The 129889-nt window shown below is 42.4% G+C and overlaps 6 protein-coding genes across 6 annotated transcripts; 5 read left to right on the top strand and 1 right to left on the bottom strand.

The window, feature by feature from the left end:
• Positions 1-3618: 3618 nt before the first annotated feature.
• On the bottom strand, positions 3619-6747 carry LOC137914148 (alanine--glyoxylate aminotransferase-like). The gene is made up of 11 exons (XM_068757755.1): positions 6475-6747; positions 6017-6209; positions 5805-5869; positions 5613-5713; positions 5459-5529; positions 5288-5372; positions 5059-5157; positions 4806-4875; positions 4312-4407; positions 4044-4172; positions 3619-3726 (listed from the first exon to the last, which is right to left on the bottom strand). Exons 1-11 carry the CDS (start codon positions 6745-6747, stop codon positions 3619-3621), a joined length of 1290 nt encoding a protein of 429 aa, XP_068613856.1.
• A 5655-nt stretch (positions 6748-12402) lies between these two features.
• On the top strand, positions 12403-25632 carry LOC137914140 (kinesin-like protein KIF1A). Its single transcript, XM_068757747.1, has 48 exons — positions 12403-12508; positions 13460-13533; positions 13723-13902; positions 14006-14074; positions 14407-14585; positions 14747-14858; positions 14978-15055; positions 15143-15208; positions 15311-15328; positions 15426-15504; positions 15592-15670; positions 15930-16072; positions 16225-16263; positions 17051-17250; positions 17360-17439; positions 17560-17635; positions 17729-17808; positions 17890-17996; positions 18078-18161; positions 18258-18438; positions 18522-18594; positions 18670-18766; positions 18850-18998; positions 19206-19384; positions 19566-19703; positions 19813-19931; positions 20016-20101; positions 20207-20342; positions 20515-20686; positions 20864-20954; positions 21032-21150; positions 21229-21284; positions 21363-21471; positions 21568-21634; positions 21734-21818; positions 21911-22016; positions 22243-22266; positions 22415-22529; positions 22656-22789; positions 22904-22965; positions 23074-23219; positions 23425-23601; positions 23720-23791; positions 24404-24513; positions 24765-24884; positions 24969-25161; positions 25246-25364; positions 25575-25632. The coding sequence occupies exons 1-48, from the start codon at positions 12403-12405 to the stop codon at positions 25630-25632; spliced, it is 5142 nt and encodes a 1713-aa protein (XP_068613848.1).
• Positions 25633-29538: 3906 nt separating this feature from the next.
• Positions 29539-32876, top strand: LOC137914145 (espin-like protein). The gene is made up of 5 exons (XM_068757751.1): positions 29539-29607; positions 30334-30469; positions 30717-30835; positions 30989-31168; positions 31311-32876. The coding sequence occupies exons 1-5, from the start codon at positions 29539-29541 to the stop codon at positions 32874-32876; spliced, it is 2070 nt and encodes a 689-aa protein (XP_068613852.1).
• A 384-nt stretch (positions 32877-33260) lies between these two features.
• On the top strand, positions 33261-37219 carry LOC137914141 (ras-related protein Rab-6B-like). Its single transcript, XM_068757748.1, has 8 exons — positions 33261-33330; positions 34900-34958; positions 35431-35484; positions 35915-36020; positions 36111-36222; positions 36329-36422; positions 36736-36802; positions 37155-37219. The coding sequence occupies exons 1-8, from the start codon at positions 33261-33263 to the stop codon at positions 37217-37219; spliced, it is 627 nt and encodes a 208-aa protein (XP_068613849.1).
• A 2139-nt stretch (positions 37220-39358) lies between these two features.
• On the top strand, positions 39359-42096 carry LOC137914143 (autoimmune regulator-like). Its single transcript, XM_068757750.1, has 6 exons — positions 39359-39505; positions 39595-39769; positions 40325-40877; positions 40980-41049; positions 41198-41314; positions 42040-42096. The coding sequence occupies exons 1-6, from the start codon at positions 39359-39361 to the stop codon at positions 42094-42096; spliced, it is 1119 nt and encodes a 372-aa protein (XP_068613851.1).
• Positions 42097-52668: 10572 nt separating this feature from the next.
• On the top strand, positions 52669-59940 carry LOC137914142 (angiomotin-like 2a). Its single transcript, XM_068757749.1, has 11 exons — positions 52669-52786; positions 53307-54066; positions 54551-54719; positions 55981-56125; positions 56244-56333; positions 56930-57225; positions 57312-57487; positions 57610-57711; positions 57832-58019; positions 58134-58265; positions 58735-59940. Exons 2-11 carry the CDS (start codon positions 53363-53365, stop codon positions 58818-58820), a joined length of 2088 nt encoding a protein of 695 aa, XP_068613850.1. The 5' UTR covers positions 52669-52786; positions 53307-53362; the 3' UTR covers positions 58821-59940.
• Positions 59941-129889: the final 69949 nt, after the last annotated feature.

The following is a 129889-nucleotide window of genomic DNA, read 5'->3' as shown; positions in this document are numbered from 1 at the left end:
AACTTTATTCATTCTTGTTTTTAACATGGGATTCATGTATATTTTTTGGGGTCAGGCTTGACTGGAGAAAAGTCACTTTTAGACTCTACGTCTTAACTTGGATTTTTTTGTAGTGACTTGTTTTACCGGTAAGTTGTCTTGACAACAGACATCATTTGTACACGATGACTCCCCTGTTTAAGCCTTTGGGATTAGATTGGATCGTTCAACAGCAGTGTGTTGCATAAATAGAAAAAATTGGGACATTTAGAGACACTGATCTCTTCATATAAATCGTCGTGCCTGTTTTTCTGGCAGAGCTTGCGCTTCTTCTGACGTCACAGGTGTGGAATTTTTGGAAACGGCGTGGGATTCCGCCAGAAGAATAACAAACTGGTGAACCCGGTTGCCCTTGTCTAATGGGACCGTTGCATAAGAATAGAAGAAAAAAACCCCACCATCTAAGTTGGTTTTTCCTGTTGTCCAGAGTTTATTTTAGAGCTGCATTCTTAGCCGTTTGTCATGCCTCCAAAAGCTAAATCTCGAGCCCGAAGGAATGAAATGTCCAGGATGTCTCATAACCACATTCTCTGGGAATGGTTTAGTGGCCGTCGGTACTGTTGTCGCTCCTCCATCTATCTCCGCCTGCCTCCCACTCCTGCTCTTTCTCTTTCTGCCCTCTTCGTCTCCAGCCTTATCCCTGGCGGTCTTGTCTCTATTCTCGGTAGGGAACGAGATGTGACGTACTCGGAACAGATTCCACGTGGGGCGGTTATCGCACTTAAGCTTGCTCAGAGCTCTGTCCCTTTTATAGCCACAGTCAGAGACTGTGGGTCAGGAACAGTCATGATGATGCATGCTGACTTAAGGAGGCTAATACTGTTATAGGTTGCCCTCCATCGCTAATGGCGATTATAACAGGCCTGCTGCCCTGGAAACTACCTGGAAATGGTCAGATGCAATTAATTATCATTATATTGAAAGACTTCCACAGACTTGTCCTTTTTTTAAGCTTCATGACTCAATTCTCTCATTGAATTAACATTTTTCTGATTGCTTATCACCTCTCAGCACATGAAAAAGTCTTACCCTCCGTAATTTACAACTGATATGGTAAAACATGTTATCTACACAAACACAAATGCACATGTTTGTTGACTTAAACCTTCTATTTGCAGCTTATTTCAGTGCGAGGTCCACCAATTGGCCCACAGGCTTAGTGTGAGGCCCAACAACACTTAGCAGGAAGGAGGACGGAGAAACCAGAGGGGAGCTAGAGGCTCCCCTCTCCCCAAGTCACAGATCTAGGATCTATTAATTAGCACAAATTAGCCTGCTCAGAATTTTAAGATTTATAATACGATTTAGGCTTCACTGAAAAGTCAATTTTAAATTTAATGTGCATGAGGCTTGAGGTTTCATCTCCATGTTCATCTGAGTTTACAAATAAGATCATGATTGTTCTAGCACAAATTCCTGTGTGTTCCTTTAACCAAATAGATGTGCATGTCCAGTAGTGGGTGTCTTTTATTTCTGTCCATAGACCTGGAGACACGAATGTAACCCAGTGATGTGTTTCCTCCTGGTTGCAGGTATCACGTGGGGTAAGGTGGTGTCCATGTATGCGGTGGCTGGGGCCCTAGCTGTGGACTGTGTCAGACAAGGCCATCCGACAGCGGTTCACATTTTAGTGGACAGTCTAGGGCAGTTTGTTCGCAAGTTCCTAGTTCTCTGGCTGAAGAGACGGGGCGGGTGGGTAAGTGGCGTCTGTGCTGGCGATTACTTTATGACATGACAGAAGCATGACCTTAAAGAGGTTAAGTTTTTGAGGCAGTGCTACCGTCACTATTCAAGAGAGGGGCATGTTTCCTTTAGATGTGTTCAATTATTATATTCTTTATAAGATTATTATTAAATTATTAGGTTAAAGTGAATAGAAGCAATTGTAATTTCCAATCAAATTGATTTCTCTTGGATCAGGGGGAGATCGCAAAATGCGTGATAAAGAAGGACCTCGTGCCTGAACACAACTGGTTCTCCTCTGCCATGGAGTCCCTGAAATACTTCCTCACCGCAATGTACGTCTACATCATGAAGGAACCGTGAACCCGGCGAGACATTCTGCACAGGAGTCTTCATCAGTTGGATGAATGAGAGCCATGAGAATCTCAGGACTGGGGACATGATGTCAACCAGCAGATAAATGTCGCTGAATGGCCATCGGCAAATGTTTCATCAGCGTGATGTGCTTTTCAGATGCGTCTGTGGAGTGGATTGCTCTTCATCCAAAGAGCAGTCATGGTTGATATAAACGAGCATTTCATGTCAATCCACTCCTACATAGTTTCACAATGCTTACACGAGTGTGGTAAATCCAGCTTATCCAGTGTTGTAACTGAAAGGCATGACGGCTGTAAGTTGGAACTGAAAATGAGATGAGCTGGTCGTGTTGGTCTCAGAAAATACAAATGAAAGAGTTGAGAGAGCCACATTTGGAATTAATTGAGGCTCGGCTGTTCTGTGTTCCGAGTCTGCAAAGATGGAAATCAGGTGGGATCGCCCGCTTACTCTTCTTGAGATTGGTTTGCATTATAGTAAATAATGTTCCTCTGTTGTTTTAGAGAGGCATAGGGACTGAGGAATGGAATGCACTCCATCCACATATTTGGTAGTGCAGTTTTACTTTCAGCCATAAAGTTGATTTTATTTTGAATGAGTGTCTTAAGTTGAAGCCACAGCGGTATAAAGACGACGACCACTGCTTGGTGCTTCCTGGATGACAGGTATATGCTTGATTGTCACTTTCAATGTTAATGTTTGAACATTTTTTAATAAAGTCCACAAAATCTTCACTCTTTCTTTTAATTTGTTGAGATACTTCTATTCCTCTGCAATCAATAGGTTCATTACAATCGTGATGGGATGTCATGTTCCATCGCTATTAACTGTAAGTAAATATGTATAATTGCAACAAGCCAGCTTTTACCCCGTCTTAAAGAGAAGCTCGATCAAAAGCATCAAATTCATAATCAAGGAATAAGTAGTAAAACGAAATAAATCATGAGAACACAATGCTTTGACTCCATTTCAAACAAAACAACCCAAATTGACTCTGAAAGGATGTGGCTTGTTTCATTTTCAATCTTTATTTTAAAAATAACGTGTACTAACATTTAGATCTTTATAAACTTGTCAGCAAAAAGGGCAACCACGTTATAGAACAAACAGTTTTACATGTGTGCATGACCCACCTGACCCATCCCCCCATCCTTCTAAAGCTTTGTGGGAGTCAATTCAGTAGTCTTAATAAGGGAACGTGTTACACACACATTATACTACAATATTAAATCATTCTGTCCTTTTTTTGGGGGGGGGGGGATAACTTAAAATAACTCAAGGATCCACATTCAACTAATGGAAATGCAATATCAAGTCTATTTTTATAGATTCCTTTGCAAATGCTATGGGGGGGGGGGGGGGGGGGGGGGGCAGTGGCGCAAGATCGCTCATCTCTCAACTGCACAAAGCTGACCGGGTGTGACGTAGCTAAACAAATAGCCTCGTCAGAGCAATGAACATTGGGAAATGTCGTTTCGCTACAGGAAACGAAGGTAATGAAATGAAACTCTCTCCAGTCTCTTACACCTTGCTCTTTTTGCAGTTCTTCAGAGCGTCTGCCAAGGCATGCAGCGCCTTATCAGCATTGTGCTTCTCGCAGTTGTATCCCATCAAGCCAATTCTCATCACCTAATGAAAAGAGAGGTGAAAATAGCAGTACATCAGAGCCTGCAGTGACTCATCAGAATGACATATAAAGCTGTACAGACATCAGACCTATGACACAAAAGTGTTAAAATCAAGTTGATCTGGACGCCTGGTTTAATTTGTGTTATTTCTTTGCCCAAGAGTTTAATTTTGTGATTTACAGTGATTTCACTGCTGGTAAAATGATGAGTGGTAGAAATCCGGAACAGTTACCATAAGGGTCTGCTAATAACTGGGGCCACAATTCTAAAGCATCAATTTGTCCACTCTACTAGGTTGAGATATGAGCAGTGACCTACCATATCAATGGACGGTCCCAAACCACCAGTCATCTCGATCTGGTGGTTTTTCATGATGTAGGTCAGCAACTCTCTCCAATGATAACCTTCAGGAATAGCAATGGTGGTGACGGAGGGAAGCCTCAAGTCCTGGAGGAATTAGAAAATGTCACAACAGGATACCACCACTGACGAATGCTGTTTAGATTCAGTACTACAAGTGTCTGTGTATTTTTCATGTATGTGTAGTTTTTTTCCCCATTTATTTTTCCAAATAAGACTGCCTCACCCGTTCAGGGATGAAGAGCTTGAGACCCAAGTCCTCCAGCCCTCTATACAGGTATGCTGACACCTCCTTATGTTTCCTCCATGATTCCTCCAGCCCCTAGAGGGAGACAAAGATCATTGGTGGTGTTATTATCCGACAAGAATTTAGAAGTTGGATATTCTTAGCAACAAATGCATAGCTACAAGCAACCTGTGTGCTCCCTACAAACTCTGCTGTAATGAAAAATGGCATGCAATAAACCCAGAAGGTGAAGGAATCCTAAATTAATTTCAAATTGTATTTTATTTTGTTCAAATTTAGTAGGATGTTCAATACTTACAGCCACATATTATACAACTAATAATGGCAGAGATTACAGTGACTGCACCTGAGAGTGCATGGCATACCTCTACTGCTACTTAGAATATCTCTGACAGTACTTCTTCCATCGACACTAAATTTAGTGAATATATTTCAGTAAGGTTTCTACAAAAAGTAGTGAAATGCTCCTTTACCTTCTCAGCAAGAATAGACAAACTCTCTCTTAGGGCAAAAAATCCAGAAACTGGACCAGTGTGGTGGTATCTAAAACCAAGAGCACATGCAAATGTTATTCGTATATCAAGCAATGTTGTCATTGATATGATCAAATTATCAACACATTTCAAAGTTCTGTATTGAAACAAAAAAGATTATTTCAACGATTCAACGACGCCAAACCCAATCCCAGTTAAAATAAAGTCTTACAGAGAATAGTGAGTCACTCACACTCTGTCTGGCTTGCCATCACAACCCCAGTAGTTGGATAAATGTGTCATATCAAAGAGATAGGATACTGGTTTTGTCTTCCTGTTAAACATCTTCTTGCTGTAACAACAGAGAGACAAATCAACGTTTGCTTCAGAAACCTTTTAGTCTCCCTTTTTTTTTTTTTTTTTTTTAAAATCAAGCACATATAGAAACGTGCACAGCGATTGCCCACAGATTCCCTCCTTACCATGCTCTGTCATTAAACGAGATGGGTGCTGTTCCTGGAGGTGCATTCAGAGCCTTCTGAGAACCACTGTACAAGATATCAATATCTAAGAGCGAAATAATCAGCAGATTATAATACAGACATAAACTCATAATAGCAATAACAGACTTTAAAACATCACCGTTGTCTTACTTTGCTTGTCCATAAATATTGGTGCAGCACCAAGCGATGCAACTGTGTCGACCAGGAAGAGGCAGTTGTGTCTTCAAATGATACGATAGTAAACATTGAGAAGCAGTGTATTTTGGTAATTGCATTTACAACCTTGTGTTTTATGACAACTTACTTTCTGCAGATGTCCCCAATGCCATCTACTGGGTGACAGAGGCCAGCAGAGGATTCTCCGTGAGCCAGGAAAAACAGGACAGGCTTGTGTTTTTCTATTGCCTACAGAAAGACATAAAAGTGAGCCAGGTTTTCTGAATGCTGTTTATTGTTATGGCAGTGCTAAATAATGAGCAGCTTCAAAGACACCTACCTGTTCAATTTCCTTATTGCTGAAATATCCTCCTGGTGTCTTTACCATTGTATGTACATTGGCACCTAAATATTTAAAAAGTCTGTCATCATTTGACATATAGATGATGTGATCACAGAATGCGTAATCGGTGCAAATATAGTTGTGTAATTATTATTATTTTTATTGCAATGCCGGTGGATTCGTGCGTAAAACCACGCGTAAAGACGCACCAATTCTTTCTGCGATGTCCGCAACGCGTTCTCCCCAGATTCCATTGACGGCAACGAGCACGCTCTCTCCGGGCTCCACCGTATTGAACACTGCGCACTCCATGGCCGCGTGGCCGGAACCGCTCATCGATATAGTCATGTTGTTTTTTGTCTGAAAGGCGTACTGGATCCCTTGTTTGATGTCATTCATGATCTAAGAAGAAGCACAACGAGCTTTTTTTTTCGAGCTCTTTCTGTCCAAATTGAGCTGGTCGGAAACATTGCGATAACGCTCAAAGTTTTTGTCCTTTTAAAATTACAGCTCGAAATGAAAGTAATTCCGTGATGTACGAGGAATTAAAAAAATAAAATACTTTCAATAGTTTGTGTAAAATGATTATTTCCCTTTAAAGTAATTAGACATAAAGATGTAAAAAAAATAAAGTATATAATTCAGGTCTATTCTAACAAAACGTTACCTCATACATTTCTGGATGCAGGTGACCGATTATGGGCCTTCCACCTGCGACTAAGATGCGTGGAGAAATGTTTGAGGGTCCTGGTCCGAATAAGTAACGCTGTGGAACTTCCAGGGGCCGCAGCATGCACGTCGGCGGCGGGATAGAGACAGAGGACATGGAGCGGTCCAGTCGCTGCAGTATCGGCGCGCTCCTCGAGGCCAGCGGACCGTCGAGGGCGGCCGCTGCCTGGTGGCCGAGCAGCGCGCTCCGGATGAACAAAGCCCGCTGCATCGCGGCTGGGTGTCCTGGTCTCTGGGAAGTTTGCGCAGAGTGAGCTTCGAATCTGACTGTGAGGTTTGGATGAAGATTTAAAACAAACAGGTCTTTGACCTGACGGTCGGGTGGGCGGGGTGGCGTCGAGCACAAGAAAGAAAAAAGCAGCAGCACCATATTTACTATAATCAACGAGGCCAGCGCGTGGATTGCGCTCAACCCTCCCAAATGTGTCTCTCATGATCAGTCCTGCATGGCATGACGCAAAAAAAGCGGCTGATGGGTGTGATTTTTTTTTATTACATTTATTTTGGTATTAGAGGAGAGCTCCTAAATGGATTTGGCTTCAGGTTATTTGACCATTTATCTGACATCTGGTCTACCTATAGCATCCAAGTCCTTATCTTTTATTTCTCCAAGGAAGATAGAACCCAAGATCAGAATTACACACAAGTTCCAGGATTGTAACTTTCAAAGCTTTAAAACACTCAAATATCTTAAGGTTATTTTGGTATTTCTTTTGGTTTGGATGACAATAGCGGGAAATCTAAAATCATCATACATATTGAATTATATTCTGAAGTACTTCACTCTTTTCTTGAAGTAATTTTAAGCCGGAACCTGAACTTGGCTGCTTAGAACCAGCTCAGTTCATTTTGCAGGTGGTTTGTTGGTTTAGTCTGCTCCACCAGTCACACAGGAGGACAGAGGTTTAATAAAGAGGAGGCTTCTCTGTGGGAGCCAATCTGCTCTCTCTGTGGAACAGGACAGAAACAAACACACACACACAGAGTCATTGTGGCAGTTGACATTTGGTCACACTTTAGTATTAGTGTTAGTATGCCAGCCCCTGTACAATTATATTTGGCTTCACTGACTAGCTAAGCATGGCAGCTTTCAGGAAAAAAAGTAAAGAAATTGTTTTTATTCTTCTGCCATCTGTCAGTAATTGGGTCGAAGTTTATATTGCTGACGCAATTCTAAAGTGTTTTCGAGAAGGTGAGCTCTCCCTGAGGCAATCGATGTAAATAATTAAACCTTCGGCAAATACATCGGACTGCCTTTCATTGGCCTTTGCACTGGACTGACCCCTCCAAACAGAGCAAGAGGAGGGGCCCAGGGAGGAACACACAGAAAGAGAGATGAAAAGGGATGAAAAGAGAGGTGTACAAGTCCCTCCACAGGGCATCTTACCAACATCTCCCAGTGGTGAGGACATGGACGTTCAGTTCAAACATCTAAAAGGGAAGATGCTCAAAGCCACGATCACATTATTCTGAGGCCTCAATACTGAAATGTGGCTTTATTATCATACTTGGATCAGCAGGGAGTCCCTGATGAATGTTGATGTTGAAAATTTGCAACGTCATAACTTGGTTTAAAAAAAACAACTATGTACCAATAGGATCCTGACTTTTCCTAAATGTGTTTATATATTATTATAACATTGTTTTATCATTAAAATTTCAAAAGACAAAAGAGATCTGAGTATTATTACCTCGAATTACCTTAGCAGTCAAATTGACTGCATGCTTTTTACAGGGCGTTCCACATGTCACTCTGTGCTACATTGTCCTGCTCTATTGTCTGTTTGTTCTTTAGGCTCCGTGAAGCTAAAACTTAGTTAGAGCTTCACTCTAAACCCAAGGAAGACGGAAATGACAAGTAGAAATAAAATGAAAGTTATGGAGGCTTTAGCCTTGCTTCAGAGCCTTGGTGAGGAAGACTCTGACGGAGGAGCAGGTTCAGAGAGTGATGTCTCTTGGTGTTTGGAAGAAGCTTCAATTCAGGAATCATTTTAGAGATGTCCCCTAGCAAAAAAGATGATTGGAAACATCAAATTCCACACTTGCTGACATCCCATCAGCTAATTTTCAAGGTATGAGGCCTATATGAGGACTCCTTATTATCATCATCATTATTAGGTTATATTTCTGTAATGTAAGCCTCTGCTAGTTTTATGGGATCTTGTGAGCTTCTTAGTCTTTATTTAGGTATTGCAGGGGGCCTCCAAATAATTTACTAAACAGCATGATTTTCTGATAGACATGCAGCTTTTTGGTCCACATTTCTGCACTACAGAGGTGCTGAAGTCTATCAATGCTAACCAAGGAAGATATCTCCATACTAAGCACTGTCCACACAGCTGTCAACCTCACAAGTGAACGTAAGGCTAAACCGGAGACTTACAATGCTACAACAGAACTAATAATTATCATTGTTAAGGTCAAATGATGACACAAACCTGCTAATACACAGTCACTATACCATAGACACTAACACCATCACGAATGTTGGCTTTTGATCTTTGCAGTGGGTCCAGGGATGGCTCCCCCCCCTTTCAGCCTGCAGGGAAACATGACTTTTCACATGTTGTCGCCAAATGCTTTAGAAATGGCTCTCCTTTAATAGTTACGGTGCCGGATTGTGTTTTGTCATGATGAAAAAAACAGGGAACCAGAACCGTAACTCTCAACATCCCCATTCTGGGGACGAACCCAGAAAGTCTGTCTTTATTTTTATGAAGTTATTTTGGCACGGTAGCTCAGACACAGTTAACCAAAATATGATTCATCTTGACTGTCTGAGTGAGAACAGCTGAAGTGTATGCAAATCCAAACAGGCAAAACTTATAAAACAGTTAAAGGCCGACTACTTCACTGATTCCTGCTCCTTTACCTGTGTCTCGTTGTTTTCACAGAGCATCAGGGAACACAAAAGATCAAATTCGGAGATTAGATAAACTTCATGACTATCTTGATTAAGTTGATAACAAAAGAGAGACAAAGTACTGTACTATACATTACAATTACAACCATTGATCTGTGTTTACAGGCCCTGTCATTTGCTCCTGTCCCCTCAACACCACTGAAAGGCTCGGGCCAAAAGTCCAATGTACCTCACAAGACCTTTATTTTTTTTATGCACGTGTCGATTACGAGTGTAAATCATCTCCGCAGGTCACAATGGCTGGTTGGAACCAGTTTCTTGTAGGGACAGCAGGTGGCTGTGATGATTCTGATTTGTCACACATGGCGCGGGTGTTCTGTTATTCATTTGGCTACATACAGAGACGCCCGGGCTAATTACGCCCCTGGACTCCATCCTATAGCACGACTCCCCCTGTCAAGTTGGGGGCATTCATGCAAATCTCTTTTATACCAAATTAGATATTCAACAAGAAACGAACAAGAATACCTCAGAGTATTTTATTTTTTAAACACTTGACTCCTACACATATTTCTCTGAAGCCAGCTCTTGTCCATTCATCCCCCCCCCCCCGCGCTCCACCTGATGGCTGCCGATGATGCTGATGCTGACATCACTGCTTCCCAGCATCCATTGGCACAGCAGCACCGCCATTTCCCCTTCGTTCAGACCGAGCGAAGGACAGACAACCGGGAGGCCTGTTTATCCATCTGGCCCTCGCATCACCCCCCTCCCCCCCCCCACCCCCCCGCCGCTGATTGACGCGCCGCTGCGTTCCAAGGATCCAGCCCCATCTAGCGCGGCTGAAGCTGAGGCTGCGTCCCTCGCCCTGTCTCTCAATTTTTCCGGATTCTCCGTCTATGGATGAGGAAAGGGATGCTGTAGGCTGACTTCAGGAGGAGAAACAAAAGGGACCAGGGGAGGGGGGGGGGGGGGGGGGGGGGGTGTCCCGGCGCTGTTTTGAATGGGCAGAGGATTCGCCCTCCGCGCGTTCGTCGAGTCTGAATCGCTGAGGTAAGACGCGGCTCCCGGAGATGCTTTTCCACGGCGCAGCATCGCTGCTCATGGGCGTCACGCCTTGGCGTGGACGGTAGACGTTTGTGACGACGATTGGAAGGCCTTTTGGACAATAGATACTCTGCGTCACGATGTTGGACGCTGGACTCCGCCGCCGTCAGTAATTGTGATATGTAAAGGACAACATGGAGTAAAATAACAAACTGCATGCCAACCCAATCAAAGTGAGAAACATTTGGGTTTGCCTGAAAATGCTGAACGTGCCGAACTCCTTTCTGGCGCAGCGATAGACGATTTGGAGTCTGGGTCGTTTGTGTTTACGCGGCCTGTGTTTGAGGTGCGGCAGGAGCACGATGGATGGAAGCCATATTTACATGTTTCATATTTACAGTTTCTATAAAAAAAAAAAGACCCATCATATGTTCTGAGAACGTTTATTGTCCAGATAAGAGCTCATTGTTCGGATGGGATTGCGTTTTCATTTTGAGACCCGTGCGGAGCAAATGAAATCAGCCCTAGAATATTGTCATAAAAAAAACAAAAAGTTACAAGCGGCCCGAAATGAACTTAAAGATGCATCTGAAAACACTGCAGCTATTTACAGCCATGAATGAATGTGTTGTCCTTTGGTGCGAGGCAGTGAGGGGAAACGATTCCACTACAAGGCCTCAACAAAATGATAGCTGAGGCCCGGGGATGATGCCTGAAAAATAAGCAGCCATTTTATTGTAGAGTATAGCAGGAATGCCAACTTAGAAATGAGGCAATAAGAGGGACACTGAAGGTTTGACATTTTGGAGATAAGGTCAGAGAGCCTTTGATGGTTTGGACATGTCCAGAGGAGAGACAAGGGACTATATCGGTAGAAGGATGCTGAGGATGGAGCTGCCAGGGAACAGGGCTAGAGGTCGACCCAGGAGAAGATACATGGACGTAGTGAGGGAGGACGATGCAAAGGACAGGGTGAAGTGGAGAATGTTGATTTGCTGTGGCGACCCCTCACGGGTCAAGCCGGAAGTACAGCAGTAGAAGGAATGCTAACCATGAAGCAATTTAGTCAGCGCATCTCACTGCTAGAAGCTTAACAAATGATCCAGGATAATGTGTCGTGTGTGTGTGTGTGTGTGCGTGTGTGATAATGGGATTTTCTCAACTGTGCGATGAGGCTGATGCAGCCCTGTCCTCACGACTGAATCAACTGAAGACAAATGGTCTGTCAGGAATTATTACTGTTCAGAAAGGATGGAGGGACATTTGTTGTGAGCGGCAGCAACATACTTGTGGCGGTGGTGGTTGATGAGTCTGCTGAGACTAATTACCCTCGCCGAAGCGGAAGCGAGGGTATTGCAATTGGGTGCGTTTGTCTGTCTGTTTGTCTGTTTGTCTGTTTGTCTGTTTGTCTGTCCGAGCGCATAAGTCAAAAACTAGTAACCCAATCGACTTGAAAATTTTACACAAGCAAGGTTCTGTCCGTGGCTCGGTCCTCCCCGAGAATGGCGTTGATCCGGATCTGGATCCAGATTCTAGAATTATTTTTACATCTGGAATTGTGCCTGTGCTGTAAACTGCCACTTTAAGAGGGAGGGGCACGAATGGCATGATGGGAAAAAGAGTCCAGAAGATGGCTTGTAGTACATTCCAGAGCAGCATGCTAGAGCAGGTTTGGAACCCTGTTTACTGTCTCACAAGATCGAATAGTCTTTTGGAGGCGAGGGTCTGCAATCTCTGATTGTCGTTTTCTAGCTGTTGTTGGAGAGGTGGATATATAAACGATGAAAAAACAACGTGAGGGAACAACCGATTTCATTTGATGGATTAATTTGGGACAGACATGTCCCCGGTTTTAACTTCCTCTCGTCATCTACCTGCACAGGTCACAGGTGCGCGTGTCTGTGTAGCCACATAGATCACCAGCTCTTCTCCGCAAATCGCAGACCCACCCGCAACATGGCGGGAGCGTCAGTGAAGGTGGCGGTGAGGGTCCGACCCTTCAACTCCAGAGAGATCGGGAAGGACAGCAAGTGCATCATTCAGATGTCAGGAAACACAACAAGTGAGTGCAAACCGAACGCCTTTCTGCTGCAGGCGAACTGAATCCAGTGCGTCTGAGAAGATACTGCTGGAAATGTTTCTGTGCACGTGGACTTGAATGTTGTGACTGCACATTGTGAATAGAAATAAATATGGAAGTAGAAACACGCCACATTAAGGCCAGCATTCTGTGGACTGACTGTAGTATCAAGTAGTTTTAATATAATATTAATAATCATTAAGTTGCCTTCTTCTTTTTCTTCTTGATTTATTTCTCCTGTGGGCAGCGTTGCCTCTCAGCAATGACAGGGTGGATGGGGGGGGGGCGCTTCATCTTGGCAGCAAGAGACAGAAACAAACGCTTCAGTCATTATGTCTATGTGTGTTATTGTAGTTGCTCTCTCGTATACAAGCTGCAGGGATCAAAAGGATTGTCTTTTGTTTTGGATGCCGGATCAGCGGATGGATATAAGTGTGTGTGTGAGTGTGTGAAAAGAGTGGGCATGCTGGCCGGTTGTGCCTGTCAGTGCTGCCATTAGACAGAACCTGCAGATGTTATTTAACTATTTCACTCTGTTGAGTGACGCTTTACATTTTTTTATAGGGTAAATTCTTTTTTTTTTTTTTAAAGGTCCAAAATGGACTGGTTTACAAATAAACTGAGGAATGCACAAATGTACTGCATTACTGAAAAAAATAAACACCCACAATGGATATTAGAAACGCATGCCTCACATCCAGGTCGAGTTCGTTTACATGAAACAAACTTCACAGCTTGGAAATAAACCAAAGATTTTCTGATCATGGTAATGAAGCCAAATTAAATTAATCTGGCTAACCATTGGTCCCTCTAATTGGTGTTCACTTATTTCCTCCAACAACATTATATGTAATCACACAATGTAAAACTGGACGAATTCACAGGGCTTTAGAGTGAATCTAACGTCTGATCTGTTTTTTTTCCTCTATCTAGCAATCCTGAACCCCAAGCAGCCCAAAGAAAACAAGAGTTTCAACTTTGACTATTCTTACTGGTCACACACCACAGTAAGTTTCGCTGCATTACTAGTTAAATAAGAATATGCATTATTTGATTCTAAACAAAATAACGAAGACTAAAAATATATTTGTGTAATTGTATTAGAACTGTTTATTTTGTATGCCTCTTAGAACATATTAAAAGTGTGAAAACAGCCTTTGAACTGTCTATCTAATCGTTTTTCTCTCCGTCTGCAGCCTGAGGACATCGACTATGCATCCCAGGTGCAGGTGTACAAAGACATCGGGGAAGAGATGCTGCTTCATGCCTTTGAAGGCTACAACGTGTGCATATTTGCATATGGCCAGACAGGAGCAGGCAAAAGCTACACCATGATGGGACGGCAGGAGAAGGACCAGCAAGGGATTATTCCTCTGGTAACACGAAGTATAACTTTGATTTAAAATCGAACCAAAATGTCAAACCCTCTATTGACAAACTACATTTGTTCTCTTCACCCATTATTATTATTTTTTTTAGCTGTGTGAGGACCTTTTCACCAAGATCAGTGAGGGCAACAATGAAAACAGCATGTCTTATTCCGTTGAGGTGAGTGACATCACTTCCTGTATCTATACTTTTCACATTTGGAAGTTTATTTTTTTTGTGTTTCATAATTTGTCTCGGTTATTAAAACAATCAAAGTCATTGATTGAGTTCTGTTGTAGTAGAGAGTAAAATGTTGCTTTTGTCCAGCAAATATCAGGAACTATATTGGGAACTGGTATTGGATTATTCATTTGTATAGATTATCAGGTATTTGGAAGCTAATTTACAGAATACATTTTTTTTCTGATCGCCCCGTGCAGGAGCAACCACCTGCTATTTAGGATCGATTAATAATTCATTACAACATTACCGGGTTATTTTTCTTCCTGCAGGTGAGCTACATGGAGATTTACTGTGAGCGTGTGCGGGATCTACTAAATCCCAAGAACAAAGGAAACCTGCGTGTCAGAGAGCATCCTCTGATGGGACCCTACGTTGAAGATCTGTCCAAGCTCGCTGTCACTTCCTACAACGACATCCAGGACTTGATGGACTCTGGAAATAAAGCCAGGTAAACAGATCGGGGCTGCGCGACGGCGGCAGACTCCTTGGACCACAGAAAACATGAGCGAATGCAACGAATCGGTCGATGAATAAGCGCCTGGAACAAATCTAGGATGCGTCAACAAGGCAGTGATATGCACCTAACACAGCATTTATCATTGCCTTCAGGACTGTGGCAGCGACCAACATGAACGAGACCAGCAGTCGCTCCCACGCCGTCTTCAACATCATCTTCACGCAGAAGAAATATGACACGGCGACGGACAACACTTCAGAAAAGGTTTTGACAGCAAGCTTCAGCTCGTAGACCTGTTTCAAGAATCATCGTGCATGATCTGATACTCATGTCACCACTGCAGCCTCAGAAAAGACAAAGTTACCTTTTTTTTATGGTCACAGGTCAGCAAGATCAGTCTGGTGGACTTGGCCGGCAGTGAGAGAGCCGACTCAACCGGAGCGAAAGGAACCAGACTGAAGGCGAGGAGGAATCTGTAGTTTGATCATTTGTCATCACGGTTGTTTGACAAGTTCTCACAGCTGATTCTTTCTTCTTCGTGTCTGCAGGAAGGAGCCAATATCAATAAGTCTCTAACTACTCTGGGAAAAGTTATTTCAGCTCTTGCTGAAGTGGTACGGTATTTGTATTTCTATTGAACATCGGCTACTGATTCAAATTCTTATTTGGTGTTGATCAAAGCAATTAACAGAGGCTTTTTCTGTTCCAATTCTCAGGACTCAGCACCTAACAAGGTCAGTGCATCCAACGCCGCAGAAAAAAAACAAAAAACACAACACTATTTTCATTCTGTTGCGATTAGAGAAGAATTTGTGTTCGTTTTGTGTGCAGAATAAGAAAAAGAAGAAGGTGGAGAGTTTCATCCCCTACAGAGATTCAGTCCTGACTTGGCTCCTAAGAGAGAACCTGGGTACGAACACCTTATTCTGAACCCTAGCGTTTATCACAAATAGATATTTTATTTTTTCATTCATCTTCTTACTTTCTCGTCTTAAAGGAGGAAATTCTCGGACAGCCATGGTGGCTGCCCTCAGCCCTGCCGACATTAACTACGATGAGACCCTCAGTACTCTCCGGTGAGGAAAATACCATGAGAAAAGATCATTAAGTCAGACTTTCAACAGATTTGGAAGATTAATCTCACATTTATAACAGAGGAACGACGTCGTAGGTGATCATTTTACAACGTTCAGGATTGTGCAGCGCCTTAACAGATCCAGCTCCATAATGTCCTCAGCTGACGGTCAGCTGCATCCTTCTCATTCAGTGCCTGGAGGCTGAGGAATCACTTTATGACGTAATGGCCCTTGACCTTGATGGCCTCTGTCCCTCCAGGTATGCCGACCGTGCCAAACAGATCCGCTGCAATGCCGTGATCAATGAGGATCCCAACAACCGCCTGGTGCGTGAGCTGAAAGAGGAGGTGGCTCGCCTCAAAGACCTGCTGTACGCCCAGGGACTTGGAGACATCATAGAGAGTGAGTATTGCATGCCTACGTGACTTGAATTGAGACGTTTTGTGCGTCTTATTTTCCGACTGTACCTTTAAGACAGAGGACTTGGACGGGTTGACTTGGAGTGCGAGTTTCTCTCACCCTCGTTGTCGTTCTTCCCCCCTCTGTCCTGTTAGCGTATCGCTGCACCGGCCCCGTCATCCCCGGTTTGAAATGTGTGTATGACTCAAGAAAGCTTGCACTTTGCAACTAAAAGAAACAAATTCTGCAGCTGAGGAAGTCTTTTCTCATGATTCTGTAAAATGGCTTCCTTTTGTCTTCCCATTAGTTCTGATTTCCACGCTAAGATTTTTGGTCACTTTTGTCCTCATAACTCATTTTTAAAATTGGCTGGAATTTTCTATTTATTTTTTACTTCACTGAGAGGCTCTGGCAGTTCATCAGGAAGCTGAAGCAGAGTCCGATTTGGTTATTATTATGATTATGATTATGAGACCGGTGATCATGGAAGGAAGCCATTTTAGACTGCTGAGTCATGTCCTTGTTCTCTGTATGTGTGGAGCTTGTTGGAGGTATGAGTCAGTGTGCCAAAATGGCCTGCGTTGCTACCAAATGTTGGAAATCGGAGCAACATGCAGCACATAAAGAAAACGAAGGCCGTGTTTGCTCTTGCTGCACTGTAGTGATATGTATATTTTTATTTTTCCTAACATGCTCATGCTTGCCAGTTTGTAGGGACAATGTGGCATTTTGTGCTCAAACATCTTTCTCTCTCGTTCTGCGATGGCTTTGGTGAGCAGATGATTTGCCTCTTGGATCCATTTTTTGAGCTTTCTCTTCTTTTTTTTTGTACTCCTCCCCACTTCCCCCACTTTTTCTTTTCATGTTTCTTCGCGTAATCCTCTCCATCCCTCTTGTTTTCCCTTAATTACCCGACGTCTGCTCCTACCTTCTGTCCACCTGTCTTTCCTTCCTTCCACGCAACACCTCTCTCTCTGGCAGACCTGTGCGATTACAAGAACTTTGTGAATAATCGCCAGGCTGCCAATCAAAGGGGCGATTTCTCCACAGTGTCAAATGCCACGACAGGGATGAGTCCCTCCCCGTCGCTTTCAGTCCTGACCAGTCGGGCCGGGTCCATCAACAACCTCCATGACCGCATCTTCAGCCCGGCCAGTGAGGAGGCCATCGAGAGGCTCAAGGTAGGAAGGAGGACAGCGAAACTGTTTTGGGTGTGCATTTGGGATACGGGAGATTGGACATGGGCTTGTGCAGAACTTTCAGATATCTATCTGAATTATTTTCCAAAAGGAAACCGAGAAAATCATCGCGGAGCTCAATGAGACTTGGGAGGAGAAGCTGCGACGGACCGAGGCCATTCGTATGGACAGGTGTGTGAGGCATTATCTAGCATGATTTGACTTCTTTGGCTTACACCTTTCTACCCGCTAACCCTTGTTATTGGTAGCAAAATGATATTTTCTGACTCCAACTGCGACCTCCTCCTGCAGAGAGGCCCTGCTGGCGGAGATGGGTGTTGCTATGAGAGAAGACGGAGGCACTTTGGGCGTTTTCTCCCCCAAAAAAGTACAACTCGCCACTTTTTCCCACTGTGTAAATGAACTATATCCACCTAAACACACGCACACGTGGACCTGATTTTGCCGGCCTCCCTTTTAGACCCCTCATCTGGTGAACCTGAATGAAGACCCGCTGATGTCAGAGTGCCTGCTGTACTACATCAAAGATGGCATTACCAAGTAAGCATTGCCATTTTAGATTTCATCCACATACTGTGCTGTTTTTTTTTTTAAAATAGATTGCTTCATTGTCTCCCTCAGGGTTGGCCGTGAAAACGCCAAGACTCGCCAAGACATTGTTCTCAGTGGCCATTTCATTAGAGATGAACATTGCACCTTCAGTAGCACCGTGGGCCCCCAAGGAGAAGGTAAGGGCCATCCTCATAATCATTGGTTTGCCTTTTTTTTTACATGAGATTCTCTATTTTATTAATTAACCTTGTGAACAGGATGTGCCATTCTGGAACCATGTGAGGAGGCAGAAACATATGTCAACGGGAAGAGGGTGACGTCTCCCATCGTTCTGCGATCAGGTGCGGTCATGGCTGTGGATTTAAAATAGTCAAATAAAACACCCGCAGCTGGAGCGTAAGCGGAGAAACATCTGTGTTTCCACGTGCCCTTTTTAGGGAATCGCATCATCATGGGAAAGAGCCACGTGTTTCGCTTCAACGACCCCGAGCAGGCGCGTCTGGAGCGGGAGAGGACGCCGTGCGCCGAGACCCCCGTGGAGTCCGTCGACTGGGCCTTCGCTCAGAGGGAGCTGCTGGAGAAGCAAGGCATTGACATGAAGCAGGAGATGGAGCAGAGGTACAGCAAAGCAGCAGTAGTAGTATTTGTTAAAGCTTACTTACATTCATTTTCGGAAAAGTCCAACTTTGCATCGCCTTCAGGCTTCAGGAGCTTGAAGATCAGTACCGAAAAGAACGGGAGGAAGCCAGTAACCTGCTGGAGCAGCAGAGGCTGGTGAGCTCACGCTCGAATAAAGCGAAAAGAAAGCAGTTCAAATGTTTTTAGCTTGGATCTCGTGTCACCGCACAGGACTATGAGAGCAAATTAGAAGCTCTTCAAAAGCAGGTGGACTCTCGGTACCTGGAGTCTCCAGAAGAAGAAGAAGAAGAGGAGCCCGAAGAGGAAGGTGATTCTGTCACCTCAAGTCAGTTATATCCGGCGATTATTTGGTCAAATTAGACTCACACACCTCCTGTCTTTTCAACCTAGTGCCGTGGACGGTGCACGAGACCGAGTTGGCTCTGTGGGCTTTCAGAAAGTGGCGTTTCTACCAGTTCACGTCCCTCAGGGATCTGCTCTGGGGCAACGCCATCTTCCTCAAGGAAGCCAACGCTATCAGTGTGGAGCTGAAGAAGAAGGTGCTTGTCGCTGTCTTTGTTCTTCATCCTAAATTGTTAGAGTTTGCCAGCATTAATATGTTTTGGTTTCAGCTTCAGGTAAACATAAACATTATAGTTTAATAGTACCTTCCTGTTTGATATTGCAGCTATGAATCTGTTCTTTTCGTTGTTCTTGAGAGCCTTCTACAGATCCAACTCATCTTTCACATCTTGTGTCTCACTCAGGTGCAGTTCCAGTTTGTCTTGTTGACAGACACCCTCTACTCCCCCTTGCCCCCCGACCTGCTGCCCCCCGGCGCGGCCAAAGAGAGGGAAAGACAACCGTTCCCCCGTACTATTGTAGCCGTTGAAGTACAAGACCAAAAGAACGGCGCCACACATTACTGGACTCTGGAGAAGCTCAGGTGTGTCAGGAAAGGAATTTAATTGCATAAAGCAGATTCTATGGTCGAGTAACCCGTAAATCATTGTCACATAGATGCTTTTAATCCACTGAAGTCTGTGCTTTCAATATCAGCTCTGTCTTAGCATCCAACTTAGACACACACTGTTAGCAGAGAGGTTAATTTATTGCCCCCCCTGCAGACAAAGGCTGGACCTGATGAGAGAAATGTACGACCGTGCTGCAGAGCTCCCCAGCAGCGCTGTGGACGACTCTGACCACGCCCTGACCGGAGGGGACCCCTTCTACGACCGCTTCCCCTGGTTCCGTCTGGTCGGCAGGTTCGTCAGCACCTAAAAACAGCCAGACGGATTTTAACATCAGCGCCTTTATGGCACGCTGTCTTCTAAAATCATGTCCTCCTCTCCTCCTCCTCCTCCTCTTCCTCAGGGCTTTTGTGTACCTGAGCAACCTGCTGTACCCGGTGCCCCTGGTGCATCGCGTGGCCATTGTCAGTGAGAAAGGAGAGGTGAAGGGCTTCCTCAGAGTGGCTGTGCAGGCCATCTCAGGTATAGACTTTCAATGTCGGCCTGCTAAATATGTCTAGAATCTGCCTTTGACATTTTCGTCCTCTTCGTTCTGTCTCACTTCAGCCGATGAAGAAGCCCCTGATTATGGTTCTGGTGTGAGGCAGTCAGGCACTGCCAAGATCTCCTTCGAGGACAAGCAGTTTGAGAAGGTACTATAGTTCGCCCGATTGTCCTTTGAAACATTTGAAACATTGAAAACTACTCCTGAAAATCAGTACTGTCTCGCCTCAAATGGGGTTCTGTCTTCCGTCTAGTTCCAGACTGAGTCGTGTCCTGCTGGCCTTTCCCACTCCAACACCTCTGAGGAGGAGCTGCGAATAGTGGAGGGAGAAGGACAGAGCCCTGAGATCGGAATCTCTGCCGACGAAGTCAACAACAACACCTGCCCAGGTCAGGCGACATCAATCCACCAATTACATGTCTGTTTGAAGGCAGCCAGCGTCGAGGACTGGGTCGTAAAAAGATGGTGGCCCTGTGAAAACTCAACATGCATTTCAAAGGCGATGATGATAGTACACTTCTGCAAAATGACAGTACTGTTGTCCTGTCCTGTTGCATTTAGCCTTCATGGAGGCGCCCCAAAGCCCTGCGAAGAGTTCAGATCTCTCTTTGGACATCAGCCCAGAACAGGTTCTGTTACACTTGAGGATCGGCAGCACCTTTACCTTCAGAGTCACCGTCCTGCAGGCCTCCAGCATCTCAGCCGAGTACGCCGACATCTTCTGCCAATTCAAGTGAGTTCAAGGTTCCCGAAAATGTATAAACCTCCTTAGCTCATAGCTCATAGAAAGATCATCTGCAAGACGTTAGCTCCATTAGCAAATGTAATCAATAAATTAAACTCTGAGCTGCTGGTGCATTCCTGAGAATGTTTGGAAGGTCCGTCTAAATAATGGCCTTGCCTCTTTCAGTTTCATCCACCGCCATGACGAAGCTTTCTCCACTGAGCCGCTGAAGAACACAGGAAGAGGGCCTCCACTCGGCTTCTACCATGTCCAAAATGTATGAACCAAGGCAAGGCTTCTGCGAGATGTTTTCCTGCACCTGCTAAACATTGTGTTTCCTCTCGTCCCTGTCAGATCACTGTGGAGGTGACAAAGTCCTTCGTGGAGTATATCAAGACCCAGCCCATCGTGTTCGAGGTGTTCGGGCACTATCAGAGACAACCCTTCCCTCCCCTTTGCAAGGACTTGATCAGGTGAGGATTAACTCTGACCTTCCCTTTTCAACAGCTCACCACATTTTTAGATGTTATCTCACGTTCTTCATCTTTCAGTCCACTGAGGCCTTCGAGGAGGCAGTTCCCCAGGGTGATGCCCTTATCTAAACCAGGTTAGTATGGCGACCAGAGGTAGGCAATCACGGTTCAGGTGAAAGGTCATGCTCTATTGTCTATTGTCATTCCTCTAGTGCCGGCCACGAAGCTCAACACGCTGAAACGCTCCGCCGCGGGACCCTGCCACGCCAAATACGACCTCATGGTCTTCTTTGAGATCTGCGAGCTGGAAGCTAATGGAGAGTGAGTAAGGCTCACGAGTGAGATGTCTCGCTTCCTCCTCCGCGGAAAGTATTTTGGTGAGAACATTCAATTCACCGGCTGCTTCCTTGTTTCTAGCTACATCCCAGCTGTCGTTGACCACAGAGGCGGGATGCCCTGCCACGGCACGTTCCTCTTACATCAGGTCCGGCCATGTTGCTCCCAATGACCCTCCTCAAACTAGACTAGCTCTAATAACAACCCGGTTTATAACATGTCTTCCCTCATCTCCCCCCCCACACAGGGCATTCAGAGGAGGGTCACAGTCACCATCGCTCATGAAACAGGAAATGATTTTGAGTGGAAAGAGGTGAAGGAGCTGGTAATTGGTAAGCAGTGAGTATATGTTAAGACGATTTGGTTGGATTTTAGCGAAAAGGTGCGCTTGATTTATCTGTCATGCCTACTTGTTGGACGGCAGGTCGCATTCGAAACTCACCTGAGGCAGATGAGACCATCGTAGACCCAAACATCCTCTCCCTCAACATCCTCTCTTCAGCCTACTTCTGGCCGAAGCACAACGACAAGTATGACTTAAAAAAAATACAAACTCTTCTCCTTTGTGTACTTTAAGTTATTCCACAGCAACTTCCTCTTTTACTTTCATAACAAGCACCCCCCCCCCGCCCTACCATCAGTGGCTTTATCAGACATTTCTCCAGCATATTTTTCATTTTGCTGATTTCAAACTTTTAACAGCTGCAGTAACTCATGTCCTCTCTCTCTCTCTCTACATTTCTTTGTTAATGGCAGCGTCTCCTTGGGAGTCGATCATAGGTAGAAATTAACAATCCTAATTTCTTATATTTCTTTCTGACAAAAAAAAAAACATTGCTCTGGGCTTGTCTTAAAGTTGAAACTTTTCTTCTTTAAAAATCCTGCAGATGAAGTAAAATGTTTATTTTATTTATTTGTCACGCTGCAGAACTTTCTACCGATTTGAGGCGGCTTGGGACAGCTCCATGCACAACTCTTTGCTCCTGAACAGAGTCACTCCCTATGGAGAGAAGATCTACATCACCCTCTCTGCTTATCTTGAGGTACCGGTGACAACAAATCTTCATTTGCTCAGAGCTTCTGTTGGAACATTATGTAAAAGAAAATAAGCCTCTATAAGAAGATATTTTTGCAGTCTGATTTGTTAATATTCGATATACTATAACCAGATGGAGAACTGCACTCAGCCAACAGTGATCACCAAAGATTTCTGCATGGTGTTTTATTCCCGTGATGCAAAACTGCCAGCCTCTCGCTCCATCAGAAACCTCTTTAGCACCGGCTGCCTCCGACCCTCTGAGAGGTACAGACATTCATGCAAGTCTGACTTTCGTCTAAGTCTCAACCCCAAGTAATGTTTGTTAATTAAATTCATTCTCACTCTCACTTTTGGAAACGTGCTCCCTATCCTTCTCAGTAACCGTGTCACTGGAGTCTATGAAGTCACCCTCTGCCATGTGGCGGACAATGGCAGTCCAGGTGAGGCTGGAAATTTGATCCAGTAGTATAATCAATATAAATAATGTAGGCTTCCTTTTCTATTTGAGATTTATCATGCTCACTGAGCTATTTCACATCTTCCTTCAGGCATGCAGCGTCGTCGCAGGCGTGTGCTGGACACCTCGGTGGCGTACGTCCGAGGAGAGGAGAACCTGGCTGGGTGGAGGCCTCGCAGCGACAGCCTCATCCTGGACCACCAGTGGGAGCTGGAGAAACTCAGTTTACTGCAGGAGGTCAGTTTGTAGGTCGAGGAGGTTTGGAACAGAGGTCAAACCTGGGAAAAGAAAAGTTAGGAAAGGGATCGAATGCCGAATGTTGTCCTGTTGTTCAGGAAAGATCGTCAACTGAATTGTCATCAGTCCCATCTGGAGTCCTTTTTCGGGTCTTTCTGGACCACAGCCACTGACGTTATATTTGTGCCTGCTTGCCTTTTATTAGGTGGAGAAGACCAGACACTACCTGCTCCTGAGGCAGAAGCTGGAGGCCACTCTGCAGGCAGGACAGGACGCTCTCTACAAGAGCAGCGACAGCGGCGACTTCCCAAAGAGTCCCGTGTTCAGCCACAGCCCTGTCCCCGACAGCCCCAACCTGAGGCAGAGGGAGCTGGCTGCGAAGGTGACTGCTGGTCCCTGAGGCCTTCAGGATTTCCATCTCAGCTTAGATATTAGTTTGTTTGATGGTTTTGGATCGGATATGCTGTCTTCAAAGAACACTTTTGTTTTCTTCTCTCTAGTGTCTGCGCCTGCTGATGCACACCTTTAACAGGGAGTACAGCCAGGTGAGCAGCAGTGCCAGTGAGAGCAAGGTGAGCCCCAGCCTAGGCCCTTTAAACCAGCCCATTAATCCTGAACCGTTAGCTGTTCACCACAAAACATTTTAGCCCCCCACTACAACCACTCTCTGTCAATGCATTCAATCATTTCCTGTCCTGATTCTTTCGTATTTATTTTTTTATTTCTTCCTTATCCCAATCTATATTTTAACCACTTAGAGCTGGGTTAGGATTTTAACCGCCTGTGAGAGTGATTAAATACCCTTTTTTGGTCTCCTGCTTATGTATCCATATTTCATACACCCAAATGATCAAGCTGCACCTTCCTTTACTCCTCCTCATTCCCTGTCCTTAGACCCTGCTAGGCTTCCTCTACGTTACTCCTGCATGTCCTCTTTAACATTTAAATCAGCAAGGGGCTCTTAGATAATGAGGATTTGCATTACAAATATCACAGAGATTTCCAGGAAAAGGACAAGTTGTCTGATCACATTGTCCTCTGAATGCATGTCTGTGCTTTGTGTGCTTAAATGTTTACTGGTATCCTTTGTCTGTATCTGTATTTGCCCCTCTTGCATTGTGCGTGTGTGTGTATGTGCTTCTTTGTGCATTTATTGTGAATGTGTGTCGATGCGTGTGTTTTAGCTTTCTGAGATATCTGCATCGCTCAGGAGAGATTCCACCTCGTCCGGACTGAGCACGCTCACTCCGTCCTCCACCTGTCCCTCATTGGTTGAGGGACATTATGACATTCGGTACGTATTTACTTGAGGCCATTCTTTGCAGTATAATGTTAATGCATCATCAATCATATTGATCTGGTCTGAGAAAAACAATAAATATCCAACCCATGCATAAAATAACTTTGTCTGAGTCTGAGCTTGTATTTTCCATCACTCCATCACTGGATCAATAAATATATATCTATATATATATTGATCCAAAATCTAAACATAGAGATTTGTCTCTTTTATCAAATTATGATCCTGTTTTCTCTCTTATGTAGACACACGGAACCCAGTTCAGGTGCTTCCACGCCTGATCTGGACCCATACAGCCCCATAGACAGGAAGAGAGCCCTCAGAGGATGCACCTTTGTTCCTGACATCCAAGAGATTCGTGTGAGGTCAGACCACACACACACACACACACACAAAGATTGTATCTAACTTAGCGCATTTTGCCCTAATGCTTGTGTCATCTCACGCAGCCCCATTGTGTCAAAGAAAGGTTACCTCCACTTCCTGGAGCCTCACACCAGTGGCTGGGTGAAGCGCTACGTGGTGGTGCGCCGGCCCTACGTCTACCTGTACCGCAGCGAGAGGGACAGCGTGGAGAGAGCCGTTATCAACCTGTCGTCCGCCAAGGTGGAATACAGCGAGGACAAACAAACCCTACTGCGGGTATGGGCGAACCTCGGTTTGATAGCGGAAGCAGGTTTTAAGATGAATGAAGCTGATTTGATTGAACTTGTTTTCTGTCTCCAGACTCCCAACACTTTTGCTGTATCCACTGAGCATTGTGGGATACTTCTACAGGCCACTAACGACAAAGAGATGCATGACTGGCTGTACGCCTTTAATCCGCTGTTAGCTGGCACCATCAGGTAAATGTAAAAGACGTAAAGGGACAGTTCACCTAAAAAGAATCTTGGACAGCATCGTAAAGCTATTACGAAGTGACACGAATGAGCCCATCTGTTGGTAAAAGCTTAAAATACATTTTCACTGGTCCTATAACAGTTGACAAGTACAAGTACCCTACGTTACTAATATTTTGAAATGCTTCCACATTTTCTCTCCCATCCGTTCCACAGGTCAAAGCTCTCCCGGAGAAAGTCGGTCCAGTCAGTCCCGTCCGCCCAGAGGATGTGAGAGACAAACCGGCTGAGTGGAAATCAACAAACAAACAAACAAACAAACAAAACAATCTTAAAAGGTCCACTCACCATCCTGCCCCAATGAACATAATAGCAAGCTGAGTAACCTTGTGTGTGAGGATGCTCCCAGCCCCAAACATGTCATCCCAAAACGGAACAGAACCCTCTCTGTTTATGCAGCTAGCACCTCATCATATCCCCGCATGGTGTGATCCCTCCTGACCTTTAGAAGACAACAACTAGCCACCCAAACCCCATTAGTTAACTTACCTGTGCTGGGCATTGGGACTAGTTTTGATTAAGTTTCCATGTAGAAATCTGTCATCTGTGAGGAGAGAAATGAAAAGGAGTGGGACGTTTCTCTCTGTAGGTGGCGTCCATGATATACTGTACGTTACCTCAGCTTGTATCGGCTTGGGGCGCTTGCAGCAGAGGTGCAGCAGGGTCTTCAGCTAGCGAACAGATCAGCCGCCGTAACATTAAAGTAGCAGGAGTGATTTGTCAGGAGAAAAGAGCAAGTCGAGGTTGCTGTGTTTTTATTAAATGACGGTGTTGGCTAGACAAAGGCCAAATAAGTCTTTATTAGATTAAAAAAAAAGCTTTTTTTTTTTACAGCCATAAAAGATTATGTTCAATGTTGCTATCGCACGTTCTCTGCACTTTCATATTTTTGTGACAGGACCCGTGACTGGTTTTGTTTTTTGTTGTATGTACTTCGTTGAGTTAATGGTTCCTATCACGCACTTCATTTTATTTTTTTAACCAAAGCATTATTTTCTTAATTTATTTATTTCTGATTGCTTCCCACTTATTTGCTGTTAGCAGACATTTGGCGTGTTAAAGAAACAGTTCAACATTTTTGGGAAACAGACAGTAACAGTAAGCAAGTGTAAGATAAAGTTAATTATGACCCGCATGGTAAATATGAAGCAACGACAAGCGGCTGGTTATCTTAGCTTAAGGACAAGAAAATGTACAAACCATAAATGTGTAAAGTTAACTAATAAGTTTATTTCAGAATCGTTTGATCCAACTGCAACATAACGCGTGACCTTGGCATAGATGTATCGCTTTGTCGTGCTACTCTAGCTAACCATTGCAATCCTCGTATTGATAGATTAGCCTTCACGTTAACATGGCAGGAGAGTAAACATGGTTCCTAAAAGGTTACACTGATTCTTCAAGCTTCTTAATCCTACATAAATTGAACGAAGAGGTTTTGCACGATGAATTCAGTTGAATTTTACTTTGATTAAATCAGTGCTTATTATGGGTTGGCTGAGTTGCTAGATCAAAATGTACAATTGAAATATGTCTAAATGGAACGTTACTATATTCAGTGAGCAAGAGTGTTGTCCATGCACCGGATAGTGCCTCCCTGTCTTCACCTCTTTTCCTTCTCTTCCTCCTTCCATGTCTAAACATCAAAGCTGAAGCTGAATGTTGTTTAAAACTAAAAGCTTGTAAGTCCTTTTTTTATATTGACGATCCTTGTTGAAGCGTCGGAGAGCGAATATATATATATATTATAATAGAGAAACAAGGAAATCCATTATTTCTCTTAAATAATTGGTCAACCAACCATTTTGTCTTTCCAATTTTTCTCCTCTGTAATATTTGACTGGATTTGAACGGCCGTTTCTCAAGTGGACTCAAAATCATTTTACAGAATGTAGTCTGGACTCCGTATGCCAAAGGTCAACCAACCTGTTGAGCAACGAAGCCTAATACAGTCTAAATATGTTTTTTGACCAGTAAGCATATCGTCTGAGATTTAATACTACCCTGTGGCCTCTGTGATTTTCAGCAAATAATCCAAAGGGATTACATCATTTTCCTTTTAACACTTTGGTCCTTCTTGCTGTAATTAAGTTTGAACTTTATTGAAGCTGATAGATGCACAGAAATTGATACGTTCTCTGCTGGAACAGAAAGACAAATGGAACATTCTAGTCATGATTGTTCTTAAATTGCATTGCACGCCTACACATAACATCTTAATTCAACATGACTTTGTATAACATCTTAGAAATATGGCTGGCGTTTGAAGATATCACAGCCTTTTCCTGTAATGCTTCCAGCCCTAATAGTTCAGGGTATCATATTCATAAAAAACTCAATGTAACAATTTACAGGTTTTGCATTCTAAATGCAGAGGCTAATAATTTCTGAAGAGTTGGTTATTTCTAGGATTTGGTCGCTTATGGCTCTGGATCAAAGCATGCAGGTCCTAATCTTCTGCTGAGTTCTGTCCCTGTCCTCCGGCCTTACCGCTTGCAAATGGCGACATGCTTTTCCTCCCGTGACGTGCCGCTTGTAAAGTATTGTCATTCATGATCCTCGCAACGGCTCACTTGAAACGTTCCTCTTGGGTCTGTCTTGTATATAAATTTAGATTTTCCTGCATTGGGTCGCATCACACAGACGCTATTAACTCTGTTCTGTATACCATAATGAATAAGATTAAGTGGCCCGCTGCTGCTTCGTCAAGTACTGACCAGGGATCAGTTTTGTATACATCTCAGCTTGGTCTGAGAGAGAGAGGGGTCACTGTGGACATGGGCGGATGGTCTCAAGCCAGTTCTCTTGCTCTGAGCTTCACGACAGAAGCAAACCTGTTATAGAGTCTTAATCTCAGTGCTCACGTTTATCTTTTGAGTGTTCTACATTTGTCAAAAAAAAAAATAAGGCAAACAAATAAATGAGTGTTGAAACTAATACAGAATTAAAGGTTGTTGTGTTTTATTGTTGGTTTTATTAAACCGTTGCACATGAATGCAGATTGTTCACGGGAAACAAGGAGTTAATAACAACACACACACACACACGCTGCACCAGCCCTCAGTACGTTGTTTGTTACATACATTATAGAGCTATTATTCTATAGTTCCCGGTGGGACATCCAATCCCACTTCCTGAATTATTCACAGCAAGAAGGCCCCCCATCTGAGGTTTGGGTCTAGGTGATGTTGGTCCCCAGTCTCATTGTGTATTAGGCACCCCCAGGGTAAAGCGATGACACCTACTGGATTTTTGCCCTTTAGCTGCTTTATTTCATTGTTTTCATGCTTTGTTATTTAGACAATTCTTATTATTATTTTTAAACCTTTCAGCATTCATCTGCCGTGTTGTTGTAATTTCATAACTCCTGGACCGTCGTAAGTATACTGCATGCATTCTGTATGCATTTAGACTATGATGAGTGAATGAAATACAAATGACTTCTTCACATAGGACTGAATGAAAATGTCATATATTTAAATAATAAAACTCTGTTCTCGGTAAAGATAAACGTCTTTACTATGCATCATTTATATTTTGGAAAGCTTTCACTGAAAGCTAATCTTATCATTTAAAAACCCTACATCCCGATGGATAACATAAAATCTCCTTTTCAAGAGTGTCCCGGGTAAAATAGACAATAACACTGAGCAATAAACAAATGAGTGCATTTAGCATTACATTAAATCTTTAAGAAGACATGCAGCCTCTTCACACTTCAACATGTAATCAAGTAGAACTAAAGGCAACGTATTGCACAGAGTGCGGTAAGGGTTAACTGGAGCTGCACATCATTCTCTCCAGAATCAAACACACTTTAAACGCACTCTGTGTGGCCTACGCTGCTGTAACTGACCGGCTACTGTTTCACCGTTTTGTTGTTTTGGTTCCCGGCATTGCAAGCTGTGGCCTCTCACACACACACACACACACACACACACACACACACGCTGAATGTCCTTTACATTGATCGTGTGTGTGTGTGTGTGTGTGTGTGTCATCATGGGGGTCTTATCTCTTAGATTACCCTGTTGTACTAACTGCTGTGTGATAATGCTCGGTGTCACATTTCTCTCCCGGAGGGGTATTTCCTATTCTCTTTTGCTAACTTTTGTCTAGCATGGCTACTGTGACCATGTTATTCTTGTCGCTTTCAGAAAGAGGAGCCCCCCGTTTGGTCCAAACTCTGGTCAGACAAAAAGCTCATTCAAAATGGAGCCATGCAGCAAGGTGACCAATTATCACTGAAACGGCTGAAATCACAGTATGAGCCACTGTCAGTTCTTGTGTCAGTGCAACCATGGGTCAAATATACTTGTTTTATACAAGATATGCTTAAAATAGCTAGAATAAAAGCCTCCTAGGATGAAAATCACTTGATCTCGTTAAAAAACGTGAAAACTATTGCCGTGGCGAAAATGAGTTTAACTAAAGATCTGAGTCTCAGAGTTGTCTTTTCTTATTTTATTAAAAATATAGTAATTAATAAAAGCAGCTTAGGGCACATGTCATGACATGCACATAGTGGCTGCATGATTCGACGTATGCACAAAATATGTATATGATGAGGCCTGTGGATCTCAGCATAAGGGAGAAGGGAGTTATGAGTGAGAGGTTAGGTCAGGACAAAGATAAAAAACATTTATATCCCATGAGAGACAAAACATGGTCTCAAGGGTTGTCGAGTAAGCATATCTGAGGAGACAGGGAAAGGTGAATGTTTAGCAAACAATAATTCAGAGAACATTGTGTGCAAGATAACACGAAGCACTAAATTGTGTCAAAGGATACCGATACAACCACACTATGTCATATGTTTGGGCATATAAACACTCTAATAAGGGTGGAATATGTCTCTTTAAGCCTGGATCACACCATGTGTGTGCATGTGTGTGTGTGTGTGTGTGTCCCGCAGCCAGGGAAGGAGGTGTTCCCCCTGCCTCGTCTTCCATCCCCACCTCCTGTGACCTCTTCCTCCTCTCTGGCTCCTGCTGCCACTTCAAAGAGACACTCTCCAGGCTCCATCCAGCATGTACAGGTGGCCTCCTCAGGTGACTGCGCGCACACACACATACACACACACACACACACACACAGACCACGTGTCATGACATTAAGATATTATTTATGAATGTGACTGAAGGGAATTAGTCTGTACTGCTGAGTGTTCCTTTGTTTAACGATTACATGCCTCACGATGACCAGTCAAGAACATGCACAACGTTAATGGAAATAAAATGCATTTTATGCACAAGTGTATATATTTATGATCTCTGACTTTTTGTTGTCTGTTTAAAGTGGTGTCTTCATTCAATCAGCTGAAGCCACCAGAGCGAGATCTCACCTTGACGTCTTGCATGAAGTCCATTAAGTCTCTAAGGCACGCTGGTTTCACCGCCGTCTTCACAGGGCAGACGGTGAGCCAGGGGGCCTTTAAATCAAACATGAACTTTTCACTCAGCACAAAACATAACAGTAAAAAATATATCAGACCAGCTAGGAGATTAATGAATGAAAACGCTTCAGATAGTAAACCTCTCTGAACACCTTAGGGTGTTGAACGGCAACAGAAACTTGACAAGGAGGATTTTGCGGAGGAGGATCCGATCGTCGATGTCATCCAGACCGACATCGACTCCCTGGTGCCCACTCATGATGAAGCCGGTCGCCCCATAGCCGAATGGAAACGGCAGGTGATGGTGCGGCAGCTGCAAGCCAGGCTGCAGGATGAAGAGGAGCGGTGGAATCAGGTACTTATGCATCGCTATCTGGTTGCAGACTGTGTTTGCTGAGCCTATAGTTCTGCATTTGCAGTTTACATATCAAAGATGATTTTTGAAGACAACGATGCTCAAAGAAAGGTTCAATATTTTCCTCATCTCATTCTAACAGGACACGACTAATGGCTACACCCCAGTGGACGGCTGGAAGTACTCCCAAACCCACAATGCGGTCTTGGGGCCCTTTGGTGAACTCCTAACCGAGGAGGACTTGCTGTACTTGCAGCAGCAGATCGAGACTCTGTCCCTGCAGAAGCGCTGCCAAGCCTATGAGCTGGAGTTGACCCGACTGACGGAGGAGCTGAGGGCGATTTTACCCGGCCCAATTTTCAACATTTCCCTCAACAAAGAGGCGCTACCACAAATGGACACAAAAGGAAAAATACGACCAACTTTGCCAGTGTGGTGCAGTCGTGTCGCGGAGATTGTTAAGAGTATGTCCCTGCTGTTGTCTAACCTGACTCAATTTACAGAAGAAGGGGGTGCGAGAAGGATGAAGGGTTTGAAGGGGGACAGAAATTCATCAGGAGGGGAATCGGACCAGGCACTGGCGCAACGCGGCCGAGAGGCAGTGCCGACGCATGGTGGGGCCTCTGGATGCAAGACTCACCCTGTGGGAAGGGCGTCAGCTTTTGGGCCTCACCTGGAGATGAACAGCTGCAGGAGAGCCCAGAGAAAGAGGGTGGAGAGGGAGATCCAGCAATTTGGAGTGTCAGTAAGAAACCTCAGATCCAACTTTGAAGGCCATATCAGTGGCATATATCCCTTTTCTGGAGTTGCAAAAGGAGGTCAGGCAGCATTCAAAGCTTTGGGAGTTAGCAATGAGACTGTGAACACAAGCTTCAGCTGTGGGATGAGCCACCGCGATACACCCAAGAGACTTAAATCTGTGATTGAGACCACCAGCTTACGGAAAGAGCGCATCGCGGTGCTTTTCCTGAGCCACTGGAAGAAATCTGCGTACGCTATTTCATTGAGAGCGGTGAGGCAGCGGCAGATGCATCAAGCAACGTCACGGGGGGGATCAACCCCCGAGAAGATCACGTCCGTGTTTCAATTCTTCCGACAACGAGTCGCTGTGGACAAAATGATCAACTCTTGGAGGAATAAACTGCAACTAAAAGCCACGTCTTTTAATTTGTCTTCCTCTGACTCCCCCAAAAATCCAATACTTCAAAAAACCTACTCTCCGGAGCAATTCCTGCCGGGCACGGATGGCGCTGTGATGAGCCACGATGACCTGACCCTCGACCTCTTCATGCTGGGGTACTTTCACATCTTAGAACAGGAGCTGCCGCCAGAAGAGAGGAAGACGAGGCATCTCCTCTGCTTCGAGATCTTTGAGAATGTCGGGCTTTTCCCGTGGGAGACGGTGAGGGACTTCCACAAGGCTGTTCTCCAGGAAATTCAGGAAGGAAGGCGACGGTGGCGCGACGGCTTTGAGGACATCAAAGTGAGCTTCTTCGGCGACTCAAAGCCACGGCGGCGTCCATCGGCATCGGCGTTGCCTCCGCCTGATTCCGGTCTCGCAGCAAAGGTCGCAGCTCAAACCGCTCCTCCCGATGCGTGCGGCGGAGACACGGACTTCTCATCGTTCGACAATGATGACATTTGTAAATACATTGACCGCAGCTTTGCCTTCTGGAAAGAGAAGGAGGCTGAGCTGTTTGATTTTTGAACATGAGCATGGCGGTTGTGCTTCCTGTGACTGAACGTAAAAAATGAGGATGATGAAATGTGGATGTAATGTCACTGCAAAGCTCATTAAAAATGTTACACAATTGTTAATATAATCAAACTCACTGCACTGTAAAAAAAAAAATTCTTTACAAACACGATTTATTTGAGGAACTGAAAAAGGCTGTTAGGGTTTTATTCATCATGTCCAATATCGTGACGGAATGATCTAGGTGAGGTCGCGCATGCGCAGAATCCCGACCAACACCGACGGGAGGACGCTGACTCCCATTCCCATCATTCAGCGAGGAGAGGCGGACCCACAGCGGAGGAGAAACCGAGACAATATCCGATACATCCAAGTTGAGCTGCCTTTTCTGCCGCCATGTCCGCTGGAGGAGACTTGGGGAATCCTTTGAGGAAATTTAAACTCGTGTTTTTGGGAGAGCAGAGCGGTGAGTCAGTTCCAGGGGGCGGTTTGTGTGCCCCCCCCCCCCCCCCTCCGCCTCGCTTCTCACGCCACAACATGCGTACACGTTGAAGGCCATGCATGTAATGTGTGCTGATTCTGAAAGTTTGAGCTGATTCTCGAGGATGCCCGAGCTGATGCTGCTGCTCGGTGTGACGCCCGTGGGGCCTTCCACTCGCCACAATCTGTGACTGTGGAAAATTTGATTAATCGAAGACGGAAAAAATAACAAAAAAAACGCAGGCTTATAAGAAATTGCAACCTTAGATGAATCATTCCTGATCACGATCGACGAGAAAAATAACTGGCAATGTCATTGATTTTGTGTTGTTGTTTTTGTCGCACATTGTTTAAAGTCACATCAGATCAGCTGATCGGTTTTTGAATTCGGATGTTTTAAAGGGGTTGCATAGAGCGACAAATATATACGGAGTATAATTCCGTCGCATTGTTCTCATTCAACATCGTAATTCCGTTATTTTCCCGACCGGCCGTGTTTTCGCGGAGAAGATAATAAACAGTCCCCCATGTGTTCGGTCGGGACACACCCAAGGCTGGCGATGTCTCGTATCTCCAAGCCTCCGGTTCGGTCCTATAAATCACGAAACGGTCCTAAAGCTGCGGACATGACAGCGTCTTACAACGATTTAAACGATACATTCAATAATCAGCGTATCCGGGAATGACTTGCATGTGTGCACATATTGAGGAGCTGCTGATCGATAATATTTCCGATGCCTGAATACGTGTTCAGACATCAGACAAAAAAAAAAAAAACCCAGCAGAGGAGGCGCGCAGATGTCAAGAAGTCAGTCCAGCAGCCGATTCCACCTCATCAGGCCAGATGTGGCAGCCGCTTGGCTTGTCCGGTGCCTTCCATTGTGATGCTGCGTGTCTGCGTGGCCTTGCGCTGCAAAAATGTTGCTGTCCACGGTGCTGAAAACGAGGCCCGGTGTGGTGGCCACTGCCCAAAGCATGGCTCCTGCCGTCTGCGTGGAGGTCTCTGCGTGAGAGCCTGCAGGGGGGGGCCTGCTGGAAAAGTCTCAACCCAAGTCACAAATGGTGCTAAGATGGTGCTGGGTGGGATGTAAAAAAAATAACGTGGGGCTCACCATGCAGGAGCTCATCTTCATCCTCTTATAGAAGTCCAGTTATACGTAATGCAGCATTTAAAGCCTACAGTGGGTTGCAGTGGACTTCTCCACAGCTTTACACAAACACAACTAATGCAATAAGATTAGATGGGCAGCTGCATAAAACACAGATATATCACAGTTGTTCAAGTTATTAAATCGGGCGGATCAGTCAAATATTCTTTCCTGTCTGAAACATTTCTCTGTCTCTGCATAGAGTTAGCTTATTCTGGGGTCGCTGTTGATCAGACCAAACAAGATCATCAGCTCAGACTTTCACAGTCTTTGTTTTTCTTTTAGAGTTTCTGGATTAAATTATCAATAAGATGATAAAACATGTTATTGGACAGATATGTTGGTGAAAATTGTTCTAGAACAGATTCAGTAATGTGTGTAAAATCATTGTCTCTCTGTTCTTCCAGTGGGGAAAACGTCTCTCATCACTAGATTCATGTATGACAGTTTTGATAACACGTATCAGGTAAGACTGCAGGACAAAAGTCTTCAGAGTAAAGAAGGACTAAATTCTTGACAACTGTACTTCCAGGAGGGGGGGGGGGTTCGTCCTCCGTAAACTCTATAATCACTTTCATTTTGGTCAGAGTTATCTTATAAACCTCAACTCATCACTGCAAGTCTAGTAAAAACCTAATTTTCTGTGGTATAATAGTACTAATGAATAACATGGTTTTTTTTTGCATCAAAATGTATTCATCAACAGTAGCTACTAAAATAGCAGTATAAAAAACAAGAAGAAGTATGAGCTACATAAGTCTGAATGATTAGTTGCACAGTAAATTGTTTTTTTTAGTGCTTATTGGCTCTTTTTTTAAAATCATGTTTTTGTATTTTCCTTAATTTCAACTGTGCCAGGAACAACAGACACTGCAGGCAGACATTTAGTCTCAATTAAACTGGTGACTGTGTTCCCTCTTGTTCTTTCCCCACCACAGGCGACCATTGGAATTGACTTCCTATCAAAGACAATGTACCTGGAGGACCGAACAGTAGGAAGCCTCAATTTTAAATCAAATTCACATGCAGATGCACATTGAATTGTCTTTTCTAATTTCTTTACTTGCAAATAAGAATTGCTTTCACTTATTCTTGATTCGATTTGCTTAACCGCTGAGAGACTAACATGATTATCCTAAAGCTATTTCTGGTCGCAGTAGCTTTGATGCTTTTCCAGCCCAAAGAAGTCAGAGCGTTTCCATTGGCTAATCCACTTTAGCTAGTATTAATATTAATTATTTGTCAGGATAATATGCTCTGTCAGCCTGAGCAGGCTCATACTGGCTCATCCCTTTGGATGTGTACTTACGAGGCCTTTATGTCCGTGCAGCGTGAGCGTCGAGTGATCTTTTAATGTGGAAACAGCTGCTGAAGGAGTGTGTGTCTGTTTCTGTGTGTGTGTTTGTGTGTCCATAAATACAGGTAAGGCTGCAGCTGTGGGACACTGCCGGACAGGAGCGTTTCAGGAGTCTCATTCCCAGCTACATTCGAGATTCTACAGTTGCTGTGGTTGTCTATGACATAACAAGTGAGCACCAACCTGCTCCCCTGTGACCGTTTTACAGTGTGGCGAGGTCATTTTGGTACACAAGATTTAATGCATCAAATATCTTCCCAGATGTGAACTCATTCCAGCAGACCTGCAAATGGATCGACGATGTCAGGACAGAGCGAGGAAGTGATGTCATCATCATGCTAGTAGGCAACAAAACAGACCTGGAAGAGAAGAGGTGAATAGATTGGGACAATAAAGATCACAATGTCTTTAACAATGGAGATATTTCTTTCACCGATGATGAATTTGTGATGCTGAAATCGGCCCCGATGTTCTCCCAGGCAAATCATGATCGAAGAAGGCGAGCAGAGAGCCAAAGAGCTGAACGTCATGTTCATTGAGACCAGTGCCAAGAGAGGCTGCAATGTCAAGCAGGTGATTCCTGCAGATCTCAGAAGGTTAAAAAGCAGCCTTTTGTTCCGATGGGTTTCTGCCTTTCTTGTGTCCCACAACTCATGAGACGAATGACACGTCTAGTGCGGTGGAGTCAGAGACTACATCCCACCTTGTGTGTATGACACAAGTAGGAAACACACACTGTAGAATGCACACTCATTTACTCAAATAGGCTTAAAATGATGCATTGTGAAAAAATACAACATCACAAAATAACTAATGTTGGAGCCTCTAGTTGTAATGGAGTATTTCTGCATTGATATTCAGTAACTCTTCTCGTCTGCGCTCTTAGCTGTTTCGTCGGGTCGCCGCCGCCCTACCTGGAATGGAAAGCTTGGACGATGCGAATCCCGAAGGCAGTATCCTTCATGCACGCTGTGACTCAACGTGCTGACGGCTAAACTGCCAACAAATAGGCATCTTATTGCTAAAAGCTTCTTTTTTAATGGCTGGAGAGAGAGGAAACACCAAAATCCAGGACAGGATATTATAAGAGAATAATCTATTCTCCATTGTTATGAAATAGCTTTGCATAATGTGTACGTTATGTATATTTCAATGCAAATACTTTTGTTCTTTTATTAATAATCTTTATGAAAGACTTAGCATTATATGCCATGTATTTCTACACTGCTATTTTTGTCTCTGTCCATTTTACAGGAACGTGACGGATCAAATTACTTCACTTTTCCTTAACTGGACAATTCCCAGTGATTGACATCAAGCTGGACAAACCGGCAGAGCCCAGTGTCCCCGAGGGCGGATGCTCATGTTAATGCAGAGCTGACGCCGGACAGCTCCCTTCACACCATAGGCTTGTTGTGTTGCTTAAAACTGGTTAGCTTCCAGTTGACTTCTCCAATTGGACATAGGATGCTGACCTTGTATCTGATTGGACAAATCAAATGTTATCTTTCAGTCTTGTTCAGTTGTAAAATATTGTATACTTTGTCAATATGTAAGTGACTGGAGGAGAAAAGGGGGTGGGGTGAAAACAAACGATCGATTGAAAATGAGCAAAAAAACAAATTTTGGAAAAATGAAAAAGGACGAGCAACAGAATTCTTTTCGCTGTTATGTTTTGTATTTTTTTATATATAAAAGGGAAAGCACCAAAAATGACGCCTAGACGCAGAAGGAGAAATATAAGGGAGTCGGCCGTTTTTCAAGATGGCCGAACATGTCTGAATGTCTGCAGCACGCATGCACGCTGATCTGATCTTTGACCTCTGGCCTTCCCTCCAGGGTCTCTGGAAGGAGGTTGAGCATCTTAGAAAGTTTTTTTTAGCATCTCTATAGCATCTCATGACAAAGTGTATCTCATTTGATATTCACATAAGAGTCAACTTCTAGTAGGTTCACTTAACAGTAGCTGTGAAAATGTGGCACTCTCTCTCTCTCTCGCTATGGGTTTAACTTTTATAGAACAAACAGTACTGTGGTTAAAAAGAAGTAATAAAAAGACAACTGACTATCACAACTTCCTCCTGCCAACCTCTCCTTTCCCCATCTTTCCTCCAACCCCACCTCCTTTCTTGCCCTCTCTCCCCATCCCTCCATCCATGTAATACACATGTAACGATCCACTGTAATGCACTGCACTGTATATAATAATGTAATATGTATGTTGTGAACGTCCCTCTGTAGAAGTGGTCCTTGTTCACCGCTATGAATAATGTAATGATGATTAATGATGAATAAATTACAGATTAAAGGGCTTCACTCTCTGAACCATCAACATTCGCCTGGAAGCATGATAGTCTGCTCTATTTATCGTGGATTCTGTTCAATAACAACTGAAAATGTTACCTCTTACACACAGTTTCAAGTCCATTTACAGCTAACAAAGTGAAGCAGAAATGGCCAGCTTCTTGTTAGAGTTTAAAAATCAATTAAATTAAATGTTTTTTTTTTACCATAATCTATTGTAATATAAGAAGGAAAAGTCTCGAATTATCTTCACATCTACAATACAAATACAAAACCTTGCTGGATAATTAAGAAAGACAGGGAGCCCACACAACATCCTGATTCATGTGGCAGCTAATGGTAGCTAGCTTTATTTGATAGCCAAGTTATTTTATTGAAATAGAAAATAATAACATTAAAGTGACAGTTGAAAGTAGGGATGTCCCGATCAGGTTTCCGAGTCATTTGATTTTGAACCGATACCGATACTGAGTCCTGATCAGACACTTAAATTGAAGAAGAGTGAAGAAACGGATACATGATGTCCCCTATTTTTTATTCTATTGATCTTATTCCAACATTTAACTCACTCACAGATTTGAACTTGCAACTGCATGGAGCACACAGCAGATGCATGAACACCATTCGCTCGGCTGATACGTCCACGGTTTGGGAAGTGGGTCTTCATGAAACCAACAGACATCAATATTCTGGTCACTTTTCCCTGATATTATATTGCCATTACTACCAAATATTTTTAATGATCCTCTATATTTGATAAAACCTCCAACACATTGCAAGGCTCAGCCATGATCATGTTAACACGTTTAGGGGAAGTTGAAGTGGAAAGAACCTTTTAAGAGGAAACTGTCACTATAATGCGCTGGATGTCTCATGCTCATGTCTTGAGGACAGGTATTCCCCGGCCAAGATGGACCGCCTGCCATTTGATCCCTTTGCGGGGTCTACAGGTGGACGGAGACAGTCGGCGCTGTCACTGTGGAGTTTCCAGAAAAATCTCAGCACTAATGCATGTGGGACGTAGTGAAATCTAAAGATCAACGTCATTCAATATGCGTCGCCTATCAGCCAACAGGAAACGATACGAAGCAAATATGTCAAACACTAAGAAGGACACGCCTCTTCCATCCAGACTACCTTTAGTGTAATTTCAGGTTATCTCCTCTGTGGCTCATTTCAAGTTTCATTTACTCACAAAGCGGATTATGTCACGAACGGAGGCTTTTAGGGTCTCGAACCTTCGCTCCCTGTTGAGGGAGTTACGGACAGATATTGCAATGGCCGTACACGACCCGTTTCCTCTCCTCTATGGTCTGGCGGACAAAAATATCATCACTGACCGAATACTGACTGTAAGTAAATCTGAACAAGGAGTGATTTTACAAAGAGTTGTCACCCATCTGACGGATTATGTTGCTGATCTCCACACCTCCTGTCTTAGGACACGCTGGAGAAGGAGGGGCGAGAAGGGATCCACAAGGCGATGTACTCGCTCCTGTCCTGGGTTCTGGAGCAGAGTCGATCCACCATCCAGGCCTTCTGGAACAACTTGTTCAGAGACTACAACCTGGATAGCTACCCCAAGCTGCAGATGCTGCTCTCTAACTTACCATCCGGTATGTCAACTACAAGTTGGGTGATATGATTATTATTTTTATTTTGTTTAAGTACTTGAGTAAGATATTATCCATCCCAGTCCTTTTCTCTCTCAACCTGTGCTTCCTGGACAGAATCTTATGATAATCTCATAATAATCTTTGTGTTAAATCTGCGCTATTTTATCGGTACTGGCATTGCATTGGCAGGAAGGGATGCTACAGGTTCCCCAGACGAGACGAGATCCTCTGAAGATCGTGTTAGAGCTCACATTAAGAAGAGGAGCCACAAGGACAGAGGAAAAAACTCGCATGATCCGCAAACACAATATCGAGCCAAAACCAGCGATGGAGCAGGTTCTACGTGCCACTAAACATCTCTATTGATATCGTATTTCAAGTATCTCTTGGCAGTAATAGAGTGATTACATAATAAAAATGCTTTTTTCCTCCAGATGGCAAAGTGAGGCTGTACAAAGTGACGAGTGGAGGTCCGACCACGCAGCCATCAGCTGCAAATAGTAATTCAAACTCGATTTAAAATAGGCATATATGATGATTTCTTGCCACATCCAGGTGTTCAGGTGTCATCCTCTTCCTCAGGCCAGGCACCGGTCAGCCTGTCTTCCTCTTCCTCTGCCTCCACGGCTAAGCCACCAGTGGGCTGTGATTCCACAGAGAAGCTCTGTAACAAGCAGACACTTGGTTCAGACAATAAGTCATTGGGTGAGTTGTCTGAGCTGTTTTTCCAAACAGTCACGGATATTGTTAAAATGATCCTGCATCATCAGATAAACAAAGACCTTCATCGTTTCATAGGAGCTGCCGGAACGTGCATGAAAGTCAGCAAGGCGTTTTACTCTCGCGGTCACGAGATGTCTGGAGCGTGCCGATCCAAGTACTCTTTTCACCACAGGGGGGAGACAACTGTGGGCATGGTAGTGGATCAACAGCGCCACACTCGCCGTTCTGTCAGCGTGCCTCTCACCTGTCCCTCGCGCATGCAGGTTCATTTCAATGATGACGAGTGTGCAGCCTGTAAGGACGGAGGGCAGCTGATTTGTTGTGATGGCTGTCCTCAGGCTTTCCATCTGACCTGCCTGGACCCTCCACTCACATCCATCCCAAGGTGAGAAATGAAAACCAAAGCATGCTGTAATATTTTATAGACATTTCACCAAATTACATAGTTTTCATGCTTATTTTTATTTTTATTTTTTTATTCCCTCAGTGGCTCTTGGCAGTGCAAGAGGTGCCGTGGGAACAGAGTGAAAACAGAGGAGGCTCAATTACCTTTACAGGTAAGAATCTTTATATGACAATCTGTGCAAGCACCTGCAGAATGTCTTCAGATTATAATGGCTGTTTTAATGTTAATTTTTGTCAAATGTTCCAGCTATTATGAAAATATTAGCAATGAACCCCACTTTTCTGGTGATTTTGGCTCAGACGCAGCAAGTAAACACAGTCCCCCGTGACGCCGCCGGCAACGTCTCCCTCTTCTCACTGTCATCTTCGTCTGCCGGCGTAACGCCTTCCATGAATGCTCCTGGAATCAGGAACCAGGTAAGCAACTTATTGACCTATATTTAACCTCTTGGTATAGATGATAGTTTTTCTTTTACTCCATTTGCACAATCCATATTTTGGAATTTTATGTCAATACTATATATGCCAGATTAGCAGCGCTTGCTAAAACATAGGCCATAAAATATGTGCCCAGTGCGCAGGCGAGGAGCTGGTCACTCTGAGGGAGGCGTGTGGTGTTTGTCATCTAGTAGGAGGAGAGCTGACTCACTGCCTCCAGTGTTTGGGGCGTTTCCACGCACACTGCCACTTCTCCAAGTATGAAACCCACCCCCTCACTTCCTCTGTGGCGTAGACTCATAATAGGACAATGTGTATGCTTCCCAGAAGCCTCTATGCATCAGAGTGTACATATGTTATGACTGGAAACGGCCTTCCTATGGATTCCTATTTCCGTTTGCATTGATCGACAATACAACTTAAGAATGTGTAAGCATTATCCAGCTAATGATAAGTAATGGATCGTCAGCAGAATATACAAATAAAACCCATATGAGTCCATGTGATTATCTAATATATTATATTCACAATTTGATATTGTCATATATTCATACTGTATAATCTAAAATACTTAGTTTGCCATTAGATATAATTTAAACCTCTTTGCATGTAATCTCGACATGAAGAAGTCACATGTATTGATTGGAGGTAACATTAGACTCCATAGAAAACAATGCAATTGACAGCATCCCTGTGTTTCCTAGTGGGAGCTCCATTTGCCTGTCCTGCGCCAGGACCTGGGGAAGCTCTACGGTCAATGAGGCTGCATCCAGAGGATTACAGGTGTGTCTGCACAAGTGTGCAAAAAAAAGAACAAGTTTCATTAGTTTGTGCATTTTTAGAAATATAAAAATTGTGTGTGTGTGTGACTAGGTTGTCAACGGGGTTCAAAATCCACTCGCTCATGATCCGAGCTCCTCCTTTGTTGAGCAAGGCCTCCTTAAAGATGAAATAAACTCCATCCTGGGAGATGTGAGTGAGGCTAAGTTATACATCCACAACACATGACCATGATTACAACCATCAGTGTGTTGGATACAAGTTCGCAGCACCTCTGATCATACGTGTGTGTGTGACCTCATATAATGCGATAAATGTAATAATAATGCATCGACGATTGCTGTTGTGTGACAGTGTTGTTTGGACTGACATCATAAGCGCTTGATTTTTTTTTTTTCTGGTCCGTGCTTCTCAGCAGGGTTCCATTGATGGCATCTTGCAGTGGGCTTTCCAAAACAACTCTCATTATCTTCCAGGCTCCCAGTGATGGATCAGGCTTACATATCAGCTGCCAGTCACACTGCGTCGTGGAAATGCAGAAATGACATCACCGTGGATGTAAAGGAACTTTTTTTTCTTCTTATTTCCTGATGAACCTGAAGATTTTAAAGATTGTGCCAAATGTTTGTGACTCAATCTAAAAACAAAATATTAACTCATTCATAGGATTTTATGCTAAAAAAAAAGACCCCCAGTATACATGCACTATACATGCACGGAAACCTTTCACTGTATTTTAGAATTATAGAATACTACCCGATATAGCTCATTTAAAACTTCACTGTAAATTTACAAAATATAAAACACAGATTTACTACAGAACAGATTTGACCATACATTCGCATCAAATGTTTAGCATGCGGAATGCAGGAACGGGTTGCAGCATTGGATGCTGAATTTTGAGGGTAACAACGAATCAGCAGCGTAATAGCTTCTCTTAATCTTGAATGCAGGGAGCCATGATAATCTAAACAAGATGAAGTAAAAGCTTGAGCCAAGGAATCGCAAACTGCACCAGATGGTTCCAATACACCGAGGTATGCTTGGTGAGAAGTGCCTCTGTTTAGCAGGACACCGTCACTAAGATATGGAATGTTATTTTTGCTGCAGGGCTGGAGCTCAGTCAGGCAGCACACACATTTTCTCACAGGCCCAGAACACAGGGCGATCATTTAAAACTTGCTCAAGAGCGGAGGAACCATGATACCATTTTCATGCTATTAGAGAGATAGAGATCATGAGTAAAAAAATATGTAAATAAATGTAACTATATTCAGTCCATTCTGGCTGTGGGGGGTAAATATGTGGCTTTAAAAAAAGTACTGCTAATTTAAGTTGTGATACGTCTACTATACCTCACAGATCTCCTTTGGCTGTCGCTGCAGACTGCATTAGAGACCGCAGCGAAAACGTCCATATTTAGTTTCCTCTCTTTTCTAAAGGAAAAATATGCTTTCTCACCACTAGGTGTCATCCGTCTATGATTGATAAAGTAAAACCCTTTATCCCTGAGGCATGACTATTAGACTATTATAGATAATAATCATGTTGTGACGAGAGGAAGCAAATATTTTTGCATAAACATATATATATAGATGGGTGTGTGTGTGTGTGTGTGTATACATCTGTCTTTATCTACCACATATCTGTAATTAATCCTAATGTCAACAGACGATGTTGTGCAATCTCGATTCAACGAAGTCAGGAGGTTGTGCAAGTAATTAATCAACCATTTGCAAACAGCATTCACTGATAACAGCTTTAGACAGTGTTCTAAGCCTGTAGGGTGAGCTTTAATTTTATTTAAAAGATTTTTTTTTATCACAAAGTCATGAACATTTTTGTTTAACGGAACCTTTCATTACTGGCTCTTGATTTTAGAATCTGTATACCAAATAAATCTGTTTGCCTATAAAATGTTCCACTCAGGATTTTTTGGAATTTGAATATTTTCCTCATGGATCTTTTGAAAGATACAATTCAGAAATGATTAATAGTATGGTCATTGTATCCTTTAATCAGATTAGATGCAATGTTTGTTATCTGGACTGTGTAGCCTTAAGCACAATATTGTTGTGCATATTCCCGTTAGTGACCTTGTTGCTTCATGTCATCTGCATCTGACTTCCTGCTGCACAGCATTCCTACACTATGTCTAATGATGAGGCAGAGAATTCATAAAGATTTTCAAGGGTGTGAATAAGAATGTGTTGTAGTCTTTGTCGTGCGTCACATACAGTATGCTGAGTGCTGTTCCAGTAAAAAACCAAACACACCAGGGTTGTTATTGTGGGAATTCTAGCTCCACTGTTACCAAGAGTTTAACAGGAGGATTGAAGGCTATCAATCCTCCTGTTAAACTCCTGTTTGTATTTATTGTGAGAAAGGAGCTCACACATCTGTGGCCAATACATGCAAATGATTTCTGATCTCATTCAGCTGACTTTGCCTTCATGTATTAACCGGCACATATCTGATTCATTTAAAGATGAAATCAGAGTTCAGGGTGACACAGCGGTTCGAATCTTTCCAAGTTTTGTTGTCCTCTCTGTGTTTTCATGAGCTCCTTGATAGGGATCTACCTTTATCTCACAGTAAAAACAACAACAATCCTGAAAAGCAATATAGTCCCACTGGCGACTCCAAATCAGTGTGATTGTCTTTTAAGTCTTGACCCAGTGATAAACACTGACAGAAGAAGGAGTGACGGATGACACTCCTTTAATCGAGGAGGTAAAGTTCCCATGCTTTGGGCATCCTCTCACTTTATGTGTGGGCTGATTTACAGCTTGGGTTCCTGCTGTGTCACAGATGGTTGGAGGGTTTGTGGATAAGTAAAGCCTGCACCACATCCGGTCTGGACCCTCCGCTCCACTCACGCTGTCGCGGAGGCAGGAAGCGGCGTGGCCTTTCGTTATCTTGGCGCAGGGCTTCGGAGTAGAAGGTCTGCATTCTTAGGACAGCTGAAAACACTGATTTGAAAGCTGTTTCCAGTACAGCTAAAAACTGCTCGTGATTATTTCTGAATATTTAAAGCATATCATTATCACACACACTCTAGCACATGAGATATTTATAGTGCTTTTAAACTTTTACTAAACACACACTCACACAAACACTATCACAGTGGTATCACATGATTTTCCATCCATTTTTCTCCTAAAATGAAGTTTCCAATTCGAGTCCAAATGTCAAGGTCAGTTTTCCTTCCTGGGTTGAAGATGATGTTTGATCTGCAACCTGACACAGGCTGCACTCAAAAACAATCACTTTGCTCCCCTTCAAAGAGGATAGACGCCTTTTCCTTTACCACCATGTGGCGAGGAATCATCACACCTACTCCCTGCAGTGCAACATGATTCATCTGACCTTTACAGAAGAAGGCCCTTCGTCAATGTCACTGCCCTTTTATTTAAAGTGCCATGGAGCCAAACATCCAAACCTCTGGTTCAAAACCTCCTCTCACTCTTTCTGTTTTCTATGTGTCTCAACAGCAGACCAGATAATGATACGCTGGCAGGGCAGATTGCAGGGTTGCCATCGGCCTGGAACTGAAAACACAGTGGAGAGGGCTCGTTAGGACATTCCAGAAAGGTCTTCGACTCTGGAATTCTTGGAAGAGCCTCTCGTGTGTTTGCATTCCTTCGCTGGGGACAGAAGGGGGCTAACAGAGTCTCCTGTGATCACAACCCTGTCCCAATTGAGGCGAAATGAAGGTCAGCAGATGCTACACATTCCTCTGAACATTAAGAACCGTACTGTGGCGACACAGGTACCGCATGCTATTTCACCACAGCAAATATTTAGCCCGAGGTTTCTACAAGCAAAATGTTTTTTTTAGGGAGACTTCGATCGGACTGCAGGCGGAGGAGGTAATCTAAGCATAATAATAACTAGCATTTAGCTCGCATGCTCAGCATTCATAGCTTTAGTAAGTAAAGTGAATCAGTAATCACTGCAGTATGTACGGTATGTAGCCTCTCAACATCAATTCTTCAGAGCATCTTAGCTTCTCTTGTATAATTGATTAGGTTTTATAAGCCGCCCATGAAATATATTCAATGGTTAAAACGACAGCTATGTCCCACAGGGGTTGATGGAGGATGAAATAAAGGGATTATCAGAGTAGTAAACGTCTGCAGTTGTGCTTGATCACACGTCCGCCACATCATTTTTATGGCGTGATATATGAGGGTTGTGTTCCAGCTCCCCTCAGGTGGCTAAAAGATCAACCGTGGCTGCTTTGCATCCTCAAACAGGTTTGAGTGTTATGAATTTGACTCCTAAATTTCTTTTAAAACAAATATTAAACATGTTAATCTCTACTTTATTATGATATCATTTTCAACTCTGCATCTGCATGATCCAAACTGCAAAGCCACACCTGCAACTCATCTTTGTGAGGAGTTGATATGAGGTCATCTGTGCGCAAAGATCATGTTTGGCGACTGTATTGTCAAGATAACGCATGATAACACACGTGACAGAAATTGTGTCATCATGCTGGTATTTCATAAAGCAGAATTGTTCAGTCATTTAGTATTTAAAAAAATAAAAAAATACATTCTTGGCTGTAACACGAGGGAATGTGTTTCTACATCGCAACAAAACAGAGAGAATCAGGACATGTTCTTCACACCAGAACAAGGGTGAAGTTAAGATAAAGGAAAAGTGTTTGGTGGAACAATTAGTGCCATGTAAACAAGCAGATAACAGAAATGCAAGTCAAAATCAAAAGCATGCTTCGATGCAGCTGATCCACAGTGTCATCCGTCTGGATCAACGCACAACGAGACGTTTCAAGTTCACAGACTGATCAGAATGAGTTATTTTCCAGTTATTATTATTTGGCATTTGAATGAATGGATGATCATTTTGCCCTCAAAAATAGAGACTGACATAAAATACAACAATGAATGTCTTTGACTCGACACAGTTGAGTCTTTGTGTGTCAGCAGACGCAGCGATTAACATATCTCACAGCTGAATCATCACCAGTTATGAGTAGAAGCGACAGAGCTGCAAGTCATTGGTGCAATAATGGATTTATTCAAGTTTACATGACAAGAAAGTGATTGATTATAGACTTACAGTAAAGCAACAGAGGGTGCTAATATTTGGAAAGGAATACAGGTGTTACAGGCGGCGCTGGTGATAAATGGTGTCATTTTAGGACAAACAATCAGGTTCAAAGTATAAGGTGACACCCCAATGGCAAAATGGCAAAGGTAATTTATGAGTGTATTAGTACACCACATAAAAAAAAAACTAAAGTGCACTTTAACCACTTAAATAAATAAAATAAGAAACGGAAATGTCGGATGGAAATTAAAGTGTAAAGAAGGACTAAATCATCAATGACAATGATGCAAGAATTGATTTGTGAGTGAAGAGAGGGTGTGAAAGACCAACACTGGTTCAATACCTGGTTATCAGTTAGAATCAGTTAAGTCAAGCGGCTTATTTCAGGTGTTTGAACAGAATTTAGAGCCTGTTTTGTAATATTGCACAATAATGGCCATGAACTGGTGCGTACTGTCATCAAATAAACATGAAGGTTGGGCAATAGCAGCATAACAGCTGTGGGAGCAGCACGGCCGCGGAGTGACTAATAAGAAGACGTACGCTATCCTGATTAAATCTTTGGTATTTCATTATTCCTGGTTATGTCCCGCAGTTGCACGTACATCGACTGCATGCCGGTATTACTGCGAGTAAACAGGTAGTAATACTATCAACAGAATCACGTTACCTGTTTTCATGCAGGAGTTGACAACTAAAATTGATTTCCAACACATTTTTATCCTTCCATCACTCACCTACTTGCTCCCCCCTCCAACACACACACACACACACACACTTTCCTCATTGCTTTCGAACCATGGAAAGCCCCTGATGAATGCCATATACAGACACAGATCTCTCTCTCTCGCTCTCCCTGCAGCCTGCTGGAGGCCAAAGCCAGCCATCAGATCACATGCTATGTGCAGCCTCAGCAGCAGAGGAGCACAGCTATTTGCCGGGGGGGGGGGCACACATGTTTGGACCCCACTGAATGACTGGCATTCTGATGACCTCCCAGGATGGCAGGCGAACACAGGGCGGGACGGCTGTTTTAGGACAGGGCGTCATGGCTTGTTGCTGTGTCATTCATCTGCGGTGGGCTTGAGGCATGTTGTCTCGAAGGCCGAAGGCTTGAAAAATGTTTTCACATAAAGGCCAGCTGGCATTTATAAAGCCCCGGAGAGCCATGCAACACTGTGGTGCATTCAGTTTCTGGCCTGAAGATGGGGATGAATGAGGCTTTAAAAAGATTTATTTTATGATTCAGGAGCAGATTTTCTATTTTGGGGCCGTCAAGATTCCTGTTACATACAGACACAAAGTTTTCTGTGTTAAATAAAGGGGCGGGACAAAAAAAAGTGCAAAATAGGAGGATGGGAAGAAAATGGAAAAGGGAACTCAGTTTGCCCAAAGTATTGTGTGAGTAATACGTCTGGGAGCAAAGGCCGAAAATTCTGTGTGTTGTGAGACACCAGAGTTGCTATGGTGATGTCAATATGTAGGCCTCATGAGTTAAAGATGAACTTGTAAGCATTTTTTTCTGACAACATTTATTTATTATTATTAAATTTATATCAAATCAATTGTTCTATTTTGTTTTTCCAGGAATTTCTCTCATGTATCTCCTTGAAATAACTCACTCCTCTCTGTTGTACAGTTCACTTCTGGTTACTATGCCCAGTGTTGCTATGCTAAACGTTGAACCTATTCCCATGCTAAAGGAGCTCAATAACATCGTCTTAAGAGCAGCATCCTGTGAATGCTTCCAGTCAAGCAGGGCAGATCTTATTTTAGCTCTGGCTTGGCTTTTTCCCAAATGCTCTGACTTCCATGGAGCAAAACACAAAAGAGGGAGACTTCTCAGATATCAAGGCAGAGGTGGAAAAATGTGGATTAACCAGTTGTGCAGACAGAAAGGGTTCAGTAATTGTGGTCTCTTTAGAAAAAACCCAGCTGAACATTACAGTTGGGATCAATCAAAGCAATTCAGATTTAGATATTGATACAAATTTTCCAGCATCATCTGTTACTGTAAATCCTTAAAGGAATAGTTTAACATTCTAAAATGTGTTTCTTGTTGTATTGCGTAAATTCATTTCACTCTCATATAAATATAGATACGTATAGCTACAGCTGCACATTAGCTTAGCGTAAAGACTGGAGAATGGCAACCAGCTTGCTACCAGATATTAGAAGCTATAAAGATAATTGATTAGCACAATTTGTTTAAAATCCAAAACAAAAAAAGCCCAATAAGTGCCATCTCTGTTTTATTTATCAATTTATTTGATTGTCTTTCGATCCGCTAAATAAACCTGAATAAATCGGACTGGGTCACAACATGCTTCGTGCATCTGTTTCGTCATCGTATTAGATTCATCTCTCGTGAGTCACGTCTGAAGTCTGTTGCTGTAAATGTCTGGAAAGTCCCTTAGACGCAGTATTACTTGCTGCAACATGCAGCGATTTCTCCACACCCCAAGTTAAATAAATCACCAGTTCGCTTTTTAATAACTTTATCTTTACTATCTCTTGTTCTTATGGTTTAAAAGAGGAATTAGGCTAGAATCTAGAGCTTAAATATGCCTTTGCCTCTGCAATATTTTCTCTGGCTTCTCAATCCAAGGTGTTGTGAAGCACAAATACATGGGAAGCTCGGCGGCGGCGGTTTCCTGAGAACAGGATACCACTTGAATGCAGCACACCTTGTCCTTGTCCATTGTAAACTGTGTGAATGAGGAAGCCGTCCATGGATGCGAGAGCCAAAGAGAGGAATCCATCCCTTTCCTTTCAACGCTATCAGTTGCATTCCTCCCCAATCCTGCCATATCAGATGACATTGTATGCTATTTTGTGTCCTTCTTTCCCACACAGTCGGACACTGTAACATAAAATCTGGTTTTATCCAGTCATTTCAAGTCCGTCTCAGGCCAGATAAAGACATCATATAGTCTCCGATCATCCACAAGTCCAAAGTGATCTGCAGACTTTGAGATAAAACGAGCGATACGATGCTGTTGCTTTGTGTTTTGTTGAACATGACCTCACTCCGTATAATCCTTTAATGTGTGACAATTGGAAGAGCCTTCAGATTAATAATCCGTACTGATACAATCCTTTTATTTCCTTTGCTTTGTCCACTGATGGAAGTTCATTTGTTCTCAATAAACAAATGCTGCTTTCAATGACAGGGAGGAAAAAGCTGTTTGCATCTTGTAGCACATGAATCTAGGAATGTGAAGACTAAACTGCAGTTTGCAAAAAAAAAAAAAAAGAGGTGAAGATTGGCAATTTGGAATATTTGTTTTTTTGACAAATGATCAAATATGAATCAATATATCATCTCTTGTAGTCCAGACACTGATCTACTCTGCTGCTGTTGTGTCGTACCTTTTTCTTTTTTTACAAAACCGAAATGGCAGTTTGTATCCTTAAGGCCCCCCCCCCCCCCCCCCCCCCCACACCTTTGTTCACACACACACAGTTTTTGTCTTCCTCCCTCCCTTCCTTTAACAAAGGCATTTCAATCCTGACCTTAACACGCAGCTCAAATGAGTATATTTAGAGTCAGACTTTCCAAATGTGTAACTGGTAGTTTGAATCCTCTCACTGTTTGTGCTTCTGCTTCCAACAAAACCTTAAGAGCAACACGATTTTACTGCTGAAGAGCAACACTGCTCTGCTTTATTTTATTTTGAGTGCATGTGCCACAAGCAGCTCATAAAAAGTCAACGTTTGATCTCTTTTGGGTCCTGCAGACAATCAGAACGTTTGTGGCACGCTGTTTTAGATGCTCATCTCCTGTAATGACTTTTTAAACGTGTCCATAATCCTGTAAAGGGTCGGCCCCACATTCCTTTGGAGGTTCACGGGAAGTGTATAGCACAATGGAAGACAAAATGGCCAGAGGCGTAGTCCACCAGCGGAGACATACACAAACACGAGTAGGGAGTGTAGGAAGTCGTGAGATGGTGTTAAATGACACGGCCAGACTCTTAAAAAAGGTGGAGACCGAGCTGCTTAGCAGTGTGAATCTAAACTACAAACAAGTTCCACTGACCAGTGAGGAGCCGCCCGCAGAGACAAAGTGTCTGCAGGGTTTTTAAAAAAGGAAGTTTAAGAATAAGCAGCATCTGAGACATGATGGGAATGTCTGCGTGAGTGTGTGTGAGTGTGTGTGTGAGACACCCAAAACCACTTCAACACAAGGTCAGTGGGATTATGCATTTTTAGGTTTGATGAGATAATCAGCCAATGGCCAGTGGCCTCATGCTGTAGTGCATCAACAATCAATTACTGAGGCCTGTCGTGTTTTGCTCACACTCATTTCTATACCCCGAAGACCGAAGAGGGATTAAAACATCTGTAACTCTCCCTGTTCCAGCCTTTCTGCCACTTGCCTCGTCCAAACACAAGAAGGGTTCGTTAATGGCAAACTTAAGGAGCTCTTTGTTTTGGATGGAGGGAGAGTTAAATCTCCTCCTGTTTACCTGACCATGCATCTCGTGAGTTCTGTGTCCATCCTCCTCTGTTCTCCAGTCTGCTGGTGGGCACAAAGAAGCAGTGTCTTTGGATAGACACACACACATGCACACACACGCCTACACACACACACACACACACACACACACACACAAATTGTAGATACACTTTTGAGGTAACTGTATCGCAAAGTCAACATTATTGGATGTATTTCTCGCAGCAGTTATTTTGGAGTTCCCGGCGCTATAGTGTTTTACCTGACTTTTTACTGGTGGCTGTGATTTTTGTTTTCTGATTTAGTTTCGCCCAGTTTTTGTCTTTTGACTCGAATGTTTAAATCATATACAGAGGGGAGACAGGAATGGTTCATTGGAATCCTGTTTTGGTTTTCTTGCCCTCATAAAAAGTTGAGGAAGCATCCCCTTATCGCTGCTACATCAAAAAAAAATTAAATGATCAATGCCATATCCCTGTTTTATTAATACTGACACCGAATTGACATATACCACTTTAAGATTTTCTTTTGTCCATCAGCATGCTTGCTGTAAACACGGGGTCTGAGATCTGTTTACACTGGCGTCAGAGAGGAATGTGGGCAGTTACATCAAAAAGATTAAATGCGAGAAAAAGAATCAGCCACAGTGCTATGTATTCTAATTTCCCTTAAATATACATTTAAATGTAATAATTCATTTTAATCCACTTTAACGCGCAAAACATGAATTATGTCTCGTGTTAAGGAGATTTTGCGCCCTTTTTATTGAGCATGAATTTAAAACCTTTAAGCTCATGCGTCCTCGGATTTCAAACTCCTCGTCGGATGGAGGCGCGTTGCGGCTTTCCTCCTCCTCCTCCCGTGTGGTTTTACGCGTTTGATCCCAGAGGGACCTCGCGTTTTACATTCCTGTCATTCCGACCTCAGTCCCTCCTCGGTTACTTATTAGCGCCGCCTCCTCTCTCCGCAATCATTTCACAGCAAAAGAAGAACGCGACAGTCCAGCGGGGGGGGGGGGAGAGGACAATAAGGCACGTTTGAGTTGGGAGAAACTCGTGGAAAATAGTGGAGTTACTGTGGATTTGACAAAAGTCGAGAGCGACGCTTTGGCGCGATGGACGCGTGAGCTGGTAAGAGGAGCGTCTATTCGTGCCTTCAGCGCCACAGGGACACTAAAATAAAGTAGCTACAGTGAAAATTGAAATAGTATAGTGTGCTGTTTATTGTCTTTTAAACAAGTCAAACGTGCTGAAAGACCAAAGATCAAGATATTTAAATGCCTGTGTGGTTTTGTGCGCTTTTGCTTGAACTTTTTTGGCGCATGGATTTTGTGCCTGTGTCGAAAATGTCTCCGTGTCTCTGCTGTCGTTGTTACTAAAGATTAAAATAAGGACTATTTTCCTATAGTTGAATTGGGGAAAAACGTCACAGCGCTTATGTAGGTTTATTTATAAGAAGATTATTTATTTACATGACATTACAGTTTGTGTTACAAGCGTATAACAGTCATTTTACTCATGGCGAGGGCCCAACCGCAGCTTTCCTCTGCATGTCACCGTTGTGTTAACGTGTTAAAGTATCCGTTGTTTCCTGCTGGATGCTCAAAAACAGACTGATTGTACCCTCTCCTCTCTTTCGGCTCTGTTTCAGGTTCACAGCTGCCTTCTTTTAAAAAATAACTGTTCTATTAACGTACACACTTTGGTATGACGTCCCCCGAGGAGCCGTCTGGCACGGTCCTCCACCGGCTCATCCAGGAGCAGCTCCGCTACGGAAACCCAACGGACACTCGCACTTTATTGGCCATCCAGCAGCAGGCCCTGCGCGGAGGCAGCAACAGCGGTCCCGGCGGTGGAGGAGAAATTGGCAAAAGCCCACGATCCTCCATGGAGAGCCTCGCACAGGAGGAGCCTTCGTTCCCTCAGCTCTCTGCCAGGCAGGAGCCCCAAGGTCAGGAGCACCAGGGTGACTATCACCACTCAGAAAGTAGCTACCAGCTTCACCAGCTGCATGGGGAGGAGCTGCCGACTTATGAGCAGGCCAAGGCCAACTCGCAGTACCTGGCCTCTCACTGGGCCCCTGGTGCACCCGTCAGGCAACTCCACGAGGGGACGCTGCACGAGGGGGCCTTCCACGAAGAGACTGATCAGATGGAGCAGAGGTGCACGCATGTGCGCTCGCTCAGTGACCGCCGCATGCAGATCTCTCTAGAGAGGAATGATGCAACGGCCAAAGAGGAGGTCATCAGCAGTTCTTCTCACAGCTACCCAGAGCTTCCTTTCTACCCACCGCAAGGCCCACAGGCCATCCAAAGTCTGGACAAGCGCAGCCCCCCGCCAGAGTACGCATCCACAATCCAAGGATTTATCCCTCATCACGTTCAGGAGCCGACGCCGGAGCAGCAGCACAGGTACAAAGACAACCTGGGAGGGCACGTTAAAATGTCTTAAACGTTGACGTCATGCCGTTTGCTGTCGTTTCTGCACCGGAGCCAGCCGGGTAATGGCCTCTTTGGTCTGGGTCATTGTGTTTCACATGCATAAACACATACCTATTGAAATGAGTCACACCGTTCTCAGCATGCTGCTTCACATTTCCTGCTTTAAATACTTAAAGGAAAACAAGCCCAGCCTTGTAGGTGCCTGCCATGCCTGGCATACTGGGACAGAAGAGTTTCACATGGTGGCGATGCTTAAAGTATATTCATCATGCTCTTACATTCTTTATATAGCAATTTGTCCACTTGCTTATGGATGGACATTACAGACGCCTTGACATTTTTTAGTCTTTCTGGCTACAGCAAGATGTTTCATTAAAGCGAAGCCGTCAGAAATTCGTTCACTCGTCCGTTAAGATGAAACGCTGTTTGAACTGCGCAATGTCTTCCTCGATAGGTTTGTCCAGTTTGGTCAGCCAACAGAAGTCCCCTGCTACAACACATTCACCAGTCTGCCACCTGCTGGCCTGGAGGAGCCCAACCAGGTGGAGCTGCTCCTGATGGAGAACGAGAGGCTGCGGCAGGAGCTGGAGGCTCAAAGGGAGAAGACTGGCCGTATTCAGAAGGTAAGAGGAGGCCAAACTTATTTTGTTGACATCTGTCACATTCCTTGATGAGAGAAGAAGACAACGACTCAAGTCAGGTTTTGCATTTCGCGGCATCCACCACTCATTTTTCTATCAGATGACTTTAAAGGAACATTTTAAACCGGGTACGATATCGATGGGATTATGAGCCGTGGCCAGACTACGGCCTTCATTCCTGCCACCTGTCAGTGAAACACATCCCCGGGTCGACGGTTGCTTCCTCGACCTCCAACTTCCTCATCTGGAGGGGACAGATGAGATCGGCAGCTGCCACCTTCCATACCACGGAGGTCACAGCCTGCTACTGTGTTTACACACACCCTTCATTGTGTGTGTGTGTGTGTGTGTGTGTGCGTGCGCTCTTTGAGGCAGGCCATAGATTTTCAGTGTAATCTAGGGCTTGTCAGACAGCAGTCAATAAGGTTGCGACCCTTGTGCGCACGGTTGATGGGCATGAGGGGGAGGGGGGGGGGGGGGGGTGCTTTGTGAAAAAGTGAAAGGTCTCTTGGTTTCTGACTAAACAGCACTTCGGCTGTTTTCTTACCATTTTCATGACCGGCTCAAACGAGCTGGATAAATAGGGCACTTGTCATGATCAACGTGGACACAGCCTCGGAGACATTTGACACCTCTGCTCTCTGCCGGAGTTATGTCACACGACTCTAGTCGTGTCTCGGCCTTAAAAAAGAAAAAAAGATAATTACCAGGGTTGGAAAGTTTTCTCCATCAGGCCACAGCCCTGGGTAAACATGTCGGTGTGACGGCTAAAATGGTGGGTTGCTCTTTGCCGTTTCCACGGCACAGGCATGCGCACACCTTCCCTCTACTGGCAGCATTCCCAAACGTGTGTGTGTGTGTGTGTGTGTGTATGTGTGACAGAGACAGTGTTGTGCTTTGCTTGTGTTGTGAGCTCACACACCTGGAACTAGAGCTATCAGTCCTTAGGAATGTAGATATAAATCACTCTCACAGGGAGTGGTGCTGGCTTGAATTCCTTCTTAGAATTGAACACACACACACACACATCGTGTAGTGTGTACGCACAGTCATACCAATACGCATAATGTTCTTCACTGTAACAACAAGAATCAACATTCCATCTCCTTGGCATGTGATGTAGGTTAAGCCAAAAAAACAAAAAAACATTCCTCTTCTCCTTTTCTTTTTCTCAATTCTTTCCACCTGTCCTTCAGTCGTTATCCCATCTCATCCCCTGTTCATCTTGTTCTTCCCTTTCCAGTTGGAGCAGGAGATTGAGCGCATTTCCGAAGCCTATGAGACGCTGATGCAGGGCAGCAGCAAGCGGGAAAACCTGGAGCAGACGATGAGGAGGAGGCTCGTCGCCGAGATCAGGAGGCTGCAGGACTTCAACAGAGATCTTCGAGGTATACTTCCTTCTGTGAGGCATAATACCACGGCGTAAAAGTACTTTACCATCATATCAGATCCAGAATATATAGGCTCCGCAACGTCGTATGACTTTGAATGATTATTGCTTTATAGAAAACCTGGAAAACGCAAGGACGCATGTCGCAAAAGAAGTCGAAGTGGCCGACCACAACCATCACATCATGGCGAAGCTGCTGGAACAAAGTAAGCGCGTGATTTGGCTTTGGCTCGACTCGTCTCCTCGGCTCTCTGTTAGATCCTCCTTTGTGAACAGCATGTTCTATTGGGCCTGTAGCGTAGCGAAGGGCCGCTATGGATAAAGGTCGGGAACCTCGACTCATTTAGTAAGAGGGCTCAATAAACACGTCTTTGCAAAGGGAAACTGGCTCTAAAATCACTGCAGTGGTGGAAATGTGCCCCCCCCCCCCACCCCCACCCCCACCTGTTGGTGTGAATTATGGCATCTGTTTAGGGAACTGGACTCAAGCAGGGTGCTGGTGTTTGCACGGCCTTGATGAGGAATGTTCTGTGCTATGTGGGTCAAAGGGATATGGCGGCCTTCTCCCCCCCTCTTCCTCCTCCTCCTTCCTCTCAGCATTCCAGAAGCACTTCTCCAAATGAGGAACACCAGCCGCCATGTAGCAGCTCTGATACTTCCTCTGGATGTCTTTCTTTTCCAGAACCTCCTGTAGATTTGGAATGCTTTTATTTCACCATAGCATCTTGTTCTTCCCAACCTTAAAGAACATAACACTAACCCAACCGCCTTTTTATTTTATTTCATTTTTACTTCGCCTCAGATGAGGAGCAGAACTTGGAGCGGGAGCGCGTAGAGCGGGAGGTGCAGCGATTGCGAACCACCACCGAGGAGCAGAGCGTCAGGGCAAAGCGACTCGAGGATGCCCTGGAGGCAGCCCGAGGACGAGGTCGCCAGCTCGAGGAAGAGTTGCGGAGGAAGAGAGCTTATGTGGAGAAGGTGGAGAGGCTTCAGAGTGCGTTGGCTCAGCTGCAGTCGACCTGCGAGAAGAGGGAAAGTCTCGAGATGAAGCTAAGGACACGACTAGAGCAGGAACTCAGGAGTCTGAGGGCACAACAGGTAAATGCAGTGACTGAGGAAAACAACAGCAACCCGGTGCTACCAGTTTGTTTGTCATTTTAAAATACCGTCTCCCCCCATCCCAGAGGCAGTCCCAGCCACCAGGACTGACCATGAGCTCTCTCCAAGAGCGCCTGCGGGAGCGCGAGGAGCGAATCCTGACCCTCGAGACCGACATGGTGCGGTGGGAGCAGAAGTACCTTGAGGAAAGCACGATGAGGCAGTTTGCAATGGAGGTAGCTGCCACCGCCGCAGCCCAGAGGTAAAAAATATATATATATAAAGGCCCGTTCAACATTTTACCGGGTCAGCATATGCCTGGATATTTCATAAGAGGTGATTTGAATGCGACCTAATCCCACAGTGATGCTTCTTCCTCTGCAGAGACACCACCATTATTAACCACTCACCCGGCCACTCCTCCAGCAACAGCTTCAATGAGGAGCTGCCAGTTGGCGACCACAGAAATCAGGAAATGGAGAACAGGTGCATACTTGCAGCACAATGGACTCTTGTTGCTTAGAGAATCACCTGTGCACAAATCCCAACATTTTGCTAACACCTTGCGCCCTGACATGTTCCCTTCATGGCTGTTCTGCGTGACAGGATCCGCGCTCTTTACGCTCAGATCTTGGAAAAGGATGCCGTGATCAAGATCCTGAACCAGCGACTGCACCAGGACCAGGGGCGTAAAAAGGAGCCGGGTCCCCGCACCAACCTCCTGAACACGTCGGTTCCGTGTCTCCGGCCGGCCTCTTCCACGCCAGCTATCTGCACCGTCGCAAAAAGCAGAGGTGAAGAGAACAGCTTTGCCGTTTGTCATAATTAAATGCGAATAACGTCTGTGCAACCAAATTGAAAGCTAGTAATGCATCCTGACATTTTGTTTTGCCATTGTTTTCTGTTAGGTAAGAGTCTTTCAGATGATCAGACTTTCCCAAACCACCCGTTCGCTCCTCAGTCCGAACCTGGAACGCTAGAAAGGCCGATGGAGGGAAACAAACCCACAGAGGCTGCTGGCAAAACTACACTCATCAGCGGTGGGTTATCTATCAAACATGCATGAGCGTGCTTTTTCAGGACGCGCCAATATTCCAATAATGCTCCCAGTGTAAAACTCGAACAGCAAAATTAATTAGTTACACAAAGCATGCGCCGTATGAATACAGTCCTCTGTCTGCTTGGAAACAGTCTGGGACTGCCACTGCAGAGATGTTCACATTGATTAACCATGCTGCGGCTGAAAGGGCCAATCAGATACCATCTGTGCAGGTCATGGTCCATAATGTGGGTCCTAGTGGAATGTTCATGGTTGGGGAAATAATGTGGATCTGTCAACTGCACACATTTTCCAGAGAGGTTGTTTCAGCAGTGGAAAACTCCTGTTAACCTTCTGCCATTGATAGCTGAACTGTATTTGGGGACATTTCCCCCCCTGTTTTAACCTTCGAACCTTTATGAAGTTATTCATACTCTTGTTTTGCTTTTCTTCTTCTTTTTTTTTCCCAGACAAGGCAGCATCTAAGAAGTTGCTATTAAACCCCTTCAGGGGCCTGGATGAGCTGGAGTCAGAGGCTGTGGAAATCTTTATTTAAAGGACTGAGAATTGGGAGAAAAAAAAATACAAAATAGTCTGAGAATCTGTGAAGACCACAAGTCCTTAAATAGAGAATGGATTAAACATTGGATAGAAGAATGTCATGGAAAAAGGCCAATTCACGAAAAAGAAAAATGACTTTTTAAAAGGCAGAGCTGTGCTCCGACTGTCTTATCCTCACGGCCTGGACAGCTGCAGGCGGTTGGCTGAGCTGGGAGATAAAAGATTAAGCTTCTGAGGTACTTGTACAGTATTGTGGACTGTAAAGGGGCAACATGTTCTTAGAGTGTATGACAAAATATTTATAACCGATATATATTTCTATAATTGCTGCTCCCCCCCATTGATGCCCCCTTTATATTTTTATTAAAGTTGAATTAAGAAGCTTAATATTTATCATCTCTGGTTTCCACATTCCCCCGAACTTAAGCCTCATGCTCTTCTAATATTCAACCAAAGGTCATCTCTGAGATCGGCATTTCCCTCCACTACCCCCCCAAAAAAGTGGCTCTTATCTTTAAGACTTTCCTTTTGTTCAATTATTGAAGCTTACACATGGAGCACTGCTGATTCCAGTGCTCTCTCTGTCCGCGTCTCTGAAGCCCACGGAGCTGGTCCTTCAGAGGCTCAGAGGTGTTCGAGCAGTGAGATGCATTGTATAGAAAATAAAACTACAAATATATATAGATGTTTTTTTTTTTTTCAAACTGACACAACCTGGGGCTTTTGGTTTTAAATTGCGTTGTTGATTTCATCTTCTGTTTTTCAGAGTATGATTACATGTGTGATTCCAGTATGTGAGCGTGTTTCCTGATTTGGGGGTCCTGCTGGTCGGGGCCCCACTTTGAATATGACACCCCCCCCCCTGTGAGCTCTAAACTAACATTATTATTATTATTATTATTATTATTGAACAGATCTGTGTATTGTTATTTTAGATATATTAGTGCTTTGAGCGGGATGCCAAAGACGTTTTTTTTTGTTGTTGTCATAAGTTATGTGCTGACAATCGCCGTCATGTCAAGCTGTACACAACCAACCAAGTGTTGACTTCAAATGGACATTTCTGTGAACTTCAAACAATATGCAACATTTCATAAAGCAATAAAATACTGTAATCTGTCTTAATTTAAGCCTTTCTCAGTCTGGTCTTTACTCAGAAGCGCCTGATCTCATTTATACTTACAAGTTACTATTTAAATCTGCTGTTGTTCCCCACAGAACAGAGCGACTCTCATTAATGAATACCAGAGCTGCATTCTTTCAGGTTCAGCTTTGTCATGTGGCCCATTCTCTTGTTCTCCTCTTTCCATTAGGAGCGTGCTTGACATAGATCACATTCTCACACGGACACGTAGCACTGAAAGCGACAAAGGCAGGTTATTCCCGAAAGTAGCTCCTCTGTTGCCATTTCAGATTCCTGCCTGCCTCTTTCTAACGCTGCTAATGGACGCGGCATTCCAACTATTCCTGCCGTTTAACACACCCACAGGTGCTTGTGGGCTACTTCAGGACATGCATTCATATGGAGATGAGAGGATGAAGAGGTATCTTGTTTCAGGCCATCCATCTCACGCACACACACACAAGCACGCACGCGGGTATTGACAGTGACAATGAAGACCTCACAATGCAGGAGGACAATGAGGGTAATGTCGTGGTGTCATTCTTGTGCACGCCTGTGATTGGCCGGTCATTTCTCTGTGTGTGAGACCATTTATCACTTAATAAATGTGCAGTGATACATCCTTTAACTCGATGGGGGGGTGAAAAAAGTCAGTTTGGTTGGTGAAAATCAAATACAGATTGTACATATATAGTTCTATGATAAAATTAAGAATAAACTTTGATTTGTCAGCTAATGAAGTACAATCGGCGGCCCTTTATCGGGGTCTAAGATGACCTGGATCACAATGTATTTATTAGTTTAGTAAGATTCACATCTATTTGATCAGTTTTTGACTAGATTAATCTGTGAGAATTACTCAAGTACCACCTTGTTCTGTATTGCTTTACTTTATTGCCAAATTAAAAAAATAAAAACCAGCAATCCATCTTTTTCTCCACGGAATTAGTCTTCATGCAAACAGAAAATGCAAAAGAAAGTCCATTGTGTATGAATCACTGAGTAGAGAGGTACAAAGCTATAATGAAGGGTATATGCTGATGGGAAGAGGCACCAGACTTGGACTACAGACAATAATATCCTGGACTGCCCTACACCTGAGTGTCCGAATCTCATGCTGCTCTGGAGGGAATAAACCAAACAGTTGTTTTCTCTCTCCGCGCCGCATCATAGTTTCTTACTCGTGCTCAAAAGTGACCTTTAAAGGGTGTTGTACAATACACAAAACCACACTGGGACACAAGTGGAATATCCAAAAATAGCAGGAATGCAACGGAACAGGAAGTGGAATTTGAGCTCCCTCAGAACATTATTATTGTTATTGTTTCCTGTGTCGGGTTTAATGTCGCCGTTGTGCATTCGTTTTCCTGTTCTAATTCACATGTAAAACATGTTGAGAGGAATTGTGAGACTATACTGACATGCTGCTTTCTTTCTAATCCCAAATCGCCAGCAGCAGGACCTGAAGCAGACTCTTCCACTCTCACATATTCTAAATTCTCTGTATTTATTGCAGCTGAGTGGCGTTACAAGGCCATTTACACTGGCTTTTAAAGTTACCCATTAACCTGCACCCACTACAAACTATTTATTGCCCGATTAGTTTGCCAGCTTTGACGCATTTTCCTATTCTTAGTCACACCTGAGCGAGCAGATGCAGATGTCTGTATCCTGTTTTGGCGTTTGGTTTGAGGATTAGATGTGGAGCGTGTTTATGCTCTGCGTGCCTGGACCTGGGCAGAGGATATGAGCTGGTGAGATAACGCGGATGCTTCTGACAGCAAGGCCTGTATGGGACAACACAGAGCAGGAACCGGTGGTATGCAATGCCATCAATCTTATTTATGAACTGAGAGCGCTTATCTGGCATACTGACTGACAACACGCTGAAGACTCGCCAGCATTCCTTTGTGTATATGAAAGGCAGCGGACATGTTTCGACTGCAGCTCTCTCGCTACCCCCCCCCCCAGAATTGTTATGATGAAGGATAAAGTGAGGGCTCAAATTCCACTGCTCTCCAGCATCCAAGGAAATTAACATTTTCTGCACATTTTGAAAATACTTTCCTTCCTTTCTCCGGCTGAGAGTCATGGGAATTCCAGATTTACCACAGCAGGGACCATGAAAGGTGTGTGTGTCTGTGTGTGTGTGTGTGTGTGTCTGTTGCTGGGTAAACCATGGAAATGATCTTCTCCCAACGTACGCTGCTGGTTTTATTGCCCCATCCCCAGTGTTTACAGTTCAACAGTACATTCCGACAGAGCATCAGGCTTTTGAAGGCTCAGCACATTTTGAAAACTGAACGATGATAACAAAGTAAGAGAGGTAAAGAGGAATGCAGATTGTCCCTGCGCCACACCAGGGAGGTACAGTAGCCCCCCCCCCCCCCCCCATTCTATTTCTGAATGAAGCTACACACTCATTAAGAAAGAAAAGCTCTTACGATTTATAATACTATCCCACTCAACAGCCGAAGGACACGAATGAAAGTCGGTACCGAGCAGATATCCTTAAAACACTCACCAGGTAAACATGGAGCCTTATCTCCCTTCTGCATCATCACAAAGCTGCAGTGTGTTTTAAGCACCTTCTTATGACTGAGATAAAAAATCTGTTAAACAGTTTATGTGAAATAGATGGAAATAAAACAATTAGAAGCTTTCAATGGGCCTGTCGCTAAACAAAGCCAGGACACTTTTGAAGCCGCATAGCGCCACCTGATGGATAGTTGTAGACACACAGCTGTGTCTTATAACCAAGGTATTTTCACATGAAACTTTCACAAGACAAAATAATTGAACTAGGATTGTAATAATTGTAAATATTTAACAAATTGATTGAAGTGATCGACAGAACACGAGGAGGTGACAGTTATTGCCATTTCAATGCTGTTTATGATTGTGTTGAAATATCTGCTGAATATAACACCATATGATCTGAAAACAAATACAAATCATATGGTGAGATACTGCAGTCATTCCACTTTACATATTTTTTTTTATAGCAGTGTAAGGATATAAACTATTATTTTTCTATTCACACAAACTACTGTACACACCGGAACTTCACCAAACACACCCGACGGGTCAATGATGCGTCACGTCCTGGTGTGTTCATTTTTAATGCCGGGGCAAGGAGACTTAAACAGGATGTTTTCAGTCGGGGAAATATTTAATTACACCAGCGATGGAGTGTTCCACCTGAGCTCAGAGGTTATCTCTAGTGATGGGTCAATGTTACCTCAAGGAGCTTATTGACACATTACACAAACTGTGTCGACACTGTATTGGTCACTCAACAGTGACCCCTGCTGTAGATCTAAAATCATTGGAAAAAAAGATGGAAAAACTTGCATGCTGCAAACCCAACATTAGCCTGTGAAATAATATTTAATCTTTATTGCTAGTTTCTTACTTAAACTATGATCATCTTTGTGTAATATCATTTTCTCCACTTGTTGTTGTTAAAGTTGTTCATGTTCAAATTTTGCTTGTTTGTGTAAATGCTCAAGAGTTGGCATTTAAATTATAGCAAATTTGTAGGTAATCAAATTCAGAGTTAAAATGTTTGTGGGATTTATTTTGTTAACCAAAGAAATACACTATGAAATACACTAAAAATGGATTAATTCACAAATTCCCGAGGACGATGCATGAATGGGAGCAAAGCGGAAATCCAGTAGGCGACATCAAACAACGTAATCTCCATCCACCGAACCCGCAACAAGTCGATACACTTTGTTTCCTTTTTAACACATTTTTTCGCGGCACAGCCGACTCCTGTATCGGTCACGTGGGGTTTTTGTTAAAGCGATACGCGCACCAATCCGGGGTTTCACGCTTGCGCACTCGACACAGTGCTGACGCGCCAGTGTTATGCGTCCCATCCCTAGTTATCTCTGATGAACCTATTTCAGATTACAATGGTTAAAAGGAAAGAAAATTCTATATAACAAGTTATAATCCCTAAATACAGCAATTTCATAAAATAGAGCCAAACTCAGGTCCGGGATACTCCTTACAACAAACCGAACGAACCACGCTACAGTTTATCCCCGCCCATTCCGGGTATCGTCACAGCCATGCGCAGCAGCCAAGCTAGCTGTTAGCTCGTCAATGTTGACCTTACGAAACTGAACAATAAGCAATAACACTTTTAAAACTGGAGTGACTAAAATTGAACCCAGAATGTGCTCCGTCATCGGGTGCGACTCGGGACGCCGCAGTGCGCAGCGATTCGGGTTACCGGAGGACCCGGAGAGGAGAATGGAGTGGGTCCAGTTCCTACTGGCGGTAAATGGCCAACGAATCAAAGAATCGTCCTGGACCGACATCGCCGTCTGTAGCGAGCACTTTCTGCCTGACTGTTTCGAGAACGTGTTTTCCGCCACTGGCCCGGTCCAACCAAAGCCGGACGCCGTCCCGTCGTTGTGCATCAAGCCAGAACCAGAGGAAGATAAACCGCACGTGGTGAGTGTGAAACAAACACACCAGCTGTTGACCTTTCACCTCATTGATCACAGCCGGAAGCTTTGACACAACACGACTGTCAGAAGTTACTTTGACTAGCTGCTAATAAACCTAGCGGGTAAAGACAGAGCTTTCATTTATTGTGTGATCACAGTGCTGTGCAGGTCATCAGGTGTGTGTGTGTGGGGGGGTCTGAAGCCAATATTTTTATGCTGATCCATGTACAAATATGGATTCTGGATCACTTCTTTGAGATAGGACGACTTTAACACGCCATGCGTATTCATCTTCTTCCAGTTTTCATATGAACACAAAACAATTATTCACGGCTCATGACAGATTTGAGTGATCTTTATGCTTTATTATTATTATTATTTTTATTAAGTGTTTCGTTTTGGCATTGGGTTGGGATAGGATCCTGAGGACAAAACAGATGCTACTCTGGACAAGGACACATGTGAGAATCCACTCCTAACTCTGGATAAAATGCAACACATTCTAAGTACCTAAGTTAAAATATTTAAATGTGAATAATGAACTTTATGTGATTAGGCTCCAAAACGAGTCCTGCGTCGGTGCCGCCTTCGCCTGCCGTTTGGGACTCCGTCGCCGGCGGAACTGACCAGACGCTGGAAAAAACCACGATCGATTTGAACACTGAACAGTGAGTTCTGCTTTCTCAACATTTTTGACTCACACTTTTTTACCTTTCACACTAATAAACATTAAAAAAAAAATGTTGTTGTTATTTTTAGTGCCGCTGGAAAGGTTGTTGTGAATGAAAGCTGCCTCCTCCAGTTGTTCCACCCATCCTGCCCATCCTGTGGCTGCAAACTTCGGCTGGAGAAGCTCACCTATGCGGCGCTCGTCATCTTCAACCAGCAGTGCCCGCAGTGCGACTACAGATACCAGTGGAAAAGCCAAATCAATACCAGCGTCCCACAGGCCGAAGAGGTGGGGGCACAGTGGACCTCTGTTTTGTCTAAACTTGAGATGTTTTATTCATGCTAGGTTGCCATTGCTTTGTTCAAAGGAACGTCCAACAGGTGACGACCCCCACGGCACGGGTTTCTCTGAGGTCGTAACGTTTAGTGACGAAAACGGTGATTCAGTGGGCGACGATGAGGAAGGGGACGACGATGATGGAGACGGCTCAGACGGGGAATGGAATCCGCCTGACGGTTCTTTGGCTGGAGAGCTCACAAACCAGTTGAAAGAGATGGAAGAGGAAGACGAAGACGAAGACGATTCTGACTCCGCAGGTGGCCTTAAAATGACTGAGCTCTGCACAGAGTGTGGGTGTCTTTTCAAAAAGCTGAAGCCTCACGAATGCGAGCACAAACTCAAACCCTACTCCTGCAATAATTGTGGGAAAAGATGCGCCACAGAGGTGTCTTTAAGAAATCATAGCAGAATCCACGAGGAGACTTACAAACATCTTTGCAAATACTGCAACCTTGCACTCAAAACGCGGGACGACAAATGTAAGCACGAGCGGATCCATCGAGATCACAAAGAGCCGTACGCGTGTCCCGACTGTCCGCGGACATTTGCAACCAATAGAAAACGCAGAGTCCATCTTGCAAGCCACAGAGGCCCGAGGACGTTCAAATGTGACGTTTGTGGGGTGGAATTTAAGAAGTTGATTTGTCTCCAGACGCACTCGGTTATTCACACAGGGTTGAAACCGCACAAATGTTCAGTGTGCCAACGTGGCTTCAGCCAGGCCAGCCACCTCAAGTCCCACATGCGTCTGCATTCAGGGGAGCGGCCTTACAAGTGTCTGCATTGTGACTGTAGCTTCAATCGCAACGTGACCTTGAAGAGTCACGTTCAGCATTACCACATATCGAAGTCTGGTTGCCAGCGAAAGAAAGAAATGAGGCCTAGCGGCACCGGCGATGCTGAGGACAATGTAGGCGAAGACCAAGACACGGAAGAAATGGTGCGCAAGGAGAGAAGAGACTTGCCCGAAAGTAAGAGGAGCATGGGCAGACTCAGAGGAAGGCCAAAGAGAGACGCAGCAGGCAGCTCGTTTCCGGTGGAGGCGAAAAAAAGCCGTCGCTCCAAAGCCAAGAATGGAAAAGGGGAAAGGAAAACGGGTTCAAGAGATGAAGAAAGCGAGAAGGAGGATTCAGACAGTGAAAAGATGCTTCGACTCAACAGGAGCAGAGGAGGCAGAAGAGACCAAGACGGTGAGAAGAGAAGACTTAAAAACCAACACTAAATCTGACTCGGACAAAGAAGAGGACGTTTAAGAAGCAGTGCAAGAGCAGTCCGAAGCGCTCAGGTAGAAGAAGGCCCAGATCGAAGAAAGAGATGAGGGTCTGAAAATCACACATAAGACGCACATAAATAATGGAGTTGTTACCAGTCGTGAAAAGGAATAAGCCTTAACCAGGCCTTTAAGGATTAGAGGCTCTTTGCTGTTAAGACATGATGTTTCCTTTATTTTCAAATGTACTCTGAAGCTTAAATTTGATGTATCCGTCTATGCTTTTCAATTTGGAAAAGCGCTTTCATCAATGTTAAATCTGAGTTACTCTACGAGAACACTAGAAAAGCACTCAGAGAGGGCAGACCTCCACCAAGCAGCTCAGAATGACCTCTCTGAGTGCTTTTCTCCTTTTTGTGTTTTTATGTCAGTGGGACAACTGGATCAATGTTTATTGTGGCAGTTACTTGTCAGAAAATGAGGATAGAATCAATTAGTTTTCTTTCACAAGTCAGTACGATACAATTTCCCCCTGCTGGCTAATGAATCATTTTATATAGCAATGACTTTTCACTCAAATCACTGGTGTTTCTACCTGGTTGTGGTTTTGGGATGTCAATAAGTGTCATTTTTCTTAAGTTTGGGCTTCAATGATCAACGGACAATAAATAACCACACCAACAGTGCTGTCTCATTTTTTCGTTACGTTATGTTCCTGTTTCTAATTGTTCTGTTTTTAACGACTTTATTTTTGTCATCTGCGATTTCACGGCGTTGCATCATTTTAATGCGGACACCGAAAACACGGCCACGCGATGCAGCGACGACCGCAGTGCTTTTTTACAACAACTTGTGACCTCACCCGGAAAAGGATTCTGCTAGATTGCAATGTGTGTGTGTATAAGAAAGTAAAAAAAAAAAGATAAATAGAATAGAATGGTTTCTCCCAAAGGTGTCTGTAAAGCAGACCAAATAGACAAATCAATCATCATGTAATTGATAAGTGTCCATCTATTTGTTCTTTCTTTTAACCCTATAAAAGAAAGAAGGTTTGTAAAAACAGACTAGAAGACTGGAAAACCTGTGAAATGTTGAAAACAACCTGTGAAATGAGCTGGTAGGTTTTAACGCAAGACTTAAATTTTCATCTCTACACCAGCTCCAGATGAACCACTAGATGTCCTCCTCCTACTGTGAATCCCGGCTCATGCTGCACAACTTCAGCAAGACAAGACTAATCCCTCAAACACTAATACTATGGTAACTGTTATGTGCCTCCTCTCTCTCTCTCGCTTTTCTGTTTCTCCTCTTCCTTTCTCCTCCGGGGGGGACTCAGTGTAGAAGGCAGGCTTTTAGCATCTCATCTACTCTCTTACGGATATCTCAAAGTCCACAGTCTCAGAGTACGGAGGTAGTAATGAATAATAAATAGGGCTGAAGCTGCTGAGCCTTGAAAAGCTTTTTGTTAAAAAAGAAAAAAATGACTGGACATACACACATTAAAAAAAAACAGAAATTACACATGACATCCGTTCAAATCTATCACAAGTCAGAGCCAACTCAGAAGCGGGCAATGTTCTAGATTTAAGTATGTTTATGCTGCTTATGGCAATTTCTGTACAATCGCATAATAGATTGTATTAATAATACAGACTTGAACTATGACTAAATAGTTTTTTGCTGATTCAGTCTGGTGTCGAATCTTGCGTTGCTTCAAAATAATTGCACAAGATCTTGATGCAAAGTGTGAACAATGAAATACTAGATTTGTTTTAAACCAAACAAAGGACACAATATGATATCAAATCCTCGTGGTAGACTTTCATGATGGGTGACATAAAGTCAAAAAGGAGTCCACAGTCAAAATAACATGAGCTGAGAAGAGGAAGTATGCCGGAGGACATTGTTCACCACTGTTTTTGGGGTTTGTAATGCTTGTTTGAAAATGAGTTTTCCCTCACAGGAAGTAAAAATGCATTGCAAATGCCCTTAAGCCAAAAAAACAAAGAAATCTACCATGTATTTTCCCAGGCAATATTTTGTGTTTGTTTATTGAAAAGCGCTTGGCCTTTCGACTGTTCTGCTGTCTCTGGTTTCTCTTTTTACTATGCATGATTTGTTTTGGAAGCCTCAGCGTTTAGTCATTAGCAGCTTGACCTCTTTAAAACCGATGTCTAACAAATTGTGAGATTCTTTTTTGCCTTCCATATTTTGAGTTACAGCCATGCTCTGAGAGGGAATTACCACTCAGCACATCTTAAAGTGAGGAATAGTTCAACGGTGTGGGAAATAGAATTATTTATTTTTCTGTCAGTAGTTATAAGAAGGGCTTAATGCCACTCATGTCTGTATGGTAATTATTAATCTGGAGCTACCTTAACTTTCATTTAGCATATAGACTGGATGCTGACGGACACAGCCTCAATCTACAAGGATACATTTTTATTTGAGAATCCACTGGTGACTTTTTGGTGTAATTTATTTTTATTTATATATTCTACCGATATAGTCCCCATCTCTCCTCTGGACATGTCCAAACCATCGAAGTCTAACACAAAGATAAACCTCCATTTCTGTGCTAAGCTAACCAACAATTGCATGTGGCTTTTTATTTTATGTACAAATATCACCTACTCGCAACAAGAATGCAAATAAGCGTTTCCCTCCAAATGTAAAACTCTTCTTATCAGGAGCTGCGGTTCAGGTAGATAATCCTATTCTGCATATCTGCTCATCTGTGTAAATTTCACTGTGGGCTATCTCTTCGTTATGCATTGGTTCGGAAGACCTCCTCTTCTGTCAGACAGTGTTTATCAATCCCACTGAATCTTGTTTCCTATCAGCGTAAAATTACCCGCTTATCACTCGTTCGATCCGATTCAGACAGGATAAATTTACAGCCTCTGCCAGACAATATATACAGGTACATATATATATATATATCCTGCCTACTATTAAAGTTTTAAGAGTTTGAGAGAGCAAAGTTTTCTGCTATAAAGTTTGTATGTATTGTAGAACATTCAGTCTCTGTACTGCCAGCTGGTTTGTCAACAAACAGGATCTCCAGAATATTGCATTGATTGTGCAAAACTGTTTGTTGTTCTGGCCTCAGCAGGGATAAAACCGTCAGACACTAGCAGATAAGGAAATCCAGTGACAGAAAAACCATGATGCAACCCCCCCACCCACACACACACAGTAAATACAGCTCTTGTGTAATACACTGTAACAAGGGCGAATAATGATGGCCAAACTGCAGAGACATCTGTCATACTCTACATTTTAATGGCATCATTGTGCTGCATTTTTTTGTTTCTTACACATTTCATCGCGTGGCCCTCAGTCTCACTTTAATTTTACTGTGCATGGATGTGGGAAGATGACAGAGCGACCGATAGAGCGGTAGAGAGAGGGAGGGAGAGAGAAAGCAGTCCATATCTCTAGCATCTGATATCTGCCTCCCACTGCCGAATCCAATCATTAGAATCATCCATTACCACCTATAGTTATTCCCTTCATTGTTCTTCTCTTATGTTGGGTCTCCCCTTTGTATTTCCTGTCTCTCTAGATACGCGTCTACTTTTTAAACGATCTGCCACCTTGCATCTCATGCATCTCCACTGGTTCTGTCTGTAACATTGCTTCACCCCGTGCTAAAAGGCTGTGCTAATTCAGTGAGTCAGCGCAGGTTTATTCAGATGAAATATTTATGTCTGTGTATGTGTGTGTGTGTGTGTGTGTGAGAGAGAGAGAGCGACCTCGACATACTAATGAGCATAAGCATCCAAGGTCATGAGAGGAATACAGAGAGGATTCATGAATATGTATAAAATATTATGCGCTTTCAAAGAATTCAGGGTTGTCAGGCTAAATACCGGTGCTGAGTGCAGATGGTGGTGAAGAAGGTGCAGTGGTTATCGCTGCATCTCAATGCATTTGCACGACGTACACTCTGACTATAGCCCCCCCCCCCCCCTGCTGCTTTATGCCTCCCTCTCAAAATAGATGTCATGTTGGTGGGAGACGTGACCGGCGGTCAACGCAAACAACCTCCAGATGTACTGCTCAGGGGGAGGCGAGAGCCAGGACGCCCCGTGGGAACCGTCTCCCTAAATGATATGGGTGCTGCAGAGCGCTCACATTTATGCTGAGCATAATAACGGTGGTGAAAACTACTGGCATGTCATGAAGGTTCGCCGAAGTTATGACTGATGCAAAAGAGCTCAAATATTATTTACTCTTAAACGGCGCTCCTTCAAGGTCCGTGGGTTGTTTCTGAGCGATGATCGCCCAGTGGAATCACAGCAATGACCTCACGGCATACATACTGCTGCTTGGCTGCACCGGTGAATGGGAGAGAGGGGTGGGGTGCGATACATCAGGGACATTATGGCATCTGTAGCTGCGTTTCTATCAACTTGCATTTGCCATTAAACCAAGGACAAATCTGCCGTCCTGCTCACTGAAGTCCATTCGCCGATCATTTAAAAGGATATACGCGTGGATAATAGTGGCTGGTAAGCACTGTTGCATGGCTATGAGTGGCTCCGCCTGACCTTGCTGGTGTAACACCGGCTTTTCCATGAACTGCACTCAGATGAAATTCAACTGTCAGGCTGAATTTTTGCGTGAAAGTAAAAAAAAGAAAGAAGTATGAGTCAGAATGTATTTACAATGTGCTGCTTGCTCAACTTTAGAGTTTACCAAGTCAATATATATCTCGCACTAGACGTACCGTTTGAACTGTGTGGGTTTCATGTCACAACCGATTCCTCATGCTGCCAGGTTTCAGGCTTCTTTACTGTTGCAGGCAATGCTTTGTTTGGGCGTGTTGCATAAAGAGCACTTAAAACCACATCTGTTAAGTTGTAAAAGAGCTATAATTCAACATATAAATGAGTAAAGCTTCAGCTTCCCACTGATTTTTCTTAACCGGAGGACTATTTCCAAGGTCAATAATGATCTTTTTTCTTTTTTTTCTTTTGCTAAATTACGTCTCTTTAATCCTCCTGTGAATTCTTGTACTGCTGCCGCACTGAAAAAAAACATTACAATTACTGAATGATTGTTGGAATGAGATGTTATGGAAAATGTGACCGTAATATTCAATATTGTCTTAGAAAGTGAATTAGTCATTGCAACAAAGCAACAACAGGAAATATTACATTTGTTCCAGAGAACACCTCAACAAATATATCAACCACTTTACAGACAACCAGATTATCTCACTGTGATCGCTCGGGGGGGAAAAGTCATGGCAAGAATGTATGAATTTATAATTGTCTAATCCCACAGGGTGACTGTTGAAACAGACTGCAGTGACACAAGATTTTATGAAACACAGTACTTACTTAGTTGTGAAATGTAGAAAGTATTTTATTCCAATACATCCAGATACTTAGTTTATAGCAGTTGGGATGGATTTCAGAGCATACACATTAATAATAAGGCTCCATAGAATAAATGCCTTCCGAAAGTAATTAATAATGTGTTTGAATTTTAATTAAAACATTAATGAGTGATCGGCCAGGAAAAAAACTGTTAATGATGAAACCCACACTGTGAGTCATTAAAATACACTTAACTCACTCTAGTTTGTCAAACATGTGGATGTCTGGCGCTTTAATTTGAAGGCACAATATATAAAATACGGGAGATTTTACTTTCATTTCTCATTTTATTTGGCAAATAAATAACGAAGCTTTCGCAGTCTTGTTAGAAGTATTGGGCCATTGAATGCATGGATTTGGTTTTCAGGCTGGAGAGGTGAGCGCAGGTGAGGGTGGGGGGAGGGGGGGGGGGTAATGCTTGAGAACAACAATGAGTAAGGGGGAGGGAAGAAGAGGAGATAAACGGGAGCAATGCTTGAAATTATAATTTAGTTCTCTTCACACCTCGTTTCCTCATGCTGAGAACTCAAGGTTTGCTATTTGGTTCTTGCTCCCCGTTCTGCTCATTATGGGGCTCTTCTGATGAGTCCTAATGATCTCTGCTCCTTAAGATCTCCATCAAATGCTCTATCTCTCTCGCTCTCTCTCTCTCTCTCTCTGTGTGTGTGTGTGTGTGATCTATCAGTGGACGATTTTTGATGAACGCATATTTGTAAATTTGGGATAATGCATGCTGTTGGGTCGGACGGGAAAACCCCCGACAAGCTGAAAGCTGGTTGCGTGATTTTTAACTGACAAAAGCTCCAAGTGGATTTAGAGCTTGTTTCTGTCAAGGAGGAGCGAGCAGAAGGTGCAACCAAATACAATTTCCTTCACTGTGCACTGCGTCCTGCAGGGATATCCAAGATTCATCTTCCACTGCTGCCCATGTCACAGTTTTGTACGTTGTGTTCAGTCAGAGAGGGGAACATTACATTATTCTTTTTTAGCAGACAGCTCCTCCAGGACACAAATAGAAACCCACAATAGCAATATCGCACTGTAGTGTCATTGCTGCATGGACATCTGGATGCAAAGATAGATGGGCTCCTTTCTAAATTCAGAGGATGTGCCAGGGGCATTTAGGGCACACACCCACACACACCCACACACCTACTCTGTGGGTCCGTCTCACATGCACACTCAGCCTTTGCCCCATTACCTTAATGGCGATACAGCTTTGTGAAGAGCGCAGAAGCCGGTGATGAGCGACACAAAGAGAAGCAGTTCTTTACACAGTAAAGAGGAGATGCAAGGTCAGACTTCACAGTGCTGTTTCATGAATACTTAGTTTCCTTTAGAGTGCAATAGACCTCATCAAAGCTTCAGGTCATCAAAAAAAAAGTACCTGATAAGTTGTCAAGGAGCAATCTCGGCAGTTAAAGGCCTTTACCAACACGTGTGGCGCGACTCAGTCAGCTGCAGCAGCCAATGGGTTTGGATTACATTATTAGAATAATGATGGAGTTTTTTTTATTTATTTTTTTACATGCAACCATCCATATCTGTCACATCGGAGCCTAAAGTCCAAACTCATTTTTTTAATTTACAGATTAATAATTCAATATAATATTACACAGCAGTATTTTGAGAAATACAGTAATAAAAAAAAAACACTGCTCTCTGGTCCATTAAAATAATAATTGCACAACCCTCGACTTGACATGATATTATGCACCACTTTCTACCGAATCATGGGGTGGTTGCTCCTCCTGAATTATTATAATTAGAGGCCCTAAAAGCTGCTGTAAAATGCTTCATGAAAAATAGCTGCAAATTTCTTTTTTTTACTTATTCAAGTTTTCTCTTAATGCTATTCCTGTTGTTAGAGTTGCTCTTTGACTAGTCGTGGGTTATTGAACTGTAAGGTTCAGTTCGGTTATTGAATAGCAGCACAAACCTTTCTGTGCACAATTGAGTACAGAATTGCCGGTCGGAATATTTTAGGATAATAATGTTGGCAGAAACTCAATGACAGATGTTCAATGTCAATGAGCAACTTAAACATACAGCAAGCAGTTCAATTAGATTGTATCACAATTTATTTTTTATAAAGCAGTCTAAAAAGGCTTTTTATATGCACGTTTAACACTGTCCACAGCTTGTCGAATGTAAAATTCATTTCCTCCATTATTAAATAATAAAACCCACAATTTTGGTATTTTATAAAAACATTATAAGGCACATACACTAAGTGATAGACCTTATGACAATTTGATCTATATATTTCTAAACATCTCATATAATATTTTTTTCAACCCCTGAGGGGACATGCATCCCTGACTGGCGATCATTGATACTGAAAGTAGTAAATCAGTTTCTTATCTCTCCTGTGTTTTTGGATACAAAAGTGAGTCACACTTCGGAAAAACAAAAGCTAAGGAAGGTTAAATTTGAAGTATCTTTTTATCCTAGTGTGTTTATGGCCATGAGAATTATTCTAAAATGCAACTTCAAACATAACAGCCTAAAACAGCTCCACGGTGCTGTATTGTGTTGTGCAGTAAAAAAGACAATTTATCCCAGTAAATAATAAATAAATGTGTCGGAATGTTTTTTGATGCTCCTGGGAAATTTAGAGCAGATTTGCCTTTCCACAGGCCGTCGTCACAGGAAGTCCATTACTGTCCTATCAGCTACATGACAGATCAATAGCTGTCTGGAAACACTTTTCCCCCCTCTTTTTCAGCGTGTCTGAAAAGTGCTTGTGTGTGTGCATGTGGTGGAGCATGTTAAAGCAGGGGGCGTCACTTTGAACAGCGCGGTGTCAACCGTCAAATCAATCAAAGCCGTCCTCTTGACTCAGGCCAGGTGTGTGTGGGGTGTGTATTTGTGTGTGTGAGGGGGGGGGGGGGGGGATGCCAAGAGGGATGGACGGATGACTGACAGGCAGGAGAAGAAGGGCATTTTGCTTTCGTGATCACAGCTTTGACGTATGTAAATTTAACTAAAGTTTACGTGTGCGTATTTGTGTGCGTGATGGAGAGTGAACGACAGTGTGTATCTTTGCACCAGTGTGTGTTGGCCTTTCTCACTGCCCGCAGGCCCAGCATTGTTTGTGTCGATGGCTTGTCCTTCATCAAACAGCCCAAGGTCGACTAATTAGGGCGGTGACACAAGTCTATTTCCTCTTTTCCTCTTACTTCCTGCATATTCCTCAGCTACTGTCATTGTTTCTCTCTCCTCTACCAACACAACATATCACTGTTTCTTACACTTATGTACGGTGCATGCATTTAATTTTGGTATGAAGCACATATTCACAACAACAGTCACTCTTAATTAGAGCTTGTAACGGTACTACTACCTCTAGACCAATGGGGGGCGCTGTAAATCTGTAGAAAAAGCCAAACCTGTCATCCACAATTCGGTACAAAACTGATAGATTTTGAAAGAACAGACAATTTTTTTTTTTTTTTTTAATATATCAGAGTCTGGAAGTCCTTCTTCGGTAAATGGAAATGCCAAATACAGTGAACACAGTCTCTTTTTTTATTTGATTAAATATTATTTTCTATTTATTTTCAAGCAACTGCAGAAAAGACTGCTGGTTTAAATAACCTTTAGCAGCTACATTTAGAAACATGCAAACATGCACTGGGGCTTCATGCAATGAGTCGAGCCATGACGTGAGAATCCCTCCAGTGTCTGCACGTATCACTCAGACGTAATAGGTGTAATTTTAGACAAAAGAATGCTACGCAGCATTGCAAGGAGTGTGAACAGGAGTCAATAAGTGGCTTTTCACTTGCTTTATCAGTATTTGGGTTTCTTTTATTTACCAAAACCTACGTTCATACATGGCAGAAATATGAAACTGAAAATATGTCCGTGCCGATGCAGTGGCTTTATCCATGCGGCGCTGAATATCCACCCATGAATTTAAAGCCATGGAAACCTAAACTCTTGTCCCTTTCAATGTGACAGGAGAATTTATTGTAGAGAGTCTCTGAGCTGCAACAGATAAGAAAATATAGCCAGAGACACTAACATTTACTATTTCACAGTGTGTCACTCACATTGACAACTGACAATGAAAACTTTGTTCCTAGTTCACAGTGGATATTTCTGGTAGCATATCTGATCTACAGTCAGCCGCTGAAAGAACCGGATGTTTTGGTTCATCCTTCTTTATTGCGTCCCATTGGATCTGCAGATATCCATGATGGGCACAACCTTTGAAAACAGCATGTGGAAATCATCAATGGGAGTCGTGTAATTCTTATACAACATCCTATACTTTAGTTACCCAGAGGGGCAGAGGTGAGACGTTGTGCAAGACTTTGCTGTTCTTTCATGGCCTGAATGAAAGTAACATCAGACCGAGCAGCGCGAGCAGAAAGTGAGAAATTCTTATTAGCAGCAAGAGAATCCCAGCAGCTGAAACATCCATCTTAGTTGTCGGCTCTTAGCCTCTGAAAAAAGTTTTACCCTGGATAAAAATTGCTGTGCATCTGCTTCCTGGATATTTCTTCAGCTTTCATAACATTTTGCACAATGAATCTTTAAATATATAAAATAAAATATTTTAAAAAACATGACAAATGTAAGCATTTTTAAACTTTAAAAAATATTTTTTGGTGTCGGTCACGTCTAACAGCTAATGGCTTCATTTCTCCTTTAATTAAAACCTCATTTAATTATTTTAAAACTACATGCATTCAAGAAGGAAACTGTGTGTCTGTATCAGCAGGTGTGCAGCCATGGATCCATTACAAGTTTGGACCATAAGGTTTTCTCTGCTTGCTTGCTTGCTTTTATAAATTATTTTTAAATATAGTCCAAAGACGTGTGTCCATTTCATTTTATACTATGGCTGTGATGGACTGGTGACCTCTACAGGGCATTTCACTGCTTTTCATTTAATGTATCCTGCCATAGGCTGCAGCCCGAGACTCCCCTATGGCCTTGAGAAGAAGGCATGAATAAATTTTTAATAGTCATCTTCCGATTCAAACTGCATGTCTGCAAAGGGAGAGAATCAATGACAGCTTCCACAGACTTTAAGCTAAGTGCAAATATAGGATAGTCTTTAAATGGCAAAATATCATATCTTAACTACTTGAAATTCCAGTGTGTGTGTGTGTGTGAATGTTTCAGCTATCTTATGTGCCCTGCTCTGACACTAATGCAAATAGTCACCTCAAGGGCAACATACAGTAGGAGGGTGGGGAAATGTCGTTCATCATAAAGGGCCTGTGCATGCGCGCACGCACGCACGCACACACACACACACACACACACACACGCACACACACATTGATAAAGTCTGGCACTCTTGCTATGTTAGTGCTGTTCATTTCAAGCACTCCACTAGCAGCACACCTTCATTTGTGCTGATAGTGGAGGAGCTCCTGCTGCTGAAGGCAGCGTGATTCGATTTTCAATGTGACAATAAAAACATCAAAGCATCAAAGCTTGCTCAACTCAAGCTTCCTTCATCAAATCCTCGAAACGGAGCCAGAGACCATGTCCCAGACAAGAGCAGCTCAGATTTAATCAGGTCCCAGACCTCAGGCACAATCAGCCACGTTCTGGAACTACAGTAACACAAGCATTGGCCAGAGTTTTAATATAAGCTCTTATCTTCTTTCCATCTTTCCATTCACTCTTTCATTCACATGTTTGTTATACATACTTTGCAGCATTTGCTTTTTGGGGTGTCTATTGTTAGCAGACTAGCAAGCTGACCCTATGTTAAGCAGATGACGAATCTCTGACACTCCACACACACACACACACACACACATACACACGCACACACACACACACACACACATACACACACACACTATATTACTGCTGATGCCACACAGCAGCCAAGTGTCTAAATTAATTACAGCCGTCCCAGGTGAGAACAGAGGGTCTGGCACAGGCCTTGACTGCTGCTCCTCCCATCTACTCGCTGTGGTTAACACTTCACTTCCAAAAGTGTTCACGCAGTTTTAATCACTGCTTCTCCTTGGTTCGTCTGACATTTATTCAGGGTTCTTCTATATTTCAGCCTGCGATAACCACAAAGAAATAATGATGCAAATGTTTTAAAGAGCATGTGGTTTTACCTTTTGCGTGTTGCCAAAAGTTCAGTCTCTCAATTAAAGTAATTTCAAAAGATTGAGGACAAAGATATTTCTAACACAGGAAACAGTCAAATTAAACAAGCTGACTCGTTGACTGTTTTGTTGCTTTTAGAATTTCCATTATGTCAATGCTTCTCATATAATCTCTTATAGTGATCCATAATCCAGGATCTCTTGTCATCAAAAAATAATCACCATACTTTAGTCATCTGTTCCTGGTAACATTCCCAATATTTCCGGAAAATTTAACTTTTGAAGTTATCTTTCCAACCAAATAAACCAACGCTGGCGATTGCATAATTCGGCGGAGGTAAATATACGCTAGTGATTTTCATACTAGTAGAACCAGACAGAACAATAAAACCACCTATAAAAATACCTAAAAAAATCATTGCAGCTCTAATTCACAATTGAAATCTATTGCATCCCATGTCTACAACCCGAGTTATTTCCCGAGCCCTATCCCACACTATTATTCCACCATTTTGCACCCCCTTTCGCTCTCCAGACTTTCAGCTTGACATTTATACAAGCATTAAATAACGTTTCTAGTTAACTAGTAGATGGATTTAGTTGTTAAACTTTATCCTAAGCTATCGTAATATGGCTGCTGGCAGCACCTTCACCCCATACTATTTTACATATTACATCTAACAGCAAGAAAGAAAATACTACTACTGTTCACTTTAATTCCAGTACAATTGAATGTCATGTATTTCAGACACTTCTCTCTGTGGTATGCTGCTCCTAAACCTCAGGATGCACTTTGAACATGTGAAGGATGGACAGCTGACTTTGTCCAGACGAGCGTTTGCCCTGTAAAGTCCAAACGGAGATCACAACACGCCCACACGGTCAGCCACCGGTGAGTGGAAAAAGCCCTCCGGCGTTACACAGTGGCAGCAGAAATCCCTGCTGCTCACTTCAACACCAAGAGGCAACACAACAACACAGGGATTAGAATGCCTGCTGGAGCTCAGTTTCCATCTGAAAATAGCAAATGCAAAACAGTATTCGGTATTTAATGAAAGGTTTTCACAATTTGACAACTTCCAAAATACTCCAAGTGCTAAGATGTTTCATTTGTACAATTTGTTTTTGTTTTTGTTTTTTAGATCTTTTTGCATGTAATTTATAATATTTGTACACAATTTAGTTTTTCACCTCAACAATGCGTATCAGGTAATATGCTAATTTGCATATGCAGCCACCTTCTTTCTGCTTACTAATCTGATTCTTGCAACAAGCAACAAAATCAGATTTCCTACCAGATTTGCACATCCGTGTGTGCTTTTCCCCTAAATTTGTAATGTAGACAAATTCATGTTTTCTCAGGAGACGAATGTTCAGTCAGCACGTCAGCCAAAATTATTTGCACTTGGTGAATATAGTGCTATCATTCCAGTGATCAAAGGGACGCAGGGTTTAATGTGTGCAGTCTGCTACTAGTAAATCTCAGAAATGAATGGCTTTAACAAAAATAATTCATTGCTAATAAACAAACATGCAGATTTAAGATGCCGCCTCTTATGACTCATTGTCCTTCAGTGCTGATCAGGTTCAAGAGATCCAGACAGCACCTCTAAAGAGCCCAAATTAACATCTTGAGTTTTGATTGTGAAATCCTTACAAATAAAAACAACAAATTGGGATTGGTAAGATTCATTTACACATGATTCAAGGGCTTGTGTGCAAATGTGTGACTGCACACTGACACTTTAATAATGCCTGTCAGTGTGTGTGTGTGTGTGTGTGTGTGTTTGTCTGTGAGTGAGTGTGTTTGCTTGTATACTAGATTGTCTGATGGAACCAGTATGAAAAATCAAATGAAAGGAGATAATTGTCAGAGAATGCTGCAGAAACCTTGTGATGACATTTCGCTCAACATTTCCGATTTTGCTTTGTGACTCAGGAACTAGTCTCTGTCGCATGAAAGTGATTGCATGTTAAGACGCTTCTGTGTTTGACACTTTTTCACATCATGAGGGAAGGCAACAATTTCTGAGGCTCAGATCCGCAATCCATCAGTGAATCCTCAGCTTCAGGGAGATAGGGCATAGACATAGGGCAATAAGCAAAGAAGAGGAGATAAATAGAGGGTCCATGCCCTCCAAGGGATGTTCCACCAGGAGTGAGAGGAAACGGCTGAAGGACAGCATGGAGTCTGGGATCATGGCTCACCCATAGAGGCCTGGGTAAATCTCAGCAGACATGACCCAATGCTGTGTAAAAAATACACTTAAGCTAACAGGGTGCACGATGAAGTTGAGACACGATGCACCAACAGGCATAGCCAATGTGCTTGGATAGCATCCAGGAACGCTTATGCTCCTATGGACACTCAGGATCTCAGGCCAGAAGAGTGTTGTCATGGGAACAGCTAAGATACTGCAAAGAACCCCAGAACTCTCTAGACTCGGGTAGACCCCGTTCCATTTATGCACCCCAGTAAGTGGGCTCCGGTCTTATTACCGCTGGCTCACTGACACACCTAAATGGTAAAGACCCATCTCTAATGGTAATAGCTGTGGCTGTTGTTTTGACTAATAAAAATGTAAGACATGAACAAACATTTGTCCTATTTATTTTCTGGCCATGTCCTCTAATTGCTTACCTGTCTCTTGACATTTATAACTGATGACATCCAATTTATTTGGATTTTGAAAAACAAATGATCAGAATTTCTGGAGGAACCCATGACTTTCTCTCTCTCTCCTGCATGCTTTTGTTTTCATCAAGTCATCACACATTTGAATTTCAAACATGTAGCACAGTATGCGCTTTCCTTTGGAATTTCTGCTGCTACATGGCTAGTTATTCCTATTTTTATGTTTAAAAAAAAGCTGAGGTATGTCTTTTCTAACTGCAGGAGGCAGGAATCCCACAGTCACGTTTCCTCATTTTCTCTGTTACCTGTAGCAACATGGGTGTTGGGTTACATGCTGGGTTACTAGAAGACTTTCGTCCAGAGAATCATTTAATCACTTCTTAAAAAGCCGAAGAGCTTTCTTTAAGTTTCATTGTCTGTTTCCCTTTGCTGTAATTTCATCCATCTTCTTTTTTTGCTTTAGAATTTTCCCTTTTTTTTGTTCTGTTTTCGCCAGCATCATCCTCATCATAATTGCTACCACCCTTACATCAGTGCCCATAACCCATATTTGAAACAGCAGATTTGAATATGAATCAGATTGTTGGTGAAGGAGTTTCTCCATTCGACAACAGAGTAGCCGTTAATGTGGGGGAAAATACACAATCTCTTTTATGTGCAAGTCGCTTCACGCTGGCAGCAGCCTAGCTCTGAATCCATCTCAGTTCACTCGGCCTTTGATGAGATTGGAAACCATTTGTTTTTGTCATCTGCATGCAGAAGCGCTTGCCGATGTTGTGAGTGAGCATTTGAAAGCTCAAAGCAAGAGAAGCAGCAATAAAAGCTGTTATTTGGACATCTCTCCAGTGCTCAAAAATAATAATGATATAAAAAAAAAATGATGTGAAGAAAAGTATAATCAATCCTGTCGCATTATGAAGGTGAAAGAATAATGACAAATCATCTTAATAGCCTCACTTGTAAGAGGGATGGAAAATCTGTTCCGTAGTGAAGGGAAGCTGAAAGGGAAGTTGATCTCCATCTCTTTGGAGTGAAAGTAATGAGGAAAAGGATTTTCTGTGTTCACTTCCAATTAAACACTATCAGGAGTGTGGCAGCCACTTCTGGACCCTTTTTGTTGTGTCGTTTGTAAATCTAGTGTAGGTGTTCACTTTGTGTGCTCAGTTACTGTATTACTTTAATCTCCTCTGGGGCTACAAGCAAGCCTTTAATTATTCATCGATTAATAGACTGTAAAAATGTGTGCTTCCCAAGACGGCTATGTCTTAGACTGCTAAATAGCTGTTTTCTTTCCTTCTGCTGTGCGCTTGGTCTCTTTGGAGAGTGGATATTTTCATCAGGAGGATGGATTCACTCTCCCGCTAATGTTTATTAGAAGTCTGCATTAATATTTATGACAAGCAATTTCTATCTACAGTGGAAGTGGAATCGTCTGAGGATGAAGATCACAAGCAATCTGTGGCAGGGAAACATTTTTTTGAGCGATTCAAATACAGATCCCTGACCACAGGACTCTGAGGGGAAAATGGACAGACAGCTGCTCTCACCAACAACTCTTTTGTGTTTAATGAATTGTAACAAGTCTCTGAAGTTTATGTAAAAGCACTAAAAAAGGGAATAATAGAATAAAGACACATGGACATGATAAAAAATAAAAAGGCATGAAAAAACAGTTAGAAGAGCTAATCAGAGAAAAACCTCAAAAGTGGAGAGGAGCTTGAGGTCTGTTGGCTGCCAACACAGAAAGGTCTGAACAATGGTAGGATGGCAGGAAATGTGAAAACAAAGAGTTAAGTCAGACACTAAATCAGACACATAAAAGCAGAAAGGGATGAATGGATTGAAGACATAAAAGGACAGAGCCTTTTTACAGTTTTGGCTTCAGAGGGCGCCTCACTAAATCTGAAGTTATAGCGTTAGAAGGGAGCTAACGAGTCCTAGCCAGCTCTCAATATCTGGCCGAAGCATTGGTTTAAGGCTACATTAGAACCAAGGAGCACTCCTAGAATAGAAATATTAAAGAGTAAAAATAAAAAATTCTGTGTGATGTTTTAAAAGCAGACATAGACTGACATATACCTGACTTGTGTCAGCCTATTTGTCATTTTAGTTTTATAAACATGGAAAGTTACTGCTGTCACAATGAACCAAACAAAATGTGTTGCTATAGCTTTGTTTTCATCCAGTTACAAACCAGCGTTCAGTTCCGCAGCAGTTATTGGAAGCACGAAGCATCAATATGAGTGGTGTGCAAAATAGATGAGCATTTTTAGATGGATGCTTTGAATAGAGATGCACCGTCTCTCTTGATGCAGACACCACAGTTCTGTCTGTCTTGTCATAATTATGGGCATCATAACGGCATGACGACATATCCTCAATACTAATCCACATCATCACATCATCATCACGCGGCCTGTCTGCAAAGTAAACAGCAGGTGTTTGCAAGATCTGCTTATTGAAGATATTGAAGATAACTGAGATCCGAACATTATTTAGCAATGGAAAATAAACTATGTACAGTTTACGTCTATTATCAAAAGGAATATTTTTTTTTATTCCCTTGCCAAGCTTGTGGCGTCATATACATTCTTCAAGGGACATTTCTCGGCGTTTATGATACCTGCAGCAGGATTATTTTATTTGAGTTCTCTCCTCTGGCAAATAGCTAAGCCGTATAGAATGGCATTCATGTTGCACTTGAGTCTATTGCTCTTGAATATATTTTGTGATATTATCATTCCCCTCTCGCACCATGCACATATGCAGATTTCTGGTGGTGAGAGGAAGCTGCAGAACCTAAAGAGAGCCCACGCAGACTCAGGGAGAATGTACAAATGCTGCACAAAAAGGCTTCAGGTGGAATTGAACCATGTATCTTCTCCTGGGTCGACCTCTAGCCCTGTTCCCTTGCAGTTCCATCCTCAGCATCCTTCTACCGATATAGTCCCCGTCTCTCCTCTGGACATGTCCAAAGCATCAACGTCTTGCCTCTCTGACCTTGTCTCCAAAATCTCTAACCTTCACTGTCCCTCTTATTGTCTCATTTTAATCCCATCCAATTTGGTCCCTCCCAAGAAGAACCTCAGCATCTTCATCTCCTCCACTTCTAGCTCCGCCTCCTGTCTTTTCCTCCGAGCCACTGTCTCTAAGCCATACAATATGGCTGGCCTCACCACTGCAAGATGAGAATTCTGTGATATGAAATATTTGCAGGAAGATTGCTGTTGTTCCTATGTTATTGGTGCTGTCATTTTCCGACCTCAAGGTCGAAGTTCAATGATTTCTTCTTCTCTCCTTGAACTGCCCGCTTACTGTTCGCAATCAGCACTCCGGTCATACTCCTCGCAGTGCATCGCAGCTCATATGGCCGACGAGTGAGAGCATTTGCTCTGGGGCTGCAGGCAGAATGAAGGCGAGAAAGGAGATCATCTCAAATGCATCCCTCCTTCCTCACGTCCATGCTAATTTGTCTTTTTGCTCATATCTTCTGCATTTCAGCTGATCTTTCTCTCTCTCACTCTGCTGAGATAAAATGTGTCTGGAAGCATGAATCTATTTGTGTTTTGTATGTTAGAATAATTGCGCTAGTCTAAGCCCATGGTTGCTGAAAAGTTGCAAACTCGACAAAACAGGGAACTACAAAAGCATATTCCAGAAATGTCAACAACTTTGAGAGTGATGGTGAGAGGAAAACCCCTCTTCTGCTGCCTCAGTGAACACCGTGGACTTCAAGGGAAACTCAGCAAGAGCACAGGAAGGAATCGCTTTAATTGGATGCAGTTTGAGTTGTTTCATTTGCATAGAAAACTGTGCAGTGAGTAATGCATATACTGTATATATATTTATACACACAATCACACTGAATATTCAGTCAAATGCACATCACCATATAGCCTGAATGTTGTCTTGTAATGACACAGCCATGATTTGCGCACACACAGCAGCTATTGTGTGCAGAAAGGTGTGAGCTAGTAGCTACTCATCAGGAACTATAATCAATCAATCAATCAATCAATCAAACTGATGTAACATACAATCCACAGGTTATTGGAATCAAACTACTAAACTTTCAGTGAGTGGATGACTGCCGAGACTGCAGCTGCCCTTACTAAATGACAAAATGAGTATTAATAATATTAATAGTAACCCTTAAAATATTTTTAGAATATACTGCATATACTGTATGTCAAACTAATGTGTAAATAGGTTAATGAACATGAAAACAAAGATTCCAAATTTATTTTCCAACAAATCTCCCCCCCCCCCCCCCATTTATTGACACATTTAGCGAGAGGCCCTGTGGGGCAAGGATTCCTCCTGCTTCTCGCTGCAGAGTTTATTCTGAAGTAGGCCATGTATTTATGGCTGCCTGCAATCGAATAACAAACATGTATTTTATTTCTAAAATAAATATATTGCATTTTTTTCTTCTTGGATTTCACATCTCATGAAGTATATGAGCCAACAATGGGGCTGAGTTTGCTTGGTGCTGTCCTCCCATCCCATCCCCTCACACACACACGCACACACACACGCACACACTCACACTCACACTGAAACATCCTGACCAAGCAAGCAAACAAATAACTGCCAAACACACAAAACCTTCTAACCCTTCAGCTGGATCTTGTCCCTTTAAATGAGCTCACAACTAGATAGTGTCTCTCTGTGGACTGGGCATGGCCTCCTGTTGAAGGACAAGCACAAAGGTTTTCTTTTGCTTTTATCATTACTATGATGCTATTTTGGAAAAATATCAGCAGTCCCTTGTGTGGAAAAAAGTTTCTCACTGCAGCATGCTCGCCAAGGTAACGACTGTACTCACTTCAAGGGAAGTTGCCTCTTCAATGAAATCGTCTCTTGACCACTGCCATATCAGTCAGGTTGACAAACATCAATACATTGTCCCGTTGGTCGATGTACTGGGAGCACTTGTTGGTGGTGGTGAAGCTACTATTGCAGCTACAGCTGCCCTGCGTCAGACTGTCTTGCCCAGGTTTTTTTTTTCTGTTTCTTCTGTGCCAATAATGGTGCACAAATGGTGCACAAATGGAAAATATACTTGTGTCACTCTGACAATCTAAACGACAAAAACTGATTCACATCAAAGAAAAAAGCCCTGCAACCACATAAACACCCACACGAGTCCCATCTGCTAGAGATGTTCCTCCTGAGCTACACATACTGTTAATTGCTTTTCCTGACACACACACACACACACACACACATATACACATATTGCTTTTAGGTGCATGAACATCCTGTTCAAGGACCTTTGAAATGGAAATTGATTCAATTAAATAGAATTGAGTCCCCATTGAACCTTATTTGAAAAACATTAACGAAACAAAATGCTACTTTTTATTATCAACATAAAGATGTTTTATTTAGTTTAGTATTTAGTACTTCTTTGCCTATTGAATACACAGGACTCTCCTCATTTCATTTTCATAGTCAAGTGGTGCTACTGTAGTCATTTTCATATCCAGCACTCGAGTGAAGGCATCAACACACCCATGAGTGTGTTGCTCTTCAGATCAGGTGTGCTCTTTCGCACTGTTGGCATGCCGCTATATCTCGAGGCAGCGTCCCTGATTCTACTATGGACCAGTGAAGTCAGGGATGCAGTATTTTTTTTAACGCATCAGATAGTAAGATGTGCTGATGTATTCACAATGTGTGTTCACTACTGATAAGCATAGACATCACCTGAATTCGCATTTTCATTTTCATCCACCCCAAAAGAAAACCCCCGTTTACTCAGATCGAGAGGCATTTCGATGCACCTCTACCGACGCCTTTAACAGGACAATGACTGCTGTACTCCAAACTGTTCCACTGGTTGGACAGTGTGTGTGTGTGTGTGTGAGATCTTTGGTATATGTAGGAGAAGAGATGGGAGATTTTAATAATGAGTGGAGTTAAGCTGCTGGGCCTCATACATAAACGCCACACACTGCAGAGACTGATCGCCTCTGTAGGTAATGTAATTAATAATTGTTGCATTACCCAGCCACATTCCATCTGTTGTTAATCAGGATCATTGTTTTTGACGACTGGGCCCGATCTGCAGACTGTGATCAGACGTGCACATACTCGGCTGATTGCACACACACACACACAGCAGCCCTCCTCTTCCTCATTAACTGAAGTTGAACCCAAACACTCCAGTGAATAAATAGAACCCTCCTTTGTGTAATTTTGACCTGATTGTGTGTCATTCAACTTGCAAACGGGAGTTGAAAAAGCTCATCTGAGATCAGAGATTATCATCATCATATTTGGCCTTTTATACCATCAAGTAAAACAACAAATTGTGAAACTGTAAACCTAAAAGGAACAAATAACAACAAATACAACACAATTCAATTTAATAATAAAGGGAACTTTAGGACTATAACCTTGAAGAATTAGGTTTAACTCCATGACTCAGTTGAAATATTTCATCACAATTCCTACAATGCCTTAGATGCTTATGATAATGATATGATCATTGGTTAAAATCACGAAAAGCTTTCATATTTCTGAATCTGCTGATTCAGCCTTATTTAATGTCATGATTTTGGTGAGATGAGGGGAATTTATAGCCTGTCAAAATAAAGCAACACACTTTTTTTTATTTCAAACTAGAGGGAATTCAGAGCTCACTTACTTCTGCCAAGCAAACGTGCAAATACAATGTTGTTGTCATGATACGGTTCTGACTGAGACAACTGCCACTACATGAGTAGTTGTTTTAATTCAGGCTGTGTTCACTAAGGGGAAAGCTCCCATCTAGGCTTTTTTTGTGTGCTTTTATTCTCCAGAGGCAGAGTTTCCATTTCAACAAAAACAAAAATGCCGTAATTCATCTGAACATGACACTTTGCAAGACTGCATTAATTACAGCTAAATATATTTGCATATTTTGTAAAATGAACAGCTCAGATTGAGCCTCGTTTTCTTTTTGAGTGCCTTGTAGCCGTGCTGCAAAGAAAACAGAAGAGATGAATCTGAAACAAATAGAATGGGTTGTCCTGTCCGTTATTCACTTCTCTCGGTGACCATTAAATTAGCACACTAGAATCGGAGACAAGCTAAAACTAAAAACAACATCAACATGGAGATAGACAAAAGGTAACATTTGGTAGATCCACATTAAGTCATTCAGCTTATCGGTCTCTGTGTTTCCCTATTGCTAATTGATGATTTGCACATTGCATTTAATGTCACAATTCTGCTTATATATCAGTTTGTGCGGGCCTTCATGAATAAATAATGTATGGAGGAGCAATGAAGGCCACATCTGGAAGGCTGACAAGGAGCCTGTTTTCAGCCAAAGGCCACTTATCAAGCTCAGAGCTGCTGTTCTGGCACATTTGTACTCTCAGTGTCAACCGAAGGCTCTCGTCCCTCATCAATAAATGTGAGTCCGAGAAACAGATTTTGGGTTTTCATGATTTCAAAATGTAAACGCATAATTTCTATTTTTTTTTTTACATGCATACTGTACAACTGTCTCTGTTAATGTCCTTTTGATTTCATGGTTTACATTAGTGTGTAGGCTTAGTACAGTATATGTATATAGTATGTGTTATTATCCATCTTGGATTGAATTCATATTGTTTTTTTGTCTTGTCTTTGTATGTGAATTTTTTGGCAAAAGTGCCACATTATTCCTTGCCAGAATAAAACCAAACCATCCTTAAGCCCATGTGTGTCAGCCAATCTCTTGCTGGATAGCTTCTTAACACTTTTGGATTCCCTTGGCTTCTTTCTCACTATTTGGGTCTGTGCAGAACAGACTCATTGGTTAAACAATTGGAAAGCCTTATTGATTAAAGTGTGGGAGGTTTCATTGCCAGTCAGCACTCCTGATCCTCCTGAAGACACATAAACAGCAGGACGGTGCTGAGCAGGATTTCCTTTGTGATGCCCTTGCCTCTGCTTGATATAATTATTACAATAATAAAGCGAGTTGCTCTTTCAGCGCTGGCTACTTGCAGCTTTTAGTGGGAAGAATGAGCGGATGTAAAATGGAATTGTCCTCCCAGACGTTAAAAATGATTGCTGCTAAAAATGGGATTAAAAGCCTGATTTAGTCTCAATCTCAAGTAAATGGAGACAGACTTGCCTCGGGCGACGCTCGAGAAGATACGCAGCGTGACAACAAGAAGACATATTTAGATTTCTTTGATGGCATAGGACAAGGAGGGAGAAGAAAATTGACAGAGGAGGCCACAGCAGAAACAGGCTGAGATGTGCTGGAAATACTGTGCTAAATGTGCTGGAAATAATAATAATTATTATTTCACCCCACAACACCATGTCTAATGTAATTTTAAGGATTCTCCGAAAGGTAGAGTTGCAGTTATGAGTAATTTGCATGCATCCAAGGGTTTAAATTTGAATTTGGATGAGCCAGACTGTATTGTTAACCCAACATTATGTGCAGTCTATTGGGAAAAAAACATTTCTGTAGGTGTCACTTTTTCTTATTTAAATGTTTTGCTTTTGTTTGTCTTTTCCGAGTTAGTACAGAGCATTTCTAATTAGCTCGCTGTGAGGATCCCTCCATAAACCAGCAAGTGATCTCTTCCAAGCATCTTTTCATCACTTGTGACAGCCAGCATCAGGTTCTCTGTCTATACCTGGCTAATGGCACCCTATGGATCTTTATCTAGGCCACCATCTTACACTCAGCCCGCGCAAATGATTCTTTCCCCACATACGTTTGTTGGAAAGCCTGAGGTATTTTTGGTTCAGCTCCCGTTGTGTGACTATGCTTTGACTTTTGTGTTGTTTTGATGACTGTGAACACAAATTCTTGTGTGTGTGTGAATGTGGCACCAACCATACCTCCAGGCTCCTTTCTTTATCTTAACTTGACAAACACATCAGCAAACAAATCAGCAGCATTTTTATTCACTTTCGTTATTCTCTTTGAGATTCCGCAGCTATGATTTCCTGCAAATATCTTCCTTCACAGATGCAAAAGTAACTCAGGGCTTTTTTCAGTTTCTGCAAAATGGAAATTTGTGCTCATTGGAATACCTCATACAGCCACTGGTGGCAGCACTTGTCATGACGCAAATCACTTAGTACTGTATACCACAAAAGGATGGATTTATTAATAATGATTTAAACTCAAAGACAATTGATGTGATGGACCTGTTTTTCTGTATGTAGTTTTGTTTTATAAAATTAGAAATGGATAGGTTTTCAGTTTTTGACTGCTCATAAGCTGTTCATGTCACCTCTAACAACACAATGTGTTCCCACCAATTAACTTAGAAAGAAAAATTAATTTAAAAAGAAAAAGAAAAGCACCAATCAACAATACAAATTTGTTAGACAAAGGCTTTATTTCCGTTTGCGCTTCTTTTTCCAACTTAAATGCGTGCACAAATTCACAACGCAAGTTTGTGGGAAAGGATTCAATGCTTGCTTCTTGTGCAGCGTGGGGGCGGTGTGTGTGTGTGTGTGTGTGTGTGTGTGTGTGTGTGTGTGTGTGGGGGGGGGGGGGGGGGGGGGGGGGGTAGAAGGCAGCCACTAAAGGCTGCACAAGCAAGGACACATATACACGGATCAATAATGAGAGGGAGAAAAAGAGAGGAATCAATGAAGAAAGAGCAACAACAACAACAACAAAAGAGAGATGGGGCGATAGCGCGCAGTTCAGTACAGCATGGGAGGCTGACGGACTGAAGAGAGGGAGTGAGCGTCGTACCAGCTGACAACCTGAGAGAGAGAGAGAGAGAGAGCATCGCAACCCCCCAGAGAGAGAGAGAGGGAGCGGCACTCAACCACGTTGCCCGTCCTCACATTTCTGCAGCTGTGCGAGGCGGAGTGAGTGGCGAGGATCACAGAGCGCAGAGCGCAGAGCGCATCCGAGCCTCGTGGAATCAGCAGGACCACGGACCACTTGGCGGAGAGATCGATGCCCTTACGCGTACAGCAAGCCGCGCTAAAAAGGGGTGAGCAGCAGCCTGAGCAGGACATCTGTGGACTGCCACAGAAAGAAGCGACAGGGGAGCAGATTACCCCCCCAAAAGCTTTCAGCTGGCCACTCAGAGCAGGTGAGTCAACTTGTGCCTGCGTGGAACGGGGGGGGCTGATTGGCAGGTGCATTCTGCATATAAGTCCTGCATCTGTTCTCTTATACAGTTTTATATGCGTTTGTGTCTCCTGTCTTCTTTGCTGTTGCAGTTTAAAATCACGCGCAGGACTGTCTGCATTAAGAGTCAGAAGCCAGGTGATCAACTGGAACCTGAGTATCAATCAGAGCCGTTATCACGCTGCGCAGGGAGGAACACAACAATAGCTCCTAAACGACCTCTTTCTGCTGATTTGTGCGTTTGCTCCATTTTATTTTTATTTTTTCTTTTGTAGCTAAAGTGCATGTGTGCGTGTGTGTGTATGTGTGTCGGAAACGTGTCTGAATTATTGCCACTTGGGCAATTTAATAGAGTCATTATATAAACTTGCCTTGGGAAAACTAATTGGAGCAGTGATGCCATATTATAGTAATTTGTCACAACAACCCCGGGAAGGATATTTTGTCTAAAGCCGCTGGGATGTTCCAGACAGATAACTTGTTGTGTCAGGATTTTTGTCCTTCCGGATTGTTACTGCTGAGTTTGAATGAACTGCTTATAGAATTAGTTTCACAATTTTGCCTCAATTAACAGGAACAACCTGGCTGTTAAAAACAAACACAACTTAACTGCTTGTGTCATTTTTTTTATGCCTAATTTGATCATTTCTCACCGAGGTGTGGCAGACAGTGCTATGATATGTTCAGATTTAGTTAGTGTCTCTCAAATCTTCTTGCATAATATTCATTGACATGCATGAAGGAGTCGTAATGGATGTTTTTTCCCCATCAGTTATTAAAAAGTTTGTTGACTATTGCATTTTTGAAGCAAATCCAATTAACCACCTTTCCTGCTCAAATAATTCAGCTGAACCAGCTTATTAATGACGGTGGCATTTAGAGAGCTGCCTGTGGAAGTCTTGCTATGCTTTACCTGCTCTGGAAATACCATGTCATGCACGATATGTCCCGTTATCAATCTGCCAGCGTGTCGGTTTGTTTCTCAGATGCTGTTCCTATTTCCCCCTTTTCCTTCGTGTCTCTCTGCGAAGGTTATTGCCATATATTGAGTTGGTTTAATTTGTCAAAGTCAGCCAGACGTATTGCTCACGGTCACAGCAGGGGATGCATGCAGGATGGGGGGGGGGGGGGTATCCAGCGTCGTATTGACACCCTGTTTGTAAAGTGACAGACTGACAGTAAACGGCAGATTTATAAAGATAAAGAAAATAGATAGCGGGAAGCACAAATTCAGTTTGGAGCAGAGCAGTTAGTATCGTAGTCAGGTCTCCTCCTGACTGCGGGTGTGTCGGTTGTGAGCGGGGAGGCTGGGGGCTGTTGGTCTCTGGATTCATCACGACTTGGTCAGACCTTGGGTTTCTCGCTCTCCATCATGGCTCCTGTGCCATCAAGCAGAGCCTCTGAATCCGAGAGACTCGTCTTGTCCCTTTACTTCATGTCCTCATCCTGTACAGACCAAACTCTCTCCGTCTTTGTCTTTACCGCTCTTTGCATTTTAATTTGTTATTTGTTAATTACTCTCTCTCTTATTTGCACACACACACACACACGCACACACACACAACATACTTGACTAATCACACTTGCAGTGCACCCATAAAACATGACTCCCTCATGAATGAAGGCTGTGTGCAAAGGTTCTGCGATTTTAAATTCAATTTAAAACCCAGATTCTGATGTTGAGAGTTTAAATTATTGTTTAAATTTTTAACAAAAATGTTTATTGTAGCTGTTCACCTTGGATCTCAGTTTGCATTTAGTGCATTTATCTATTTCTATAATGTTTCTATGAATTTCCAACAGAGAAGATGTTATTTATTTATTAATTCTTTCCCCACATTCACACTGCGTTTTTTTCCCACTCTTCTTCTTCTGCATCATTCGGATTCACGCGAGAGTCAGCGGGCATCGGCGCCAGATCACAATCATTTATGTTGATTAATAATTTACATAGCACTTCATTTTGTGGAATTTTATTTTCTCTGAGCCGGTCTTAATTGCATTTACTAAGCTGCCGTCATTACTTATCGTTAGGGAGACGGCTAAATGTGGACATATCCAGCTCTCGCTCCCGCCTGACTACCCCATCCATCAGATGCTGCACATGCGCAAACACAGTAGCAGAGAATAAACTGCAGGGAGGGGGACGGAAGCCTCGAACCGACAGCTCTTCTTTCAGCTGTCGCTCCACCTCTCAGCACAGAAACCCAGTTTCACTCTGGAGGTACATGAGCATTGAACATTGTAATTGTATAGTATTTTGTTATAGTGTTCATTTCTACTTGTTCAATATGCACTTTGTGTACATTAGTACATATAGTATTTAAAAGAAGTAAAGAGCCTTCTACCCTTGTCTTTGATGAAGTACATCAATCCCAAATAAACGACCAACTTCCTTTTTTGCTGTCCACTACTTTTCTTTTTTTTTTTTTGTTTGCCTTGGATTTTTATTACCGGTAGGTCTTTCAAATTCAGATAAATACACTTAAATATACTTACAAGCAGTATAATGCAGCCTCATGGGTGAGCACGGGTGGTGTCTCCCTTGAGCTGGTCCCACGCTCGGATCAATGCAGCGGTTTGCTGCAGGAATGGCAGAAAACGTTGCCAGAATTAAGCATGCAATCGACTAGAAGGTGGATTTGCTGTGGCGACCCCTGACGGGAGAAGCCGAAGGACGAAGGAGAAGATACCTAAAAGCGGTGTAAAGATGAGCAAAAGGTCTCTTTAAGCCGCCGCTCTCCTGCATAGTCACTACCGCTGCCCGAACAGCACTCGCTGCTTTTCCGCTTGCTTAGCTCGCAGCAGGACGCCTGTCGGACACGGAGGCTTGATTTGGTTAGAGAGACGAATTCATCAGAGGAACCCGCGAGGCCTTGAGAACCTGCTGCCGCTCTTTTGCCTTCCGCTTAAGTGCATTTGCGATTGGAGTGCGACACACTATGAAAAGAAAAAAAAAAAAGATGACACGCACACTTGCACGCCCTTCAAAGTCAGAGGTCATTTTATATCCGGCGAGGCTCGCGCACTCGGAGGGAGTGATTGACTGAGAGGTGGAGTGTTACGTGGAGCAGCAAATGGAAGCTGACAGCAGGCGACGGGAACGTTCTCATATGTCCAATCTCCATGTCTTTATGTTGGGGAAAAGGCCTGGAAAGAAAGGCACTGTGAGCGCTACCAGCTGCGATGGTGGTTGATGCCCACTATGATGCCTTACACAGAATAAAATTATCAATTGCCAAACTCCCATTTTTTTTGTTTCCCTGCTCCTGCCATGTTGGGTTTTCATTGAGCTGGCATTGTGTAGTCCGCCTCTGTACCCTTATATTATTTTCACACTCAACATTTAGTTTCTTTTTCCAAAACCCAACACTCTAGACAATACACAAAGTGAGCATTATATAGCCCGCCGCTGTCGATCTCTTGTCCACAAAGCACTTTATTACCACGAGACCGATGAATGTGCCCATTATGCTGATCCTATTAAGACACGCGTCTGTCTGAACGCCTCAGAGCTCACACTGCGCACTGTGTGAGATGTTCTCTCTCTCTCTCTCAAATAAAGCAATAACAGATGAAGAAAAGCAGTCGCACTGTGACAGACTGGCTGATGAAACAGCAAGTTTGCCATATTTGCTGGCTGGGAATTCCTGATCTAGCGAGATGTTGTAAATTTCCCCACCATCGTCCCCGTCCCCACAGTGCAGAGTGACAGTGCTGAGAGGTGGGGAAAACAAGAATTGATGGCAGGATGTCCAAGCAGGTCTTTATAGTTTGGACCCCTGACGATGGGCGTTTGCATTTCCTAACTGTTTTTGAAGTTATTTGATTTAAGCACTCAATCGATTATGCTGTGAAAGAGGTTGCTCCAAGAGGATGCGTATATCACGCGTTATTTATAGAAGGTTGACGGGAGTTCGGATTGTTTTTAAGCCTCCTGGGAGAATTGCTTTACCGTGTGTTAAACAGCACATAGAGAACTTGTGTGTGGGGGTGGGGGAGAAGGGGGGCGTGACAAAGCTGAGAGAGATGAGAAATGTAAAATCTACTCTTGAAATAATGGCAGGAACATGTTTTAAGACCTGAGATTTGTCATTTGAGCCATTTCCTTCTCCTGTCTGTTCTGTATGTCTAAAGAAAACTCCCGACTTGGGATGACACGCTCGAAGTGAACCTGATTTATATCGCATCACAGAGCGCTGCAGAGGCACATTCACCTTGGTATTTACTTCAAATGTGGAAATCACAGGCCTCTAAATTGTTTTTTTTTTTTTCTCTCTTTGAAACTGTGCTTAAAGCAGAATCCCTGGAGTTCAAAGGTCAATGTTATCTTCTTGTTGGTTAAGTGTCTCTGTTTCAAGGATCCGTGGCGTGCATTACGAAGGACCGTCCGCAGCCGGCGTGCGATAAATCTTCTTTACGAGTACCTTGCCTTTTGGATCTTACAGGGTTTATTTTTTATTCCACATCGCCCAGTCCTCCCCCAGCGTTAAGAGAAGCCAAGCGGGGCATGCTGATGATCCTCATTAGCAAAGGAGCTTGAATCCAACCTGGAATTTCTCCACCTGAGCTGCTATTCAACATTTTGCATTTCTCTCCCCCCCCCCCCGTGTCTTTTTTCATTCTCTTTTTCTCACCATATTTCTCCCCTGTTTTTCTCTCTCTTACCTGCTCTCACCTTCAAACCATTTCTTAAAGCTAGTTACTGCACATTGCAGGTCCGACTGTGTGATCATGGAGGTGCACATCCCTGCATGCATTTTCTGAGAGAAAAGGAAACGCGCCAGATGGCCGCTGATATTTTTTGCTTTTTCTGTTCTGCTGTGAAATAAAAGCCCCCTCCAGGCAGCCTGTGAAGGATGTTCATATATACCAACACATCGGCTCCAGGGACGCCTTTTACTGAGGGATAAGTGCATTGTGGATGTGTTGATACAGCAAATGTGCAACAGTTCGAGGCCAACGTTGTTTGATAGCTGGCTCACAGGAGATAATCTGTAGTTCAGGCTGCAACAGAATAAAACAATCAGTTTTATTCTGGACTGTCTTCCTGCAGCCTGTATTTAACATACCCTGAATACATGGATATTCATGAAGTACAGATCATAAAATGTGTCACGAATGGAGGAAAGGATTCTGCATTCTTTTTTTTTTCCTGTGTAGCTGTAGAGTTTCCGGGTGAAGCTTTTGAAAGTTGTCATTTGGACTTTTGGGAACAATTTGAATTTACACTTTTACTGAAGATACTCAACTCAAAAAATAGTCACTATGATAAGAAGTATAATTTTATAAAAGGACAAACGGTAGTCATGGGTGAAATTATGACTTCACTTTTACTGCAGCGAACAATTGACCTGATTTGCCTATTAATTAGCACAATAAATCTGAAGTTCAAGCAGGAAATAGTTACTTATGTACTCTTAATAGAGATGGTTCCCACTACATGCACCGCTGTCTGTTCTTATTCTAATTAAACTCACTACATAGGAGATTATTAATTAACTGTCAACTCTGCACATGTTTTAAGTTAAGCAGAGAGAAATGTCTGAAAATATTGCCTGGCATTTCGTGTTTTGCGAGTCAGTCGTTTTTGATGTTTTGCCCAAAGTCGGCAAGGAGAAAAGAAAGGAACATCAGAATATGGAACTGTAAATGCCGTGTTCAAGTCCCTTGCATCAAGTCCAAGTCTCGTCTTGCGAATCAATCTTCTTATAAGAACACAACAGCAAAAGTTTTAGCTTTCTCCATGTTTATCGCTGAAATATATAGAAATAGATGGACGTGAATTTGAGTTGGACAAAACAAAGTTCGAGGCTTAGATCCAAATCATCTTCTCAAATAATGTTATCAGTTGGTTTTTTTCCCCTCCTCGTCAGCAGCAGGTCATTTCAATGCACGAGTCAGGTGCTCCTGTATGCCCAATCTGGTTAAAAATGCACTTCTATGACTGATCTGTATTTCAGTTTTGTTTAAATGATTAAATAGATATATTTCTTTGTCCCTCCGCTCTTGCTCCAGGATACAGACTCATTTGACTCCTCTTTTAAATGAAACATGTCTACACCAAACCAATCAAACAGCACTCTTGCACGCCAGCTAATTGCACGTGTGATTAAGAACTAAGTCCGTTATTTGTCTTACTGAACCTTCCATCTGTCTAGCGTTTACCAGAATAGTGTCATTAACTTAATTTGTCCTGAGCACACACAAAAAGGCATTCTCATTCCTAGCACACACTGAGCAGCTGTAATTGCTCCGTTGCTATTTGACATGAAAATTGGCTGGTTTGCATAGGATATATATGATAATTGGATCAACTAAGCAACACTGATTTTTGAGTAAAGGCATCTGCACTAATACAATATAATTATAACATTTGCATTTTCAAACCAAAAACTCAATGCATGTAAATGTATCATTGTTAGGGATATTCCTCTAACAATCATTTTCCATGTCATCTGGCTCTTTTATCGAAAGCTGTCAAAGTAGAATCTTGTCTCACTCTTGCTTGTGTCCCAATAGTCTGAGGTCTCCGTTTTCGTATTTAGTGCTTCATGGTGTGCCTGTCATTTTCAATCGGGGGGGGCGGGGGGCATGGTTGGTGTCCCTGACAAGGAATTGAAGGTCGTAGACAGTAGCGCATTGTGAAAATCCGTTCTATCTACCTCTTTGACTCAGAAAGAGATGTTCACAAACCTCTCCCAGCCTGCAAATGAGCCTCTCTCTCTCTCTCACACTCACTCACAATACTATCACCTGCTACCAATTAACCTCTTCACCTGTGAAATGATCTAGATCAGTTGGTGGGCATCAGAAATGTTGCCTTTCTACCATTTATAATTGAACTGAATACCAAAAAGGATTGGGAAACTATGACATTGTCTGCTATTACAGTGTCTCATTTTTTAAGGGGAATCAGGGCTATGGACCTTTTTTAAACATTTATCTATTGCTTGGAAAGAGGTTTTTAATATTTGTTAGTGAGTTTGAGTTTATTCATTGAATTCATTTAAATGTTAACTTTAGATACAGTAGATCAGTATAGCACGCCAGGCAGGTTGACCGTTCGACTTCCTGTTATACATAGAAATGCTGCAATGAAGACTTTTAACTGCCGTTTTGTATCTTTGGATACGGTTCATATTCTACGTAGTAGAATCTACAGTTTCATGACAATGTAGTCTCAGCTCTAACATGAAAAGATGACACTATAAAATGTATTCTTTCTGATTTGATTTTGTAGAAGACCAACTAGAGATTCTATTCCCCATATTCCAAAGACTTTCCATTGATTTCCTCCAATCAATATACATCCCTTTGGAACCGATAACTTTTTTCCCCAACCTACTTTCAAAGGACAGAGGTAGAATTTGAAATCCAATAACATGCCCTGGGGGCATGTGGAGCAGTTTCAGCATGATGCATGTTTTGGCTGCAGTATTTGTACATTTGCACACTCTTATTTCCTTCCATTGTATAAAAATACCTGAAGGTGAGCAATGGAGCTTAAGAACCACAATAATACAGAGGCAGTTTTTCTGTTACCCTGCAACAATTAAATTGTTGTCCTCTTAATTATTGTGGTGCTATTTAAGTGCTAACTGTAGGAAACCAAACGACTTAGTGACTGCTTCTGGGTCACAAGGCAGTAAGTACTGCTGTGCCGCTGATTAAATTCACCCAATAATTAAGCCGGCATCATTGATTCCCTTCAGAGAAATGGAGGGTGTGTGTGTGTGAGTGACTCTGGTCCCTGTCCTTCCTGTAGCCCCGGCGGCAGTGGGCCAGTCAGATATGCGTAATTTGGGAAATGAGCAAAGTCAATTCCACTTAAAACGACAGTGGTGGTTGGACGCATCGATGTTCCACGCATTGTTGACTCCCCTATTTCTTCTTTCCTGATTTTTCCTCTGTGCAATTGGCAGAGTGATCGAAGAGAATGGTAGTGTGTGTCCTAAATTACGATTGCTTGCCTGGGTGTAATGTGGTGTCTGAGTTTAAAACTAAACAGTCATGTAAACTGCTGCTGCTGCCCTTTGCAATTTAATCTACACAGTAGCTTAGAATACGGTTTGCATATTGGCATCGCTGGGAATCAATTACACAAATAAAATTTCGGTAGGTTAGTGAATAAATATGGTGATGAAATTTGCTCTTGCTGCTATAATTAACTAAATGTATGCTTGTGTGCAGGCTGACTGTTTTTATTATTGGTGGAGTCACATGTTTTTTTTTGGCTGCATGGGGTTAACTAAGGGGATGTTTTTACTTTGTTGGGCAGAGGTCGTCTCTACATTTTATGAAATATCAAATCACGAACTTTCTTCTTCTTCTTTCGGATTGTCCCGTCAGTGGTCGCCACAGCAAATCAACCTTCCAGTCAATTGCATTGGATGCCATTCCTGCATTTATCCGTGCTTGGGACGGGCTCGAGGGAGACGCTCCCCGTGCTACCGATGAGACTTGTGTTATCAAATCACAAACTTTAAAACCAGATGAAGCATTTGATTTAAATCAACTTACCGGTACCATAATTTTGAATTTGCTTCTTTTGAATTTGATCCAGGTTTAATTTAAGATATAATAAAAAATCCTGAAAAAATTTAAAATGCAAATTCATACCGATGAGTGCGACAGTCTTTTTATTTTTAAAGCTCATTACGTTGCTTAATGAAAAAGGTTATTATGACCTATTTTGACTGTAAACTCAAATTTGCTTCTGGAATGTCCTATCGTATACAGAAAGTTATTACTGGATAACCACGTTTTAAACACGAGTAATGTTAAACGAACGCTGCCTATCAAACCTGAATCCAGTTAAAATGGTTATGGATATTATTATTTGCTGTTCACCCTTGTGCTACTTATCTTTTCATCCAGAGATGATGATGGTCACACATCGCGCTCATGCTCGGATTTGCGGAAATTGTTTGGCTCATTGCTGCACAAAGCTTTTGTAATGCTGCCAGAGTTGCAACCTTGAGAGTTAGAACTCCATCATTAGGGTGTTGCATCCATCAAGATATCCATCTGATAAAATAAAAACCTCCTGAGCCAAAGCTTTTCGCAATCTTGCCAAGTCGTAAAAGAACTTCAGCGCAACATGCAACTGACTGAATCTACTTTATCAATTGTTCACAACTTGAAAGTGAAAGGATAATTAGCAAATCTGTGCTGTGATCCAGATCTGCCAGCGGTGTTCTTCGTTTGCCAAAGCTTAGACGATTTCACTGGATTTCATGGAAATCTGACATGTGGTTTTTCCGTAATGCGGCTAATAATCACACAAACCACACTGAAAGCATGCCCTGCTTGGTGGGGGTGCTTCGAGTTGTTGCATTAAAATTTTAAATATATGCCGGATTCCAACAACTAATTATTAACAAATGAGTTCCCTGCTATGTATCGAAGTGCAACCTGCAATAGAAAGATGCTACCTTGTCATGAACAAATGAACTAGTAATATTTTGAGCAATACACCTACACAGTTTTTGACACATATGGCTGAATATAGAGAAAAATAAGCTGCTAATGGTTCAGGAAAGGATACGAGACTCACACTACAACACCCAGTGTTATATACATTTAATGTAATGAGTAAGTGTAATTTGTAACAATGACAAAATATTATTTCTGTGTACTTTTAATTCTTTGAGTACTCAAACCATATGACATATATTTACAAGGCATATTACGAAGTTATAAAATATAATCCATTTTATTTTAATTATCCAAAAATATTAAACAGTAAATTAAGTTGATAAAATACCAGCAAAAAAAAAACACGTGTCAGTAAAAATAATGAATAAAAGGATCGAGAATGGCTAATTTGTGAGTGTCTCTCTGTCAAGGATTCGGAAGAGATCTGCTGTGGAGGACTAGCCAGAAGCTGAACGAGCAGAATAGGCAAGACTGGTGGTGAAGTTTGGACCTCTTCAAGGGCTGTCGGAAGAATCCCTTTGGGAGGTCGGACTAGTTGTCAGCCATGAACAAAGAACCTCTATGAAGGTTTGACAGAAATCTGTGAAGATGGGACCCCTCTGAAATCTGATGGCAAGACTTGATGTCAAAACCAGAGTCTGCTGCGGTGTAAAAAAAAAAAAAAAAATGTGAACAGGGGCTGGACACGGGAGCACGGATCAGCGAAGCTGCAGAACTGCTAACCGGTGACAGACTTGAAGGCAATAAGCAAAAGGAAGTTCCTGAATCCCTGCATAGGAGACCACTGCAACATACGAGCTGAGGATTGTTGCAGCATGGGACGTGGTTTCACGTCCAACTCGGGGACAGCTTACTGGTGCAGCTCATGCTTCGAATCACTCAACACAGGAACAAGAGATTGAAGGAAATTTCAGCAGCACGGGCACTAAAGACTGCTGCAGCAGACGGGGCGACGTCAGCAGATCCCTAACAGATTTCAGAATCATAGTAGGAGCAGAAAATGGCTACAGATCAGAATTGTTTTAATGGGTAATGGAAAAGGCTATCACTAAATAATTCCCATTATCAGTGGAGAATACTAGATTTCGCTAGTTTTTGCATTTCTTTTTATTCCTTAATACATATGAAAATGCAGTATTAACTAGAGATTAGCTCAAATATTGAGTTGTGCATTGGTGATAAGGCAGAAAACCATCACAGATTGCAAGCTTTACCTACTGCGCCATCTCCATCCATTCCAACTTGTGATGGTTAGTTTTGAATATAAACACCGCTCAAAAAGAAAACAAATGCTGAGCTGCTGTCATTGTATTTTATGTACTTTTTTGGTAAATCTTTTGGGGCGTTGTACAACAATGTATTGTGCGAGAGAGAAACATACCATGCTGAAACAATATGACAAGGTGGTTAATTACCAAGTTCATTTCTAATTGGCAAAATGAGCCGTGCAGGGGATGCAGCAGAATAGGATGAGCTGCTTTTGTTCGCTGGATGATTCTGTGTTTTGCTGTGTGCTGCAGCTGAGATAGGCCCTGTGCCTGGAAACAATGGCGGTTTGCATCCAGCAGCACCATGCGTGGGTCATTCAGCGGGAAGGAACGCTCTAATATATTATGCTGAATAAATAGGAGTTTGGCACAGTAAGGAGATAATCATAAGGATCCATCAATGAAAGACTAAATATGCGAGCATATTTACCTGTTTGAGATACAGTAATTTCAACACCTGAAACCTGTCACCTCGGGCAAATCTGCCCTTACACCAGTGTCACACTGGTGCAAGATACAAATGCCACACTATGGAGTATAGCATATTGTTAGCAGAACATTGTCAGGAGTAGACTTAATTTCAAACATTCAACTATCACTTTCTGTCTACTATCCGTGCCTGTCATGCTGGATTAGCCTATAATATATAGTTTCCCAAAGTGGACCAAAAATTCCTTTTCTCACAGCCTCGGTTTCCTTTCAACTATCCCAACTCCCACAGTTAGGTGCCACAGGCATGTGTGAGGCGAGACCATGGAAGCGGGAAGCCATGAAACAAATTGGATAAATGTTATTTCTGGAGGAACGTTTGAATTTGATGCATGAATCTTATTGAGGCAGCCATGCTTGAAATTGGGTGAAATTCCATATTTTAACAGAAAATGGGAGATTCTGCATTTAACTTTCCCACACTGTCTCATATCCAAGTCTTGCGGAGAAGATCTAATTGGAATATATATATAATACGTTTATTTACACATTCCCATTATGCAAGTGTATCCAATGTATTTCAGGGTTTTGTGATTTTTCACTTGTCAGGTGACATTTTTGTTGTGGCTGATGAAACTGAGACAAACAAAGCACTCAAAAAGCATCAATTCAGACATTTCTGGTGAACGTTCCTGGTTTAGTATCAGAACGTACGTCCGTGGCTGACACCTTTTGGACATTTCATTGTCACTTTTCTCTTTTCGACTGTATTGACTTTTCAAGCGAGGAAAATACTGTTCAGCCTTGGTGAATAGTGACGGATAATTTGTTGTCAGGGCTCTTTCAAGCCGCCGATTGGCTTGACAGTCTAAGCCAGATTGCAGCGATCAGGTTGTGGTTCGTTTGCTGAAAGTGCAGAATGTTCCGTTTCTTTTTGTTTTGGTTACCATCTCCTCATTGTAGCATCAAGCTCCTTTTTCTGCAGATCTTTTAAATGCATCTTGGGTTACATTGAGACAGCCCTTTTCAGTGATTTACTCTTCTCCATCTCTTCTAATGTGAATATTTGTGCCCCCTTCGCACCCTCTCTCTTCAAAACTTTGATTCGGACCTCAAGGGCCATCTTTTTTTAAATCTTGATAAATCATTCCTCACTCCTTGCAATCTTCACGCATCTCTATTTCTTACCTTCGGGGATCACCTTTGAAATTTGCCAAGGTGAAGGCACACATAAACCTTCACCTTTTTAATTGCATCATTCAAAAATGATTCTGGATCTTAATTGTGTGGAGCAGTTGGAGACTTGCAGCATTTTTTCCCTGAATCGCTTGGACAGCTGTCAGATGTCAGGTGCAATATGCAATGATTTCTCACACTTGCACGAGTAGCGTAACTGCAAATGACACATCTCCCACTCCTTTGAATCAATCGTAACACTTTTTAGAATATTTGTGAAACCGATACAGCATAGTAGAACTCTGGCCCATTTTTAAGCAATCAACCATGTTTTTTATTCCCACTTTAAAATATAGTATATTCAAATAACGATTTTGCAAGGCGATTGTCCTTGGATGTGACGACGCTGTTGCTGTTCATTCATTATTATTCTCATTATTACACTTGAAGTCAAGGAAGGACATTTCAGTTGGTAGAAAAAAATGGGGAAAGGGGGGGGGGGGGGGAATGACTGGCATGTCAAAAGCATGGACATGACACCTCCAAAACAACAAAAAAAATTACTGGAATAATTTGTGCGCTCAGATCTGTTGGAACAATTTTAATAAGCTCTTCATGTTTTATTTTAATATCACTCATACTCCCACCTGCTTATTGACAGTGGTGACTCTGGATACTAATTCCGTTGTTCTATTGTGCCCATTTTGACTGTTGGCCCAAACTGTGTTAGTCACACTGGCAGCATCTGTCCTCGCCCTCTTTTTCCTATCTTAATCTCAAGCCGCCGCTCCCTTCCCTCCTCTGGCACCTTCTCTCCTAATGTTTCTTCTTTACCCGGACAGCCAGGCAGCCTCATCCAACTGCTGCCCAAAACCTTGTTCAGACCACGGAAGTAGTTTGGGTTTCACCTTGGTGTGGATCCATTGCTTCATTTAATGCTGCACACTCATAATTCATGGCTTTGGCCATACAGCATGGCTCTCATGCTGCACACCGGAAACCTGCGGGAGTTGTAAGGTTGACTCTTCTCTTTGCCTGAATGTTGCCTCGTTGCTATCCTTCATTCTCGCTCGCTCAACTATCCACCGTCTTTCTGCCAAAGCCTCTTCCAGAATTGTCCAGCACCAGACATAATTTAAAAGGACGGACAAACACCCCCTTGTTCCCTCATTCACATCAGAAACACTGTGTCTGTATTTGTGTGTGGGTGTGTGTGTGTGTGTGTGTGTGTGTGTGTGTATGGGTGATTCTCAGTGAATCTGTATTAAATGTGCCAAAATGAGTGTGGTGAATGCGTGTGGGTGGGTGTCAGCCCTGTCTGATAAACAACACATGATCACTGTCCTAATTTTTGTGTTGCTTAGAGGCTTGTTTCCAGTCTATAGACAGATCTGACAGTGATCAATAAACTGCTGTCCATCTCTCTCTGTGTGTGTGTGTGTGTCTTTGTGGATCATTAAACTCCTCTGGGGATGGCACTGTTCTCTTTTCATTTGGCAGACATCGGCGTAGGGCAGTCATGTCATTGGAGCGACTGACTCTTCTGATAGATAATCCAAATGTACTGGAGTGCTGCGTATGAAGCATGACAGTACAGCCATGTATGGGTGTCAGATCAGTGAGAGTACACAACACATTATGACTCATTAATTACCACCCCTCTTTTATTAACAGCTTTATAACGCCCCTTCATAATGTCTCGTTCATTCTGTTCTGATGATAACTTTTTAATTTGAGCATTCTTGGTCCCTCAAAATGTTGCAGATCTGGGGAGCTCAAGGTTTTTAAGAGCCAAGCTGCGGTTGGAAAGCAGTCCTGTGTGAATGTACTAAATGCTTTCAGGCTAACAATGCTTTTTCCAATCTGCTGATTATATTATTTTGGTCATTTGTCTATTAAATACCAAATTCTAATTCAGAAAACAATGGAAATTCACAACTGTTTCATTCTCGGCTGTATGGTAATATTATTGCTTTCTTGCCACTGGCATGTGTTCGGTCATGGAATATTGTTGAGACGTGTTCTTTCGGAAAGTGCCTGCGCATAACTTTTATAGAGACTTGATGCAGTACAAAAATGGTCTTGTCTTGATTTGGACAGTGACTGCATGATCCAGGATCCTAAAACCACTCAGTTAAGCCTTGGAGCTGCATATGCAGAAGGATAGTGCTGCAGTCGTGGTAATGATGTTATCAAGCTTCCTGCCTCTTAGCAATATTGAATGGATTTGTTTTTTCCACTCCTGATTTACCCTAAATGGGGCTGACAGTCACAAAATGGACAAATTGCTGTCAGGAAGACTTGAAATTAGTATTTGAGATTATGAGTTGATCAGGAAATAAATATAGTGAGAAGTATGATTATTTTTTAATGAGTTTATATAAATATACCATTGCAGTTTTCACCTTCCTCTACGTTGGGTTCATTGATGTGAAAGCTCATTATCTCAGCAAGGGCAAATGGTCGCGTCTGATTCAGGCTTTATGGCAAACTGTTTTCAGTGTGTGTTAATTTGCATTCTGTCTTTCTGACCATGAAACCAGCTAAATGACTGCCCTGTGTATAAAGAAGAGGAGATGGTTCCTTTATGAGGAAGAGCAGCATCCTGCCTGGCTGTAGAGGTGTTCCACATGTTCTCTGCATCTTTGTTGATGTTGATCGCAGCTTCATAGCTCAAACAACATTCTTCTAAAATGTTGAAATGTGTGGGGGGGTACTGGATTACCCATTCTTGCTGGCCCCAGAATCATGCTGCTTACAGTAGAGATAACCGGTTTATTGCGTTCGTGCAGATTTTTCCAGAGCAGCTGCTCTTATCATTGAGTGCCATGCAGGCTGCGCCGTTGTTCACCTCGCACGGTGCAGAGCTGCACTGTTAACCATTTTAACAAGATCAGCATTGCAAAGTAACATTTAGTCGAGCAAAGAAACGGCGAGTGATTTGAGATTCCCTGCTTTTCTTTCTCTCAACAGAACTCTCTATTTGTTCTTTACAAAAGTACAATCGAAGCAGGGGAAAAAAAAAATGATTCAGAAATAACCTAATCAGTGGGTGTTGGCCTGGCCGCCCTCCCCCAGGCGGAGACACACAGCCAGGTGGCTGTCTGACAGCCATTGGCATTTTCTCCAGCAACGTGTGCGACTCCGATCAGCTCTGCCGCGTACCGCTGGGAGAGAGATTAATCCAGGTTACACAGGGCAGCACACCAGCTCCTTGTTGAGAAAATGAGCCACTATCATTGACACATCCCCAACCAGATTTGTAGCTTTGCACTTTGCATGTCTCAAGAGATGGAGTCGGCTCTCCTGCCCTGATTGTTATTGGTGGGTGGGGATTTACTGAGCTGTCATAGTGTCAGACTGGCCCCAACAGTTTTATCCATCTGCATTATGTCTTGAAATTAAAGATCATTTAATCCTTTCTTCTAATCTCTGAAATGGCTGCAACTCCTCATCATTGTGTATCAGACGTAGCTCTTTAGAAAATCAAATCTGCTTTATAATATGACTTGTAATTATTATAATAATTTTAAAATGTGTAAAATAACAACATAGCTATATATAGGACAAGGAGCAGTGAATCTAGTCTCTTGCCTTTTTTAAAATGTTTAATTAAACGGTTAATTGAGGAGCCATGTATTGTCCAAAATGCCAAAGCCCATTATGTGGCTGCTTTCAATTTATAATTATGCCCATCTCCACTAATCCACTAACTTGTTTCTGTAAGTCAAGTTCCAGCTCAATAACCCCCTGAATGTTTGTCGTAGTCCATTAATCAGGGCTTAGCTGGCATTTCCTCAATTCATGTATTCAAGAAGAGCGTTTTGGTTTCTTCCTTCAAGTTTCTTCACAACATTTTTTTTTTAATCTGTGTTTGTCCCTTACCTAGATAATCTGTCCACCTGAGAAGTGTGCAGATGCTGATTGACCTGCATGAATATTGCACAGGTGCAAAAGGACGCTCAATATACAGTGCAACAGATGCTGCAAACAGTCTCCTCCTGTTCAACAGGTAAATCATTCCACCTTGGCAGCTCCATTTTATCATTCTGCCCTAGGGGGGGATTTCAATGTGAGGAAGAGGGGCAAAAATGAAACAAAAAGAAGTGTGTGGTTATGTGTGTAAGTGCGCAGCAATGAGTGTTCACGGGGAGGCTATTCTGCACGTTTCATTAGGATCTCTCATAAGGAAAAGAGGACAAATCCTGCATCCCAAAGCTTTGTGACACTCATTTTAGTCAGGGCTTGTTGCAGGTCGCGCATAATGTTTGGCTGTCTAATGTGCAGGCAACATTTAACAAGAAGCTCTATTTTAATAGCTTTAAAGTCTATTAAACTGCTGGTGCCACCTGGCTATTTTTTGTCAGCTGTTGTACTCTGATATGAAAAATGAGCTGTCTCTATGCATCCAGGTTTCATGCGTTCAGCATCCAAACATGAGCTAATTTATGCCATAGAATGAAATTTGCACTTGAATCATAATTTGCAACAGTTTCAATTGTTTAGCCTTCCTATTTCTGTGACGTTATAAATAAAAAGCAACATTAGGCATCATTTTTTAAATATTTGTTTTGCTTGGAAAGTATCTGTGTTATGGTATACATCAGAGAGCCGCGTTTTGCCAGTGCAGAAGAAAAGGTTTAAATGGGAAATGAAATGAACTCCGTCATTGGACTGGAGTCCTGATTTTGAGAAGCTATCCTTGGTTTCTCTTGGTGCCCGCCAATCACTTCAATGTTGCCAAGCTGCAGGATGTATTTGTGTGGAGTCATGGCCAGTATGGCAGCGCCATGTCGAAGAAAGAAGCCAACTTTATCAGTGCTTTCCACTGAAGCCAAAAGCTGCCACCGTAATAAAGTTGGACCTTGATTATTTTGTTGCAATCCACAAAGCAGTCAACAGAAAGCCAGAGGCTTGTATAAACAAGTAAACAAGCCCTGTCGACACACCCGTCCTCCTCCTTTCTCTCCATCTTCTCATGTTGCTGTTGCTCTCCCACTCTTCCTCTTGCTCCCTCTATTTTTCGAGCTTTCTCTCTTGGATGCTGTAACAAGCATTTGACATCTTTTTTTTTTGTGATGCCTTTTTGCAGAGTGGGGTGAATTAATGATATACAACAGATTAAAAAAAAGAAAAATGCAGCAATTATTTTGAAAACCCTCTAAATTCTTCATGGTATTGATGAATGGACTGTATGAATATATTGATGAGTGGAGCGGTGAATAGAGGAAACGTTTTATCATTTTCCCTGTAAAAACATGCCGGTCAATGTCATAGCGATGTGGGAGTATTCTTCATCAATTATATTTAGCAAAGTCATTCAGCAAATGACATTCAATGCCCAGTGCAATAACTCAGCGTCATGATCAGCAATATTTTTCATTGGCCAATGTTGCGCAACTGATTGTAAATACCCGTATCAGATTGTCCCTGAATTATAGTTCTACTGTTAAACTGTGCCATATTTCATTTTATCTGTCGAGCTCGAATAAATGTCATGTGTTTGCTAAATAAACCTGTATCTCCCCCCCCCCCCCCCCCCACACACACACACAGTCTCTTCTTGAATAACAAATAACTAAACTTGTAGGCAAAATGAGTTTGAAGCTTTAATTGTTTTCCTTTTTTATTTTCTTTTAAATTAAATGTTCTTAATTTCTAATTGGGATTCTAGAAGTCACGGTATTGACTCAATAATTTTTATAATTGTGAAAGCAAGTCATTCAGATGCAAATTACATGCAGCTACATTTTAATGTTTTGCCTTATTAGTTAATGAATTTCGAAATTCAATTTAAACAAGCCTCAGGCTTTGCGTTGGATACATCAGGACTTTAATTTTCTGTTTGTTTTATGCATAATCTTGAATATTCAGGTCTTCAGTATGCTGAGATAAACACTCAATCCGTATCATTTCTGCAGAGCAAAAATGTGTTTAATTGGAGGTCTTACACTATGCACTGGATTTCCTCGAGGCGACTGCGCTGGTGCTTTTTTTTCTTTTTTTTAATAATAAACAAGATAGTGGGCAAAATGATAGCGTTTAACGTGAGAAAGAAAGACCTTTTCTATTTTAGCGTTGGGCAGAGGGTTCCAGGAACAAAGTCATACAATACAAATCACATCAGTTGTACTAAGTACTGTTTATATGAACCTAAGTGAATATGTCTCTTGTGCATTTTAATGCTAGTTATCTATTCAATGCTGACCCCTTACTAGGATCCTTTCCTCTCTGATTAATTACAAGGTCAGTATAAACAAAAAGGGGGCTGTTGTACACATGATCTGCTGTATAACTGGCCAAACATATATTCCTACTCCGGCCATTCATTCATCAGCACTCGACCCCGTACTGACTGGAGTCACTGCCTGCCACGGTGAGGACAATTCCAATTAATATAATGGACTTGCGGGTTGATGTTTTTCTCAGCACTCTCACTGCTGCGGTCATTTCTATGCTGATATTTTTTTTTTGTGCCATTTGTCCGTGTTGCAAGGCTGCTGGATGTGACCTATAAAAACAAAAGGAGGACCTCTGCAGGGCATAACTCATCAAGGACATGTTTTGTCCCAAATCAAAACAACACCGAGGGATTTGACATTGACGACTCCGCCGATCCGAGCTGTGGTGGTGGCCTTGTAGATAATGACGGGGTGCAGCATCACTCTAGTGAGATTGCTTGTCTCGGCAGTATCGTTAGACAAATCCCGAAATTATCATGAATCACAAGCAGTAGTCACCCAGTAGATAAAATGGGGACAGCATGAATGATCGCTGCCTCGCGTTCATAAACTATCTGAAGTAATCCAGTAGAGGCCCATATTACAGCCGTTATTTGTCCTGAATACGACTTAATCAGGGGAAGTATAAGTGGAGGGGACGATCAATTGTTATATGTGGTGAACATGTTTTTAAATACCTTATAGAGCTGTGCTCTTGCACTTCAGGGACTGACGCATGTGTTCATTTAAGTCACAAACCTGTCTTTTTCACATCATTCGATGGCCTTGTTTTAACTGTCTACACGTTTCTATTCTTTGTGAGAGGAATATATCATACAGTCGGTCACATCCTTGTTTATGGGGCCTATACTGGGGATACCGTATATCCCATGCTGCAGCACAGAAGAGCCAGATACACAGTCAGATACAGGCTGAAAGACATGGAGCCGCTGCAAGGTCAGCATCACAGAGCCATAATAGAGATTCAGGGCTGTAAATATTATGAGCGCCGACCTTTCAGGAGGGCCAGAGTCATTTATCAGCTGCTTCGATCCACTGTCCACTTTCTTATCGGGTGCTTGTCATAGCAAGTAGTCAATCAATGAACAGGTCTGCACAGTACTTGGTTTATCATGCAATATTGTTGGACTCTGACGTGCAAAGAAGGAATTGACTTGCAATGTTAACAATATTTTTCAAGTGATCCAGAATCCAGGATCTCTTCTGGATCGCCACCACAATGTAATCTTGAACAATAATGAACAATTATTTGTGTACATATCGATAGTGAACACTGGAATACACCATCCACCGCTGGCATCAACTAGACTTAAGAAAGCTCTGTGATCTTCCTCAGATGATTCATATATAACTTATTTGCCTTAATTCTCATCGACAATGGATGCTCCTTCTCTTGACATCTGATTTCTGTTATGGGTGTTGTATTTCTTGTAGAGGGAATTTCCTTTGTAGCACATTTTGCTTTAAATGTTTTTCCCCCCTAATTTGGTGCCTTTATTTGGGCAAAAGATGCGCATCCTCTTGCGTAAAGCCCTTAACTTCCAGAGGCAATGGGCCTCTAGTGAGTCTGCTGGTAAACAAAAAACATAAAAGAAAAAGAAAAAATAACCATCTCAAAGAAATATTGACATAAAGTGAAGCTTTTGATTAAAGGCTACTGGGAGCACCAAACTCACAAACGCAGCTGAATTTGACTTTGCTCTTTTCATAGGCCTAACTGTGTACCTCCGGTAACTCTTGCTCGTAGGGCCATTTTTAAAACTAGAAAGCGCTCAGAGAGTGTGTAGTTTCTCCCACACCACTGTCACTAAAGTATGCAGGATCAGGAAAATAGTTCCCAGCCCATGTTGAAACAAAGTTGTGTAACAAACCTCACAGTTTTGCAGCAGATCATCACGTTCTCAGCCTTCATCATTTGACATTTGTGGAGACAAAATAAGTTCAATTTTCTAAACACACAAAAACCCCTCAAAATCCCCTCGGAGGCTTTTGAGAAATCGTGCAGTCAATCAAACAAACATGCTGATTACATCAATTCCTCCAACTCTGCGACGCGTCATCTTATATTGTTCAAGGCTGAGACACAAAACGAGGCCTCCATGCATTGTTGTTGCATTGTTTTATTGGTGTCCCCATAGAATAGTAAACATAGAAAGACCCAACACTCTATTTCACATCACAAGAGATACCACGATGCGTGTCCAGGCGAACACGCCAGCGAGTCCCAGTCCACCCATTACACTGGAGGGTGAGACACATCTGTGCTGCCCTCCATCACTTCAAATAGCATCCACAGCCTTGTAATAATCACTCCTGACCCAATATAATAAAGGCCCATCTGTGAAAGTTTTGGTATTTGTAATTCTAAAACGGCACCTTGAGAATTCTTATACATTTACAGAGGAGCATGTAAATTACACAATTACACGTAGGATGTATTTAAGTACCTTCTTTCACATTTACAAAATTTAGAGCGCATTAATGTTTCTACAAATCTCCACATAAAAGCTCATTATGCCCATTAAATGAGAATAATTTGCTTAAAAGCTAATTTTCCAAAAAGACAACAACTGAAAATCTCACCATGTTTTGAATGAATTCCATGGATTTTAATTGTATTATTCATTGTATTATTTAGGGAGATGGCCAGTGCAAACAATAGATCTTCTCTTTGGTAATGGCTGCAAGCATGTCTTATAAAGAACTTGGTCCGAAAGCTGACATGTTTTAGACTTTTATGATCTGCCTTTTGGACATGTGAAGGACAAAACTGAGATAACACCAGCTTCAAAATCACATCAGTGCGCAATGTCATAAATCTGTTGGGCAGGGATGCAGGAGAATCAGGTTAAATGTTGCAGCGAGTGTTCCGTCCCATATGAGTTGTCTTCTTTCTCTCCCTGCATTCACCGCCTGAGACAACTCACTTGTCAAAGAGCATTAAAAGTCATTCCATTCAGTTGAATTTATATTTGCGACATTTTGCATTTGAATTGTCCAAAAATATGCCTCACACCGTACATAAATATAATCAAGCTGTGCTATACAAGAATATTGTCATTGTCATCATTTTGTTTTATGACTCTATAATCATGTTAGAGCCTATACATTCCACTGTAATGACCGGAACATAAATCTCTGTGGTAATTAGGCCTGCATTGTTTCATTGCGATCAGGCCGGTTTGTGTTTGCTGTAACGCTGATCCTATCTCGGTCACACTGGTATCCGGTTTGTCTGAGTTCACACACAACCTGCCGTGTGGCACCCATGTGGAAAAAGATTATATGTATTATATTCTCATTCTCAATGCTTAGGCAGACTGAGTTCCTTGCTTACCCAATTGTGTGATGGATTTTTGGGCCGTTGCTTGACTCTGACAGTCCATGATATCTTTAATGTTTGCAGAATCAGCTTGTCAACCATTAGGCCTGCTTTTAAAGTAGGACTGTTTTTAAAATATCTTTATGCTGTTCTTTAATAGCACTCTGATTTATAATCTTTTAGTTTCATAGGTCGCATTTATTCAGACTCTGCTCCCACTCAGGTGAGGAGACTGTTCTTTATTTAATGCTGGCCTTTTTCCTTACTGTTTTATTCATCTTATGCTGAGAGGTGGAGCAGAACTTGAACCCAACCTTTGGTGGTAATGCTGCTACGATCTCCATGTTCAAGACCTTTTCACTGTCACCTTGGCATTTGTCACTTTTCTTAGTGGTGCTGTGTAAGAGCCGTGGCAAGCAGGTATATCTAAATATTAATGAAGACAAAGCTTCCAACTGGTTAGAGATGGGAAACTTGCAGCTGTCTTTCTGTCATTGTTCTATTTTCATAACATCTGTGGAGGGGAGGACATTTACTTTTCTTTAACAGCTCCTTGTCGTTGTTGTTTTAATTGCCACTCTTTCAATACACCATGCAGCAAAAAGATTGTCATCTGACCTCCTCCCTTTCCTTTGCCTCCTCTACACAGACCTCTTGTCCTTTCTTTGCCTTTTATTTTCTTATCTACAGCGCTGGCTTGCACGACACTGCCTCTATGATGCTTGAACACACACACACACACACGCACTTATTCACCATCCATACTCATTCATCTCTGTTGGTTCTGGAAAGGTGACTGGGTGGCCCCCCATCATTAAACTTGTCATCTGAGGTGACACTCTCTGTTATTGACTGACTGCCCCCCCCCACCCCCGACATAAATAGCGTAGGCATAAAGTTCAATTGGAAGATGATTTGTTTCAAGTAGAGTAATTTTGACACTTGGCATTAAGATTGCAGAATAATACGGTAATATCTACAAATTATATACACATTGCACAAAATGTCAAAACTCTCTCAGCAAATTCTAGAGTACAATAAATGATCGGGATCATGGGCCCCAATGTGTAACGGGATTCCCAGAGTGGATTCAAGATGGAGCGAGTGAGCGGAGAGGAAAAAGAGAAAAAGATGGAAATGTCAAAGTAGATCATTTCAATAAAAGATATGTCAACCCATTCGCTCCTGAACGGGCATCCCTAAAGGTCATGTCGATAATTCTCCTGTTTCTCCACCGGCCATTAATCAAGTCGCACGTCTGTCATCATGGGGGGGCTAATGAGAAATTCATAGATAATTTCTTTCTCTGGCTGAGGCGCAACCCTGCTGGTTTCAAAAATAAAATCCAAGCACTCTCATTGACTCTGTGTTGCTGTCAGTGGAACCCACGAGTGTCCAGAGCCAGCGGCGTCCCGCCGGTGTTTCCTGCCGTCTTTTGGCTGCGCGGTGTGAGCCAGATGTGCACGGGTCATTTAACGGGGCTATTTAAACAGTGTCATTTCAATCATATGATGTGCATGGCGGTCATAATGGATGAACAGCGTCCAATTTGTTGACCGGATTGTCCTTGTAACAAAAAATTAGAAATTTGTTGATTAATGAAGTTTTATTTCTCACAATGTTAAAAAGAATCATTCATTTAACCGTTGATACATTTAAATGAACTATGCATCTAGAACCCTTCAAACTCCTCTGCATGGGCTCGGTGGAACAGCGTGAATGTGTGTGTGTGCGTTTGTGTCTTACACACACACATCTACGGCTCGAGGGAGGCTGGGGAGATAAATCTGCCAGTTCATATGTATTTCAGTTAAATGTAATGTAGTGCTCATGTCACTGTGATTACCCCTCAAATGCCCACTGTGGGAAAACACTGTCACATTTACTGCACATTAAACTTACTGATTCTCTGATGGAAGGCATGTCTGCAGTACGAGTGCATGCACCTACTTTCTGACGGCCATGTTTAATTTATCTGCCGAAGCAATTCGTAGTCAGTGCATGGGCCTTACAGTCATAGATAATACATTCATTCAGAATCATTCAATTAAAGGAGGGCGATGCAGCAGAGCCTTTCGAATAGAGGATTTCAGGCAATATTTTTCCTTTAATCACAAGAGAATTAAGGCTTATTATATGACTCATAAGATTCCATTTGTTTAGTAGACGGGCCTGATAGTTTCCATTGATGCCGGTCATTGCTTATAACTAGCAAAAAAGGCTTTCATCCATACACCCACACGCCCACCGACACACAAAAGGCACGTTAATGCAGCTCAAAATATTGTGAAACTGAAGCAAGTCATCAAATACAAGTCATCACATATTGTCCTTTTAATATAGTTGCACCACTTTTGAACGGCATTAAAATGCTGTAATTTGAGTCTGTAATCTCTGTAAATTCCTGTGAAACACGGGATCTAAATAATAAAAAAAAAAAATCAGATTACAGTTAGGAGATGATGAATTCCTCTCTTTTATAAAATCATGTATAATTGTATAATCACCCTTGCTGCCATCTGATTCTAAACTAGTAGTCAAAACATTAATTAAGCTGTGATTTTATATGAATCCTTTTATGATTGTAGTAATCAAATACTTATTTCATTCTCATTGATAGACAGAATTGATAGTTATTGTACGTTGTGATAAACTGTAATTGACGTAATTAAACATTGCAGCTGATAAGGAACGCTTAGCGTTTGTGATCAGAGATCCTGACGGCCAGCTTGAATGTACAACAGGGTCTTTTAGGCCTCCATAAACAGTAATGGACACTGGCGTCTATTTATAGTAGGCGCAGCTAGAAATGGTGAATAGAAGGATGAACAAAGAGACAGAGAGGGCAGAGCCACTGAAGCTTTTAGTTTCGAACAGAGCAGCTATTTAAAATGATTTCTTAGAAAAAACAAAGAAGATTGGATTCTATGTTAATACATTTCTTATAAATTCTTAATTTCTTACTTTGTAACCAACCAACTTTCCCTTTACATTTATTTCAATCTTATTCCAATTTCCAGGAAAGTGGCAAAAGAAAATTTGGTGTGAACGCACATTTATCATGCAGATATTAGCAGTTGGGTGCCAGCAAGGTTCCATTAAACCATTGTGTGCTATTAAGGCAGCACATGATTCATTGAATGAGTCAGAGCTCAAAGGGGGCAGTGAGAAAAATATGGTTTAAAACTGCTGTTGTGCTTTTCTGCAATGGCGTGGCGGCACAAGTTCATCGTTTGAGATGCCGACTTCGTCAAAAATGTATATTCTGAAATGTTCTGCCAATATAAACATATTCAAGACTATATCATTCTGGAATCATTCTGACCACAACATGTAGGAAACATACAATTCATCTTCTGCTGTTCCCTGGCAATGCCATAGAGTCTTACCATGATTAATGCCTCTTTCTTTAGCCATACTCGAGACTTATGCCCCATTTTAAGAAATCCCTGAAGGTGCTAATTCATATTCTATGATTGGGCCATCAATACTGAGGGTAAGTGAAGGTCGCTTTGACAGTTTTACGGGTTGCCAGGTTTGCCTGCTTTGACTGCCACTGCTCCAAAGGCTTTGTGATGTTTTTTTTGCCCAGCATTGCTAATCTCATTGTATGGTAGCAGACGGCCGGAGAAAAAGATAGCAAATGCAATGAAAGCAACATTAGACTGAATGTGACCTCCGTTTCTTTCCTGGTTGTTGAGCATACCAAGGCACTTATCCTGATGTCAATAGCCTTTCTTCACAGGTTTGCATTCTTCAATGATGTGATGTAAACCAGGAATTCTGTCTATTATAAATGTTGTAAACATCCACGGATGGAAATAAAACGGAATGCGTCTGGCCCGTATTAGTATTAGATGGCTGTTTTACATTTTTAAACACCTGCGCTTTGTTTTATGAACTTTCATCTGATGTATCTTGTTTGCTAAGATTTACACATCACTGCTCAGCTGCCATGAATATTTACGAGGCGGAAGGAGACACGAGTTTACAGATGAGATTAGATTTTTGTCTCTCCACCTCCGACTGCTTGGTAGTCAAGAAATGCTGCTGTCCAGGGTGCTGAACTGGTGATCCAGTTATTCTCAAGGTGGTGCACTCTCTCCCTCTCGCTCTCCCACTCGCTCATCCTTTCATCCCCTTCTGTTTTGTCCTGGCTCTTATTGTTCGCTGCTCAGGATTGCTGGAGAGCTGCAGGATAGAAAAACCACAAATTGTGTAATTACCATTGTAAGCGGCTGAATGGTCTGTTCAGCTGCCGAGAGACTCCTCACCTTTCCTGTTCGGAAAATAAAATGGAATTTGATTAGATGAAAAAATAATAATAATAATAATGGGAAACTGTTATTGACCCAGACCTTCCGAATAAATTTTACAGAAAGTGTTACGGTGTGGGGCTCTTAAAAATCTACACTGTAATGCTGCTCATTTTAACTGGCCTTTGTCTTCCTCTTCTTTTTCTATCCATGTCTTGAAATAACAGGAAGGAATATGAGTGCCATTAGTCTGGCTGTGCATGGACAAAGCAATCACAGCCTCTCTGCTTTCTGCTAGATGGGTGTGTGAGTGTGAGCAGTGTGCGCCATCCATGGAATCCGTCTTCCACTCCTTGGTGAGGGTTCAACTCCCGTTTAAACACAGCCAGGCGTGACATCAAGGTTTGCTTTTTAGTCTGACAGTACAGCGCCTTGTCATGCTCCGATAATAGGAGTCAGGCGCTGACCAGTGGAAGTCCTGCTTCGGCTGGTCAGTCGACAGGCGGCCCCTTCAGAGGTGCAGACAAGAAAGGGAAGGAAATAAGAGAGGAGGAGGAGAAAAGAGAGATGGAGGATGGACACAGCGGTGTGGTTGAGCTCATGCTGGGTTCGTGTGTGAAAGAACAAAGGGGTAATAGAATGGGGAAAGGAGCAGGGGAGCAGCATACAGCCAAAAGAGGAGAGGCAGGAGTGGGAAAAGAGATAAGAGAAGATGGAGGATGGGGTGGGGGTCGTGTTGGAGCCTCCTTCAAATCAGTGTTTTCTCTTGTGACTTTTGAGTATTTGGACAAAGCAATGCAAACTGTGGCCGCTACATAACACCATGTAATATTGAGAATTTACTTGCATTGTAATACTTTCCGTTTTGACGTTGATGTTTCTTTATACAGTAAAAAAACAAAAAACAAACTGAGGTAAGCTTTTCATGGATGCATCGGACACATAAGATAGATAGATTCCCTTCCCTTCCCTCTCCTCCTTTGCTCCGATAATGATTTGGTCTCGAGTCACTGAGAGCCCTGAAGAGATCCAAGCCATAAATCAGCTAATCAATGGCACCAAAATTTACTCCCTGAACAATATTGTAAGAAAACAGCTTCAATGAGCCTCATTGATTCCGCTTTACAAATCTCTATTCCTCTGAGAGAGGCTGACTTTGAAAGACAGCAAGGTTGCCATTGTTTTATTTTGTGTGTGTGTGTGTATTTCACACACAATGGAGTTCATCCTGATTTAGAAGTGCCCGAGCGTAACTTCCTTATAGAATGATAGATTTTATTTAAATCTTTTGCATTTTCTTTTAAAAGCATTAAATGCAATACTTGTCCTATCAGGTTTTACGCACATTCGCCGTCATGATTATCTTTTCTACCTCACAAAATGGGGTTAAAGCAAAAACGGTGAGGATGAGAATCAACTCGGGTCTCCTTTTCACCGATGGTCAGTCCTTTCTGTGTGAGCTCCGTGGAGGGAAGTTCCCGGCGCCTTTATGTCATCGGGGAGAAGATGATGGAGGAAGAGTGAAAGTGCTGCAAAAGAAGCCATTTTAATTAAAGCTGGCAGATTTACTCGCCCTGCTCGGTTTGAAGCACAGGCGACCCGGGCTGATGGAGGGCCAAAGTGGTGGCCATAAAAATGACTCATGCCAGGCAGGGGTGGAAAAGAGCCCCCTGAGGAACGGGTGGGGGGAATTAAGGTGGGCAGTTGGAGGCTATTCTATAATGAGGACAAATAGATGAGAAGTGTGTGTCGCCCGACAGAAGGCTGGAACCGGCCAGGGAAATACCCACAGTGGAATATTTCCAGCTCATGAAACATTTCGGCTGAGGATGATTTAACAAGAATTGTGAAATATATAAATATAAAAAATTATCGGTATGTATTATCATGGTTTTTCATCCAGTGAAAATCTACGAGGCCAAACTTTTGTTCCCCCCCCCCCCTTTTTAAATATTTAATTACGTGGCAGCATTCAGTTCGATTCCTTTCTGTGTGGACTTTGCATGGTGGTTTTGGTGGTGGTGGTCTCTCTGGTTTCTCCAGCTTCCTCCAACCTTTAAAATCATGCAACTTAGGTGACTTGATCACTCCAAATTGTCCATATGTGTGAGTGGTTGTCTTTCGCATGGCCCCACGATGAGCTGACGTCTTATTCATGGGTTACCCTGCATCTCACCCGCAGTCGGCTCGGATAGGCTCCACCCACACCCGTGACCCTCCAGGACAAGTCGCTGTAAATGAGACGATTGTTTGTCTTGTCTACAAAGAAATGAATGGATGGATGGATAAAAACACCTTTCTTTGCATTAGGTGATGGTATCTATCAATCAGTGCTTAGTTTTGACCTCCTGTTGATCAGTAAACGTATTATTGATCATTTCTCATCTAAACTAGTTATATTTAATAATAATAATAATAATGATAGCACTTGAAGACAACAAACCTCTGCCAATGCCATAAGGTTGTTGAGAAGGGTTTGTGGAATACATTTATCCTGAAGTTAGGGCTAGGATGATGCTAATGCTTCATCCTACTCCTTTTCGGACATGTTTTGTTTGTATTATTATTGTTAATTTGACTCTGTTATTGTTGGTTTGACTATTATCATTTTTTTTTTCGGTTTGTTGTTTTCTATTTGTCTTTTAATTTGCATGTTCGAAATAAAGCATTCAAATCAAAAAAAAAAGTTAGAGATATGTGAGATATGTGCTTTGCGTACTTTTAAAGTTGTAAGCCAACATGATGGAAATGTCCTCTTTCTCAGAATGTTACAGAATTCTGGAAAAAACACTCCAACAAAAAACAGCTCCAGATTATGATCTGCATCATCACCTTCAGGATAGGCTAAGACATCATTTTGGTGAAAATGTAATGCAGTTGCTTCTACTTTTTTTTAAACCCTGCTTTCAAACAAATAAACAAAGGAAACAAACGATTAGGGAGGAAATGAGAACATTTTTCTAATTTTCCTTGTCAGATTCTCTTTCTTTCTGTGCACATACTGCATCAACGAGCAGAGACGTGCTCCTTGAACTGTGTGTTGGCGTCGGTTTACAAGCCCCACTTGTCACCGATCAAACACACCGAGTTTGTGTGTGAAACGCGTCTCATGCAGCAGCAGCTGTCTGCTTCTAGTGCCAGATTGGAACACTGTTGAGGAGCGGAAGGAGGATCGCCATCCGATCCGGCGTGCAGGCAGGTCGCCGTGTCTTCTTTAGAGATGGGATTGTGTTAGAATCTGCCCGTCACAAATCATCTTTCTGTTTCATGTTCCGATTCGTGTCCTTATCTCACCTCCCACACGCGCTTCTGTCATCTCCCTCTTTCTTCTATCGCGCGCTCCTAAGTTACGGCTTGCTGATGTGAGGCATGTTAGCGTCGTCGCACATTTCGTCTCTCCCTGTGTGTTTAATGGAATTTTTAATCTATAACCATCATCTGTAAAATCCCCTATTTGTTTCCTTTTCTCTCTGAGCCATTTTAGAGGCTCTGTGTTATCTTTTTGTAGGCAAACAAAAGGGACAAGAGCTGGATATACATGCATATTTGAGATATGTGCAAACCTCTGAGTTATGCTTTACCATGTGTGGAGTCTTACCTCCTATTAAAAAGAGATCGGATGCATGTCTGCATAAATTATCTTCTTGGCTTCATATCGATTTGAGAATGTTCCACTGATTGTGCTGGCCTTGGTAGTTTTTCTCATTTTCAGCAGATGCTACTGATGAATTTTAACAACGCTTAAAAAGTGAGCTGTCACTCAAGAGGACACCTTAGTGCCCCGATAAACCTCAAAATTTGGCTCCTTAAATTTGGCTTTCTTGTTGTGCCTCAACAGCTCATTCCGTACAGGAAATTGGATATTCAGAGTATGGACCGGTACTGCTCTGATTGTATATTTATTCAAATTCACAGACTGCTATCTGCAACTTCTTGCTAACTAAAGTACATCCCGTCTTGACCTAGATGTTAATTATTTGTTTATTCTTGCCTTAATGTGAAATAACTCCCAAAGTACCACCAACTGGCCTAGTTAACATTCGGATCACTTGCAGCTTGTTTATTTTTGTGTTTTTGGAGCTGTTTTTTTACCGTTTTTTTTTTTTTACAGGAATAAACAAATGCATTATCCAGACCCTTGTCTTGTCTGACCTTGTAAACACACAGAGGCAATGCCATCAAGTAAAAACATTGCACTTTATTACATGTGGAATGAGTCGCAGAGTGTGGCGCATCACGAAGCTGGGTAACAGCCATATATATATATATATTGTACAGTATATATACGTGTGTGTGTCATACATGTTGTTTCTGCATCAATGAGTATATAGAATCCATCTGGTATTTTTATTTATTATTATATTATTATTATGGTCTGTTGTTTTTTTGGTCTGTTTAAGACGTGTTTTTATGACCTACCGGAAAGCAGGCAGGCGAATCGAGCGTACGACAGTTCCTGCGGTCGGACCCACGATGTCTACCTCATGGCAATCATGACACACTTATGGTAATTTAACATAGCGCCGTGTTCGTAAATCGACGCCCCCCCCCGTACACCAAAGTAGGGACCAATAACTTCACACACAATTCCTCTGAAACGTCTCCTCTTTCTGTTTGTAGTTGCCATCCAGAAGACAAACGCTCAAAAGGATTGACTGAGCTCCTCGTCAGGGTGAGTATTCTGTCTTTAAACAGACACCCCTCTTGACTAAAATGCAAACACAACTTTACTTTTCTCTACACATTCAGTGTCGTTTTGATGAAGGATGTCGCACGCTGTCTCTTTGCTGGTCATCAGTGTCCTCTGAAACCCGTCGTGTGATTGCTGTCTGATCACTAGCTTGGCTTTATAGATACGATGAGCCATATTTTGCTACCCTGGTTTGTGACTGTTCCCTTCAGTTAGCATCAATATTGTCCATTGGCGCTGTTTGCTCCTTTTCTGCAGCAACACGGCTCATTGATGTACAGATACTGTTAATCATCCTGTGATAGTTGCACAGCTCAGTATTAACTTTCCTCCTCCAATCTCTTTGAGCAGTCAATCATTCCTTCATCATTTCCATTCAGGCTGTTCTGATGCTTCATCAGCGCTGCCTAGCAGTTTAAAGAGGTTCTTTTTATTTCGAGCAAATCGAAGCCTAACACCCGTCACACTTGTAAATTCCTCGCTGCAGAGATGGCCCGGGGCAGACGAGCCTCCCCAAAATTGTCAAGAATTAGCAACCCGAGCATCAAGTCACAACTTTACACTTCTTGATTTGCCTTGCAGTTTAGTTTTCATTTAATTAGACTAAAGTGTATTATCTGTGTGTGTGTGTGTGTGTCTCTGTACTACTTTACAGCAGCACAGTCAAACAGATTGGCTTTAGATATTGGGGATGTCAGACTGATTAATATTACATGTGAGTTAATAAGGAAATCATTTAGTTGAAGCATCACCCGCTTGGTCTTATTCATTCATTCCAGCTTCAGGAGCAGAAACCTTTCCTCTCAGCAATGTCAGAATCAGCACCGACGTAACAATCCACCGGTTTCACACTGTGATAATAATAGAAGCGACTGCCTGATTGACATTGCGTGGGGCGGCTGAAGTAGAGCGGCCGTCCACCTGTTGGAGGGTTGGTGGTATTTTCCCCATCTCCTGCAGTCTAAATGTCAACGTATCCTTGAACAAACTGTTGAACCCCTATAGGGGGGCTATAGGGACTGTTACTGCTGCTCAGGGATAGGTCAAGTGTAGAGAAGCAATTTTCCCACAGGGTATAAGTGTTTAATAGCTTGTAAAATATGATTTTTATCCTGTAATCCCTATAAACTCAGATTAAATGTTTAAAAAAAAGAGCTCAAATCCTTTGAAGGGTGAAAGTAGAGTTTACAAATATAAGATGACGTTAAAACTTTACTTATTGGCTTATACAAAGTATGTCAGGGTGAACTTTTAAAGTAACAAAATGCATGAAAACACTGTCAAGGTTCACCATCTGCTAAATGTCATCCGGATGCCTTCTGACAGGTAAAACAACAATCTAACACCTTTAAACGTTGAAAGACTAAGATGAGAAGATGTTAAATAAAGTGGACAAAGCAATCCATGATCTGCATCTGTGCAGATAAAAAAAAAAAAACCTGTTCATTGCACAAAAATTCATACTATGAAATCTAATATGTCTGCGAATAGCTGAACTTATGGAGCAAGATGCTGAATCAAACACAAATAATAGACGACTTAAAGGGACAACTGCTAGACATCACTAACACTGTACTAATGCATTTATTAATTTGTCCCCTCCTACAAATTTGATTGTTGCATTAATTTCTGCTTTGAACATCTAGCAGAAAAGCACTTAGCTGAACTCACATTGGTAGACAGAGAGGAAGGAGGCAGCGCCGCATGTTTGCCTCTCTAATTAGTTCTCATAGGAACCAAGCGATCGATTTTTGCAAATGCCCATTGATTCTTAGCAAGGCCCTACACTATTTGACGCTTGTGCTAAATGCCACAGCATGAATGATACAGATGGGATAGTGATGTCTGTGACATCGCTGTGGCCTTTTGAATTTAAGCCAGTATATGCACATCTGCATGCTTTTCTGCCAAATTATATGTGTGCGTGTCCAGAAAAAGAGTCTCTGTAGCGGATAACATGCTGGTGCATTCCTTTTGGCCCGCGCAGCCTAATCAAGAAACATCGATCTGCCTGGGGGCGGCAACAGTCTGCTTACTCGCACATCGAGATCGCTATTGGCAAAATGTTTGTTCTCTTTGTATAAAATCTCGAGACTTCACTCCCTCTGGTCTAAACAGATCACCTTGTCAAAAGGTCAAAAGGAGTGTCAAAATTAATCAGTTAGTCGCACTCATTTCTTTGGGCAAAGTAAGCATGAAATTCCAACATGAAGCGCCAATGGAATGCATTTTTTTGAAGGACTTAAAAAAAGATCTAACTAGAGAGCGTAGGACCTCCGCCAAGCAACTCCTTCCCTTCGTAATTACATTCACACCGTCCACATGGTGATCTGGATCATCATCAAGAGGTTCTAAATTGTTCTTGGTATCTTTATACGCCAACCATGAAAAGGAAAAGTGAATCAGAGTTGATGTGTATTTTTTTAACTGACTTTTGAATCTGTAGATGGAGTTTTCAATGTTACAATGTAATATTTTCTCCTGACTTTGTTGTGCTTGATTTGCCTGACGTGACTCTCCATGTCAGCAAGAATTAGCAGAACCCTGAAAATGTGAATCACAATGTTTCATGGGTTTGAGCCAAAGCGGCCACGTTCAGGAAATTTGTTCTATTCCCTTGCTTTTCCACATTTAGTTTGTGAAGTGACGGCTACCGCTCAGCGCTATGCATCTAATTGCTTGGTCCCCCCCCACTGATCTCTCTGCACATGTTAGCTGGCACTGTGCAGTTAATGTTAGGAAGTCAAAAGTGTTAATATTAAATGCTTGTTTCACACATTCCCAGTGGATAAACTGATTGGCTGGCCCCTAAATTATTTCCCTTAATCTTCTTGCAAAAGTATGATAGAGAATTAGAAACAGATGGTTCTGTGACAAAAAACTCGTGAAGCGTTTCCAATTTGTTTCATACTTTTCTTTTCTCAGCAAATGGCTCCTCTTAACACGAATGTTCCCATCATTATTCCCGATACTCATGCCTGTGAAGGGTTTGAATTATGCAGCCCTCTGTTCTGAGCTTCCATTTGAATGTGCTGTCCCGGTCAGCAGAGCGAGAGAGAGAGAGAGAGAGAGAAAGGACAAAGAAAGAATGACTCGGTGAGAGCGGAAATACAGAAAGGCATAGGGAGGGGAAAAAAGTGAAATGAGGCCATGGCAAGAGAAAAGTTAGCGAGAAAAATCAAGCTAAGAAAGAAAAGGAGATGTCATTGTCAGATGGAGGGAACGATTGATGGAACGGCTGATTGTTTGAGAGAGGGCTACACAGTTCAGCATCTGTATTAGCCTTCCGGAGGATGTGATTTGCGTGGGTAATGAGACAGGCAGCCATTAATAATGTTCATTCTTAATTAACTGTAATGCTTTTTTTCCCCCTGCACTTTTCACTGAAATTTGCTTCCTGACTTCTAAGAATCTGGGCAAGTGGTTGCGCTTCACATGACAACTCGGTAAAATCACGGTAAAGCAATTCAAAGATTCGCAGTAGGTGTGTGTGTGGTGTTTGTTTGAGACTTGTACTAAACAGGTGTTGTACACAAACTTAAAGGTTCATTAATCTGAAAATGAATATTTGGTTGTATCATAGGTGTCGCTGTTGGTTAAAACACTCAGTAAAAGTAGAAGTTATTATATTATATAATATATATAATATATATTGTTATTATAGCATGTATATGGCTATTATGAGTAGTATGTATGAGCTAGTATGAGAAACTTAGAACGACCTAGCAATAAAAGGCAACATTTTTATTTTTTAAACACGTGTCTGAAAATAAAATCAATAAAAGTGAAAAAAATAACACCGTTAATTTTCAGTGTTGGAATCGACTGCAGGCTTTAAGTAAAGCTCGTGCTGCGGACTACCTTTGCTTCCTATTGCACCGCGGTTAAGAGGTCTTGCATGCCTCTTCAATAAAGAGGTGCTGTATTTCATCAGATCAGTAATTTCACAGCCACTTTAATTCCTCTCTCTCTCCATTTAACAGTAGCGACATTGAGATCTTTCTCTCTGTTAAGCAGGAACAGTTGAGATCTCCTCTCATTCCACCGTCTCCTCTGCCTTTCTAGTCTTGATCGCTCAGTTCCCTTTTATTCTTTGAGAGGAAGGAGACAAAGTCGGGTTTCCCCAGAACCATTTAATTGCTGTGTTTTTTTATACGGTCCGTTGGGAAGTAATAGACACTCAGCAATTCTGTCCGCAAGATAGATGCTACCGATGCTTGTCGATGTTTGTCTGGGGGAAGGTTGCAGCCTGCGAGCACGCCCGCTGCTCAAGGAAGTGCAGGGTAAAGTAATAAAATAAATGGTTTTCAGTTTGGGAAAGAAAAATATCCTCACACAATGGATTTCATTTCTATTTTAAAAATGAGTCACTCAGGATTGCGCACACGGATGCTGAAATACACAACCACATAGACACGCAGGCAAATGGCAGCATACGCACATTACGAAGGGGTCAGAGAGGAGCAGGAACCTGTTAGCAGAAGACATTTGCTTGCAACCTATCCAACAATGCAATCTTGTCGAGCTGTCAGAAAGGCCACAGTGTGGAAGCCGTCACGGGGTGGTTCAGACCCAAACAAAAATGGAGGCCGCTAAAAGGATTGCTTTCAGTGCACCTGGACTTGACATGTCAGACTGCAGCAAAACGTAGCATTTCATAGCATCGGAAACATTAAATTCCAATAAAATACATCTATGATGTGTTCAATGTAGATGAAAAGTGGATGCCAAGATGAAACTGAATTTGATTGCCTTAATATTATTTTTGTTTGGTTCAGAGAGGCGAGAGGTTGAATGCATTTTTCTGTACGAGCAACTGCAGGAATCGTTTGGCCCTTGGAGCCAAACCGAAGCCAACTAGAGCTGAAGCCCTTGTTTGATCGAGATGAGTCGCACATGCCAGCGGGACATGGTTAATACGAAACATCATCAGCATACCGGTAGAGAATTAGGTATGGCTCACAGTAAGTTATGCGATTATCTTGGAACCGAACCATGTCGGAAGTTCACTGAAGAGTTTAATTGCTTATCCACGAGATTGGCTTTTGTGAGTCCCACCACATGATAGAAACTCAAAATCTTGAGTCCATGAAAAAGCAATTACTTGCTTTACTGCTTAACTATTGAGAGTCCCTCATTATCGAGGTAAAACCATTCACGATCTTAATTTGAGGAAGCATTAATTTCCTTTATTTACTGTCGCAGTGTGCGCCGCTTATTCCACCCTGCACTGACAGACAGGCTTTTGATAACTGTGACATGTGCAAGAAGCCGGTTCTCTCTTGTCACATTTCCTATTTGCAGCAGCTCAGCTAATGTGACAGAATTTTGCAGAAGACTGCATTTGTTAAATGTGAGAACCCCGTCTACGTAAAATAGAGAAGTCTATTGCAAATAATATGTTATATTTAAATGTAGTTAATATAAATATAAAGACTGGACTAACTGAATTGTCTTTTTCTCTATAAATTCCACATCTTGAACGTTGACGTAAATACTTACATAAAAACTTAACTTAACTGCCTCCGCCGAGGCGAGGTCTGTCTCTCTGTCCGTTTGTCCATCCGTCTGTTAGCAAGATAACTCAAAAGGTTCTGTACAGATGTTGATGAAACTGCCAGGAAATGCTGGAAATGGTACCAGGAACAGATGATTACATTTTGGTGAAGAGATCCTGGATTATGGATCACTTCGAAATGTTCTGTAACATTGCAGTCAATAAAAGCTTCAAAACTTGTTCCTCAATATCTCGGTTGATTATCCACCAATTATTATGGAATTTGAAAGAGTCATGTAGGGTGGGGACCTCTGTCATTCGGATCGCATTGAGAATGAGGTTAGGAAAAAATATTACATTTTAACATTAAAAACTCAATTTACAGATTCATAAATCTGTTAAAAATACACATCAGCTCTGATTCACTGTTACTTTTCATGGTTGGTGTATAAAGATACCAAGGTCCAGATGGTCCAGATCACCATGTGGATGGCGTAAATCCAATTACTTGGGGAATGAGCTGCTTGGCGGAGGTCTGCGCTTACTGAGTGCTTTTCCACCTTTAATTTTTTTCCCCTCTTTTTATAAATTAAATCATCATCAATAACACTTAGCTTTTGTGCTTAATGTCATCTGTAAATGTAAAAACTCGATCCATCTCATGATAAAACATTTGTTAAACAATAAATAAACGTCATAACGTTATGCGAGTGTAATGAGTTGTCTTGTATCTCATAATTGATGATGACAGAGGTGACCAGCGATGCATTAATCGTCTTAATTAAAAACACAAGCTGGAAAAGCACTCAGAGAGCGCAGACCTCCACCGAGCAGCTCATATCTTGCAAACAGGCGAACACATAACCTCCGTGCTCGGCACACCAAGATGTGCTTTAATGCTATATTCCTAAACTTCTTAACTGAAATATTTACCCACATTCAAGCAGAACATATCATTTATAGATGAAACACGAAACCTCGTGTTCACAACTTGCTTGCTGTGTAATTCACGCCACAGGATGTTCAGACAGGCCTGTGGTTACGGCGAAGGGAAGCATTTCGACATCCAAAGCACTCAGCTGGGGCTGCTTAGCTACTTAGACCAGGTTACTGTCGCGCTTACAGCTCGGAGCAGCCATTTGTCCTAGTTGAGCTGGCAGCAGTCACGGCTGCATGACGTGGAAAACCGCACACAGTGAAAATAACGTCCCATTACTTGTGACCCCGATCTGTAAATGACGTTCCCTGCTGATAGGCTAATATGCTGCCTTACATGCTGCATGAAGCAGCCCGTTATTTTTTTGCAAGGTAATAGAGGCATATATTGTGACCCAACAATGTTGAAATGAGTCAGTAAAAGTGGAATAATGCATTCATATGTATTTTTTTCCCGAGATGTTTGCATGATGGATGATATTCAGGAGATGTGTGCGCCTCTCGCGCTAAGCAATTTCATCTCACCGTGGCGCTCTTGTCATATCTGTCTTACTTCTATTCTCCCTTAATGATGCTTGTATTTCTATGTAGTCAGCAACTTTAAAGATGTATTGATGACATCATTAGGAAACAATGAATGGGGGGGGGGGGCATGTTAAAATTGATCGCTACAGAGATGCACTCGCAAATCAATAGCCTCAAAATAACAAATTATACTGAATTGAGTTACGTGCTCATGGCTATCTGTTACGATGTCTGTGCAGTACGAGTACACACGCGAGTTGCTCATTACATGCGGCAGAATTGATTGTCATAACAAAGCAACACAGTCGATAAAGACACACTCTTGATCTCCGTTCTCTGTATTAGAAATATCACTTAAGGGAGATGGCAGAAGAAATGGGCAACGTGGGGTGTATAAAGATACACATCGTTAATCAAACAGAAATTATTTTGGGTTTTTGAATCTCAATTTATAGCTCAAGTCATATGAGTCAGTTTCATGAGTACAGATGGGCCAGGCTGCCTGCCATCACATCCAATTACAAGAGACCTTCAACACTATTCTGCTGCTATAGTGGCTTAAATTAGAGCGAACATGCTTTAAATAAAAATAATTAATGAAATCAAAAATAGGTATTATTCTAAGTAGAAAGATATGTAAGTGGTAAACTGCTTATGTATATATCATTATACTATCCTACCACCTGAGTGAGTAAATAAGTAGGGAATTAAGTAGGATAGTAACTAGTTAGTAAATAGACAGGTTAGTAAGCAGAACACGAGTAAGCCAGTACATAAGTAAAGCTAAATAACAGTAAGACCATTACATCAATTAGTTCCGTCTTACTGTTTAAAAATCCTAAGCATTGGAACAGTCCGACGCGACGCAGGGTGATGCTCTCTCCAGGAGAGGATTTGCAATTTTGCTTGCCAGATGCATGTGCTGTCCGAATGCCTCTAATTAATCAATCTATCATCATTTGCCGACAAAAGATTCGTATTGCTATTTCAAATTGCAATTTCTTCAAGTGCCTGTCAGAGTATTGGATTTCACTATTTAGTGCGAGCCCAGTTTTCTGTTTTACCTTGAAATCCGAAGGATTACACAAGGTGTTCGTATCTTTCACGGCTGCTTCACTTATCGTATTTGCACTCGGGAGACGTTCAAAAGAAATTGACTGGATTGTATTCCACACCTCGCTCTGATGCTTTCCGAGCAACCCAAGTCATCCTCTAGGATATCCGCTGCCAGACCTGCAGCTCTAACCTCTTTGCACTG

Source organism: Brachionichthys hirsutus, unplaced genomic scaffold (assembly GCF_040956055.1).
Source record: "Brachionichthys hirsutus isolate HB-005 unplaced genomic scaffold, CSIRO-AGI_Bhir_v1 contig_288, whole genome shotgun sequence".
Taxonomy (NCBI): domain Eukaryota; kingdom Metazoa; phylum Chordata; class Actinopteri; order Lophiiformes; family Brachionichthyidae; genus Brachionichthys; species Brachionichthys hirsutus.
This window is presented reverse-complemented; position numbering and strand designations above follow the sequence as displayed.

What these genes read in the sequence shown, in the direction of transcription:
- LOC137914148 (XM_068757755.1), bottom strand. Translation starts at nt 6,747, where the DNA reads ATGCAGCGGGCTTTGTTCATCCGGAGCGCGCTGCTCGGCCACCAGGCA. An exon ending in TGCATCCAGAAATGTATGAG is followed by an intron (nt 6,210 to 6,474) that starts GTAACGTTTTGT and finishes GCTTCTTCTTAG; the next exon opens with ATCATGAATGACATCAAACA. An exon ending in TCGTTTAATGACAGAGCATG is followed by an intron (nt 5,158 to 5,287) that starts GTAAGGAGGGAA and finishes CTGTTGTTACAG; the next exon opens with CAAGAAGATGTTTAACAGGA.
- LOC137914140 (XM_068757747.1), top strand. Translation starts at nt 12,403, where the DNA reads ATGGCGGGAGCGTCAGTGAAGGTGGCGGTGAGGGTCCGACCCTTCAAC. An exon ending in GATGTCAGGAAACACAACAA is followed by an intron (nt 12,509 to 13,459) that starts GTGAGTGCAAAC and finishes TCCTCTATCTAG; the next exon opens with CAATCCTGAACCCCAAGCAG. An exon ending in TCCCATCGTTCTGCGATCAG is followed by an intron (nt 18,162 to 18,257) that starts GTGCGGTCATGG and finishes TGCCCTTTTTAG; the next exon opens with GGAATCGCATCATCATGGGA.
- LOC137914145 (XM_068757751.1), top strand. Translation starts at nt 29,539, where the DNA reads ATGGCTACTGTGACCATGTTATTCTTGTCGCTTTCAGAAAGAGGAGCC. An exon ending in TGTACAGGTGGCCTCCTCAG is followed by an intron (nt 30,470 to 30,716) that starts GTGACTGCGCGC and finishes GTCTGTTTAAAG; the next exon opens with TGGTGTCTTCATTCAATCAG. An exon ending in AAGAGGAGCGGTGGAATCAG is followed by an intron (nt 31,169 to 31,310) that starts GTACTTATGCAT and finishes TCATTCTAACAG; the next exon opens with GACACGACTAATGGCTACAC.
- LOC137914141 (XM_068757748.1), top strand. Translation starts at nt 33,261, where the DNA reads ATGTCCGCTGGAGGAGACTTGGGGAATCCTTTGAGGAAATTTAAACTC. An exon ending in GTTTTGATAACACGTATCAG is followed by an intron (nt 34,959 to 35,430) that starts GTAAGACTGCAG and finishes TCCCCACCACAG; the next exon opens with GCGACCATTGGAATTGACTT. An exon ending in CGATGCGAATCCCGAAGGCA is followed by an intron (nt 36,803 to 37,154) that starts GTATCCTTCATG and finishes GACAATTCCCAG; the next exon opens with TGATTGACATCAAGCTGGAC.
- LOC137914143 (XM_068757750.1), top strand. Translation starts at nt 39,359, where the DNA reads ATGTCACGAACGGAGGCTTTTAGGGTCTCGAACCTTCGCTCCCTGTTG. An exon ending in TCACTGACCGAATACTGACT is followed by an intron (nt 39,506 to 39,594) that starts GTAAGTAAATCT and finishes CTCCTGTCTTAG; the next exon opens with GACACGCTGGAGAAGGAGGG. An exon ending in GCTCTCTAACTTACCATCCG is followed by an intron (nt 39,770 to 40,324) that starts GTATGTCAACTA and finishes TGCCACATCCAG; the next exon opens with GTGTTCAGGTGTCATCCTCT.
- LOC137914142 (XM_068757749.1), top strand. Translation starts at nt 53,363, where the DNA reads ATGACGTCCCCCGAGGAGCCGTCTGGCACGGTCCTCCACCGGCTCATC. An exon ending in AATCAGGAAATGGAGAACAG is followed by an intron (nt 57,712 to 57,831) that starts GTGCATACTTGC and finishes TCTGCGTGACAG; the next exon opens with GATCCGCGCTCTTTACGCTC. An exon ending in CAAAACTACACTCATCAGCG is followed by an intron (nt 58,266 to 58,734) that starts GTGGGTTATCTA and finishes TTTTTTTCCCAG; the next exon opens with ACAAGGCAGCATCTAAGAAG.